This window comes from Sander vitreus, chromosome 8, assembly GCF_031162955.1.
Source record: "Sander vitreus isolate 19-12246 chromosome 8, sanVit1, whole genome shotgun sequence".
NCBI lineage: Eukaryota > Metazoa > Chordata > Actinopteri > Perciformes > Percidae > Sander > Sander vitreus.
The window spans coordinates 6334627-6454283 of record NC_135862.1 but is presented as its reverse complement, the minus strand read 5'-3'; the positions used below and the strand labels follow the sequence as shown (position 1 = coordinate 6454283).

Sequence of the window (119657 nt, the reverse complement as noted above, 5' to 3'; positions counted from 1 at the left end):
TCAGAATCAGAATAGTACTGTACTACAGAATAGTACAGTTAAAGTACTTCCTCCACCGCTGCTAGTTAGCTCTTAGCTCTTTGATTTAATTAGTCCATTTAGAAAATAGCTCAATAAAGTGTTACATTAAATGACAAACCTTTTCATTAATGGGTCATTAAATGTTGAATAAATTGAATGGAACTGATAAAATTGTTACTTAGGGAGAAAAAAAATCATATAAAGACCTGAGTGATTTGAGCTTGCTGCAATAAAGAGAAACTAACACACAACCTTAGCAAACAACAAACACAACAAATGTGACTGGAAAGTGTGACTAGATGACTGTAACAACTAGACATTGTAACATTTAATTATTTACTATCCAAAATACAACTTTGTCCAAATATGAATTTTTAACCAGATGTTAAAAAAAACTGGAAAAAAAGGGGACAGTCATTAATTATTTTTTTTACCATAAAATTTTGCATTTTGTTCATATTTATATATTTAGAGAGATCCCCATCCACACAGCGTAGTGGCGCTAATGAGCCATCTCATTGTTTGCCAACCTACAAACAAAAACAGAAGAAGACGCGCGTTATCCATGCCACATTCATGCTAACCTACATCCATGATGCTAACAAGCCGTGGGAATTTATGCTCTACTCAGCGATAAACGTAAACGTTACAGGGAGGGCTTCAGGTGGATATTAGAAAATAATAAAATAAAAAAAATGCGGCGTCTGGGCTCTGTTCAGCAGAAAATACCGTGTGTTTTTCTGACGGAGGTGAAGGAAGAACAGTCCAGAAAACGAGACTGTCAGGTGAGTGCAGTTACAGACACAGCAGCAATTGATTTGTATATACAGTACGAAACTGCTGCTGATGCTAGCAAGAACCAGGGTGGACCATAGACTGTACAAATAGTCCATAGGGTGGACGTTCTTATGATACATCCACGACGTTAACACAGAGCATGCAAGCTAAAGAAACAACACGTCCTTTTTATCCTATGGACCTTTTTCACAGCAGACATTTTGACTTGTCATAATAGGAAAAGCACAGCTGAAATTGATAACCTTAACGATGGCTCAATTCCATCAAGTGTCCCAGTAAGCTATTTATTTTTTCTATTAATGGTTTTGAATACACCTGTGCTTTTCCTACTATGACATGTCAATATAATATATAATAAATGTTGACATGTCATAATAGGAAAAGCACAAGTCTATTCAAAACCATTAATGATGGCTGCATTCCACATAGGAGATGCCCTGGTATTGTGCGTGCTGACTCACTGAAATAGCTTAGGGAGTGTTCGTTATTTATTTCAGGGGCCACTGGAGGAGTTTTGGGATCTGTAGTCAAAATTGACCTGACCCTCCCTTCACCTGCAATAAATTTTGGATAACCCTCCAAAATGATTGGGATAAAAGGGATGACCCTCCCCAACAATTTATTGATACCTTCTGTACTAATTTGCGCTTGGCAAAGATGTACAGATGCCCATTTTTTTTATACAGCCATGGCATATGTGACTAAACCTCTGCATTCTCATCTTACGCATCACACTCCTCTGTTATGGTGTGGTGGCCATTTCAGTAGATTTACTCACTAACATTGTTGTGGAAACACAATAAGCATGGAAACTATATGCACACTTCCTGCATTTCTTCAAATACCAAGTTACTCATAACTCATGTCCTCCCAGCTTGGTGCTGTCCGTGGCGCGAGTTTCGACTTTTCAGAATAAAAGCTTGCGATCGGTCCGCTATGTTTTCGTACGGTGTTTTGGATGTGTTTGAACTAAACAGTATGGCAATCATGCTAATGAATTAAAAAATATAATCAGCAGATGTCTTAGTTACAACACAAAGCAGTTTGTATATGTGCGAGCAGGATTTATTCAGTTTGGGAAATCCCACGGTCTCTAAAGCTACAGTTCAAAATTGTCTGGCTGACTAAATAGGGAGGGACCCATCTGCTAGCGATAGAGATGGCCCGATACCAGTTTTTGCTTCCCGATACTGATTCTGATACCCTGAACTTGCGTATCGGCCGATACCGAGTACCGATCCGATACCAGTGTGTCATATATTTTATTATGTTTGAACAACTGTATTCTACTATCCCTGTATGGATGTGATGTGATTTCTATCTTTGTTGTCAGTCTGGCTCAGGTTAAACTCTTTGTGAAACATGAACAAACACAAACAATGAATGCCACGGAACTTTCTTTTATTATCCAGTTTGACAGTTGGTTATAACGGAAAAAGAACATAAATAAACTACTTTGACGTAGATTTTCTTTAGGGCTTTATTACGTGGTATCGGATCGTGCCTTAACTCCAGTACTTCCAGATACAGATACCAGCATTTTAGGCAGTATCGGAGTCGATACCGATACTGGTATCGGAACATCTCTAGCTAGCGATAGCGGCCGAGACTGAGAGAGCTACATGGATAAATATGCACCAAACAAGCCACTTTGAAATTTTGCTGTTCTTATGAATAAAAAAGTTGGGTGACCCTCCCCCCTAGACTAAAACCAATTGGATGACCCTCCCATCAACAAAGAATAAAAAGACATGACCCTCCCCTATTTTCCTCCGGTGGTCCATTCCATAAATACCGAACAGTCCCTTACTGGGACACTTGATGGAATTGAGCCATCGTTAAGGTTATCAATTTCAGCTGTGCTTTTCCTACTATGACAAGACAAAATGACTGCTGTGAAAAAGGTCAATTGGACGCGGCGCTAATGTTTTAATGCACTTGCTAATGGTTTAACGTTGACACATTTTCCCCTCTCGTCAGTAATGAAGGATACACGATGCCATCCTCCTTTGCTATTGCTTCATGTGTCAGGCAGTGGTAGATATAATGGAGATAAATAACAATTCCACAGTGTAGAAATACTCCATGTTAAATTAGAAGTCCAGCAGTCAAATGTGTACTCAAGGAAAAGTACAGAAGTATTGGCATTAAAATATACTGAAAGTACCAAAAGTAGAAGCGCTCATTATGAAGACTGGCCCGTTTCAGAATAATGTTTGTCATAGGATTATAATTATTGATACATCACCGTAATGTTGCAGCACATCCTCGCATTAGAAAAGCTAGAAGCAGCTAACAGTTGTAATTTTGCTTGATCATTGACTTAAAAACAATTTGTATAAAAATCTTGATTTTCTTGATTGACTTATCGATTACAAGAATAATTGAACATACAATCTTTCAGTAGCGGTGTAAATCACAAGTTTTATCACGATAGGATCTTTGGACAACGATACAATATTTTCTGCCACCCCAAAGTCTGCCACGATACAATTTCGATTCAATTCAGGGGCCTGCGATCACAATATCATGAGCCCATTTACCACAATCGGTAACATTTATATCAACTCACAAAAAGCAGTTAAAATATGGTTTGTATTACTGAGCTCTTCCAGACATTTAAATGAAAAACAAACTATTCTTTTTAATAAAATTAATAAATATAAAGTGGGAATTTCAATATAAAGGCGCATCTTAAAGAGAATATGTATTGATATTTTCACTTTGCATCGATGATATTGCATTGTTGACAATTGAGTCAACCCCCCCTCTGTGTCTCTCTTCAGCAATTTCAGGTTGTTGCTACCGAAAATGTGAACCCAGTTGCTCTGGAGGCCAACATTGATTGTGCATTCGCCACAGAAAAACTAGATGGAACTTGCTGTTATGTTACAGTTTATAAAGGCGAGTATGAAAGTGACTTCTACAAGTCCTCTTTGTTTGTTAATTTTGTTAGTTTTCTTGCAGTGGAGATGATTCAATGTGAATGATGGTTTATCTTTTTTCCTGTAGGACAGCCTCACCTCTGGGCTCGACTCGACAGGAAACCCAACAAACAGGCAGAGAAGAGGTTCAAAAAGTATCAGCACTCTCACCGGAGCTGTAAAGGTATTTTAGCATCAGTTACCAGTGCTGTACATGTAATAAATGATGCTTAGGGCATTACTGATTTGTCATATACAGTGGGGAGAACAAGTATTTGATACACTGTCGATTTTGCAGGTTTTCCTACTTACAAAGCATGTAGAGGTCTGTACTTTTTTATCATAGGTACTCTTCAACTGTGAGAGACGGAATCTAAAGCAAAAATCCAGAAAATCACATTGTATTATTTTAAATAATTTGCATTTTATTGCATGACATAAGTATTTGATCACCTACCAACCAGTGAGAATGACGGCTCTCACAGACCTGTTAGTTTTTCTTTAAGAAGCCCTCCTGTTCTCCACTCATTACCTGTATTAACTGCACCTGTTTGAACTCGTTACCTGTATAAAAGACACCTGTCCACACACTCAATCAAACAGACTCCAACCTCTCCACAATGGCCAAGACCAGATAGCTGTGTAAGGACATCAGGGATAAAATTGTAGACCTGCACAAGGCTGGGATGGGCTACAGGACAATAGGCAAGCAGCTTGGTGAGAAGGCAACAACTGTTGGCGCAATTATTAGAAAATGAAGAAGTTCAAGATGACGGTCAATCTCCGTTGGTCTGGGATTCCATGCAAGATCTCACTTCGTGGGGCATCAGTGATCACGAGGAAGGTGAGGGATAAGCCCAGAACTACACGGCAGGACCTGGTCAATGACCTGAAGAGAGCTGGGACCACAGTCTCAAAGAAAACCATTAGTAACGCACTATGCCGTCATGGATTAAAATCCTGCAGCGCACGCAAGGTCCCCCTGCTCAAGCCAGCGCATGTCCAGGCCCGTCTGAAGTTTGCCATTGACCATCTGGATGATCCAGAGGAGGAATGGGAGAAGGTCATGTGGTCTGATGAGACAAAAATAGAGCTTTTTGGTCTAAACTCCACTCGCCGTGTTTGGAGGAAGAAGAAGGATGAGTACAACCCCAAGAACACCATCCCAACTGTGAAGCATGGAGGTGGAAATATCATTCTTTGGGGATGATTTCCTGCAAAGGGGACAGGACGACTGCACCGTATTGAGGGGAGGATGGATGGGGCCATGTATCGCGAGATCTTGGCCAACAACCTCCTTCCCTCAGTAAGAGCATTGAAGATGGGTCGTGGCTGGGTCTTCCAGCATGACAACGACCCGAAACACACAGCTAGGGCAACTAAGGAATGGCTCCGTAAGAAGCATCTTAAGGTCCTGAAGTGACCTAGCCAGTCTCCAGACCTGAACCCAATATAAAATCTTTGGAGGGAGCTGAAAGTCCGTATTGCCCAGCGACATCCCGGAACCTGAAGGATCTGGAGAAGGTCTGTATGGAGGAGTGGGCCAAAATCCCTGCTGCAGTGTGTGCAAACCTGGTCAAGAACTACAGGAAACGTATGATCTCTGTAATTGCAAACAAATGTTTCTGTACCAAATATTAAGTTCTGCTTTTCTGATGTATTAAATACTTATGTCATGCAATAAAATGCAAATTAATTACTTAAAAATCATACAATGTGATTTTCTGGATTTTTGTTTTAGATTCCGTCACTCACAGTTGAAGAGTACATATGATAAAAATTACAGACTTCTACATGCTTTGTAAGTGCGAAAACCTGCAAAATCAGCAGTGCATCAAACACTTGTTCTCCCCACTGTGTGTGTGTGTGTGTGTGTGTGTGTGTATATATATATATATATATTTTACTTTCAAAGCTTCTATTGAGGTTTTCAAATGAAACTTTAAATGTCCGTCATCATATTTTATGACTTCATCCTAAAAAAAACAATCTTTGACATTGGTCCAGTATTAAGCGAGATCGTTGCAGTCGGCAGCGGCGAAACAAGCTACAATGTAAATTTAAGGGGCAATTGTCCAGCTTGTATTTACCTTCACTAAAGTGCTTGTTTTGCCACTGACGGGCTCAGATTAATATTCTAAGTGTCTGATGTTATGGAAAGGATCCCTTCAGAGATAGACCTTTAAAACCTCTTTGAGACATTTCTGTTTAACCAGAAACAGCTCTGAAGTCGCTAACGCTAAACCCACCAGACTCCATTTAAAAAAGCAATACTTTTAGCGTGTCTAGAGCCAACATATTTTCACATGTATGTAAATCAGTAAACTGTGTGTTTTCAACCAAAACTAGAGTTGTGATGGTTGGAAAAGTAAAAACTGCAGCGATCTCGCTTAATACTGGACCAGTCTCTTAGACACAAAAACATAAGAAAATGGGGTCCAGGTTAAAAAAAAAAAAAGGTAGTTACCCTTTAACGCCAACAAAGATGGATTGAAGCAGAATATCTCGTTAGATAAAAACATGTTGTGAATTTTGGAAATGATTATATCTATATTTGTTTTCAATATATTTTGGCTCTTGGACTTTACAATGCTCTGTAGCTATTGGAAAAGTTTATTTATAATAATAATACTAATAATATTAGTGTAGCCTAATTTTTAATCTGCATGTCATCGTTATGAATAAAGCTTTGAAAGTATTTGGTACAGCTCTAATGTGGGTAAAAAAAATGAAATGCATGTTTTAATCTCTAATAGGTGTGTGCACCACATTTTTTGTTCAATACTTTTGTACACTACATGTTACAGGAAGGTTTTTTTTGTTGTTTTTCAGGTTTCACGTGGAACGTAGAGTGCGATTTTAAGACGGTGCCGGAGACGTGGATCCCAGCCCACAGAGTCAAACATCACAGTGGGCGTCCAGTGCCTGATGAACATGGACACATTCCAGGTCCTCATCAAGTAAAATAAAGATCATCTTAAAAACTTGACTGCAAATGTGCCATTGCAGGCCGCATTATTTTAACCTGATGGAAGATTGAATCAAAGTGATTATGATTATTATTATTATTATTATTATTATTATTATTATTATTATGTAGCGGTGTGGGACAAAAACCAAAATCTCAAACGGTAAGGCACGTTTCATTTTGATAAAACACAATGACCTCACCCTGCATCCCAGAACAGTATCAGCTGGTACAGAAAATGGATGGATGAATGAACGGACCATAATTGCATCTGCTTAACTAGAATTTGGATTTTGATTACATTTATTGTAAAGGTTATGACGGATTCTGGGTTAGCAGTGTGATCAGAGTATCATCACAGTTCCACTTCAGGGTGTTCATAACCATGTGTAGCTTATGCAGAAATACAGGGTGTACAAAAGGAAGTACCTACAGTAAAATTACCTCAATTCCCAGGATAGGCTTATATTGAATTTGTTATTAAAATGATCAAATGTACTCTCACAGGTTTCTGTTTACGTAGATGAGATTAAGAGATACAAGCTCCTTGATTCCATGAAGGACAAGCAGTATTATTTCTGACTTGGAACATTGTTGACATGCTTTTTCTTCCGTCATTGTGGACGATGCTGCCTGCAGAAGTACTGATATGGTCCTTGTTCATTTGTTCAGGGTGGGTTCCAGTGGAGAAGGACAACAAACAGTACTGCTGGCACTCCTCTGTGGTGGATGATGGAGTCGGGGCGGCTCTTGTTCTCCGGCCCAGCTCCGACGATGAAGACATGCTAGAAGTAGCAGCGGTCCCGTTGGCCGACCTCCTGGAACAAACACTGGAGCTCATTGGAACCAACGTCAACGGAAACCCTTATGGTAATGCGATACTGTATTTCCCTTTTAATGTTCTTTTAAGGTAGTGTGCGGTGAGGGGATGTCATTTTTGAGCAAATAGTTGTTTAAATGCCAGTGTGTGGTTGTCCATTTCAAAAACACAATTTTTATGAAATGTTTGTGGTGCCTTGGTCAGACAAAGCCATAGTATAGTATGTCGAAAAAAAGTCATAGTGTAGTATGTCGAGGATTATTAGCAACGTAAAACCATCAAACTTAGCCCCGCCCACAACATTCGAGGTCGGGAAGTTTGGTCTGGACTTGATCCGTTGAGGAGCAATTATGCTCGAACAAGTTCTGTTCGGACCAATCAAATTGTCGGACAGATCAACAGTAACGGAATCAACCACGTCACCAAAGAGCGCTTGGGTTGAATTTGTGGCTGCCGCTGGAGAATTGAGATGTGTAGATTCCACCATCGCGTCTGTTACAGAAGATATCGACAGCGCATTCATTTTAAAATCCTCAACCGGCCTGTCTCAAACTAGCTGATGGCGTGGCTGCGACTCAGCTGTTGAAGTGGCAGAGGCTGGTTTTAGAACGTAAGAGGCGTCACCCGTTTCAACGGCCAATAGAGAAGTCAACTGGTAAAGTCAGATATAAACTGTATGAATAAAATGATCATTAATCCATTTTATTTCTGCGTTACAAACAGCTTTAGGAAATGACAGAGTTTTAGACGGAGCGGAGCCTCAACAACCGCTGGAAAGCACGGTAGTGTTATATGGTGGAGAGAGCTAGAGAGAGACTGAAGAGAGGGAGCGCCCAGCGGCGTTAGAATGAAGCACGTAGCGTTATATGGTAGAGAGAGAGAGAGAGCCCAGCGGTGTTAGATTAAAGCACGTAGCGTTATATGGTAGAGAGAGAGAGAGACTGAAGAGAGGGAGCGCCCAGCGGCGTTAGAACAAAGCCGTGAATCAGAGAAATAAAACGTGTTTTCGCCGATTCATCTCTAGAAATGCAACTGTAGCAAGCATGTCACTATCACTAACGCTATCCACATTCATATTTAGACGAAACAAATGATATATCCAGCTTCAAAAAAGTCAGAAGTTGAAACGAATGCACTGGGCAAAGAGTGGTTGCTATGGAGACGATACACGGTGTTGAGTTCTGTTGACGGTTGAGTTGAGTTCTGTTGCTCTGATTGGTTGTAGATCTATCCAATGAGTGCAGAGGAATTTTCTTTCCTGGTTCGGTTGGAACACGCCCCATAATCACAGCCCAGTGGAGCGGTTTGAGACTCACATTCTGACTAGAATCTGAGTATGACCACGTCAGGCTAGTAAAATACAGTTTTACTGTCGCTGTTACGTGAACAGGGCATAGCAGAGAGACGGGGCGAGAAGACGCCGCCAGCCCTGAAAGTGAATAAAGCGATAAAACTGTGGTTGCACAGAGGGCGCCTGGGTAGCTCACGTGGTGAAGCAGGCGCCCATATATAGAGGTTTACTCCTCGACGCAGTGGCCGCCGGTTCGACTCTGACCTGCGGCCCTTTGCTGCATGTCATTCCCCCTCTCTCTCCCCTTTCGTGTCTTTAGCTGTCCTCTATAAATAAAGGCTTAAAAATGCCCCAAAAAATAATCTTTAACACGTGACGTTCTATGGGAAACGGTAACAGAAGCACTGAATTATTTATTTTCTAGAAACAGAGTTGTATTGTTCTAACAGGATTGGGGAGTAAGAAGCAGCCTGTCCACTGCCTGGTGTCACACGGGAGCATTGGAATCAGAAACCCTCCACCAGTGGACTTCCAGCAGCTGTGCTCCTGGTTCCAGGAGAGTCCAGAGGGCCGAGTTGAGGGCATCGTCTGGCATTGCAACGACGGCACACTCATTAAGGTTAGAAAACTTACCATACCCATGTCTTTCATATATATATATATATATAATTATATATAATTTTTTTTTTTTTTTTAGAATTCCAACACCTTGATAACCACTGGCTGTTGTGTCTGTAGGTTCATCGTCATCACCTGGGACTGAGGTGGCCCGATGGGGAAACCTGCCTTGGTGACAAGTCGGTGGTCATTCATGTTGACGGATACAACAGCAGCCAGGACTTGTTCACATCCTTCTCCAGACTTAATGGACACTGTTTGAGTCGGCTGCCAGACATCCAGTTTGACTTGTAGTCAGAGACAATGAAACTTTCCTTTTTCTTAAGCTTCTGCTGTGACCCTGAGGATTTATAACGTTAAATAGCTGCCAGATATTTTTGCCAATATAATTCCAGATGGGTAGGCACAGAGGAGTGTATTAAAGCCTGAAGATGTTTGACATTTGCTTTGCAGAAATGTGTACAGCTTTAGTGTAAAAATGACTGACCAACTGCACATTTTTAGCAACTTAAGTTGTTCAAAATGTTCCATTAATATACTGTAAATATTGTATGTATTGTACTTTTTCATTGCTAAATGACGAATAAATGACAAGTATGAAATATTTGTATTTAACTGATTTTTATTCAACTATCTGATTATAAAAGCAGCTTTATTGACAAGAACATAGAAAAACAATGTCAGAATTGTACAAATACAGAGAAACAAATAAGCCACATTAACAGAAAAAAGCTGCCTTAAGGAGCTACATCACTTAAACTATTTACAGGCTGTCCTGAAAAAGAGACATTTTTCATTATCGAGTACAGTGCTACAATATCGATACTTTAATATCTAAAGTTGAATTTTTCTGAGACCTTTAGGGCTGGACATAGTTTGAAAATGTTACAAAAATATATGAAAATACTAATGCCAAAACAATACCTGAGTTTAAATACCAATGCCTAAATGATATATATTTCAGTAACTTATTTTGTCCAAATACTAGCAGCCCAAATAAATATACAAATTATGATTTAAATCAGGAACTATCTAAGAGTGAAGAATAAGTAAACAAGATCACAAATCTGATCAGTAGGGATGCACAATATATTGATGGCCTATAAGTAAGAAAATACAAATGTTATTGTTCCAATAATGGAATTTCAGCTTATAATTACATACAAGTAAAGTTATTCTGCTTTTTAGTAGCCGATATATGCTTGTCAAAAAGGAGATATGGTCTGGTATTAATGAGTCTATATATATATATAAACTAACGTTATTACAGAAAAGTTTCTGATTTTCTTTTTTATATTTTATTTTACATTTTATTCTAGGATGGGTGAAGGCTTTCTAAATATTTTATATTAGAAACAATATATTTATTGTCCTCTTCACATTTTAATATTATTGGTATCAGCCACACAAAAAAAGGATACTTGTTGATAATTGCCGTGAAATTCCCTGTTGGTGCATCCCTACTAGTCACACATTCAGATGCCAACGTTTGGTGCCAGAGCGTTTTCGAAAATGATACAGACTCATTTGCTTCAAGAGCCAACATTGTATTAAGGGTTGATACCCAGTCACAGATCTAAATTGAAAACAACCTGGAAAGTTTGAAAGATTGCTAACCAGAAAAGTACATTCAGGTGTAGTTTTAGGCACAGTAACCCTGAGTTAACTGATGGACACGTTGGGCAATTCAGGTTTTACACCAAACTGATGGCACACCTTCTTCAGCTGTTCCTCCAGCAGAATGTTCTTCTTCACCTCTAAATTGTAGTTATATTTTAAGTCTTCAATCTCTTCAAAAAATGTCGGGTCAAAGTTCTCCAGTTCTTTCTTCAGCTTTATGATCTCAGTTTGAAGTGTTGTTTTCTCCGTTTGGGCTGCCTGCAGAAGTTGTTTGAGCTTCCTGTAGTCTAAGAATAGAGGGGACGTCTGTTTTTCTTCATAGCAATTAACATCACATTCATTAGGCTGTTTGTCTGGCTAACTTAAAAGGATGCCGTCATAATGTGTGATGTCATTTAACTGAGACTCAATTAAGTGAACACAGCAGATTATAAATAAGCCAGCATGTACAGATGACATGTAGCTCATCTACATAAATCATTGCTCTTCAGTGTCAGGTTACACTCAGAAATATGTGGCATGTTTGTCTGTTAACATCAACTCTCAACTGACTACTTTGCAGGGCTTTTTTTTTTTTTTTTACTTGATAACAAAAGATAGATATTTTCAAACTAAAGTATGATAAAACTTGATGTTCAAATCTCACACAGCTTCATTTGCATATAAATGAAGTGTGGAAGTCTCACCTGGTTTAGAAGATGTTGCACCGTATTGCTCACTGTACTCGTTCAGCCGTTGTTTCAGTTCTGTGTTCTCCTTCTCCAGCTCCGTGTTGACCATTCTGTTCACAGGATTGGAAATGATTAATTTTATAACATACTATACTGACTTTTTTTCAACATAAAATACTTTAAGTTTTTCAATGTTTTTTTGACATTCTACACTGTGACTTTTTTTCCGACATTCTATGAATTTTTTTTTTTCGTACTATACTATGACTCCTGGGCACTGCCAAGGTGCTCTTGAGCAAGGCACCAACACCCCCCCCAACGGCTCAGGGCGCCTGTCCAGCAGTCGCAGCCCACTCACTCTGACATCTCTCCATTAGTGCATGTAAAAGGACCTGAGGATGTGTGTAGTGTGTAGGCAAGGCAGGCAAGGCAGGCAAGGCAGCTTTATTTGTATAGCACATTTCAGCAGCAGAAATGTATTTTGGTCCTAAACCGTTTAGTGATTTATAAACCAGCAAAAGTATTTTGAAATCAATTCTTTGAGGCACTGGAAGCCAGTGTAGAGACTTCAGAACTGGAGTGATGTGATCCACTCTCTTGGTCTTAGTGAGGACTCGAGCAGCAGCGTTCTGAATCAGCTGCAGCTGTCTGATTGATTTTTTAGGGAGACCTGTAAAGACACCATTACAGTAGTCAAGTCTACTGAAGATAAAAGCATGGACAAGTTTTTCCAAATCCTGCTGAGACATAAGTCCTTTAACCCTTGATATATTTTTAAGGTGGTAATAGGCTGACTTTGTAATTGTCTTAATGTGGCTGTTAAAATTCAGGTCTGAGTCCATGACGACACCAAGATTTCTGGCTTTGTCTGTTGTTTTTAACATTATCGTTTGAAGCTGAGTGCTGACTTTTAATCGTTCCTCCTTTGCTCCAAAAACAACCACCTCAGTTTTTTCATCATTTAATTTAAGAAAGTTCTGGCACATCAGTCGTTAATTTGTTCAATGCACTTAGTCAGTTGTTGTACTGGACTATAGTCCCCTGGCGATAAGGTTATATAAATTTGTGTGTCATCTGCATAACTATGGTAACTTATTTTATTGTTTTCCATAATTTGAGCCAATGGAAGCGTGTAGATGTTAAACAGGAGAGGCCCCAGAACGGAGCCTTGGGGAACTCCGCACGTCATATTTGTATGCTCAGATGTATAATTCCCTATAGACCCAAAGTAGTCCCTATTCTTTAAATAAGACTCAAACCACTTTAGTACTGAGCCAGAAATGCCAACCCAGTTTTCCAATCGGTCTAGTAATATGTTATGGTCGACCGTATCAAATGCAGCATTGAGATCAAGTAATAGCAGGACTGAAATTTTGCCACTATCTGTGTTTAAGTGGATGTCATTAAAGACTTTAACAAGAGCTGTCTCAGTGCTGTGGTGTGGGCGAAAACCCGACTGGAAGGCATCAAAACTGTTGTTTAGTGACAAGAAAAGGTTGAGTTGTTGAGAAACCGGTTTTTCAAAAATTTTACTTAAAAATGGAAGGTTTGATATCGGCCTATAGTTGCTCATTAGTGACGTGTCTAGATTGTTCTTTTTTAAGAGTGGCTTAATGACTGCAGTTTTCAGGGCCTGTGGGAAGACACCTGAGAGAAGAGACGTGTTTACAATCTGTAGAAGATCTGTAGCCAAACAATTTGAAACATTTTTGAAAAGGCCCGTTGGTAGAATATCAAGGCAGCAGGAGGAGGTTTTCAGATGTTGTATAATGCCCTACAGGTTTTTACGGTTAATCATATGAAATTGGGTCATATTGTAATTTGTTTTGCCTGGACACTGTGACAACACATACCCTGTACTCGATATGGAAGCACTGATTGTTTGTCTAATTTTCTGAATTTTGTCTTTGAAGAAGGTGGCAAAATCATTGCAGGCCTTGGTGGATAAACAGTTGCTGTAACTGATGCTACTGGTACTGGAGGGTTTGTTAACCTATCGACAGTAGCAAACAAAGCACGTGCGTTATTATTGTTTTTGACAATAATGTCCAAGAAGAAGGACCGCCTCAGTTCCAAATTATAAATACAAAGTCTCTCTTTATAGGTGTTGTAGTGGACCTGGAGATTAGTTTTTCGCCATCTGCGTTCTGCTTTTCGACACTCTTTTCTGTTCTTACCAGTATGGCATTTCTCTATGGAGATCTTTTCTTATCAGAGACAGTTTTTACCTTAATGGGAGCAATGGCATCAATAACATTTGTAATTTTACAATTTAAATTGTCTACAAGCTCAGTGACTGAGACCCCTGAGAGGGTGGGTGTGGACGAGAAAAGCTGAATGAATGTTTCACTGGTGTTGTCAGTGATATACCATTTTCTTATTAACTTTGTTTGGACACTTTTTTGCACAGAGATAGTGCCATTAAAGAAAACACAGGAATGATCAGAGAGAGCAGCATCAGTCACCACAACCTTGGAAATGTTCAAACCCTTCGAGATAATCAAGTCCAGAGTGTGCCCCTTGTTGTGTGTGGGCTCCGTCACATGCTGAGTCAGTCCATAGTTCTCAAAAATACAACACAGTTCTTTGGTCCCTCTATCCTGGGGGTTGTCAACATGAATGTTGAAATCACCAGCAATAACTACACAATCAAAGTTAATACAGATTATAGACAGCAGTTCACTAAAGTCGTCAAAGAAGGATGCACAGTATTTAGGTGGCCTGTAGATAATTAGAAATATAGGTCGAGAGGGGGACCTTAGCTGAAGAGCCACATATTCAAAATAAGCAAAGTTTCCAGAAGATATTTGAGTACATTGGAACGAGTCATTAAACAAAATGGCGACTCCACCTCCTTTCTTATTCACTCTATTCTCACTCATAAAATTGAAGTTAGGGGGAGCTGACTCTATAAGAACAGCATCACTGTTATTATAGTCTAACCAGATTTCAGTTAAAAACATGAGGTCACGATTGTGCTTAATAATAAAATGGTTAATGTTAGTGTGTTAAAATAATTATCTGTCTCGTTTTTTTGGGATAGGCTGTGGCTGACGAGGAATGGATGCTAAATTTGCTAAGTTGGCAGTTTAGTGCTTCTTCTTACTTAGTGGATTCACCATTCTTTTTTTATTACCTATCAAAACATTGATTGACGAAGAATTGAATACACAGGGCCCAGGCTTGGCCTGGAAATAGTCATGAGTGCCACTAGGCATGCAGCCTGGGCCCAGCACATATCAGTTAAAGCTTGTTTCATTTTGTACACAAGCATACTTATCAGTCTGGTGAGAAGGAGTTAGCTGCCGTCCTTGAGGGGGCAGAGGTGCTCCATCCGGTCAGTGAACCCCAACGTGTGGCAGGGGGAAACAGGGGAAAAGGCGTATGGGGAGAGCGATGGATCCTCAAAGGCGTCGGGATTGGTAAGGGGGTTTGAGGAGTGTTGGATGGGTGAAAAGGGGGGTTGAGATTTCTCGTCTCTGTTCTGTGGTCTTCCATGGTCAAATCTGTTCTCCACCTGCACACTCAGTTGTTGGGGAGGCATTTTGTTGCTAATTCTCCCTTTTGCAGCTGTCCACGGCTGTGTCCTACTGAGTACAGGGGTTGGTGCTCTGCCTGGATGGTAATGCAGGCCAGCCGGTCGTATCACAAATCTCAGGGCGCTGTGCCCTGCCTGTTAGTCGTCCTCCCATTTCCCAGGAAAATTATTTACTCTTAGGCTTGGCACCTAAAGAGTTCCAGGGAGGACTACCACTTGTTGATTTATTACCCATTCCACAGCCCTGCTGTTTGTTTGTAGTCTTGCTGGTGCTAGTTAGCAGTGTGTTGACATGTTTTTGTCCATTGAATTTGTCCAATTTTGGTTTCCAGAACTGCAATCTTCTGAAGGAGTTTGTAGTAGTCCTCCATGGAGAAGGGAGGCATCTTGCTGCTAATAAGCTTTAGCTACAGTCACTTTAGGACAGGCTTGAGCTATTGGTAGGCCACGCTCACGCAGAAAAATGTTGAAATATGGCAATAGCCTACTATGTCTACAAAAAATGTATAGTCCAGTGATTTATAAGTATCCAAGAGCCGCTGCTCATAGTTTCTCTCAGAGGAAAAGCAAGACAGTGTACTAGTGTACTACAGTGTAATAACAATGTAGTGTGTAGTAAATTGATCAATAAAGAGTATACATTAAATCAATTATTAAATTTACTTGACATAAATAAAACACCTTTTCACCATAAATTGGTGCATAAAAAAATATCAGAATGCTTGGTGCTCAAATTTTCCTGGGGGAGGACCCCCAGACCCTCCACTTCATATGTGTCCCCCCCAAAGGCCCATTCTGAGCCCTGCCATTACTCATTAACCACACATTTAACAAACCTCATTGCCTGGAACTCTCTGGTGAGTCCTCCTCCCGTCTTTGCAGCAGTGGGGAAGCTTTTTAACATGTCAACCTAAGAAATAACAAACCCATTAATTATACAGCACTTTTCAAAACATTGATAACTTCTTTGTCACAAACACAAGCTGTACAGCAAGAAGGAGAACTCCATCCTTTTCTACATATAAAAGTCAGTTTACTTATAACTACTCAGCCTGTGAAAACCGTTGTATAATGTCTTCTGTGACTTCTTTGGTGGAGCTTTCCAAAGTCTGAGAAAATTACCCTTCGTAATGTCAACAGGGTTGCCTCAGCTTGGACTTGGATTTAAACAGAATGCCTGTGTTATAAACTGGGGGCTTGGGGTTTGAAAAATGTGGGTAACCAGGCAGGGAGAGTCTAACTACAGACTATTGAGTTGCATTATGGGAAGGGGAGGATCCAGGAAGCTTTGGAGCTTGTAAAAGTCAGGATATCTGCTGAATCGAATTTGACCATTAGTTGGTATTATTCTTTAATGAATCCATCTCTCGATGTCCTTCAACTTTAGGAAAGTGCAGCATTTAATGGCTGTAACACTTAAATAACATCTGTAACTGCAAAATCTACCTAAGACTAGGCACTTTCTATAAAACACAATCCAGTCTGGACCAAATCAGTTTGAGCAACAGACTGAGACCTGACTTTTTTTGTAAAAACAGATTCATGGCAAACTGTAACAAGAATATTCTTGTTACATATCTACTAAAGAAAAGTATTATATTAATACTTGATTCCACATTTGACAAAAGCCTATGGCCAAATCATGAATCCGAAAATGCGATCCAGTTTGTCAAGAGCTGAGATGGCAAACCAACAGTGGTTAGCCTGTACTTGAACGTCCTCATGAAATGAAAGAGTGAGTTAGCGTGTACCTGATCTTCAAGTTGCCGGATGTTTATCTGAGCTCTCTCCTCGCGCTCGTTCACCTCCTTCAGCTGGTGTTTGAGTTCAGACAGACTAGAGGTCTTCTGGGAGAGCTCCTTCTCCAGCTCTTTCATCTTGTTCTCAAACATTCTGCGGATGGAAGAGAAACAACTGGCTCACACTGTGTAAACTGCACTTGTAGCCTGGAGCCTGGAGTGGAGGACACAGGGCCGAGGTTTTGAATCCCTGAGCTTATCTGGCAAAAGCCTGAGTAGGTAGGAGGTAACGGAGACTGGGTTCTTCTTTAAAGGTCCCATGGCATGAAAATTTCTTTTTATGAGGTTTTTTAACATTAACATGCATTCCCCCAGCCTGCCTATGGTCCCCCAGTGGCTAGAAATGGCGATAGGTGTAAACCGAGCCCTGGGTATCCTGCTCTGCCTTTGAGAAAATGAAAGCTCAGATGGGCCGATCTGGAATCTTGCTCCTTATGAGGTCATAAGGAGCAAGGTTACCTCCTCTTTCTCTGCTTTGCCCGCCCAGATAATTTGGCCCACCCATGAGAGAGAGAGACATCATGGCTTTCAAACAAGCAAAGTAGCAGTTGGTCAAGGCCACACCCCCACCCTCCACCTTGCCCCCCCTCTCTCCTCCTCAATAGCATTTAAAGCTACAGACACAGAAATGGCACATCCTAAGGAAAGCTCATTGTGGGACTGGCTCTAGTGGCTGTAATTCTGCACCAAGGCTGAATTTCGGGAAAGAGACTTCAGATACAGTATTAGGGGACCACTAAGGTCTATATAAAAGAGACTTCAGATACAGTATTAGGGGACCACTAAGGTCTATATAAAAGAGACTTCAGATACAGTATTAGGGGACCACTAAGGTCTATATAAAAGAGACTTCAGATACAGTATTAGGGGACCACTAAGGTCTATATAAAAGAGACTTCAGATACAGTATTAGGGGACCACTGAGGTCTATATAAAAGTATCCAAAGAGCACCATTTCATAGGACCTTTAATGCCTGTCCCGAACGTGTACAGTTCATCAAACCTTCGAAAGCTATTACATTTGTTCTGAGCATCACCTACAAGAGACTAATGGACTGAATAATAAAAAATAGGGCTGCACAATATATGCACTTTTATTATTATTATTTTTTTTTTTAATCGTCATTGTGATATCAACTGGCACAATATACACATTGCGAAAGGCTGCGACGTATCGCAAAAGACAGATCTGTTTAGTTGAAAGAAAATATCCGTAAAAAACTGCACTTTATAATGTAGTATATTATACAACCAACATCAAAATTTTGCGCTAAGATCATTGGTCAACCTGTTGCACACTCCTTTCAAACAATCCACAAGAAGAGCATGCTCAGACTTGCTAACGGCATCTCTTCTGACTCCATGCATGTTTTAAACTATGAATACCAACTTTTGCCTTCTAACAGGCGATTTAGAGTCCCGTTGTTTACATACAACAGGCTTAAGAACTCCTATGCATCAGTCTATCCTGTTGCTAAGCCAAAATCAGTTTGCCGCCAATTAAGATCTGGATCCTAGGATATCATGAAACGTGTTTCTTTGCCATGGCTTTTGATACGTCTTCATCTTTGTACTACATGTGTATTTGTTGTCTAGCTCTGTGTGTATTTTTCTTTTTGTTTCTTCTTTTGAGTGGAGTCCTATCATATCGTAAGTGTCAATCTTTTTTTTAGTGGTGCCTTTATATCCAATTCAATATGTTCAATAAAAGAATGTTGGAAATTATTTCCCTTAATTTGTTTTAAATTCAACAAGCGAGTTGTTGTATTTCAGGAGAATACTGATAGCAGCAGAAATGCAGAACTGAGTACACTTTAATGTCTATTTATTAATGGCAAGTCACATCGTTATTGCGATGTTCAACGTTATCGCATATAGCATAATTTCCTCATATCATGCAATAAAAAAAACTGTTTGCTGACCTTGTTACCACAGACGCCTTCCAGGTTTTACTGTCAGCTCCCTCTGGGATGGTTTTGGATAGAGCTGCTCTCAGTCTTAGCTTGGTTTCTTCAAGCTCTGCCTCAAGCTTCTCGTTGGTCGCCTCCAGAGTCGCCTTGGTCACTCTCAGCCTCTCTGCAGCTTCCATCTCCTGTATCAATGTGAAACACGCATACCCAGGTGGGATAACAGAGATGAAAACATGTATTCAGAAGGTTTTTATCACAAATGAGAAATCCTTGTTCTGAAAAAAACAAAACATTTGTCATAAAAACAATCATTGGCATAGTAAAACTCTACCTCCAGGACAATAAATAATTCTACCTTCCATTAACACCATAAACAGGCTGTGAAAGACACTGCACGCTTAACATAATTGTACTATGTCTTGCACGAATAAGTTTAAAAAGTATTAGTGTTTTTTAAACTTATTTGTCACAGTCACATCAAAGATACATTTGTTTTCAGGACACAGGATCTGAATCTATTTTCTGAATCTAGTGACCAAACACTAAGACACCAACTTTGAAATTGAACATATTAAACATTACAATGTTTTTCTTCAGAAACTGCTTTGGAATATTTACATTTTATTGTAGAACTAATTAACTAAACATATATGCAGTCACCCTTTTGATCTCCTTGCGTAGACGTTCATTTTCCATGACTATTTTCTCCAGTCCTTTGGTTTTAGATTCAAGTTTGGAGCTCAGATCAGCTTCACTTTGACTCTTTAGTTTGTCAAAGTCAGCCTGGAAAACAAAAATGATATTTAACATCCGCTGTAGTAACAGAACAGATACATTCATAAACTTGTCCAACAGAATGTATATGACATGTAAGACATGTTGTGGTCAACAACCTTTAGTTTTTCGGCTTCTTGCTCCAAGGCTGCGACCTTGTCTTGATTTGCAGGTGCGCTGGATTTCTTTAGCGTCTCATTTTCCCTCTGCACCCTCTCCACCACCTTCTTCATCAACCCAATGGTCTTCTCAAGTTCAGGTACGGTTTTACCACTTTGACCGGACTGATGAGGAAAACATTAGAAATCACTTTTATGCTCTACAGTTGCTGCTATCCAATTTCTTTGCTATTTGTTTCTTATTCAATTAAATGATTGTTAAAGTCTTTGTGAATTTGTTTTCACTTCACAAACAGTATAGATATGTATACTTGACATACCCCACGTATATGGGTCAGCTTTTTGTCCACCTCTGCCTTTTCCTTTTTCAGCGCACTGCACATCTCCTTAAGATCTGCAACTTGAGTCTGTGAAAAAACAAACAAGAGAAAAACAAAACATAAAACACTCTGCCAAAAACACTTGCGCTTACCTAAGTCAATATTGTTCTACTATATCTTTACAATTAATATATGGGGTTCTACACACTTTTGTTGAACTGTTAGAAAGTTTGGAAAGTTATGATACTGAAATAACACAGTTTTGACACAATGAATGAAGTCACTTTTAATTAAATCAAAATTTTATTATTTTTATTTGGAAATGCTTTGTGTCTTAAAAAAGAATTTAAACTACGACAAATGGTCAAGTTGTAAATCAAGAGGAAAAAAAAACGGCTCTCACTGATGAGGATTGATACCACTTTTAGACACAAGAGTGGTATCATTCTTTTAATCTAACACCTGGAAAAGTAAATAAGCAGATTTCCCAAAATATCAAACTGTTCCTATAACGTACTTTACACTGAGCACCAATATCAAACAATGGCATAGCATAGAGCAACTTCTTCTCAATGAAAGTTATGCATACTGTACCTTAAGTCTTGGTAAGTCTTTGTTGGTTTGCTCCACCTGAAAGCGCAGCTCCAGGTTCTCAGAGGCCAGCTTGAGGTTTTCTTTTTGGAGGTCCTGATCTCTCTGTGAGGGAGTGCCAGTGCCTCGACCTGAAGTCTATAGGAAGTAAAAGACACAAAATCACCCAGGCGAAATTAATGAAAAGTTATAATGGGTATAAACACTGCTGTGGAGGAAAAGATCAAATGCTCTAAGGGAGTAGAAGAACAGCTCTATTATTTCTTAGGGTCACGGAACTGTCTCTATCTACACACAACCACGGAAACCTTTAGTCCGTAACAGACGATGCAGAGAAATCACCAACGCACTAACAAGCCACGCCCACTTACCTTACTTTTAATAAAGTTTTGCTCTGCCACATCTACCACAAAGCTATCACAACACTAACACTTCAGCTGGGTGTCTACAAAAGCCTGAAGTACCTTCAGATATCTAAGAGATCGGCTCTCTCGTTTTCGTATACGATCATCCCTTTTTTTCCTGATAAAAAGTGAGTGGTTGCTCAGTACGGAGCTGGAGTCCACATCTGGTTCTGCTGAGCAGGACGGTTCTGGATTATGTACCTCCGTTATTTCCCTTGCAGTCACAACCTCTTTGTCCCTCAGATCAGCCTGTTCCTCAGCCTCCTCTGTCGTTTCATCCCTGATCCCCACATCATCATCTCGATCATCTCGTTCACCAACACCCTCGTTATTCAAGGCTTCAGCGCCCGTTGCTGCCACGGCTGGCTCAGAGGTTGACAGCACTGATCCTGGTCTTTCCGACGGATCGTCGGGCTCCGGCTCACTTCCTTTTATGGTCTGTGTTTCTTCAACCACTTCAACTTCAGAACCACCTTGGGTGTCTTGTGGATGATCTAAAGTATCTGCTTCTGTGTCATCTTCTTTAACTCGACTGGCGTCATCTTCTTCTCCGGTCACATCCGTGTTGTCTGCTGCTGTGTTTTCTGCGACATCAGGACTCAAGCGCTCTTGTTCCGTTGCTCCCACAATGCTGGTTTGGGTTTCTCTAGCTACCTGGCTTCGCTTTGGCTCTCTTCGTTGATCAGCAGGGTCTTCAACCGCTTCATGGCTAACAGAGCGGCTGTAGGACTCAGAAAGATGAGGTGCTGCATTGCCTTCACATGCCTCATCCGCAACATCACAAGTGACAGAACAAATCCTTCTCAAAGCCCAGGGGGAGGGGCTTTTTGCCTTCGCAATAAATCAGATTAAATCCAATGAAGAAGGAGATACATAAAGAAAGAGAGTAAAGAATGATGAATAGAGAGATTAAAGAAAAACACATTTTTTTTAACACATTATACAGAGAGGCGACATGAGGTCTTGTTCGGTATGTAGGAATATGTATTGTGGACTGCCTACTGGACAACCTGCAACAAATGGGAGGTACTGTAATCTCTATGTGTATATAGGGCTGAAAATAATTATAATGTTCATTATCAATTGACATAGATTCATTTTTAAATTGATCAATTCATCTTTTACTCTATAAAATGGTAAAAAAAAAAGAAAAGAAAAATGGCCATCACAAGTTGTAAGATTTAAAGGTGATGTCTTCAATGAATACCTAAAACGTTCATTTTAAATCTCATTTAACAAATTCATCAAAAAAGGTAAATTTTCTTAACCATTCTAGCATTATATGTATTAGCATGCATTTATGTTTTCATGTGAATTATCAGGATATTTCTGAGAAGATCCTAGACTGGGCAAACCCAGCCTGATCTGCCGGTGATTTGATTTCGCCCTGCAGCTCAGGCTGGAAACCTGTACGTTTATCTATCCTGCTTCCGTTACAATTTTGCGGGGACCAATCACAAACTGGCTTGTCCACCTGGCGCGCTATTGGCGGGTTTGACACGATGACGATAGAGAAGCGACCAAGCAGCTTCTTGTTTACATTCAACATAGCGGCCACCGAAGCGCAGCAACCCGTTGATGCCGCTGTCGCTGCTACGTCACCAGGATCATTGGTCTGATTGGTTGAAGGAATATCCAATTGTGTACAGAGTCATTTGAACTATGCCCGTTGATCATGCCTCTTGTGCAGTAGGAAATACCGAGCAGACTCCCCAGACTAATGTTCAGTCTTAAAAGATTGAGCTCGGTCTGGTGATAGCCAGACTAAGAAGATCCTGCACATTCATTACAATCATCATGTTCTGCATGTTGATGAGCACTTACAGAGGGTCTTGATGAAGGCTCCTTGGATATCTGGCTCTCTACGGAGTGGAGTCTCTCTTCCAGGTAGCGGTTCCTTAGCGTCAGATTCTCCATGGCGTCATCACGAGGTAAAGCCTGGTGCTGTCTGCGAGTTCACAAATAGTTTAACCATATTGGCATGCGTGTTGGCGTCAGCAAAAACATTAGTGCATCTTATTGTATGAAATGTGTTACATAAATACAATGTTACTGTTATTATTATTATGTCAATTCAGCACATTGTAAAAGGGACTTCCTGTTCATCAATGTGTTTTTACAAGTGCAAATAAAGGTTAAATATGAACTGGAAAATATGTTCTAAGTACCCAATTTACAAGTATACTAAACAATAGTGAACTTGTTAAAAAAATAAAATAAAAAATAGTAAGTAACTCTTCAAAATGTCCTAATTTTAGTGTCTTGTTTTGACTTAGTTATACTTTATGGTGAGGATTTGTATCTCCAGGTCTGAGTTCTTCTTCTTCAGTTCTTCCATCTCCTTCTCCAATTCAGCGGAACGCACTCCCACCACCTGATCAGCAGTCACACCTCGACCCTTCAGCTTTTTCTGCAGTGCACTCTTCTCTTGCTCCAGTCTACATGCACAATAAAACCATAGAAATATTGGGCTAATAAACATAGTTGCACTCTAGTTTTTGACATTTAAACAGATTTGAAAGTGGTAGTAGCTTTCCAAAGTCAGATTGAATTGTGTCAACAGATTTATTATTTCCTGATACAAACAGTAAACAGTAAAGAAACAAAACAGTAAAGTACACGGATTTTATGTTTACTAACTTCCAAAATGGTGCACTGTCATCATTAGTACAAAGTGTATAAGCACTATAGCACTGAGTGAGCAACCAGGCACTTTTTTAGTATTAAGTTTGGGTGGGATACTAGAAAATTGACAGAAAACGTGTATAGCCAAACCCTTCACCTTCCCTCCTTAACAACTATACTGTCTTATTATTATGATTTGATAAACAATTGATTGATTGTCATTTTTCAAGCAGAAAAGACACATTTTCTTTTTCAAGCTTCTCAAATGTGTGAATTGCACTTTTTCTTTGTTTTTATATAATAGTAAAATAATATCTTATTTGGTTGGTCATTGATTGTGAGTTGGTTACAAACAAGGAGTTGGAAGTCGAATAATATAATACTTTAAAATGACCTTTTTGAATTAAAAATGTATAGACAAAACAATTAAGAAAATTAATAGGCCTGATTATGATTTTTATCATTATTTCAAGTTTGCAAACTTCAGTCCCTCGTGCTGTCATTTGGAACCAAATGTTCCAAATTGCCTATTGCAGCTAAAGGAGCAGTCGAAACACGGCGGTGCAACATGCAAGTGGACCTACTCCATGTAGATATAAAAGGCTCATTCTAAGCCAACAAAAACACAATGAATCTTAGTTTCATGTGATTATACACTAATGAAAACATAATTGTGAATATCATCTTCCATATCTGCCAATAGATCCCCCTAAATCCTACACACTGATCCTTTAAGTTGAAGTCATTCTGTCATGTATACAAAGAGCAAGATCAAAGAATACTGCGTAAACGATTCAGTACCATGCACACACTGACCTGGCATAGAGGTCTTTCAGAGTGCCGAGCTGTTTCGACAGTGATTCATTCTCTCTTTCCTTCTCCTTTAGTGAATTCTTCACCTTTTCCACCTTGGCCTGCCACTTCTTACCCTCCTCCCAACGCACAATTTCGCCTTTGTTCTGTAAAACAAACGTGTTGTACATCAAATGAAAGTACAAACGAATGACAGTTCTTATAACAGAATTGATGCTCTAACCTTTCCATGATCATCCTTCATTTCAGCTTTTTTCTCCAAGTCACACTCAAGCTCCCTGATCTTCTTGTGCAGATTCTCGATGGTTGGCCCCTTTCCATCTGGTTCTGGTTGATTCTTGTTAGCAACAGAGACAAAGAGTTCCATAGCACCTTGTGTTTCTTAATTAGTGTACAGTGGAGACTGACAGTGGTCCTAACCACCAGGTATTTCATATTACTGTTTAAGTCCATGAGTAAACCAAGGCATTACCACTGCAAAGGTTAAGGTCACAACCCATGGCTTCATGTAAGCGACATGAGAGACAGACACAGAATATGAAGAATAGCTGAATAATTAAATTCAGATATCCACTGGAGGTGTTTTTAAATCATAGAAAAATGTGAGTCTCCATTATTGATGCGTTCCTCAGTTTACATTTTACAGTTTTATTATATGTCTTGCCATTTGTCCACACGATGTTATGATAATATTGTGTCATATGGCTGTCTTTGAGCGTATCAATTCAAAGCGTATGTAATAACAACAATAAGCTCCAGATCAAGGTCAAACCGAGCTGCACGCTTCCTTAGAAATCAGTAGCTTGGTGTGTTATTACACACTCTTTAGAGAAACTAACCTGAAGGGCGCTGCTGAGCCTCTTGATTTGCTGCTTGTGATCCTGGATTTCCTGCTCTCTCTCCTCCTTTTCAGCCTGCAGGCGTCTCTGGGTTTTCAGACTCCTCTGGAGGTCCTGGTTTAGGCCGTCCACTTCCTCTTTCAGGGTGTTCTCCCGGCCTCTGGCTGCTTTGGCAAACTCCTTTGCAGCTTGAAGTTCTTCATTGAGTTCTTGCACCCGCACCTTTGTCAGAAGAGGGATTTTCTTGTGATATTCTATAGTTTTCTTATTGACAACAAATCCCATAAAAAGCCCAAAACCATGAATGAATTGATGCTACTAACAGATATTGTCTGCATATGTGCCATATAGCTCTATTGTTGTCCAAAAATCAATGTCAATCAATGAAAAACCAATTCTTTTATACTACAAACACAGCCAATGTAGTTTATTTTGAGTCAGTCTCACATGCACCAATCCTGCTGCCTTAAATACGCACTAGTGTGCCAGATGTGTATATTGCTGTTGCTTTATGGAATGTTACTATTTTATGGAAATGTAATCTGAATTAATTTACTCCTGAAGCTTTCTTTGTGTCAGTCAATTAGCTCAACAGCTATTTATAAATGTCAGTAATGAAATACAACATGCATGAAAAAGGGTGTTATTATAATAAAGGGGTCCCACCTTTAGGTCTTTGGTGTGTCTGTCAACCAGCATCTGTACATTGAGACTCTCCTCTTTTTGTGCAGCGCTGGCTATGACTTGCTGCTCTGCAGCAGACGTCATTTCTGCCCGCAGCTCCAACAGAGCTTTACTGAGAGCCTGAGAAAACAGAGATCAAAGAGATGTCAGGCATGATAAATATGGTGAGTGTAGTGTTCAGATTTCATTTTACAGTTAATGCACCATTATCCATTTCTATGTAGGCAACTTCCTCTCTCCCACTCATCTTGATAAACTATTTTTTTTCCTTTATGTGGTGAAAAAATACAGAATGTGGCTGTAGTTTTGACAAATAATAGAATAATGCATGTGTCATTAAAAACGCTTTGGGCACTCTAATTCTTTGTGAAACTAGTATCCTGATAAACTGCTTTTACTTGTTATGCAGCTAAAAGGCTAAAAAGCTGAATTTATTCAAACGTTATTCAAGTTTCAGTCGCAGCATAAATTGAGTGAACAGTGGGAAAACATCAGGGTCAGGTTACCACTTCATCACACAGAATCTGGGTATTTCAGCAAGGCAACAGGGCTAACCACAGACCCCCCCCCAAAAAAAAAAGTACAAGAAAACTTTTATAATAAAAGAACAACCTTAAGCTGTTTCTCTTTCTGGGTGAGCTGTGCTTTCAGTCGTTCCACCAGATTTTTCATGGTATTGCTGGGGGAGCGGACGTTGGCCTCCTTCTGGGCTGCCAGCTCAGTTCGGAAGTAGTTTATCTCCTTCTCCATCTGGGCCATCTGGCCCGTCTGATCCTCAGTCTTGCCAGTCAGAGCTTTCACCTGGGCAGCATGATACCCCTCCAGCCTGCAACAAATCCTCTGTTAGATTGTTTTTATAAAATAGAGGTTTCTTAACTTGTGTTATTACATCATTTTAAATATTTGTACTGTGACTTTTAGTTTATATCTGACATGTGAGTGGGAAAGTATTTTTGACTTGCTCCAGATCATTACTACTGACTCTATACAGTTGGGGGCACTGTTTTCTATTGACCATGTGTTTCTTGTGTTCAGTAGCTAATATGGTATGCAGGGGGTGTTAGTCGTGATTAGAGTAAATCAAAATCACAAACACTTAAAAGGGAACATACCTAAACGTTAGCCTGCAGCGAACATAGAAAAACAAATACATGTCTACTTCCTCACTCATACAGAACTAGAATTACCACCTTGCAGTCGCAAGCCTTGGCCAACTGGTCAAGTTGCAGTTTGCATCCATGTCTGTCCAGACTTACATAATATACTCTATGTAGGGAAGAATTTGAAGAAGTTTAATAAAGGGTATTAAGATTATTTTTTTGGCGAAACGTGGATGCTTCACACACATCTTCAATATGGCAGCACAAAAGATCTATACAATCACCACAGTTTCAAGATTAGTTTCACCAATTGTGGCGTTGAACTGCGTCCTGGCGCTCAACTGTGACATCCACCCATTGTCCCTGTACCTCATGAGCTGCATATTCCTATAGGGCTTTCACACATTAGGTGTAATCTTGAATGAGTTGCCAGTTAGCCAAGTGCTTACAGTTAAATTAATGCTGTACAACATTAGGCATTTCACACCCACAACTTAAATGTGTGATTATTCCTCTGCTAATCCTGGGTTCATTTTACCAAAATATCCCAAAAAAATACTGAGTTGAGATCAGTTGATTTCAGTGTTTCAAGGATGTTAACATTAATGTGATAAACATAGATGTAGTTTAGCCTATGTATAAAAAATGTAATTGTTAAAAGCCGTTATGTTGTCTGCTGATAATATTTGCATCAATAATTCATGTACTCACTTACCTAAATAACTAAGATAAGAAACAAACAAAGGATGCTGCATTAGGAAAAAAAACCCTCTGGTTTAATAAAGGGATAATCACTTTGACATCTCGTCAGCGTGTTTCTTAGCCAGTGTTTCCATGGCGGCCCTCTGTCGCTCCAACTCAGCAGTGGCCAGCTTCAGCTTCTCTGTGACGGAGGCGAGCGAGATGTCCTGTTCAGCCACTGTCTGCTCCAACTCAGCCAGATGCTCCAAATGCTTGGTGGTTGGCACACTGATAGTGGGCTTCTTCATCAATTCCTGGACAAAGGAAAGAGGGAGCATTTAACAAAACACTTAACGCAGCATTAAACAAAGCAGAACTCCAAATTTCAAATAGCACTCAAAGATCAACATCTAAATTACTCCCAGAAAATGCAAATGTGCAAATCTATCTTTTTTTCTCTGTCTCTGTCTCAGCAAGGCCTAACTTTACGTTTAATTATATCAAATAAAGTACATATACACATAAACCCTTGAGTACTTCCTTATTTTATGAATGAAGCAGTACACGAGTTAAAGCAGCAGCGTGTGCCTGCATACCTCAATCCAAAGGTTCCTGTACTTTCAGAAAGTACTTCCCTACGATCAGGGACTTTTTGGGGGGTACAAAAGCTCCCCGGGAAATGTCCCCAGAACTTAATTTAGACCCTGATCCCTGCAGTCGAAATGCAATGAGTTCCTCATAAGATTCCTAGTTCCGGGTGAAAGTTCCTGCGGTTCAAAAGCAGCTTATCTCAAGCACTTTACTCTTCTTCACTTGTGAAGAAATGATAATTTTCCACAACATAGTTTGGATGTAGTTAAAGCTATTTCAAAGTACTGTAGTTTTAGTTTGGCACGCTACAGTTCTTTAAAGTAGTTAAGATGTAGTTGAATTGTTTTTCATTGTGAAGTAGCTAGTAGTTAGTCCATCAGTACTTCTTTGCTTTCACTTGGAGGGTTTCTGGGGGCTTTACATCTAACAGCATTCCTTTTCTTGGCTGCATGTCTCAGCTGTGCTTCTTTCTCCTCTTCCTGTGCAGTCCTCTTGCTCTCTTGTATGTTTTTTTTTGCAATGCCACCTGTCTCCTTCTCTCTAACAGCCTCTCCTCTCTCTGTGCTTTGTCCCTTCTTCCAGCAGACCTCCTGCTTTGGCACAATCTTTGTTGCCAATGTTGTAGTGAGCCTTAGCTAACAAAAACCAAAGCTATTTGAGCAGAAGAACAAAAACAGTTCACGAAGCAAGGCATGTACACATGCATACCATTGCTGTCTGTCTGAAGTGGTCCAGGGAGGTGTCAGTGTGCAAGTCCAACTTCTGATGCAACATTCTCAGCTCCTCCTGGTGTCTCTTTATCATCTCCTCCTGATCCTGGGATCAACAAGGTACTGGTTAATTGAAACAAAAATGCTTTGGATATAGAAAGATTACCTTCTAAAAATGTTATTAATTTTACTCTAACTCCAAGCCAGGTATCTAAATTGAAGAGGCAATATGTAAAATGTTTACTACTTATTAATAGATAATTGCCAGAATATTTCTGTGGAGACTTCTAAAAAATATTTAATCTAAGTGCTGAGATTTCTGGTTTTCCACCCATTGGAGACTCAAGACATTCATAAACCCTAACTCCAACATACACTGCAACTAATCCCTGATAAAATATTACTTACAAAAGTAGCTAATGCCTCTTAAAAAACACATGGAAATGAATATAAGAGATTTGTTGCATCCTTTTATCACTGTACCTGTCTGGCTTGAGCCAACTGCTTGTGGTATTTCTTTAGCACGTCCTCTTTTTTGTCAAGTCGACCCTGGAGGTCTTTGATTGTCTGGTGGGCCAGCTTGAGGGTAGGCTGATTGTCTGACTGGCCCTCTTCATGATTGGCAACGTCAGCTAGCAGGCGTTCTCTGTTGGCAGCAGCTGGGAGCCGAAGACGCAGCTCATTGATAACTCTATCCCTGGACACAACGTTCTGTTCTGCCTTCCACAGAGCTGCTTCTTTCTCTTTCAACTTCTGCATAGGAAAGGAATTAGAATTCAAACAATATGCTATGCATTTGATTTATGAGAAATACTGAGTGTATGAACAGGGAATGAATACTATACCTCGTCCAAACTTTTGCAGGTGGCCTGCGTGTCCAACACGCGGCGGACATGCTCTCTGATTTTAGCCAAAGCGAACTCTAACTGATGAGCAAGAGGCAGACTCGGGTCTGGTAGGGATCCTGTACCATCCTCATACTGAAAACAACCACAAATATAGTAATACCCTATATCGGGAACACCAGCCTGTTTCTGAATAATCATGTTTTACTTGCTGTTAATACGGACAATTTCTTCTGCAAACAACAGTTTACCTTTTCCGCATTGCTTAGAATTTCATCCTGGTGCTTCTCGTACTGGTCCAGCTGGCGCTCCAGTTCCACCTCCCGCTGATCATATGCAAGCTGCCGTTCTTCTTGAAGCTTGACGTGGCAAAAATAAGAGTTTTCTGCATTACCTTGAACACTAGAATACTACTGACACACTTCTGTACTTACAAGCTTCTGTACTTACAAGCTCCTTAACAAGTTGTGATGCGTTTGTATAACATTGATGCGTTTGTCAAGTGGTTGTTTATTAATTTAAACAAACAAATTTGTGTCAGAAAATTTTTGTGCATAGAGTTTTTCTCTCACCATGTTTTGCTGCACAATATCCTCTTCCAGCGAGCGGATAGTTCGCTCCTGCTCTTCCATAAGGTTCTTCAGGTACCTGATCTCCTCCTTCTGGACCAACAGCTCCCTGCCTTTCCTCAGCTCCTGTAGACGAGCCTCTTCCATCTTCTTGTGCCACTCAGTTACCTGTTTTAAGTGTTACAGTAGAGTAGTCTTCAGCAATTGCAGATTGGCTGTGGGCAATATGTGCCATAAACAAATAGGCTCGGAAGACTAACAGTGTGTGTTATTCTACTATAAAAAAAAAAAAGAAGAGATTTTAACATTTCTGTCAATCAACCAGAATTACCTTTTGGGCCCCTTTCACATCCTTCAGTGTTGAGATGAGCTCCGCCAGGCATCTAAGTCTCAGTTCTAGTTCTTCTGCCCTGCCCTCTGCCCTCCTCCTCTCCTCCATGGCCTTCCTCTTCTCCTCCTGGGCTTTTGCTCTGTCCTCCTGGACGCTCACCATTGCCACAGAGAACTTTTCCTGCTGGGGAAGAGGCAGTGCTCCGGCAAATTGCCTACGTAGCGACTGGATGGTCTGCCGTAGTTGCTTGGAGCGATTTCTGCCCTCCTGGCGGGCGAGGAACAGGGTGCGCTCACTGGCATCCAGTCGCTGTTCAGCACGCAGCTTGTAGGCCTCCAGCTGTTGGATGTGAGAGGTGGCAGCCTCCAGCTTGGCCAAAGAAGCTGACTCACTGAGCTGCAGAGCCACAATGTGCTGGTGGAGCTTCGCAATGAGGGCCTTCTCATCGGACTGCGACTGAGGGAAAGAGATGACACTGAAGACACACGCTTAAATCCATTTCACCTGACTCAATAACGTATGCAAACTGTTTGCTACACAACCAGGGTTGTTTTTGTTTTCATTCATACGTTTCAACATACTTTACCATTCCAATATTGAGAGGCAGAGCAATAATACAAATGTTTTAACTATGGTTTAACTTTTGTCATGATAAAAACACATTCATGTGTAAAATACACAGCAACAATACAATACAACAATAACTAATTGTCACCTGTGAATTGATAACTGTGATAGAAAGTGCAGTTAATTATCAGATATGGTGAGTTCTTACATTGCATCAAGTAGATAAGATGCTGAGTTGAAATCCCATTTATTGTATTTGTAAATCAGAGGTTTGTCAGGCAGTCAGCCTTATAAAAGCTTCTGACTTCAAGAGCAACAGTAAAATTGAATGTACTGAACAGGAAAAGTTAATGATTTACCCTTCCTAAGTTCAAAAAAGTTTAAGAAAATTTTAAAACAACACCCAATTACCTGGTAGTCTAGTATTTGTCTCCTCAAAGCTTCTACTTCCTTCTCTTTGGACTGTTGTCTGGCCTGTATAGCAGATGCCTGCATCACGGCCACATCAGACACCTCTTGAAGCCTGTACAAAATAAATAAGCAAACACATTACATCCGTAAACTTTATATTTTAATAGTATAATAAGCCTACATGCCTTTATTACCAACATTATAAGTAATGACCAATCTCAGGCCTGTACATTGTCAAACATACTTAGAAACCTCGATGCGCAGCTCAGCCTCGGCCTTCTCCAACTCTGCAATCCTGGCCCTGTCAGCATCGCTCACAGCTTTGCTGATGCTGTCTGCCAGCTCATCTCTCAGTTCCCGCTCCACCTTCTGGGCCTCTACATTCATCTTGGTCAACTGAAGAAAAACAGAGGTACCATTGCTTGATATGATTAAATAAGTCTATTTAAAAAAAGGAAAATGTCCTAAACTAGTGAGAATCTGGCACAGACTGAGTTGTGTTGCGGCTTTTAGGGGTCATAAACCAAAATGTTGACAAATATATATATATTTTCTAAGCAGGCTCTATATTTGCCAGGTGAACCAAATGGCCTAGCACAATTTATTTAAAATCTATCATGTAGACACCCTCAGCAACAGCAAGTCTCAAGTGTGTGACAGAAAACAACCCGTCTGCTGTTTTCCTTGGCCTCATACCTCTGCAAACTTGGACTCCAGTTCTAAATTACGTTCTTCCACCTGCTTGAGGGTGTTCCTCAGGTGTTCATACATTTTGTGCGCATGCTCAGCTCTCTGCCTCTCATTCAGCTCCTTCATCTCTAGAGTGGTGATGCGCCTGGCAGCAGATACCATCTCTTTGTTGGCCAAAGCTTTGTCTGCCTTATCCATGCTATTTGCACCTCCTGATATTAAGGGAAAAAACACAAATTGGGATGAGAATTTGATATATGGGGGGAATCCACAAACTCACAAGTTAAATTAAGATTAATCGTTTTGCAGCAAGTTATAAAACTGGGATCAAATTAAAATGGTTTCATACTCATTTACTTAAATAAATAAATAAATATATATATATATATAATTTAAATGTGACTGTTTTAGTATGTAGCAGTGATTGTACCTTATTTGGTGTATTTTTGCCAGCAGAACTGGTTTAGATCAGGTTCTAACTATACCTATTTTTAGCAGATCCTTTTTTGCAAAAGAAGCGATCAAAATGAAGATAACACACCTAAGGTGTCTGTGATAATCATCCACTGTATTACAACACTGCATGTATCCAGGAGAAAACAGTAAATTAAAGTTCTATCAGGAAGAAAGCCAACAATACCATGGACATGTTATGTTGATAAAAATGATGGCAAGAACTTCAGCTTTAAAAGAATGAAATTTTCTTTACATGGCATCTACTGGCTGTCAGTTTATGGTGTTTTAGACACATTTCTTTTCTGAATGATGAAATAACTGAACTGAACATAATCAAACTCATCCTTAGTTTACCAACTGCATTGATGTTGTCCCATGCTTGCTCTAAAGTATTAAGTTTCTCCTTTGTGATCTCCAGTTCTTTATTCATGGCTGAGATTTGCTCCCGCAAAGACTCATTCTCGCTCTGAGAGACAGGAAAAGATATAACAAATATGACATGGTCAGTCAACGGTTAGCAGTCAAAAATAATAAAGGTGTGGGTAAACATGTAAAAAAGATACTAGGGCAGTAGGGCATTTGTTTTAATACCTCCAAATGTTCGAGGTTGGTGGTTCTCTGCATCAGGTGGCTGTCCCTCTGTAGCATGTCTCTGTATTTGACTGTTAGCTCTGTGTACTGTTTGTTAGCCCTCTCCAGGTCTGATGAGGGCACACTATCATCCAAGGCCTTCTGCAGTGCTGCCATCTTATATGCAGCCATTTCCTAAGACAAAACAAAAGACAGTTCTGTTAAAGGGCCCTAGAATGGTGGAAATACTATCTTACTCCAAAAGGGAATTACAGTATTTGGCAATATGGGTGTTATTCCATGTTCGCTACAAAAGCTATAGGGATTTTCAGGGGACTACTTTATGCATTCGCTTTTGGTTGGAGTCAAAGTCATTAAAATGATTTCTGCTGAACTTTTTGTAAAGCTGTTGGAGGCCTTTTACTTTTCTACTCTGAAAAAATAAAACTATATATATATTTGAATTAGTTTTGTTGCGGAGTCTGTCGGTGGAATTGAACTTTTTGTTTCTCTACCTTGTATCTCTGCAGATAGCCAATCCTCTGGGTGACAGACGCTTGCATGTGGCTGCTCTCATCCTTAAGCTTGCTGTTCTCCTTGCGGAGGTGCTGTTCTTGCTCCAGCAGGGTGATATAGCGCCGCGTCAGTTTCTTCTCATTAACCTTCAGCACAGTCAACGTGCGCAATGCTTCGCTCAACTGTCTCCTGATTAACTCCGGGTCCTTCTGAAGGGTGTCAAGCAGCTCCTGATGGATGAAATGGATAAGTAAGACACTTTATGACACTTTGGGGAAAACTCAGTAGAAGGTAGGTCAAGTACAGTGAGGCAAAGAGGATAATCCATAACAATTTCACCTTGGTATTCTTTTCCTCATATTCGGCGACTTATCCATTTTCATTTTCTGTACCCATTTTTTTATTTAAGAAAAACACTGACATGTTATCCCAACATGTGCAGACACCAAAGATTAAAACCCATCGCCTTCTTGCTGTGAGGCAATCTGTGCCTCCCAAGACTCGCGCTCATATTTTAAACTACAACATGGAGTGAGTGGTATGTTCCCCATGTGTGTTTCACATTTATTGAGCCAGAATAGCTGTGTGTGTGTGTGTGTGTGTGTGTGTGTGTGTGTGTGTGTGTGTGTGTGTATGTGTGTGTGTGTGTGTGTGTGTGAGAAAATAAGAGGCACATTTTGAAGCGCTTTAGGTAAAAGCGCTACAAAGTGCAGTCCATCTTGCAACATTTAAGTACCATTAACCATATAAACATTTATTTGACACTTACGTTGAATTCTTTGATTTTAACAGCATCCATCTGCTGTTGATCCTCCAGCTTGTTCTTCATCTCTGTTAATGTCTTTTTTTCCTTTTGCCAGTCGGCCTTCTCACTGAGCACAAAAACAAAACAATAAAAAATTGTTTCAAATTTTGCACTGAAGGTTACCAACCTACGAGAATATTTCTTGTTAACCAACCTTAGGTATTCTTTATAGAGGAGTCCCTGTTGATGGCTAATAACTGAAAACTTGTCTTTGTATTCCTCCAGAGTTCCTGCGAGTGTCTTGCTTTTTTCCTCCTTGTTTTTTAGCTCCTAATTAATACAAGAATTAGACGTGTCTAATTTATAATTGGGACATATTGTTGATTTACAGCTTTTCCATTCAGGTCTTAAGAAGGCAGTGGAACTGACCTGAAGAAGTCGAACAGCGTACTCATTCAGAGAACTAATAACCTCAGTGCTGCTGGGCACCAGGCCCTCGGGGAGGGTCAGAGGTCGGAGGACAACTCCCCTGCTGCCTGACCTCCTTAACAGCTCCAATTCATCTTCCAGTTGGCTCATCTGACAAGCAAAACAAAAGCAGTGCCTTGCGGTCAAACCTTTGTATTGATAATACTAGGGCTGCACAATATATCTTTTTTTTTTTTTTAATCGTCATCGCAATATCAACTGACGTAATACACACATCGCGAAAGGCTGCGTCATATCGTGGAAGACACTCAAGGTTTTTTTGTGTTAGTTGAAAGAAAATAGCAGAAGAAAACATACATTAAAAAGTAACTTTTTTTAGGGTTGCTTTTTATATTTAATTCAATGTATTTTAGCAGGATACTGAAAGCAGCAGAAATGCAGAACTGAGTATTGTATCTGTTTATTCATGGCACATTGCATATTTTCCTTATTTGGTGCAGCCCTAACTTTTAAATATTTGTCATTTGTCCATTAAAATAGTTCCCAAGTTTACTTCTAATATCAGAGGCTTACTCTTTGTTTTAACAATAGGACAGCATCAATCCAAACTGCTAAGCATGAGTTTCTTTCTTACAAAAACAAAAGGCATTTTAGGAAAATTATGATCAGGTGATTCACTTCATAACCAGTGCCATTCAAATAAAGAATAAAGGTGAAACATAGCCCACCAAAGACCGACAAACTAATAAAGAGAAAGTAAATAAAACGTATAACAATACAATGAACCAGACAATCAGATAAAAAAAGTAAGACACCTGAGATAGGATACATAAAAGAACAAAGTGATGTTAGAGAATAAAATTGGAGAACTTATGGATGAGTTATGACAACTGCCTTAGGGAAATACTTTGAAACCAGGGTTTCCCCTTTTAAGAACAGGGATCCAACCAACATTTGTTTCTATTAAACATTATTTATCAGACCACTTTAATTGAAACCGAATGGAAGCTGAAATGTGAAGACACAAGTTTGTTTACCTCCTTTCTCTTGTTATATGAAACAGAAGCAACACATGTTGAAAACAGAGACGACTGATTGTTCGAAGAAATGTTCCAGTAATGCTAATTACTCCCAGAGACGGAGAGCATGCCAGGCATTGCCACTGTCTCTATAAATCTTCATTGTATACATTTGTACATTTGTCTGTGTAACTACTTCCACGTAAGACATTTATTCTGTTGATTTGGAAAAGAGAGTTGTGAAACACAGCTGTAAACATCTGGAGTTAACATTGAATAACCAATGTTTCATAAGTGCTCGGCGTTACATGACTTGACAAATCATGTTTGATGATGTGTAGCCAGAAAAACCTGACAAGGTGTACTATACTGCTTTGTTATCTTGCCAAATGAAAGGATATGGCCAAAATAAGGAATTGGATAGAAAGGTTCATGCGTCATGATGAAAAAAAAAAAAACTATCCTGTTGTCTATCATTCAACGGTATCATCTCTTTATCTTGACATAAAACAATATGGATGTACCTTTTCTTTGGCTCTGGCATGCTGACTGAAACTGCTCGTTGCTTCCTCCCGGGCCAATTTCAATTCCTGCCTTAGTTCTTCATTTCTCCCCACCAGCTGATGTATTTGGGACTTTAGGTGCAGGACTGACTCAGACTGCCCGCTCATGTTGCCGATATCTACAGCCTGTGATAAATGAGCATAGTTAGAATGCCATTAAAACAAACCCAATAAAACATTGGATGATGAATAATAGACCCAATCTGTGAAATAAAAAAAAGATAATTTTAAGTGTTGCCTGTCAGTCAGTGAACAGGTTTCATTTAACATTTCACATTTGTTAAAATGTCTTGTACATAAAAATACATGTACTCCCCCCCAAAAGAAATTACACTGCTGACAGTAAAGATCACATTAACACTACTACTTACTATGGTTTTTCTGTTTGCATGTGGCTTGTACCTGGCCCTTCCTGTTACTTCTTCTTGTGATGGACATGTCTGATGCTAAGCCAAGCAGTGTGACGTCAAAGCCAAGCAAGTATCCTCTTCAGCTGTCTCGAATTTGACTTGACTCAAATTAGATCATTTTATGTTGAAAAGTTTGACTCCTCTCAACTGTTTTTTCGGTCATGCCGCATTTGTTGCTTATTAAGTTGCTATGTGACCAGCCCTTGGTTTTATCAACTGACATAAACCATTGAAATGCAGAGAAGGGAAGTATGCCCATTGTTTTCAGCATAGCAAATCCAATTGTACAAGCACTGTACACAGTGAATATTGAGAGCGTGAGAATATATACATGACATTTAACATGAACTTAATGCACTTATCTCCTTCAGTATTAAATGCAATTAGGTTAAATGTTATGTTCCCTTAGTGGCATTTTATTAAACTACAGACCTGATATATGTGCCCAGGACATTTCACAAGGGACGATGATTTTATCAGTGCCAAGAGAACAGAAAACAGAAAAAGATGACACAAAAACTGACACAGATAAAGTACCAGGTATAGCTTATGAGAGATTTGTCAAAACTCATAAGATATTTGACGATAAATACAGGTCTGAACTGCCAAAACCTGAAGATGGATGGAGAGTTTGTTTTTATCCGTCAAGCAGTGTGAGAATAAAATGTAATCTATTAGTCTAATGTTATTTTGTAACCTGCTTGTTATATGTGCCACTGTTGTCTCGCCAGGACACTATTGAACAAGAGATCCTTAATGTCAACAAGGCACTTTTCCTAGTTAAATGAAGTCATATGGACCAAACCTTGAACAACTAAAGGAAGCAATAAAAAAAAAAAAAAAATCTTGAAGATTAAGCTGATCAAAACCTGTTTACTAATCATGGAAAAAAAAACACTGTGGCTATAAATGTCACTTTAGTCTATCTTTAAACATGAATCAGTGATTAATGTCAAATTTGGTGCATGGGAGACACTTACATTAGCCAACCTTTCAAGACGGGGAATGTTGATGGCAGGGTCAGATAGAGTGGCCTCTTGGTTAATCCTCATGACTTGGAGGACATCTTTCAGCGCACCCTCCAGGTCCCTTTTCACTTTTGACAGTTCATCCACTATGAGTACAGGAGGGATCGATATCAGTGAAGCTGTGACCTCTGATGTACTGTATTTCCCCTCATTCCCTTAAGTCTCATGTTATGAAAACCACAATAATAATCCCTGCTGTACATCTTACTTTAAGTGTTGTCAGAATGGAACTTACTCAACTGTAAAAATGTCCATGTGAACTTTAAATGCAAATCAGATGAATACTTACATTTGATGTGAAACTGGGTCTTATGAAGTTCCAGCTCCCTCTCCTTATTGCTCAGTTCTTTTTCTAGGTACTCATTCTGCAAAGTTTGTAATCAAAAAGTTAACAATGAAAACCTTTCAGCTACAGATGCAATATGTATTGCGTTAACTGTACTGCACCCAAACAGCTCTCTGATACTTGAATAATAACTAATCATTCATTGATTTAGTTTGTTGCTTTACATACATTTTCCTTTCTACTAGATTTACTGTTTTTTTAAATAACCCCTGAATACTCTGCTTACATGACATCATCCGATTCACTTAAAAAATGCATCATACACCTGTACTCTTAGCACTGGTTAAATCAAAAGGTGATGAGTTAATAAAATATTCATCTATTAATTCCACTTCTTTCTCTTCCATCTTCATTTTTCCCCAATTCTTTCATCATTATGCATTTTAATGGGGTTTGCTTTCTTCTGTTCAGTGCATGAATCGTGTAACCACGTCTGTCTAGAAAAGGGAAATTCTCAATCTAAACCATTAAATCTGTGGCTTAATCAGGAAACTGCTCTTCTTTGAAACACTGGGCCTTGAATAAAGTTGACATGCAAAAAATGACGTTATTAGCCACAAGCTTACTTTGCGTCGGATCTCTTCATCTGCGTAAGTGCTGCTTTGTTTAAGTTGCAGCTGTACAGTTCTGCTGGGCTTGACATCCTCCTCCTCCAGCAGCAAGCTTGACCGTGGGATCCCTATAGACACAGCTGATTGTTACTTTAGAAACAGCAAAATGTGAATATTGAACATTTTTCTGTCCATATAACACTTTTAAAAAGGGTAGCAAAATGCTAAAAGGACTACTATAGATAGTTTTGCAGATAGTAAGGGGCCGAGCAGCAAAGCTGCATGGACCCCATTGTTATTAGCAGTATTGTTATTCTTCTTGCGAAGAAATCCATGTTCCCATGCATGGAAAATCACCACAATTTGCACACAAGTCCAGTCCTGTGCCAAACTTAATCAGTGAAATTTGTGTGCTAATTGTCCTGATGGTGGCGCTACAGCAGCCATCCAAAATCTTAAACTTTACAAATTCATAACAAATCAACTGTTCATGCTACAATGTTGCAACATATGTCAAACTGTAGCCCCAATAGAGCAGAAACTTTGCCCTGCTTTTACTCAGTAGCAGTCATTCACTCTACTTTCTGCAAAAACAAACACTTCTTAAACCTATCAACGCCCACACTTTTGTTTCAATTGAGACCAAATTTGGGGAACGTCATCTCCAGATTGTCCTCCACAGACTTACCATTCAGATTTTTGATACATACAAAATTGAGCCCACAGACAATAAAACATTTTCCCGGATACAGTAAACAATCTTTGATGTTCATGGAAAAAACTCACAACATCCAAAGATCACTGTAGATTTAGTGTGCAAGATCATTGTAGTTTTAGCTCAAAAAGTGAATTTTTAAAACATGTTTGAATTTTGTCCTCATCTACACTATTGCATACATCAGTTTGTCATTTTTTAATTTTTGTGAAAATAAATTACAATTTGCATGCAATCCCGTCCCTTGTCTACTAGATGTTGTGAGGTCACGTTGGTCATTACCCAGATTATAGGAGGTTCTGAGTTTGAGCCCCTGGTGTTGCAAAATGATCATGCATATATCTAATCAGGTATTGTGCTGTGGACAACTGCCCTGCATATTTTAAATGTGTCTGCATTAACACACCTGATTCAGATTAACAATCAGTCCAGTTCCAGTTGTGAGTTCAAGCCCAGAGAGTTACAAGGTGATCATCTTATACTTAATCAGCCATTGTGCTTTGGTACACATTCCCTGCATATTTTAGAGGTTTCTGAGCATCAACACACCTGTCTAAAATGACCATCTCATTAGTTTGCGTCCTAGGTTAACATGTCAATGTGTACTCTGGCATTATGCTTTTGGAGACATAGGTTTCTTAGAGGAGCTGTAGTTCTACAAGGTTGATATCGGTTTTCAGTGCGAGAGGTTAGCAGTTCAAATCCCCTACGCACCAATCACCAACCTTCATTTAAACATAAGGCCTGTTTCTTGGGCATACTCAACAGATGAGCAGGAATGTCTCCGTTTGGCATTTCTGCTGACGTAATCTTCGTTTCTTTGCCATTTTTCTCCTCTTCTCCATCCACTGCCTTTTTCTTTTCCTGCTCAAAATGTTCGGCCCAACCATTGCTGTGGAGCAGCTAGAATTTTGCCCAGGTTTTTTAGATATCTGCCCTCTAGCCCTTGTTGAAATAAATGTCTGCCTCCTCCCCTATACTATCCGAGGAAAACCTCACTCACTGTCAACAGCTTTTATAGGAACACTTTTTCTGGAGAAAAAAGTATTTCTGTGACATTTTTTTAATTAATCATAATTGCATTACATTACCAGGCCAATCAGTGCAGATATTTAAATGATTGTACACAACGCAAACTAACTTCATCCCTCCAAGTTTAGACAAAGACGGACAACTTTTATCACAAGAGATATAATAGACAGACAGATGGAAACACCCTAAAGTAACCCTTTAAAAACATGGCAAAAATGTTAATACAATAATTGGTGTTGTTTAATGCCATGATTTTTGCATCACCTTTTTCCTTCACAATGCATCTGATTTGTTTCTTTAGCTCCAGTCTCTCTTCTTCAAGCTGTTCAATCTAGAAAGAAATGGTAGCAGTGAGGTGGGAGGTGCTCAGAAAACATAGTTGTTATAAAAGCAGTGTATAGTTATAACCTTTTTAATTCCACTTTACCTCTTTTGTGAGGACTTGGTTTTCTGCTTTGTACTGGCGTTGTCTTAGATCTTTGGCTCGCCTGAACTCCGTCAGATCCACTTCCTGCTTTGGTTCCAGACCTTGTGAGTAAAGAAAATACCAAAAGAAACCAAATTACAATGAATTGCATTTCTCCAGGTCAGTCAGTTCGAAATAGACTGACAGATGGGAATACTTTTTTTTTTTTAAAGAACTGACCTAGTTTTTCTCGGAAATCCTCGTTTTCGTCCATGAGGTCATTGATTCTCAGCTCAAGCTGGTTCATCTCTTTGGTCATGGCCTCTGCCTCAAGATCTCTCACTCTAATCTGATTTTTACACTCTTTGATCTCTGCAATGGCTGCTTCCAGGCCATAAGTCCCCTGTAATACAGATACAGAGCAGTGAATAGTCGTCTATCAAAAAGCATGTCCTCTTCCTGCTTTCTTTCTCAACTCGTATGCTTTTTGGGGAAATGAGGGTGTGATTAGACATGGTGGAAGACAAACGCATAGCTTGTAGATCCAAAAAGCATGTTGATCACACCATAGTCACATTTAGTCTATTAAAAGCTTGCTTCTTGGAATCTAATCCTCAAATTCATTCGATTTGGATTTTAAATTTTTTTTAACTAAGCCATAAGTTTAAAAAAAACTAAAAAAAAACAAAGAGGAAAGACAGACTGTTTGTAGACTTACAGACTCATACTGGCTCAAGCGGTTTGAAGCCTCAATGAGTGCTTTGTCTTTTTCTTCAGCATGAGCTTCCACAAGCTTCAGCGCCCGCACTGCTTCCACTGCTCTCGTCTCTGCAGCTTCCAGCTCGGACTTCAGTTCATTCATCTTTCTCTGCTGTATGGCCGATGGTAGGCCTTGGACAAGAAAATCTAAATAATTTCTTAAACTGCAGACAAAAGTAACCATCTGGTGATTGCACAATATCAGAATGTATTTTCCAGTCCCTCTAGTTCACCTCATAACAAGCATAGGTAACTTTACAGACTTACATACTGGTACTTAACTCAAGTTCACCTGTATTTAACAGCCACAGAATTTGTTAAAAGACAGCCCAATAACATAATAGCTACAGTATAGTTCATACTTAATTTAGCAGAAGGCTGAGATTGAACTGACATACGAGATAATTAATGAATTTGGCATGTTGGGGTGATACTACTACTACTAACTTAGATCTAATGGTAAACTTGCACCTTTAAAGGCCCAGACACACAGACCAGTCGGCCGACCCTCAGCAAAAAAGGCAGTTGGACTGATCAGTCTACCCGAATTAGTCAAAAAGTGCCTTGGAACACACCAAAGCGACGAGACGTAATACGTCTCTATATCAGCAGGCGGCACTAATCTGTATTGTCGCCCAAAAATGAAAACCGGCGGCTGATTGGACGAACGCGTCACGTGGGTCTGGTTTCTCCGGAAATTCAAAGACAGACTGTCATGGCGGCTTGTTCAGAATACGATCTCATATTGTACTAAAATAGTTCACCGAAACGTGTTTCTGAAAACATTTTAAGCAAGAAATAGGCCGTGCAGTTGCTGAATCTGTCTTCATTTGAGATCAACAAAGGTCAGTTTAAAAAAATTTCGTCAGATTTTGAGAGACTCTAGTCACGCTCATTCCGCTCCCCGTTTCCGGGTTAGCACTCTACCAATCAGATGGGTTATTTGAGTCTGACTGCCGGCAGTGCCCGCCCCGTCGATTATACATGTCAAATCAGCCAAAATGAAAGCCGACGGACGACGGCACGGAACACACCGAACAGACTTGAGTCACTGACCTCGCCAGACTGTCCAACGGCTGATTATCGGCTTGGTGTGTAGTAGGCTTAACAAAACTCGGCTCACCTTAAAATAGCCACTTAAAGAAAAAGGGACCACAATGAGGGTTTTTTCTCATCTTTCTGTTCCTGTGGATTCTTTTAAAATACAGATTTCTAAGGGCAGACACACACTACCTTACTTAACCTGGCCAATGGCGCCTGTATTTTCTGTAGCTTTGGAATCAGTGATTTCCATAGTTCAATATTTGTTCAATTCATCCACTGTTTAGTCTTAAAATGTAAAAAAATAAAATAAGGAAAAGTGGAAAATGTCTGTCATGCTTTCCAACAGCCCGAGGGGACGTTTTAAAATTGCTTGTTTAGTCTGACTAACTGTCCAATCCCCAAATACATCCATGTTACAGTGATATCAAACAGAGAAAAGGAGGAAAATATAAAATTTGAGAAGCGGAAAGCCCCAGAATGTTTGGCATTTGCTTCCCAAGGCTAATTCAACAGTTTGCCTATATTTTTTTCTCTTCTTGGAGTGTGACATTTTGAAAGGCCCTTACGAATCGTATGAGTCGTGTTAATTTTTGTTAGTTAACATGATTTTTATCAGCTGTGAGAGCAAATTAACTTTCACCTCAACTCAACAGCATTTAGCTGGTGTCTGGGGCTTAAGTTGACCATAAGATCATCACAATTGTCTTAAGCAGTGATCCACCCACCTCTGTCTTTCTTTGTGGACGTCTTTAGCTCCTCGATAAGCAGGGTGTGCTTCTCCATTTCCCCTGTGTACTGCTCCACCTGCTCACTCAGTATCTTGATTTGATTATCTCTCTCTTGGACAGCCTATAGAACATTCACAAACAATTTAAATGTATGAGAATGTATGTGTAAGCACAGCTTTAGCACACTAAATTATCTGCACTTATCTGCACAATCAAGTTGATTTATGAAGTTAAAAAAGGGGAGGCTGAGGTTGAGAGGCACAGGGCAGTTGAAACTTACACTGCAGAGCTCATATATGACCTGGCCCAAAGCAGCGATAGAGATGGAAGGGAGGACAGGTTGATAAAGCATGTCAAGGCCAAGAGAGAAAGCAGAAAGCAGGAAAAATGACAGATAGATGGAAGAACATAAAATGGCCATCTACACCAATTCTTCTGTTAGAAAGGACATAAATAAAGGCATGCACACAATAATGACCCTCCACATTGTAATTATTATTTTCATCTTGCATATTACCGCTTTCGGGCAAAAACCTTGTATCTCCATATTTCATCAGTTACATTTTATTCCACAAATCAATGCTTTGGTCACTCTTTATGTCTATCTGTGGGTTTAACAAATATGTAAACAGTGATGAGGTGGTTTTGTTTGACTTTGTTGAGAAAAATCATCAATAAAATGTTTTCAAATGGAACATACAATGTAAGATATTTAAGTATCCAGGGTCTGTAAGAATTAAATCTGGAGCACTCGGCTTATATTTAAAGCTTTTTTGACATATTTGCCAAGACACCACACAGATACTGCTTAGATCCTTATGTCCTGCACCTGTAACTGTAATATATTAAAACATAACCAGTTACTGTAGTTATGTTGTGAACTAAGTCAAATAATGCTTTTATTTCTGTCAGTACACTCCCTTTCGATAACACATGGCTGAAATAAATATCAATTTCCTTTTCAAAGTTATAGTACATTTCTTTCCATTACACATTGTTTTTGTGGTGTAAGGTGCGCCAAAATCGGACTACATGAAAGAGGATAAATTCCTAGCCTGACAGACCTGCTGCAAGGCAATGATGTTGCTTTTGTCCAAGTCCAGCTGGGCTGAACGCAGCTTTTCCCTCAGATCGCGGATCATCTGCTGGTACACCAAAATTTCATCGTCCTTCCCAGATAGCACTCTCTATGTGTGAGGAAAAGATCATGTCAGCACAATGGAAGGCTTGTGATGGTCCTGTAGAATAGTTCAACAAACAGCCAAGTGCAGTGTGGATGGTTTAGAAGCATAATGATGTGCACATTTACATGATTTTCAGTCAAGGAAGGCAGGAACTAATGAGCACCAGGAACTAAATCAAGAAAGCAAGTCCTTTGTATGCAATTTCTTTTTGTGCTCCTATCACCTTTTAAGAACGGTGAAGTTTAGGCAAATTAGTCCAATAACGTATTCAAAAACCGGCAGCTTTGTTTGAAACAACATCGAGACACCGTCCTCGTCTTAGTGGTTTACTGTGTGACTTTGATGTTTGAATGTATATTGCAAAGGAGAGGTGGAAAAGTAGACTGAAAATGTCCCTTCTCTTTCTCTTGTTCGCACACTCCCTGAATTTGACCTTTTTAAGAATCGTTTAAGAAGTACATAGTTTGGTTTTTAATGTCAATAAAATTGAAATAAATTTCTACTTGGTACTATTGGCAACCAGTGCTTGCTTACATTGTGAATGAAGTTGTACAGAAGTTCTGAGAGCCTTGAGGGATGTCTTTGATTAATCAGTGACAGTACAGCAAACTTCACTCAAGATAAGCCGTTTTCCGACCAAGTAGTTACAGGAACTTAGTTATAGGAAAAGTCCACTTCTAAGCAGATCTACTAACTACTCTCCCCTGAAACCGTTTTTTTTCCATTTGCATTCGCACTGGCCAAGTGGCCATAGGGACTATAGGAGGGGTAAGGGAGTGATGCAAGCACGGCAACGGTCTAACTAAATACTAAATCTAATGTATATAGCATATTTGTCATAATTTAAATTAAGTCTCCCGAAGAAAAACGGGTATCTCTCTCTCCCCTGCCTCTGCCTGCTGCGTTGTGACCGTGTGTGTGTGTGTGTGTGTGTGTTTGTGTGACGGCCGGCCTGCGAGTTTTGTCAAGCTTGTGGAGTTTAACTCCAAAAAGACAGTTAACCACAGGTTCCCGTTATTCTTATGATGGACATGTGTTGTGATATTTACGGCGAAATAAAAGCCTCTTATTTACGAGACCGGTCTGAGAGACCTCCAGCTTACAGCGGGGTCTCTGAGCATGACTGGCCGAGCGATGAGCTAGCGGCCCCGGCAGGCGCCTGCTGGCTATCGCCTCACTTCATGGAGCTTCTCAACTCCGAAAACTTTGAAGCAAATTGTCAATTCGGCATCAATCTTCGAAATACTGCCCATATTCAAAATCTAAACAGTTCATTTCTCGCCTAAAACGTTGTCAGAAGTGAATTTAGTGATGAATAAGATGGCGAAAAATTGTTAATATTGTCCCGTCTGTACCGGAAACCCGACCCTCGTTGAACTAGGTTAATATGCTGAAAAGGGAAAAGAGAAAAGACCCTGCCCTGAAGTAGGAGCTGAAAGAGTTACAGGAACTGCAGCCAGAGGGACTTAAAAATCGGTCCAGTCGGAACACGAGAAAAAAAGAGTTTTCGGAATTTTATGTTCTAGGAACTGCAAAAATCCCTCCAGTAGGAAAGCGGCTATAGTTTCTGGGCCTTCAGAAAGTACTCCCCACGAACAGGGACTTTTTGTGCAGCAGGAACTAAATTAAGACTCCAGTTCATAGCGGTCGAAAGGTTTAAAATTATTCTCTCCTCCTTTATTACACATATCTTTTAATTGCATCTGGCGTTAAAAAAAATTAAATTGATTAACACTTACCTTCCACTCCTCCACTTTGGCATGGAGTGCTGCCATAATCGGGTCATCGTCTTCCGTCATGCTGCGAATCTTATCTGTCAACTCACTGATCTGCACATTAAAAGAACAACCCATAAAAGCTTCAACAGTGCAGTCTTTTGTGATAATAATCCACGTCATGTGTGCGATACCCTTGCAGTGAAATCGTAAATGGTGTCAGGTAACTCATCTCAGCACTAAAACATATTTTACAAACCACACACACATTAAGGGTGGCAAAAGAAAACAGGAAAAACTGAGAAGGTTATTTACTTGCAGCTTTGCATGGTCCCTTTCTTTCCTGAGCTGGTCCATACTGGAGTCAGTCTGCTGTACAACAATCTTCATCTTGTTGTACTCATCTGTCATCTTCTCCATCTCCCTCACAGACTCCTCCAGACTTTTCTGCATCTGGTCGTTCTGTGTCTTCAGGTGTACGTTTTCATCCTCTGCTCGCTAATGGACACCAAATAATACAATGAACATGATTTGTGAATGCATATTTTCAAGTGCTACAAATCAGGGGTGTGCTTTTCTTTCGCCAAGGGCCTTGGTGGTTCTATATTTCACAAAGACTAAAAGCATGGTACTATCGCCAGGCTTTCTGAATTAAGGTCTTTTACCGTATTCACCATGTAGTAGACAAATAGACTTCCAAGTACCTGAAGGTCTTCCAAGCACTGGTAGAGCTGTCGGTTGGCCAAGTTGAGCTTCCTCTGGGCCTCTGCGTTCTCGTCTCTGGATGAAAATGGCTCTTTCTGGTCCAGCTCTCCGCGATAGAATTCCACATCCTGCTCAAGCTGCTCATTCTGTCAGGGTGAGGAAAGGACAGACTTAGTCTCAGAAAAATAACTGGATCCAATGCTGTGTGGTCCTACACTATTTTAGAAACACTACATTTGTTATTAAACAACTAGTTTGTCAAAAATGAATAGGCAATGCAAATATTTTGATAATTTAATACTTCTTTTAATAATTTTTCATGCAAAGCTTATCTGGTTCCATCTTCTGAAATGTTTGTCTTACTGTAACTATATTACGAATAGCATTATGATATTAATGCAAATTATAGTTAATTGAATATTTTTGGTGGCATGGAGGGAGGGGGGGCCCAATCATCTGCATGTAGCATCTACTGCCCGCACTGCAGTCACACAGTTTTACTTTAAACAGTAGCTTGGGCCGGGCTTTGGCATGCTTCGATGGCGTGAGTGGTACCGGAGCGAGAGAGCGAGAGATAAGACAACGCTCCAACTTATTTTTTTTATTTATTTATTTTTAAACTCTACGCTCCATCCAAAATCCTCCTGCTCCACTCACACGCTCTGGTCCCTACTGGACACCTTACACTCTCTTATCCTTCTGTAAAAAGCTGTGGCAAAATACAGTGGCGCTCATAAGTTTATGAACCCATGCTAAAGTTGACTAAAAAGAGGAATAAAAAAAATCATCTTTTGGAAATTGATCTTAATTAAAAAAAACAGGAAAATTCTAACCTTTGAGGACACCAATTTTCTTTGTGAATGAATAATGTATCGTAAATAAATAAATGTTCTTCCTTAAAATGCAGGGGGCATAAGTAAGTACATCCCTATGTTAAATTCCCATAGAGGCAGGCAGACTTTTTTTTTTAAAGGCCAGTTATTTCATGGATCCAGGATACTATGATCCTGATAAAGTTCCCTTGGCCTCTCCCTTGGTTTATTTCAGTTAGCCTAATAGCTGGTTTAATTTGCATTGAGAAATGATTTTATGGAAAGTACCCCATGCCAATCTCTAGGTATGGTGAAGGGTATGTGATGATGTGGGGGGGCTATTTTAATTCCAAAGGCCAAGGGAACTTTATCAAGATGCATAGTATCCTGGATCCATGAAATAACTGGCCTTTAAAAATAAACATCTGCCTTCCTCTATGGGAATTTAACATAGGGGTGAACTCACTTATGCCCCCTGTATTTTAAAGGAAGAACATTTATGTATTTACGATACATTATTCATTCACAAAAGAAAATTGGTGTCCTTAAAGGTTGGATTTTTCGTCATTTTTTTAATTAAAGCGTTAAGATCAATTTCCAAAAGATGATTTTTTTTTTATTCCTCTTTTTAGTCAACTTTAGCATGGGTTCATAAACTTTTGAGCGCCACTGTAACATAAGAACAATTCTGCAGCAGTAAAACATGTGCAATAAGTGACTTGTAGAGATTCTTTTTTTTTTTTAAACCTGTACTCCATATACTTGCTCACTTGTACCATTAAACAACTACAAACACTATCAAACTGATACCTATTTTGAAAAACTAAAACCTAATTTTACTTCACTACCTATATTTCTTACCTTCTTCTTAAGCTGTTTTATCTTTGTCATTGGATAAGAAAGAGATGAAAAGAGATGATGGATTTTGAGAAAGCGTTCATGTGAGCAAATGATGGCAGAGCACATGAGACTACACACGTTTTAAATTAAGTAAGAATAGATGGTGGACTGACTGAGGATGAAGTAATTAGTGCAAAATCTTCACGATCCGTATCATGTAATGCCAGATGTCACATACCTCTCTTTTCAGCTTCTTGACCTCAGTCTCAGCCTCCTCTGCTCGCACAACCAACTAAGAGAACACAACAGAGAGTAAAAAATGCAGAAACACAGTGCATATTTAACTACACTAGATGCACAACAAACTTGTGTTACATTTGCACTTGGCAATATTCTTGCTCCAGTATAATAACCTGTGTTAATCAATGGAATGGGCCTAGAAACACTGATGAATAAGATTAGTGCAACTAAAGATTATTACTCAAAGAATTTAAATATGTCACTTGTAATGAACCACTAAATTTAAAATGTTAGTTAAAATATAAAGATATGCAGTAAACCCACTGGCACTATCTCTTTCCATGAATAACATCAAGGGACAAAAACATTTATCTTCAACAGCATGTACTTAATAATCAATGTCTAACTAATTAGACATTGTATCAAGCTTTTTTAGTTAAACCAATGTCTAACTAATGAGCTAATATGTGTAGGTCAGCCAAGGACTGAATACTGAATCCATAGCCCTATGCCATGTGTGGGAATTATGGGCAACATGCTCATACCTCCTCGTTGGTTCTCTTTTCCTTGCCCATTTCTTTCTTTAATTGGGTCAACTCCTTCTCCCTCTGCTCCAGCTGGGTCTCGAGCTGCCGAATCTCATCTCTCAGAAAGCGGGTGTCTGGCCCTGTGCCGGAGTGCTGAGCCGTATGGACCGGAAACGAGACAAACAAACACCCAAACAACCCCCACCGAGAAACCTCTTAGTCTCGCATCATCTCCATTTGTTCTTAACACTAATATACACTTTCACTTACAAGTCCTAAAATGAGGATTACATTTTTCTTTGCATAACAACCTTAGGAAGTGCAAATTCTGATTACATACAAACCTTAAACAATGAAGGAAAAAAATGGCTTAATTAATGGCTATCAGCAAGCAAGGAATTAGCTGTAATCTTCTTAGGTGCGGTCATTCAGTGGCTACCACAACCAATCCCTTTGTAGCTAGGGTTACACTCTATGACTGGCTAAAAGATTTGGCCGGAAGTAAAAAAACAACCACACAAAGAAGGATCTCCTTTTATGTGTTTTTTTTTCACATGTAATAATATTTACATTGTACCACTTCTGCCTCCTGATAATTGATCATTCACAATTCATTGATTCATCTTCTGCATCAGAAAATCTTCAACAGTACTGACATTCAACCCAGTGATTAAAAAGAATCCCTGAGTAGCTCAATAAGTAACATACAATATGTGACATACATTGTGAAAATATGCAGACATGCAGTGTGACAAATACACAGACAGATGCTGAAAAGTTTTACCTTGTGCTCTTGTTCCAGCCTCAACACCCTAGCTTGGAGTTCCTTTTCTACAGTGCAGAAGACATGATCAACAATGCAAATGGTGCTCTTTGTTAGCAAAACTTAAAGATGTGAAACATTTTGACTACCAAACCTTGCACTAACCGGTTTTAGCATGCTTCACACCAATGTCCTCGAGAAAGTTGTAAGCAATAGTAACTTCTCGATCCTTAATCTAACAGGAAGAGGTAGAGAACACAATTACGTCTAAAATATATTATTTTAATTGAAATATTTCAAGCAGCATATGCCCACAAAATTGCATCAATGTCAATAATGTAAACTAAAGTTAGTAATTGTAAACTAAATATTTTTGCTTATTGACAATACATAATACATGCTAGTGAGCTTGTTGATAGAAATGTGTGGGAGAGAACAGAATCATTGCAACAATAATACTGAGCACCTTCAATAGGGTCTGAAACACTCTGAAGACTTGAATAATGTTCGCTGGAGATTTATCCTTCACTTCCCATTCCTCTGTCTGCATGGAAAGCATGGTTTAAAGTGAGAAACAGTAAATGCATAGTCATTTGAACTCATAATAACAATATTCTGATGGAGCACAAGAACCTGAAACCATACAGTGATAGAGATGGAACCAAAAACAAAATTTTAAAAAAAGATATACACTCATTGGAGCGAACGAGGACTTTATGCAGGTATGTGAGACTACTATGTGAAATATCCAGGTCAACTGTGACCACAGAAGGCGAGGGCAGTCATAGCAAAACAATATGATAAGTACATGTTGCTGACAAAGCCACTGAGCAAGAGCTTTAATACCCTGAACAATAATCTCAGGTGAGCAGGAGCACAGTAGTCTTGCATTGCAAGTAGCAATAGCTACACATACACAGCACCACTGTACTCAGCTTGTAATTTGAAACCAGAGAAGTGTTGGTGGATGGGCAACTGAGCAGAAATGTGAAATGTAAATAGTACTGGTGTGAAGGGTTGACAATTACCAAAACGAACATGTCGAAGATCTCGTCCACTTGGTCTTTTTCACATTCAAGGAGGCTCGCTGGGTCAATTCTCGTCACTTTATCCCACTTAAGAGCAGCAGGCATCTTGGCCATAGCGTATTTGTAAATATTTAACCAAGAATTGAGCAGACACCTAGGTTAAGTGATAACTAGCTAGCTACACAATGTTAGTGTTAGCTTGCTCATTGTATTTAGGAAGCTATGGCTAAACATTTCCGTGCACCCCAGAATTAGCCTTACTGGTCGCACAAACGCTAGCTTACGCTGAAATGTGTGTAGTTAGCTAACGTTACATTTGTAGTTACGTTTAGGTAACGTTATGTTAACGTTACACCACAACCTAAGCTAACGTTACAAGAAATTTGGAGATCAAGCAACTCCACCTGTGGTCATGAACTAAGCTAACTTGAAGTTAGCTAGACGCTGTGATTTTTAAGTTAAAAGTTTAAACCAAATGTCTGTCATTTTACATCGCTTAGTAAGATTAGTTAAATATGCCAGACAGAGAATACGGGGTAACGTTTACGTTACAGGAGAGTTAAAATTACAGTAAACAGCCATCCTGAGGTTTCCATGATGTGACGCTTCGGCTGCTAGGTTACCACTGACAACACTAGCTAGCTATCTAGCTAATTAAGCTAACGTAAACGTTAGTCCACAAGATAATAAAACTAGTAAAAAGTGAAGAGAGGACCCTTGTAGAGAACTTAACCAAAATATAGAGACATGACGACTATAGCATTACCACAAAGTACTTAAAAGTCACATTTTAACAATTTGGTATTGGTCACCGAGTCTAGCTAGCTAGCTAGCTTTGCTAGCGTTTAACTCATAGACAGTAAAATAAGGTTTAACTTGCGCGGTCACCCCTACACCGGAAGTGATATTAATAATCCAGCGGAATGCCGCTTGCAGATGAATTGTTTAACGTTACTCCGTATGTGTGACACTGTTAACCATTCCAAGGTATTAGTATCACCTCTACAGTCACCGTCTGCCCTGTTACAGACACGGTAGGTAGGACATTTAAGAAACACTTCAAAAATGCATCTGCAACCACCTTATTCGTCTTGAAGACTGGTGTCCATCTAGTTAGCATTAGCTAACGTTAGCTAAATGTGCCTCATCTTTAGCTAACGTTAACGTTATGTTGCAGCAGCCAGTATTAAATTGCCAGTGCATGCTAACGTTATGTGGTTCTTTTTGTAGTTTTATATTAGCGATCGAACGATAGCAATGTTTATTCTTTTAATCAACGCCTGCCGTTGAATAGATAGCTAACGTTAGCTATTTAAAGAGGGTAATATTAGCTAGCAATTGTTTTAGATTGCTGTTAAGGTCCACCCTCCTTGCAAGTTACCATAACGGCGAGGAAAGTAACGTTATCGTCAAAATCAGAATCAGCTTTAATGGTCAAGTAACGTTAAGTGGGAACATATACTTGGACTTTGATTCCGCCTTTTTGTTGCAATCATGATAGTAACATTACATACAGAGACATAGACATACGGCTAAAAACAAGGACAACAAAGCTGAACAAGGTAAACATGAATATTTGACTGCTATGTAACGTTACAGATATAAGTTTGTATATAAAAACGTGTACATGTATATAGACATATACACATGCGTACATACACACATGTAAACAAGCAGCTCTATGAGTTCTATTGTGACAAGGATGCAACTTAAGAAAAGTAAAACAACTGTGAAACATGGTTGTTACATACTGTAATGTACTTTGTAACGTTACTGTATGAAGTTGTTTAATAAACTTGCCCTACAAAGTCCTTTGGAGAGCTGCATTGTTTGTATGATTGAATGGTTGCTTTGGAAATGTTAATTCCAACCAGGAATCTGCATTACAAGGTACCTGCTTTACAGGTGTGCTGTCAGCTAATTGGAATATATGTCAAACCTCTTTGTTTGTACAGTGATCAATGACGGCTTTGGTCGACCATGGCTGCCATGTCATGGAAGGAGATTTTACTTTTGACTGGACTGGTGGTGGGATGTTACTGGAACAGTCTGTCATGTGGCTTTGCATTTGATGATGTCTCAGCAATCCTTGATAACAAGGACCTACGGCCCTCAACCTCTCTCTACAACCTATTCCGTAATGACTTCTGGGGAACACCCATGACTGAGGTAAGTCATGTTCCATGACACACCTCTGTGGTTTATCAGTATGGGCTTACTTTTAGTTTACACTGATAAAATCTGAAGTGGCATGCCTCAAGCATTTACATTAAGTTGAAGTGGTGATTTATTATCAGTTGTATTTAGGTCAATGAAGTCCAGTTTAATTTTTAGTAATTTATTTGCAACCTCATCAGATTATTAAAGTAAATTTAAATAATAATAGCTTTACTAAACATCTGTCAGCCTTTAATGTCTCTCAATTGGTCAACTGAAGGTATATTTTGTATGTCCCACTACAGGAGCGGAGCCATAAATCTTACCGACCATTTACCGTACTCACCTTCCGACTGAACTACCTCTTCAGTGAGCTGAGTGCAGCTTCCTACCATCTGCTCAATGTTGTTTTTCACGCTGTAGTATGTGTGCTTTTCCTGCGAGTGTGCCGATTGTTCCTGGACAAGACTTCCAGCTTGGTGGCAGCGTTGCTGTTTGCTGTGCACCCCATCCACACCGAAGCTGTAAGTGTACATTTACTAGGTCAAGGCTATGTATGTGACGTACAGTATGTTATGGTTGAAAATAACTTTACATACAATTACAAACTGATATGACAGTGCGTATTGCTGATAAACTCATCCAGTGGACTTTTGTTTGACGATGTTACTTTGTTTATTTAAAGGCCCACTGAAATTGTATCAGTACTTCCTTAATGTGTAGTATTTAGGGATGCTGATTTAGATTTATTTATTTTTTTGACAAATGGACGACCCTCGCTAACCGAATATTAACCGTTAGGCAACAGAGCCCTGCTTGTCCAAGACGCTCAGACACATTTTCCGAGAGAACACATCTGCAGACTTGTACCCGTTGCGCAGCCACGATGTTCCATGTGGACACATGTAGCCACTTTCCTGGAACCGCTTCTGTGCCCGTGCGACTGACGCAGGTCTGCAGCTAACCGTGAAGCGTACGTCCAAGCCTGTCTCCATCGCATACACCTGCGAGGTTGTCAGCTGTCTGTCTGCCTGGCGTACTCTGTGTTAGGGCTGGGCAATATGGAGAAAATCAAATATCATAATATTTTTGACCAAATACCTCGATATCGATACCGCAACGATATTTATTGGTGCTTTCAATAAAAAAAATTACACAATGAGATTTTGATAAATAATCATCAGTAATGTGGATATAATGACTAAGTGGGTAAAGGCAAATAATAAAACGGCTAGAACAGTCTGGTAAGAAAATGACATCACTTTTTTCATCTAAACCCCTTCTGTTAATAGAGCAATTATTATAAGTCATGGACATTGTTTTGGGCTGCATTGAAATCTTTTCAACTATATATATATATATATATATATATCTATAATTATTTTTTTATTTTTTTTACTTAAAGTGACTATATGTAACTTTTTCATTTTTCTGAAGCTCTGTCATTTTTCATACAATGATCTTAAATAACCTGTAACAGCAAACGAGACTAACAGTAAAAATAATGCCATTTTTATATAGTTTTTAGTAAGGCCTCTTCCCGGGTCTGATTTTTCCCACAAAGTCACAGAATGATTTGCGGCAGGTAGACGTACGGCGCTACAGTAACACATTCTGAAGGGCCACATATTTCTTTGCAACACCGGAAAGCCTGTGTTAGCGTATCCAGCCTTTTGAGCCAGGTAAAAGGAAGCAGGAGATTTCTTTATATAGGCCTAATTGTATTTTAATGTTATTTTACAAGTTATCTGCTGTAGTTATGGCTAATACCGGGGCAGGACCATCACAGGAAAGAAGGAAATTAAACCAAGAACTAAAAGTGAAAGACAAAACTGAACTGACTGAAAGTCACATACAGCCACTTTTAAGGTTATTTTTTAGGTTTTTTAACTATTATCATGAATGTTATCTGGACCACAAAGTTTATTGGACATCAGAATCATGATCAGAAACCAAAAACCTTTTTCTTATTGCTTATCATTTGAACTTGATCTCATTCTCTTCTGTAGAGCCTGTCTTAGAAAACGTCTTCCCCAATTAGGACTTGTAATTCATCCTATTCAACATAGCTGAACTGATGATCAGACAGGCCCCGACCAGAGTAGAAAAACAAAGAAAACATTCTGCTTCTTGGGACGGAGTGCTACTGTTACACAGCATGCACCACTGCGCCAATCTTCCTCATGGTGTTTTCTAATCTATGCAGTCTCTCAGACTTCTTGAATGGAAACAATTTGCCTCACAAATGAGCCTTTAGAGTTAGTCCAGTAAATGCCCTTCATGTTATCGCCGTCTGGAATCTCTCTCTGAACGGATCATTTGTTTTTTAGTTATGCTCCAAGCACTGAAGGTCCCTTCATGATAAGTGCGTACAAAGAGTCCTGTGTGTCCCCATGTCTTTCTTAGTATCTGTCTTTTTGAATGGAGACTTCAGTTTTTTGTATCTCCAAGTATCTTGAAATACAGATTATTTAGTGTAGTCCACAACAGTATATTAAGGCTCCAAAATGGAATTAATGGGAAAGCACTCAATGAATAGCTGTGCCCCAACGCTATACAGACACACACAGAAAATGGGATTTGTAGTCTGAGTAAATCAGCCAAATTAACAAACCCAACTGTGGTCAGCCTTTCTACCATTCTTTTGAATTAGTTTTGATTGACTGACAAGACACTGGCTGTTTGTAAGCAGAAGTACTGCATGTGCCTTAGATTTCCTTGTTACTTGTGAGTCTATCTTCCCCGGACGTATTAGTAAATATGTGAGCAAATCAGAGTATCACCTTATTTGGTGATAGCATAAAGTAGCTGTTTATTTAGATAATGCCACTCTTTGCTATGTTTATTAAGAGCAATCAGTGTAATCAAACTAATACAGTGAATGTAGCGCAGGGGCATACATGTTTTCTTAGTAACCTTGTAGCAAAATGGTTCCTGCATAAGTAATTTGGCTTCCTTATCAAGTGAGCTAATGCAGTAGTGTGGCTGCCTGATAAAGTAAGTGTAGGTAGGTATTGTGATCCTGTTCTTGCAGTGTTATTATTTTTTTTATTTACAGGCCGAACCATTCAAAGGACACTGTTTTTTATATATATATATATATATATATATATATATATATATATATATATATATACACACACACACACACACACACACACACACAAGTAGTTGCTGGTTTCAGCTAAATGGGCAGCTAGTGGATTATTTCAGAGAACAATGCATGAGCCTTGTTTAAATGTGGATGTTTACACCTATCTATAAAGTTGTAATCCTCTTGTAATGCTTAGTGTGCTCTTACGGGTTACACACAAGACACAACAGACTCTTCTTTTGTAAAGGGCTTTGTAGAACCTTTTGTGGAACCTTATGTGTGGTTTTAAAATATGTCTATCTCTAAGAACACATCCCTTTGGTTATGGTGGAAGTGAGAATGTTATTTCTTCCACACGAGGGCAGTCATCATTTACACAAATGACAGACGTTAATGTCAGGGAGGCTGCTTTACAAAGGTCATCCGCTAAAAGGATTTGCCTGACTAGACCTGTTTTCGCAGCTGGATGGAAGGGGTTACCGCCAGTTGTAGACACCTGTGTAATGTTCTCAAAGAGATTAGAACATAGCGTTAATCTGTGTGGTTTTTTTCACTTGAGGTGTATATGATTTATCTCTGGTGGTTATTGAACCCTGGGGTGAAATTATCATGTGGGAACTAATGACACTTTTGACACGTAAGAGCCTGTTGCAAAATAAGGTTTAGGTTAGTTTATCTCACTTTACAAGCAAACACATGATCGGTAAAAACCTGCAGTTGTCAAAGTTGACCATTGATCGGTTTTACTGACAGAGGGGCAAATGAAACAAACTTACACAAGGGGACCCTGTACCTCCTTTTATAATTCATTAGTACATACTCACAGTTCAACACAAGGGTCGGATACAATCCTGTTGGTCCGCCGAATAGTAAACTGTGTGTGTGTGTGTGTGTGTGGCAGATTTAAAATGAACTAATCGGTATAGATGGGCCCCAGTACTGATGGATGTCATTTTTTATCATCAGGTCACAGGTGTGGTTGGCAGAGCTGAACTTCTCTCTTCAATCTTTCTCCTGGCTGCTTTCCTGGCCTACACAAAATCAACAGGTGCAGACCACTCCATTGGTAAGTCTGATGTACCTCACCAGTCTCTCACTTAATGATGTCTCATGTACAAGATGTGCTGGGTTCATGTCATGAAAGCGTTTTATTTATTTTTTTGTTTTTTTTTCATGTGCGCTTCTATTAAGACATTAGGACCTTAAAGACAAATAAATAAATAAAACGGAACATGAATCTCACATATGTATTGATATCACACACAGAGCAATACAAGCTAAGCCAATCTCCTGTCTACAACACTTCTCATATGTCGTGGGAGTCAAACTGTGAAGAAATAAACATTGTGACTTATACATTTGACAAAATATCCACATTTCTTTCCATGCGTTTGCCCTCATGACATTCACTTATGCTAATAATAAAAATAATAATGTCATATTTATTGATATAACACACACAGCAATGCTACACAAGCATCTGTGTTGTCTAAAACAGTTCTCCTATATATTTGGAGTCATCCAGTGTAAAAATAAACTTAATGAACATTAGAACTCATATAAAGGACAAACTATTTACACTTCTTCAAAAAAGGCCCAAATGTATCCCAAAACTCAAAACAGTAATGCCATACTCCTCTGTAGAACGGTTTAGAATGGTAATAGACGATCTTTGGTCACGTTACTATTCTGACTTCGAGTTAGTTATCTCTTCTCACAACAACCTATCTTTGTTCTCCCTCGGATGACTGCATTTCATTGACTTACAAGACATAAACAACCTCCCAAAGCATCATGGGAAACATAGATGGATGGTTAGCATCAGCGCTAACGGCAATCGGCGGAGATAAACGGCCGAAAAATCATAAATTATGGACATAAAGTGTATCAATCTTGGATGTAAGAGTTTGGATTTATTGCTCAACAACCCCAAAAAAAGGCAGAAGTTCCAGGCTGGATAGAAAACCTCCTGTAAAGGCTAGAAAAACACCAAAGACACCACCGTGACTGCCAGAGCGTTAGCTTTTAGCTGGAAAAGACGGTATGTTTATGATGTGAATCAGAGGTGCCATTTTTTGCCGTTGGTACGACCCCTTCGTCTACAGAGGGTTAATGAACAGTAATAGTCCACAGTCGTGTGTGTGTGTGTGTGTGTGTGTGTGTGTGTGTGTGTGTGTGTGAAATAGTCCACAGTCAAGTGTTTGTGTGTTGGGGGGGGGCAGGGGCATGAGAACAAGGAGGTTTGTGTCAACAGAAAGGGTTGGGATAGGATCAAAGACCTGACTTGGAGGAATACTGTCAGTGTTCAGAAGCTCAAGGCCACGGTTTACACTGCAGCAAGGATAATTAAAATGGAATATCCTATGTAATTAAATAACATTGTTTCTTGTGGTCTACTGTAATTACTTTACATTGTTAGTGTTTATTGCTTAATTTTCTAATGCAGTGGCACCTGCATTTGTTTTTTGTCTGTGGTTAGTAGTTTGTTGATGGTTCTTCATGCACGGGAATCTGTCACACAGTTAAAGGGTGGGGTTTGTTGTCATTAAATGCACCTGTATATTTTTTTTCTATAATTGCACCCTGAGGAAAATCTCTATGTCGCAACCTTTTAATTACTTTTATACTTACAACACTCAATAACCATCTATAATAAAGGCCTTTTAAACTTGTAATTTGATTCACATTGAATTGCTCTAGTTATGTTTCATTCTTCTGTTTACATTTGTAACAAACCAACAGAAACCATAACAGTTAGTTGTGGCAGTAACTTAAGTTTTAACTACAGCCCAATCAATACTGGATTTCTTAATGTCATATGTGAGAGTTAAGAATCAGATAACGAGTGGGCATCCTAGTGTCTAAAGGATTGGGTGGGCGATCATGAACCGTGGCAGGGGACCTTTGTTGCATATTGAATTCAATTTAAACTAGGGATGCACCAAATCCAGATTTTTGTGGTTCGTCCGAATACCGAAACCAAATACCGAATCCTACTCCCATCCTCAGTCCATTAACACAGTAAACACATTAATGAAGTAAACAACGTCCACAGCCTCTAAAATAGTTAAATGTAACAACTTAAAGGAGAACTCCGGCCAATTTTTACATTAATCTTGATCGCTATAAATATGCTAGTACAGTCGATAGAAAAAAAAATCGGTGCCAGTAACACAGAGCTGCTGCAGCTACATGTTAGCTACAACTAAACTAAAACGGCAGTTGTGGGGGCATGATCTAAAGAGAGCCTTTGTGCCTCTTAACAGACACAAAATACAATTCAAATGTCTGTGCAACATGAACAGGACCCTTACGTGACAACAAGATGCGTTTTCAACTCAGACATCCTGCCGGTAGCTAGCTCGCCCTGCTAGCTGCCGTCTGGCCGTCAGTGTATTCAGCCAGGCTTCGGTGATAATCAACACGCAGCAGTTCTGTGTGTAGTTGTAGCTCATCCATTTTGTGTGTGATCGATCTGGTGTTAGTGAGCAGGAGGCTTGGCATTGGCGATCTGTGTGATAGTTCCCTTAGCCGGGCAAGCAGGCCCGCCTGGCATCCTTGCTTCTACCCGCCTTCGTTGCCTGCCGCGGCCGACAACAATCCACCGAGCACCCGCTGTTCTGGCTATGTCCTCCAGAGGACAGTTATTCTTACTCCAAGCTTCTTTCCTTGTGAACACCTCCGATCTTCACTCTTCACACACTACGCTCCGATCTGCACACTGTTTACCTTTTCCTGCTACAACTGAATTCCCAGGGGACTTCAGCGTGAGACTACAACTAGCCTTCTCTGCTATCACTGTGCAAGCCACAGACATAACTTGGTCCGTTTCCATGTAGTTGCATAGTCACTGATATGGTCATAACCACTACAGTGCTCAATTACCTATTTTTGAGGGGGAAATAAACTACAATTTTTTGCCGCGAAGGCATGACCTGTCCTCTGGAGGACATCCACCAGACCATCGGGCACTCGGGGGATTGTTGTCGGCCGCGGCAGGCGGGGAAGGCGGGGAGGAAGCTGAAGCAAGGAGCTAACTCGGCTAAGGAAATTACCAAACGGATCGCCACTGCCGAGACTCCTACTCACCAACGCCAGATCGATGTCACACACAATAGATGAGCTACAAATACACACGGAACTGCTGCGTGATCATTATTGCAGAAGCCTGGCTGAACACTCTCGGACGGCAGCTAGCAGGGCGAGCTAGCGGCAGGATGTCTGAGTTGAAAACGCATCTTGTTGTCACGCAAGAGTCCTGTTCATGTTGCACAGACATTTTAATTGCATTTTGTGTCCGTTAAGAGGCACAAAGGCACTCTTTAGTATATGCCCCCAAAATTGCCTTTTTAGCTAAATGGGAGCTATGGGCATAAGCTGCAGCAACTCCAGTTTGCTAGGACCGATTCTGTTCGTTTTTTTTGCTATCGACTCTACTCACATATTTCTAGCGATCAAGATTAACGTAAACATTGCCCGGAGTTCTCCTTTTAATGTTGAATTCACACGCTCTTTTCACATCGTAGGAAAGCACATTGCTATCGCCAGATGAGTGACAATTTTGTTTGGCAAATTTTCGCTAACCAGTGTATGATGAAGGCATGTTGGGTGGGTGAAATTAGAAAGTAGGGCTGCAGCTATCGATTGTTTTAGTAATCGAGTATTCTATTATTCCATCGATTAATCGAGTAATCTGTAAAAACTACTTTTGTTTTATTGAAGAGCAATAATATACAATAGTTTGGTTTAATTTTTGGAAAAAGCTAAATTTTTATTGCCTACATTGCTTACAATATCTCTCAAAAAACTAAACATTAAGTGCATTTAAGTGCAATATTACATTGTTTTTAAAGAAAACATTTTCTGAAATGCAATAACAACCTCAAACTAAGGCATACATTAAACATACATAAACATGACCTTAAGTTGTGCAACTTAACTTTCAGAACTACAAGTTTCAACCTGAGACTGATCTGTATAAAGGCCTATATGTAAATATTAATTATACTCAACCTATTTTCATTTATATATTTGATTACAATGCTACACATCTCTGTTACACTTATGCTAGTAGATCGTTGAGCAGCTGTTTCTCCGTGCAGAGAGAGAGTGAGAGAAAATGGTGCGCAACAATCAGCTGTTTTTCCGAAGGGATAGTCAACAAGTCGGCTCTTTAGGTCAAATTGTGGTCACTGCTACGTATTTTCTTGTCTTTGATTTTGGTAGTTGTTGTGTTTGGTGTAGTTTCATCGTCCATACGACTCTGTGATTTACTTTTGTCGGGTCTGCTTCGTGGAATGGATGAGAAATGTTTTCTGTTGAGATGCTGAAGCATTGACGCCGTGCTATCATTGTGGTAAGCTAGTATGATTTTGCAGTAGACACACTGTACAGAGTTTTCATTTTAATTACGTTTGAACTGATTCCAAACTTTGGACACTTTCTGTCGTTTTCTCCAGCCGGTCTCTTCTCTTAGCCCCTTACGCTCTTTCTTCATTTTGTAATCAGTCTTCATGGCATGTGTCGCAAGCAGCGTCAGCCTGGTATTATCCTGGTAGTAATCGAATTAATCAAGTTCGAAGAATCCTTTGAGCCCTAGTGTCCCAGTTCAGAGGCTAAATCCTTGAAAGACCTGAAGGATGAAACTGCTCTTCCTTCCCTATGAGAACAAAACTGATTAATTCAAGCAGTTCTCATTCAGGTAGTTCACATTAAGTCACAGAGTTGAATATTTTAAAGTTGATGACCAATATGTTGCCATTGGTCGATAGAGAATAAATAACACTGGGAATCGGGGGAAAGTTCTACAATAGTGCATACTAGACAAATGTGATGACTGGCAAATGGTGTGCTGACCTCATGCAAAATATGTCCATATAACTTCCATTTTCCTGTAACGATTAACATCACCCACCCTGCTGACAAGAGCAAACACCTGGCATCCATTATTTTTGCCCTGACGTTTTTCAGTGGTTTTGCAAAGTGCAAGTGGTATTTCCCCTGTGATTGATGAAGTGCACATGCTTGAATGTGATATTTCCTGACTCATCGCGTTGAAGAGGATTGTCTGAACTAGGGTTAGACTGACGATCAGCCGTGGCAGATTATCTGTATCAGCGTTTTTATTTGCCTGATAACCGATTAATTTAAAAAAAAAATGCTACTTTGGCTCCGCTACAGCTCTGTGTCTGTCCCTCTGCTTCAGTTTCACTCACCCTTGAGTCTGACTTAATGTCCCACCCACAACTCTATCTGACTATCTTTTACTGTGTATTAAGTTTCTAAGTTATTAAATAATTGCTCAAAGCATTTACACGAAGTTTTGTGTTGGAGTTTGTAACATTCCAAAATCTTAATTTTGGCTTAAAGATTTTAATTTTCACTCTATATGCATATCGGGTTCCAAATATTAGTTATCGGTTTTATTAACTACTAATAATCTGTATCGGCCTTGAAATACCAGTATCAGTCAGTCACTCCATTAAACAAAGGATAAATGGCTTGTGTCCTCAAGGAAAGCGGTGGGAGGGCTGCATTGCAATAGGGTTTGGTGTATATAATTTGGATCAAGAAAATCTGTACCAAGAATTTGCCCACTTTGTATAAAATTGACAAACCACTGTAAAAGGTTGTACATAGGTTGTCTGTTATTTGTGTATATTCCTTTTTTTGTTTTTCAGTTTGGGCTCCCATTGCTCTGACAGTTGTGTTAGTGGCTGCAGCAACACTGTGTAAGGAGCAGGGAATCACTGTCGTCGGCATCTGCTGTGTCCATGAAGTGTTTGTTGCACAAGGGGTAAGGCTCCGAAACTTGGTCACTCTTTGTTCCTATTGGTCACATACCTGCTACATCAAAGCATGGCTGGCTTTATACTAGAGAGCGTTTTAAGCATAAATTGAAAGGGAGTGTTAAAAAGCAGTTGCCACCTGGATTTAGTTATGGTTAGATTAGGTATAGGTAGTATGTCAGACAGATACATATTTCTAGCACTAAACAAGCCTTAATGGCATGACATTAAGTTTTGAAGGGGACCTATTACATAGTAATAGTATACTTGTATATTGTGTTTCTACTAGAACATTAGTTTACATACTTTAATGTTCAAAAAACACTTTTTTTCTCATATTGCCCATGGCTGCTGCACATGTATTTACCCTCTGTAATGGTCCTGACACACCAACCCGATAATCGGCCGTCCCCCTGAAATAACGAGCGGGATGAGTGACGAACACCTCTCAAAATCTGACAAATCCTTTAAACTGACTTTGTCGATCTGAAATGAAGACAGATTCAGCAACTGTATGGCCTATTTCTCGCTTAAAATGTTTTCAGAAACACGCTTCAATGAACTATTTTCGTAAAATACAAGATTGTATTTCGAACAAGCCACCATTACTATCGGCTGGAGAAGCCACACCCACGTGGCGCATTGTCATTTCCGGTTTTAATTTTTTCTATTCCGTCTCGCGCACACGCAGAACATACGCTCAAGTCGGCGTCGCTTCGGTGCTTTCCAAGTAGGGTTGGGCGTCGTTTGGATTTTAACGATTCTGATTCCAATTGCGATTCTTCCTTTCGATTCCGGTTCTTAACGATTCTAGATTCCGATTCTTTGAGGGGTGGAGTTGAAACGGGTCACATGCTTATTTCACAAATAAGAGGAAAGTTTTATTTTGATTCAATAGTGGTTTGCAGTTCTACAGGGCTTTTTCAACATAAAATAAAGCCACACTAGAGCGCCGCTTACTGTTCTCCAAGGCTGCAACACAACAAGCACCTGGCCGCTACGGAAACTAAAACTTGCGCATGTTAAATTTTGAACCCATGATCAGATTTGAAACCAAATCCTCCAAACGATTCTAAACGATTCCAATAAAGAAAAATTACGATTCCACTGGAATCGTAATTTTTGAAACGATTCCAAGTAGGAATTGGTTCTCGATGCCCAACCCTAGTTCCGAGGCACTTTTTGGACCTCGGGGAGCCGACTGATCAGTCCGACTGCCCTTTTCTGCCGACGGTCAGCCATCGGGTTAGTGTGTCACGGGCTTTAAAGACACTCTGCTGGACCACCTGTCTCTTTAAGCCCCCCTCCCGAAAAAGCCCAGTCTGCTCTGATTGGTCAGCTTTCCGTATCAGCATTCCTGTTGTTGCTGTCTCTGTACAGTCGGGGGCTTCAACGGAGTATACAGCAGGACTTTGTACCGTGAAAAACACCAATAAAGGCTTTTAAACCAACTGTTACACATCCGCACATGTTCCAGCAGTAATGTGACCGGAAATTAGGGACAATTTACCGACATTGGCAGCCAAGATTACGGCTTCTCTGGCGTTAGCATGTAGCTACAGTACTTGTGGCAATAAAGACTGCAGTAATGTTAGCCAAAAAATGCTTCAGTAGCTTACCTGGAGCAGATGACCAATCATAGCATCCCAGCTCTGAGTTACGTGACACGGAGCCGAGAGTAGAAAACAACGCTGAAAGCGGAGCGTTCAGAACAGTTGGGAAATCTGAGGTTTTTGCTCACAGGGATTTATCTGAAATACGCTTACCTCATTAATTGAAGCTTTGGCCATGTTTAACGTGAAAATCATTGTAACGTTATAGATATGACAGAAAATATGGAAGAACATTATAGTAGAACAATAGTTTCCCTTTTAAATGTTTTACATCAAAAGCCTAAATCACAATGGAATAGTAATTTACAGTATAAAAAACGTGAAATTTAAGTCTGAAAGTGTGTAGGAAGCCCTTACGCTATAATGTTGAGTTGACCCTTCCTTCCTGTGTTTCTCCTTTTGCTATTCTCTCAGTTTACCTTGCCCATGCTGTTGGACACCCTGCGGCGAGTATTGCAGGGTAAAGGCGGTTTCCCCTACGCTGTCCTGCAAACTCTGCTGAAGCTCATTGTCCTCGTCATCAGCACCCTGCTGCTCGTCATCATCAGGGTCCAAGTCATCCAGTCTCAGCTTCCTGTCTTCACCAGGTGGGCAGCATTATCTTATCAGCTGTAACAAAAGGCTGATTAAACTGCACTTCATTCCTGCAACCCTAAAGCTATTTCTCCCCTATTGTCGACTACATTATTTTTTTTATTGGTGTATCAGGAATTCATTGTACAAATCAAAAACACTAAAAGTTTACTTTGCACAGTAATTGTTATTGATACGAACAGTTGCTTTTAGTGTTTTGTAGTTAAATCTTGGCCAGTATTTAAAAAGTCTAGCTGCTGTGCACCAGTGCTGCTGTATCTTATCTGCACAAAAGGAAAGGACATTTGTAGACAGTAAGGGGCAGTGGAATACAGTCAAAGTGATTGGAATGCAAATGGATTGCAGGATTATATAAACACATGATACAAGTCTGGTTCTTTATTCATTTCAGATTACGTAATAGTTTACATAATGTCTTCTTATTTGATTAAAGTAGAAAATCTTCCCATGGCTTCTGACTTCCTGCTGCTGATGGGTGATATCTACAGGCCTACAACATTTTTGTAGTGCATAAAGTTCTGCATTTAAAATAAATTATACATACTGTACATGCATTTGCATTGTACCTAAAGTGTAGCTCGAAATCCTTGATTTCAAAGGTTAGAAGCAATCAGTTGTGAAGAGTTCAATGAGACTTTTACCTAGTTAAATAATAAGGGTGTGAATCTTCACTGGTCCCACAATTCGATTACGATTATTCTGTCAAGGATTCAAATCGATTCGATATCCCGATGCGTCACCGCCTCAATATTATTATATATATTGCTACACATGGTTTTCATCAACAAATTTCAAGCAGTCAGATATACTGTATATGAACTCCCCTTTTTATTATATCTGCTCTTAAATGAATGTAGTGGAGTCTGAACACAACAAAAGGCAAAAACGACCGGAAAATCATCAAGCCACATCAGTAGGCAATAATCGATTATAGTCGGTCACTGCATCTATGCAGAATCGTCTAGGCCCGCATCACGATGCATCGATGCAATGATTATTTCAACACCCCTATTAAATAAAGGACCTGAAAACAACTAAAAATATTCCCTGTAATCCTCGTACATGACAGTGAATTTAAATAGAGAAAAGCTAGTGTGTTTTTTAATATTTGTTCCTCAAATGCTTTCTAATAAGTTATGAGTATCGTAACCTATATAATGTGGCTCCCTAACACATGCTGATGACAAATGTATTTGGCATGTGATATTTATGCTGTAATGGGATATTTATGGTGTTGGAGGTGAGATTGTTATCAGTTCTTTAAAATATCAATTATGTGTCACAAACGCTGTATGTTATGGACACAGTGTGCTTACAGAGAAACAAAAGTACAAACATAACAGAATGACATGCAGGGGAATAACACAAAGTGGCAGTGATTTATCTGGGTCTCTTGTTCAGGGCTGCTATGGCTGCAGGCACCTGGTTTTTGCTAATAATAATAACTAATACTTTGTATTAATGCCCAGTGGGGAAATTACAATTTACACTCCGTTATTACAAACTACACACAGGCCTTCAATACACACACATGCTCAGGTCCTTATACATGCACAAATGGAGAGATGTCAGAGTGAGTTAGCTGCGACTGCTGGACAGGTGCCCTGAGCGGTTGGCGGGGTTCAGTGCCTTGCTCAAGGGCACCTTGGCAGTGTGATGAACTGGCATCTCTCATCAGTCCACACTCCGTACCTCGGTCCGTACCCAACTTGAACCAGCGACCCTCCGGTTCCGAACCCAACTCCCCACGGACTCAGCTACTGCCACCCCAAATCACAGCCCTAAATGAATTGAATCTTCATAATATAGCATTCTAGTAATTATTCATGGGAATTATTATTTGTCAAAGCATACTTGGGTAGGTAATACGTTAAAAGATCAAGACTAAATATGAAAAGTATTAATCCATGAACTGTCCGGTCTAAAATTCTGCTTTAAAAATGATTGTAAAGATTACTACTCCAAAAGTCTAAAATCCTTTTGCATGAGGGTGTGTTGTTTGTGACCAACTGTGGTGGTGCGGGGCACTTTGTCCTTATAAGGACATACTCCTCAACATTTCATATTCTTCAATATTAGTTTTATGTAGATAGGGAGGACCTGCATTTTACAAGCTGCTGTTTTTATTCAAAATATTAGTAAAAACCTTTTTTTATTCACTGACAGTTTGTTTTCAAAAATTGTTAAAATAGTGTGCATGTCAAACCATGGACCAAATCAAACAAAAGTAATGAATTATTGCTAAGATTAAATTGCTGCTTTATTTATACTGAATTACCTAACTATAATTGCAAAAGTGTCAAAAGCTGAGCCAATTTTACTTTAAAGTAAGTAACTTTGTCACTAAAGTAAATTGTAAAAAATGTTTATAGTTCTATTTGATTAAGTTACACTTTTTCTAATTATCTGTACAGGATTCCACAACAAACTAATGGTACGCAATCTAATGGCATTTGATAACAAAGATAAAATTCCAGACAATTAGTCTAGATATGCTAATCCTTTAGCCGTAATCCTAAAGATGTCTCCAGATTGTCTGAAAGAATGTCTGGGATCAAGCCATAACAATACTGCTTATTTTGATTCTCACCATTCCAGTTATGATTAGTTGCTAAAGAAGGGATCCTCAGGAACAAGTTCGGACTACTGCTGTACCGGAGCGATTTAGATCAAATACAGGCTGGAGTAAACGCCAAAGGGAGATTATGAGTTGGGGAGATGGAAATGTCACTGGCAGTTGTTTAGAAATGTTCAGTGTGACTGCAGGATAAACACTGTCTTCATTCACATTTTTGAGCGCTGTCTTTTTAAAATCTTAAACCAAACGTTTTCATTATCAGAGCCTTCACCAGATGGGTTACATATTTCTATATACATTTACTTATTTTTATTATGCTTTTATTAGTTGGTTGTCTGTCCATCTGACACTGGTGTAGAGTAAAATAAAACAGCTACTGGCCAGAAAGACAGAAAGTTTGAGTGGATATCCATCATGGAGTCAGTAGCACGTCAGCCCATCTGGGTGATGCAGTTGTTAACATGTTGCCTGTGTTTCCGTTCATTACAACAGTGAAGCAACGCCAACATGCCGTCCTCGTTTGACAGGAACCACAGGCAGGTCTTCCAGCTCTGCCGTTTCATTTGCGCTGGCCATAGTGTGACTGACTAACACGACAATCCACCTGTTGTGCTAACCTTGGTACGTGCAAGGGGGTAAGCGAGCTTCCACAAAGCGTACCTCCTATGGAGCCATTTTGATGCTATCAAGCCATCACCTGCCGTTAGCATTCCATTGACTGCCATTCATCTTGGCATCACTTTGACAGCGAATAACTTTACATCTGAAGCGTCTAAAGACTCTATTTGTCCATTGTTTATTTCTAAAGAAACACAACAAGGTATAAAAGGCTCCATTACCTTGTATCTCACGTTATGGCTCCGTAGTAGACGTTTTTGTAAAAATAGGCTAATGATTGTGTCCTAACCACGCGACTTTCTGTCGCATAGTAGACAAATTACGGTACAGTCAGGAGAAGCTCGCAGGCAGTTTCGACTTACATTAGCTGTTTAAGTTTAATTACTAATGTTAACTAGCATTTTAGTTAGCAAGAATTAGCCTGTGTCCATGTTATCTCCTTACATATACCTATCTCCTTACATATACCTAATCAGGGTCAGCCGAATGCTGCCGATTTATTTTGGGCAATATGTGCTTGTTTTTAAACCTTTATTTGAAAGATAAAATGTAACACTAATATACACAGAATTTCTCAACAAAAACTACACTTGTATACTTCAATTAAAAATGTATAATGTAAAAACATACTGTATATTGTATAAAAAATGTATGAAAAATATATTAAATAAACGAAACAGGTAAGAAGAAAATAAACTTTGTCAAATAAACTTTTCAGTGAAAAAAGAAAGTTTAGTGCACTTAGCAGCATTTATTAAACTTCTGAGAATACAAATCTGCAAGCTTCACAGAAAGTGACCTGTTATTATTAATCTCAACACTATTTCCGCCTAACTCCTGTTGAATCACATCAGACTAGGGATATCTAAAGTCAGTTCTTGTTAACCTTGTTTGTTAGATCATTGTTCATTTGGTGAAGTGTTTTATCTGTGTTTTGGGGATCCTACTGTTACATGTCCTGTTGCACTCATTATGATCTTATCTGAGCCGATTTCTGTCATTCAAACAACTCTTAGGCTAGTTGTAATTTAAAACTCGTCCAGCCAATTTAATAAAATTAAGGGTTTTATTCGTGCTCAAGTCCATAGATGCAGTTAATGGATACAGGCACGGAGAACTAAAGGCTCTGTTAGCAACTATTAGCTCCGTTAGCGGTTAGCTCCGTTAGCGGTTAGCTCCAGTTAGCTCCGTTATAGGAGTGGATGAGACTGCCACGGACAGGGGTAACAAACAGACTTTGATAAATGACATTCGGGGAGACTCCACATCGGTGTGGCCGCGGTGTTTTTTACGGTTTCATTAGTACAGTTAATCCCAAGGCAAGAACACCAGCAACATGCTACTACTAACAGTAGCGTCTGAGCCTGAAGTGACTGTGCGAGACACACGGCGCAAGAATTCACGAGAGGAGGGGCTGGAGGCAGTTGGTCTGGGTGCGCTGTAAAAAATGTCGCCTATTCATGTTTTTAACACTAGGCTGCCCGCAGATGCGCCTGCCTATTAATCGGCTTGATATACTGGGATATTGGCCGATTATGTAAAATAATGCCAAAAGTCGGCCTCTAATATATACATGTATACATACATATATATTTATGTATGTATGTATGTACGTACACACTTCAATACTCAATGGAAAATAATCTCAAGATGAAATGGCACAACATGGTGTCAACATAAAATACAACGCTTTCAAGCCGGGGAGCGGAGTTCACTTCGTGGTGAAAACACAATACTTTCACCCAGGAAACGCTCGTTCGTTCCTCAGGAGTGTTTTAACCACAACCTTTTTCCTAAGCTTAACTAGTAATTTTGGTGCATAAACTGTCATTGCCGCATGACACTCACTTGTTTTAATTAAAAATTAATTACTGGGCGCGCCAATCGCTGCGGCCTTCTGGAAGGTGTAGGGCAATGTGTTTTTGTCCCACCCACTACAATAGGGAAATGTGATTGGCTGATTCACCTGTCAACTACTAAACTAACACACACACTCCGGACTTATGTCCCTTCATGAAGTCCTAACCAATGAGTGAGACAACAACAACTAAATCGGATCGGATAACTATTTTTTAAGGTTTTAGGACACAACAAATTTCTGACGCAAATTTGAGAAGTCCCTATGGGTTCCCTCTCGTGAAGACTACAGTTCAGGTTGTGCAAAATATAATGAAAATTTACATACAATGTAATGTGCTATATTTGATATATTGTAGACCTTAGTTTTTACTTCAAAATGTTTACATAGATCATGAAACACTGAGTCATATTTAATCAAATGATGTGCCTTTACATTCCACTGCTATCTGATATTCTTACTATTTAATTGTTAAGTTATGAAAGTAATTCTTTTTGACCAAAGTATTTGAGCTCTCTTGGCTGACATTTTTCCATACCACATTCCAGTTGTATGAACTATGCCACAGAAATTAAGATAAAGACACAATGGGGGAAAGATTTATGTATAGACATTTCAGATCAAGAGTGGAGAGAATCCTTAAAAGAAATTTTAAAATAACGCAAACTAAACACTGGAAGGAATATGCCTGGAAAATAAGTCAAAGATATTTCATTACCAAAGATGGCAAAAGTACTCACTTCCCGTACTCAAGTAGAAGTATAGATACTTGTGTTAAAAATACTCTGGTAAAAGTAGAAGTACTGATTTAACTTCTTTACTCAAGTAAAAGTAACAAAGTACAGGCTTGGACATTTATGTAAAGTATAAAAGTAAAAGTAGCCTTGCAAATGACAACCATTTTTTTTATGCAAAGCTACCTGGACCACACAAATGTTCCTAGAGTGCAAGCTGAGAAACTTCAGTGGACATGGAAAAAAGGCTCTTTATATGCCATTGCCTACATTTTAAATGGATATCTGCCAATAGGCCTAAAACATCACATATATGATTATTGTGACAGAGACTGGGACTCCAGGTGAATAAGATTCTGACTGAGTAGCAAGATATGAATTCAACTAGGATTCTGTGAGAATTCAAACATGAGTCCTCTAACTTACGTCTGAGAGGTTTGAGACATTAATGTTAACAAATAGCCCAAAATAAACTCTATTTGAGACCAGACCAAGTAACTTCAGTGGTCTCGAAAACATGAACGGCCTTGAGTAACGTTAGCATTACTACAGCACTGTTACACTAAATCCAGTTAATGAATTTGTTTTTAATATAAAGCTATACATGCAAATATTGTATCAGCTAGTATTAGATTATTTTCAAATAAACTGAATCCTCGCTAACCTTAACGTTACTTGGGTTACTTAACTAAATGCTAGCGAACCAAGGCGTCGTCATTGCTAGCAGGAGAACAAATGTAACTGACCATTAACGTAAACTTAATAAAGTTACTGAAACAAACAACAAATAGATTTTGATAACAACAAAAAGATGCATTTACTTCTGTGTTTTTCAAATTTGATGGTGAATTCTTGAAGCCAGCAGTTTGTGGTGTTTCGGTTGGCACAATTTGCAGCACATTATAACAACGTATATTCCCATCCAATAATAAATAAAATAATACATTTAGATTGAATTTGGTATTGATGACATGAAAAATAACAACGGGAACTCCACTGAAATTATTTTAAATTTAAATAACGAGCCAATTTTGTAGACCGTACCGATATTCGTGTTAAAAATGTAAGGCGTAAAAGTAAAAAGTCGGCACAAAAGTAAAAATTTCTGAAAAATCTACTTGAGTACAGTAACAAAGTATTGCTTCCCATCTCTGTTCATTACTCCAGATAGATGTAAAACAAACCCAGCAAAAGAGGGAACAAGCTGCTGGAGAGGATGCAGTGAGAGAAAAAGTATTTTTTTACTTGCTCAGTAATTCAGGTGTTCTGGCAAAAGGTAATGAGCGATATTAAACATATACTTGACTTTACAGTTCCACTCACACTTGGAAATCTTTTGGGAATTTATACAAACCTCAAGATCAATGCTAGGGACAGATACATATTTAAAATGCTCATCTTAACGGCATTGAAGCAATTGACTAGGCTTTGGAAACAAGCCAAATTCCCAGATCTTCAAGCATGGTACAAGACAATAGAAGAAACATTGGAAATGGAAAAACTTTCTCTAACAGTCAGAAATCAAATAGAAAAATGGAGTAAATTGTATCCAGAGCATATAAGTAGAAGAATAATTAAACTTTCTAATAGGTGCATACTGCACACACACACACACACACACACACACACACACACACACACACACACACACACACACACACACACACACACACACACACTCTGGAGCTGCCCCCTCTTTTTTCTTTTTTTCTCTTCCCTGTTGTGTGATGTGTTCTCCCTTGGTGTTTCTATTGAATGTTAATATGGGGGGGGGGGGAATGTAGAATAATAAAGAATGTAATGCTTTTTGCATTTGACACTAAGAAAAGTACTAGAATAAAGTAATAAAAAAAAAAAACTATGCCACGGTCTTGGTAAAATACCATTCTGAATGGTTAGGAGAGTAGATAATGCATGCACATTAAAGGCTTATGAAAAGGTGTGAATCCCAAAATCTCCTTCCAAATGAGATTCAAGGGAAACATAATTAAAACATAATGTGCTTTGTGGGGAGGTGTTAATATGTTCTGACTTGTCCTTTCCTGACATTAGAGACAGACACAGACACACACACACACAACTTATCAGATCCAGTCTGTCTTCCTTTTAATTTAGCTCAGTTTACATGACAGCAGACAGAGTTCCACTCTCAAATACTTGATGCTGAAGTGTTTCCTTGCAGATATAATGTGAAACTATAATAATAATAATAATACATTTTATTTATATAACGCTTTACATGGTACTCAAAGAAACTTTGCAGTAAAACCAGCACATTTAGCACATTAAAAACCGATAAGCAATAAAACCAACACATAAAACAAGCATATGTGAATCAAAGTTTCGGCAGCAGAGAAGGTGGGTGATGGGCAGAGACAGGCAATGTTTTTGAGGTGAAAGAAGGCAGTTCTGGTTATTTGGTTGATGTGGTTTTCAAAAGTGAGGTTGCTGTCGAAGATGACTCCCAGGTCACGGATGTGTGGGGATGGAGACAGGGGAGTTGTTGACAGTGAGACCGAAGTTATGGGTGTTCTTTGTGAGGGTTTTTGGGCCGATGATCAACTCGGATTTATTGTAGTTGAGTTGGAGGAAGTTTGTTTGCATCCAGGTTTGAATATCAGTGAGGCAGTTGGTCAGGGTGGAGGATGTAGCTGTGGTGATGGATTTGGTAGAAATGTAGATCTGGACATCATCGGCGTAGCAGTGGAAGTGAAGACCATGTTTGCGTATGATATTTCCGATTGGCAGGATGTAAACGATGAAAAGGAGAGGACCAAAAAAGAAATTATGGAAAAATGGTGTTCCTAAATGGGTTGGCATGTAGAAAAGAAAAGCGGCTGTTTCATTTTCTTCTGCAGTCTTAGCTTTTTCCTCACAAACATCATTCTAGTATACCATATTACTAGGAGTGGTTCAAAACCGTTACACCCTACATACTACACACTTTTGTTTAATCAACTCCTGCTGTACCAATCTAATGTTTTATTGGTCAGATTAACTTTTATTCTGTCTTCTTTTGTAGATTTGATAACCCGGCAGCAGTCAGCCCCACTCCCACTCGACAACTGACTTTCAACTACCTACTTTCTGTGAATGCATGGCTTTTGCTGAATCCCTCTGAGCTCTGCTGCGACTGGACTATGGGCACCATTCCTCTGGTGGAGTCACTCCTAGACCTCCGTAACCTGGCCACCCTGGTGTTCTACACTTTTCTGGGCCTGCTAGTTTACCACAGTCTGCGCTACAGACACAGCTCTGCCAAGACTGTCATCATGGTGAGAGGAAGCTTGGCCAGATTATTGAAATGCATTTTGATGCTCCATAAACACAAAGCTGTGACCTCATTACATCAGTATTACTTTACTGTATTTTGATTTACTAGGTGGGCTAAGGTGGATGAGTGGTGGAAAGAGAAACAGGATAGAGGAGGAAAATAAAAAAGAAAGGGACCACGAAAGAAGAAATTGAAGAGCTAGAAAAGTTAAAAACCAAAAGCCAGGCTATTGATTTTATAACAGTCACCAATATGGAGCTAAACCAGGCTCTTCGTCAGTCCAGAGTGAACCCTATGGTTTCAGCAGTTGATGTAAAACGAGAGAAAATGCTGGAGCAATATCCTTGCTGCCACCGTGCGATTAAAACACACCAGTCTAGAGTCAAACACCCCTGTACCAACAAAGAGTAGTGCTAATAAAATTGATCACTACTTTAACAATTGCGCAATTGACAGTAATATCCAGATAAATGTTAATAATCACCTCAATCTTTAATCATGCTTTCCACTGCATCTGTGCGTTGCTGCGTGTATAATAAATAAATCCAAAAACATATATATTTTTTTTAATTTAGCAAACCGAGGAAATAAAATTATAAAAATAGGCAATATCGGTCAGCACAAAGGAAAAGGGTTAAAATATAAGCTCTTACTTAAGTGAGTAGTCATTAATAAATTTGCATCTGTTGTGCAACAGGCACATGGCTCTCTTACTTGAAGGTCAGGAAACTTCCTCTCAGTATTGCTCTTAGCTTAAGTTTAGAAAAGGGGGCCACAAATCAACACAAAATAAACTGAATAATGACCTTTGCAGTGTTTATTCTGGTTTGCTAACAGTTGAAATATGTTGCATAACAATATCATACCATTAGCTACACTGCAAAGCTGCTGTCTCACATGGAGCACGACACGCATGAACTTGTTTTAGACAACAGTTGCTGCGGAGGCCTGCTCTGAAGTGCCTTTTCTACCTATGGTGGCTGCTGGCTGTGCAATAATAATTATTTTTATTAGCAATTATTCTGCTGGTTATTTTCTTGATTAATCATTCCATTTTAAAATTTTTTAATTTAGATCAAAGCTGAAAAAAAATTATACACAGTAACAGCGATTGACTCAGTCCATGTCCCTAATTTGCCTCAACTGAAGAGGGATTTTCTATGTCTGTGTGGAATGCGTCCTTTCATTCTGTTTTACCCAATGAAGGTCTAAGGACTGAAAAGTTTTTACAGTTAAAGCTTTGGTGCGTAACGTTTTGATATTAATGAACGTCCGTTACATTCAAGCCATTGACAAATGAGTTGCTACAAAGCTTATTAAGACTATCAGCTCCACACAACTCTCTCTGTGTTTCTCAGTATGGCTATGTTCAGAAGATTGTGTCGTCCGGTGACTTTCACGCACAGAAACTTGAGTGAAGATAATTGCCTCTTCTGAAGAGTCCATCATGTTTTTTTAATCCTCCGTGTCCTCCTTGGCTACTGGCAATTGCGTGGGGGAGGGGTGGGGGCTTGTGCGTCATCACGGAAGGCTTTGTGTCATGTGGACGGGCTGAGTTTTATTGTCATTACTTAGAATTCCTCATTTGGGCGAGATAAACTACGCACTGTAGCTAAGTTAAGTTTATTGCATGTAAATAGGACACTGTGCAGGGTTTTCGATCCCCTCACCTTAACATTACCTTCAGCTTGGTTATGCTGCAGTATTTTGTCAGACATTGTTATAGTACACGACGGGATGGTTTAAGAGCACAGGACAAATTTGTAAAGATCAAGTATTTACTACCAACATCAAATGGTCCATCTGTTAAAGAGCAATAAGCAGCCACACAGGCACCAACTCTCTCTTTTGTATGGGTGGGAGAAAACAACCAACACGCTGGTCCACATACTGTATACTTTAAAAATACAAATAATAAGATACCCAAGTATATATTATAAGTAATACAAATACAGGTAATTCTTTTGCCTACTTGCCACTTTCCAGTATCCCATATATTAGTTTTGCTTTGCCACACCCTCCTCCAAAGCGCGCTGGAGGAAAATGTGCCCTGGTTTATTGGCATTTCTTTAAACCAATCACAATCGTCTTGGGCAGTGCTAAGCACCAGAGAAAAGCCGCAGTGCCGCTGCAAAATAGGCTCGGAAGGAACTTGTTTTGGTGGAACGTGTACGTTTAAAAGTTGTTTTAGTCGTGCAACAGAAAACTCAGATTGCACAGATAGTCTAGCTAGCTGTCTGGATTTACCCTGCAGAGATCTGAGGAGCAGTTAACCATAGTCCTCAGAAATCCCCCGGAGTTTAAAATGCCAACACAAAGGAAGCCCAAGGTAACGGACATCTGGCCTAAATGAGTGAAATCCAGCGGATTTTCCGGCGGCAACGGAGCAATCCCGAAAGTGGAACATCAAGGATATAGACTATCCATATATCAACTGTGTAACTCCCACAACAAGACCCTATTTAACAACCAGATCACTTCATTAAACATTATTTCTTTTGATTGCACTGATGCTATATTTAAAAACTGACTAACCCCTCAGACTCCCGTCTGTGCGGGAGTATGAACAACCTACAGTATCAGATCTCTTAGCATCAGCTCATTTCACATATGCTGAGATGGATAGATTTTAGCCTGCCGGCTTTGCTTTATATCTGATTTTACCACTGAAACATCAGTTGGTTTCCATGTAGGTGCTTATTGTAAAGTCAACTTTTTAGAAGCTGAGTCTAGGACTGCAACTAGTTTATTATTTTGATTATTGATTCACAAACAGAATAGTTTAATTTCATCGATTAATCATTTTGAAAAAAAAGCCAAATGTAATTTCTCGGAGCCCAAGGTGACATCTTGAAATTGCTTGTTTTGGCCGACCCACACAAATAATTTATTTAGTCAAGTATTACGTAAAAACAACAGCATTAAATCCTCACATTTAAGAAGCTGGAACCATTTTTGTTAGAAAAATTACTGAAATTGTTCATTAGATTTTCAAAGTAGTTGCCGATTAATTATCTGTCGATCAACAAATCGTCTAATTGACTGTTGTTTCAGCCTGACTGAATACATTTTTAATATTTTCTTCATGTTTGTTACATGTTTAAGCAAGATCTCTGAACGTGACTATGTAGTTACAAGTGCCCTAAAAATAATATGGACTGAAATAATTATTTTTCTTTCTCCTTCAGGCCCTGTCTTTTATCGTCCTGCCCTTCATTCCTGCGTCCAACCTCTTCTTCCCTGTGGGGTTTGTTGTGGCAGAGAGGGTACTTTATGTGCCTAGCATGGGCTTCTGTGTTCTTGTTGCACATGGATTCAAGATTGTCTCACATAAAGGGTGAGTGCTTGTCCAAAATGATGTTACGGCCTTGAATATAATCTATTATGCAAATCAACAAAACATATCGCTCACGCCTGTGTGCCTCAGGAAAACATCAATAACAACGTGTAATTTCAAATGTTGTGAGCTAGTTTTCACTAGAACTAATTGTTACTCCAATGTTGATTGGCTGCAATCCTGCCCTTTATTTTTCTAAAAGAGGTGCAGACCTTGTTACATATGTACCAAGTCATAGCTATTGATTTAAAGACAAAATGATCAGGTTTGCTGAAATGTTAAATGTCAGCAATTTGGTTTGTTGCATTACCAAAGCAATATCATTTGAAACTCTTTACATTGTCCTTTTGTAGACACTTGAAGAAGATTTCCTGGTTGATAATTGGGGTGCTTTTAACTACACACGCAGTGAAAACTTTCAACAGGAATTGGGACTGGGAGTCAGAATATACTCTATTCACCTCTGCCCTGAAGGTAAGCTGGAAAGAGCATGAAGACAGCGTTGCCAGTGTATCTTGGCTGTTTCCCAATGTTAAAACAAATCTTTAATCAACTTGTGATAAAAGGCCTGAATAAACAGTGACCGATGACTAGTGATAATGGCTAAGTCTTTGTCTGCCGCTTCAGGTCAACAAGAACAATGCCAAGTTGTGGAATAATGTTGGCCACGCTCTAGAGAACCAAAACAATTATGCAAAGGCACTGCAGTATTTTCTCCAGGCCACTCGCGTCCAACCAGGTAAGAAACATAAATTACAATATTTTGAAATTTGTCAGTTAAATGATGGTATCGCACAATTGTTGGGATATTGTGAGATCTTCTATAATGTTTCGTTTTCAGTGGGATACACAGTGTACTGATACAGTGTCCTGATAATGTTATCAAAAACCTGTGACACAAACATGTTTTTACTCTCCGTTGATAAACTGTACCAGTTCTTTGCAAAAAACAAGCCGACCAGGGGCTAGACCAAATAACAGAAATGCCTACAACACAGTAGCCCTGCTGTAAAATAGTAATTTTGTGAACCTTTTACATTATTACATTACATGTCATTTAGCTGACGCTTTTATCCAAAGCAACTTACAATTAAGTGCTTTCAACCCTGAAGGATCAAACTCCAGATGACAAGTTGTAAGTGCAAGTACATTAGCTTTAAATAAGCAAAGCTACAAAGAGCCATATGAAAGTGCAGGATCAAAGTTTTTTATGTTTATCTGAGGTGTAGTCGGAAGAGATGTGTTTTTAGCCTTCTGCGGAAGATGCATAGGCTTTCAGCCATCCTGATGTCAATGCGGAGCTCATTCCACCATTTAGGAGCCAGGACAGCAAACAATCGGGATTTTGTTGAGTGATTAGTTGTCCCTCGTTGTGAGGGGGCAGCAAGCAGGTTGTTTCAGGAAGTGTGGTGGAGAATAAGGAGCGTATGTCATCTATCTTTTTTACAAAGTAGTTGACAAAATGGGTTGGTAGGAGGGAGGAGGTGGACTGGGGGAATCTAGGAGGTTAGAGAAGATGGAAAAAAGCTTTTTGGGGTTGGAGAAAGGATTAAATTTTGGTTTGATAAAAGGCACTTTTTGCTGCAGAAATAGAGGCAGCGAAGGAGGAAAGAAGAGACTGATAGGTAAGTAGATCATCTGGGTGTTTAGATTTCCACTATTTCCTTTCCGCTGCCCATATAGTTGATCTTTCAGCACGCACTGAGTCAGATAACCACGGAGCTGGGGAGGACTTGCGAGCCTGCCGTGAAGTAAGAGGGCAGAGAGAGTCAAGAGAGGAGGATAGAGTAGAGAGGAGAGTGTCTGTGGCAGCGTTGGGAGGCATGAGTAAGAAAGGGTCAGATGGAGGGAGGGTTGATAAAGTACATAACGCCAGAGAAGACGGCAAGACGTTCAAAAGAGAGTGGAGTGAACTGTTGCAATGGGTAGAGAGAAAATCTCCACTTGGGGTTAATGAGTAGGCCTGTCCCCCCACCTCTACCAGAGGGTCTGGGTGTGTGGGTGAAAGAGTAGGTAGAAGAGAGAGCAGCAGGGGTGGATGTGTTGGTTGGTGTAATCCAGGTCTCAGTGAGAGCAAGGAAGTCAGGCTGGCAAAGCCAGAGATGAACTCAGTCTTGCGAGTGGCAGACTGGCAGTTCCACAGGCGACAAGGTGTTGAGTGTGTGTGGAACGGGTGTGATAGGTAAGACAGGTCGGGTTGCAGAAATGTTGCGAACTAATGCGTGGTTTGTAGTATCTCCGAGAGGATTCATAGACAGGAATGGAGAAGCAGCACATTTCCAAATAAAGACACCGAGCAGTGTAAGATATTGGATATCGAGACGATATCAAGCCCACTTAACTTCCCACTTAGTCTCCCACGAAGACTCCTGAAAAAATTCGAAAACGGCTCCCTTTTGGCTTTGTTTGGACGGCGAAACCACATACGTGTGTATCAATGATGTTATCACCACACCCCTCGACCTCTAACGTTATGTAGCTAACGTTAAACATCGCTAAAGTAACTCACGCTCCAGCAGGGACGTAACCTTAACGTTAGCTGCTATTGTTAGCTGTTTATAAAGTGGAAGTAGACAACTTATCAACTAGCTAGCTAATCTGTCTGCTTATCAACTCCTTGAACGGATTATAGTAACTTTTAGCACGGTTTATTGTAGAAAAGCTACCGCAAGAAAAACGTGTAGATTATCAAAAAGACATTGGATCATTGATGTTTGTTTGACTGTCGATGTTAGCTAGCAGCGTTAGCGCGCTAACGTTAGCTCTGCTAGCTAGCGCGCTGCAATCATGTCCGATGGCAGACAGAATTGCAAAATAAAAAGCAATCCAACAGCACATTATACAATGTAAACAAAGACACGTTTTCTTGCGGCGGCCTTTATAAAATGAGCATAGTGAAAGTTATTATAGTCTATCATGTTATGATCGGGAGTGACTGAAGACTAGACCTGTTTGAGTCGTATTTCACTCGGATCTTTAACCCGAGTCTTTAAATTGAGCCACGAATCGCGAGTCTCTAGTATCATTAACCCGGTTCAGTTGAGTCCTACTACAATTCAATCTAAAATGATAACCGCACCACACACAAACCTCTTGCAACATTAGCTTCTACTATTCCTTGCCATTTTAGCTGCAAAAAGCTTTATAACTTACAATTTCGTAGGCAACTACGTAACTCCACAAGTCAACTCAAGCGCCTGAGTGAGCAGAGAGACAGTCCCGACACGCAGACTCAGAGCCGGGAAGCTCGCAGTCGCAGACCATGGGATTCACTCGAGAACTCACGAATCATCGAGGGCTTGTGAGTTGTCGGTGATTCATGAGTTATCAGGTGATTCATGAGTTATCAGGTGATTCATGAGTTCTTGCACGAATCAGCCGGCTATGTGAGTGGATCTGATTCAGATGAGCGAGTGAAGTCTCTCCTTGAACTCAGAGTAATCCACAACAAAAGCCATTATTTCACTTCTGAAATAACATACAATGTTCTGCACTTAGCCTAGCTAGGCCTACTGTAGGTTTGGTGTATAAATGTAGTATATGAAAATGCAATTAGGGCGAGCAGACTCACCTCTCCGACAACTCATGTTTTTTTTTGTCTTCAAAAAACTTTATTATTCAAGTACAGATACACATACACATTGAACACATTAAATTCATACATACATACATGAAAAAGGGGCGCATGGAATTTACATTAAAGAATAACGAAGGTTGTAAGTCATTGTGAATGTTCAGAGTCCGGATGGCTTTATTTGTCAGTCCTATTAAAGTTTCAAAATATAATTTCATGTTATTTTTAAATGAATATTCGGTTTTCTTTCAGACCATTTACATTTATGGATATAACGTTTTCCAAATAACATTAAAAGATTCTAAATGAAAACATGGCATTTTATCCAAATCAAAAGCTCACCTTGGATGTAGCATACCATACTGACTCAAGTGACTCGCACAACCCAGATCAGTTTAGTGAGTGACTCAGAATAACCCGAATCCTTAAAAAGAATTGAGTTTGCCAGGCCTACTGAAGACTATGCTCTTCTTCTCTATTTTTGGTGAATTTCTGTAGCAGAAACAGCGCCACCTATAGGCCTGGAATATGAAGTAGCGTGTTGAGTCTTTTACAAATGGATCCGTTTGGACGCACATTTTTTTTACACGGTTCCAGGGAAGACGGGGGGAAAAAAAAGGATCGTTTTGGTACATGTGGACATGGCCTCAGTCAGTCAGTCAGTCAGTCAGTCAGTCAGTCACTTTAAGAATAACCACTAAATTTTGCCAAAGAACACAGCCAATCCAGCAAAAACACATAGCAGAAGTAGAAAATGTAGAAGAAGCAGCAGAACCTAAATAAAGTAATTACTTAATCTTAATATCTAGCTGTTCAGTAGTGAGTTTCCTCAGAAGTCAAATGCACTCTTTTCTTGAGAAGCTTATAGCAGTAATAGATGTTTGGTAATTACTGCCTGCATTTTTGCTGCTTCAGTCACTGTAAAATTGTGCAATGCAACAAGGGAAATTACAATTACTTATCAACACTGTTGGTGGCACCTGACCAACAAACTGCCAAAGTTATGCATTAGAGTAGCACAATTGTCTGTAGGGAAAAGGACAGACAAACACACGCATGCATTTTTATTAACTTTTGCTACTCGGAATGTTACTTTGTCACTTTTTCACTCTGTATGTTATGTTTTCCTATGGTCCACAATTGAACAAAAAGAAAATGGACCGGAAAAGTGTGTGCATCAAAAATAGGAGGAAATAAGACGTAAATGAGTTCAGCCTCTTCCAGCATTTCTGTTTTGCTTCATAACAGAGTTTTCAGGAAGCCTGTCGTCTGCTGAACAGCTCAACAGTTTTGCCGGGTTCACCACCCAAGTGTGTTTCCCCAAGATTAACGGTGTAAACACATTAACCCGATAAGGATTTCCTGCTATGCTAATCATCAGTTCTGTCCTGTCTGAACCCTTTTAACACTTCACTTTTTTAATTGTTTCCCAGAAGGATTTTCTTTGCTTCTTCTGAAAGTTGCCTGAAAGTACAGTTGTGTTCAAAATAATAGCTGTCCAACATCACTAACCTCCATAAATCAAATTTTTTGGTAGAAGTGATATTTCTACATGGCAAATAATTTACTAGTAAGTGTTGTAGAGTCATAGAAAACCAACAGACCCAACAGTCATGACATGCATGCTGCTCATTCTGTGTAATTGAATCTGTAATTGAAAGGGGCATGTTCAAAATAATAGCAGCGTTGTGTTCGATTAGTGAGGTGATTGATTCTGTGAAGAAACAGGTGCCAATTATGGCCCATATTTAAGGAAGGAAGGATGCTGGTTATAGTGCATTTCACACTGAAATAATCAGCAAAATGGGTCATTCCAGACATTGCTCTGAGGAACAGCGGACTTTGATTAAAAAGTTGATTGGAGAGGGGAAAACATATGCTGCTCAGCCAAAATGATTTCAAATGCCTTGAAATGGCATCCAAAGCCTGAATGGCGTGGGAAAAAACGGTCAACTACCATTGGAATGGATCGAAGAATAGCCAAAATGGCAAAGGCTCAACCAATGATCAGCTCCAGGAAAACCAAAGAAGACTTAAAGTTACCTGTGAGTACTGTTATGATCAGAAGAAGGCTATGTGACGCAAAGCTATCAGCTAGAAGCCCCCGCAAAGTCCCATTGCTGAAAAAAAGACATGTACTGAATAGGTTGAAATTTGCCAAAGGACACAGTGACTGGCCAAAGGAGAAATGGGGCAACATTCTGTGGACTGAGCAAAATTGTTCTTTTTGGGTCTAGGGGCCGCAGACAGTTTGTCCGACGACCCCCATGCACTGAATTTAAGCCACAGTACACTGTGAAGACAGTAAAGCATGGTGGTGCAAAAATCATGTTATGGGGGTGTTTCTCATATGTTGTGTTGGGTTGGGTGTTGGGAATAACACAAACTTGATCCATTTTGGTCATGTTTTGATTTGGAATTGAATGTGCGGTGTTCCTAATGCATTGATATTATGGAATTAAAAGCTATTCTAAGGATTTTGAGCATTATTCACTTTTTTAAACACATTGCTATTATTCTGAACACAACTGTACATCAATACGTTTTTTTTTTTCTCATGTGTTGTATGTTCTTAGTTTAGCATTTGTGGAGTGTTACAACAAAGCAACGTGGGAGATACATGTAAAATACTTAAGAAATAAACAGGGTTAGGTGAGAAATAAATTGACTTAATAGGAATACAGAGAGAATGCATATTTCAGCCTGTAGTTGATTTTTTATACTCCATGCAATGTTTCTACAGATGACATTGGTGCTCACATGAATGTTGGAAGAACCTACAAGAACTTGAACAAATCCAAAGAGGCAGAAGAGGCCTACTTGCTTGCCAAATCCCTCATGCCACAGGTATCTCATCATGTCACATACCCTGTGCACAAATGTTTGAAACATGTTGCATGGAGCTAAGCGAAAGTCCAAACAAAAAGATTTCTTCATTCAGCACTCACCCACACACCTCTTGGATCCTTGCTTGTACAATTTGCAGCATTTCTGATGTAACTACATAATATTATTGTGTGTCTTTCTATAGAAACCTGTCATTGTTCAACTGAAGCGTGATTTTCTTTTTTGTTCTCGTTTTCAAGTTGAAGCAGATCAACTGGAAATATGCCATGGCAAACTGCAATTGAATGCCAAGAGCTGACTCTGCCCATTTATTTTTTTATCCAAGAGCCAGCTCCCTCCTGGTTCACCCAACTGACTAAATGTTAACAGTTCTCTTATGCTGCGTTCATGCCCCGTGATAACGTTGTTTTTCCAACTGCCAGCGTTCACATGGTCGGGATGCATGGTGTTCTTCTTCTGTTATATTGGTATTTGGCATAAGAACTTGTTGCATGAGTGCCACCAACGGTTGGCCGTAGCCTAGAGCATCAGGTGTGTGAAAACATGGAGGCCACAATAACAAAAGATTTGCTACTGTTTTCTTATACCGGCATAGAAACAGCACGTGAACAGGTGTTTGTGTTATCTGCAGGACAACGAATGGGAAAAGACACGGATAAGGTGTCGTTTTTTTATAAATGGGCCTATTTATGAATAATTTGAAACATGTTATGTCTGTATGTTTCTTGGCAGAGACATTTGTCCACAATAAACAGTTTATTGTCATTGAAATATGTTCAGTAAACCAAAGTCGCCTACATCAAACGTCAGTTGTCAACAACGCGTCACCAACTGGGAAACTCGGTTAACAAAATCGAGCCCGAGTTTCCCACCTCTCATTCCCACAGGAAGTGACGTGAATGATGACGTTTTCACTCGGGAAAAAAAACGCAGCATTTAGCCGTGTTGACAGCTGACAGCAAAAACCTAACTTTACTTTTAAAGCTATAGTGCGTAGTTTCTGTCACCCCAATGGGGAATTCTAAGTAATGACAACAAAATTGTCAGTGCAGCCACATGACACAAACCTTCAGTGATCGCACTCCACCCCCGCCCCTCCTCCACGCAGTTGCTAGTAGCCAAGGAGGACACGGAGGATTAAAAAAAACATGATGGATTTTTCAGCTCATTAGTTACTAAATATTGCACATTCGATTAATCGCGGCCTTCGCGATTAGCATTCTTTCAAATCAATTTGAAAACGATTAATCGTTCAGCCCTAGACAGACTGTCATCAAACATGTTGTGGATGACTTTCCAATCAAGCCTTCTCTGTTGACCACTCATCAGGTTATTCCTGGGAAGAAGTATGCGACACGTGTGGCCCCTAACCATCTCAACGTTTATATAAACTTGGCGAATCTGATCAGAGCCAACGAATCAAGACTGGAGGAGGCTGACCAGCTCTACCGACAAGCAATCAGCATGAGACCAGACTTCAAACAAGCCTACATCAGCAGGCAAGACTTAACTTTGTATCCATCAGATGTCAGTATTTGAGCATGATTTATCAACCTTAAAACACATAACAGGACATACAACCATTTTAAATGTTGTTCATTTTGTTCTAACTGTGTAGTAGCACAACATTTTATATATATTTTTTTAAATCATTGTTAACTAACCTTTCAACAGTTTGTCTTAAATGGGCTTTTTTGTTTTTGTCCATATGTATATTCTGACCTTTGGAGTCACACATTAGGCAGATCTACAGTGCTGTCAGTAATCTTTTGGACAGTGAGACATTTTTGTTGTGTTGGCTTTCTTCTTCTATCTCCATTTTCACTCAAGTGAACATGCACTGCCATTCAGACTCGAATATCGCTTATTGCATATTCTTGTTTGCTTGATTTGACCTCACCCACTGTATGGACAACTCATTGATAGCTAGTAACAGTGTGTAGTGTTTGTACGTAAATCAGGTAAGGTGTAAGGTGCTGTTTTGTTTCAGTTCTACATAAGTGAGAAAGTTAATCTTTGGGATTGAATTCCAAGTAACTATTGTAGTTTAACTGTTCCATTACTAGTCACTACTTTATAACATTTTTGATTAAACAAAAAAACAAATGTGCATAACATCCTTTTAGGCTTCTTATTTATTGTTTCATTAGCAAGCGGTCCCTCTGGAATAAAATCCAAATTCTAACCGTAACCGAAAGTACACTGACATGCAGCTCCATCTGCAACCGAGTAATGACATGATTTATTTTTATCCACATCAATCCCCGTTATCCATTGGAGGGAAAAAGTTCCAAAATATAATATTCAATACCCTCTTTAGATCTCAGATTCTAGATCCCTTTCTACTTTGTAATTAAGGTCTGTAATAAGTGCTACAGTGTCTCTAGATCCTTGTTTCTAGTTATCACCTGCACCCAAGCATGACAAAAATGCTGCCTACACTGCTTGTCTGGGCTTTCTGGTATTTAGGGGAAGTGGACTTTGATTGCCAAAGAAAAAATAGGAATTATATTGAATATTTTATACTGTAAATCACCAATCCTGTAAAATATATAATTGCCATGCTTTGACTCCTGATCGATTTTTATGTGCTTTTAATTTGTGAAATTGTATTTGTCTCAGAGGGGAGCTGCTTCTGAAGATGAACAAGCTCACAGAAGCCCGGGACGCCTACCTCCGAGCCTTGGAGCTTGACCCCACCAACGCTGACCTGTGGTACAACCTGGCCATCGTCAACATTGAGATGAAGGACCCATCAGAAGCCCTGAAGAACTTCAACCACGCCCTGGAGCTAAACCCACGTCACAAGTTGGCGCTCTTCAACTCAGCACTTCTCATGCAAGAGTCTGGTGAGTGAGCAGGGTCCCCGCAGGTCCTTAAAAAGCCTTAAATAAAATTTTCGATTTTTAAGGTCTGAAAATGTCTTAAAATCGTCAATTTACAATAAGGAGGTCTTAAATTTCATGTGGGACCGAGTCCGACTCGTCATCCTTTTTTTGTTTTCTTTTTTTTTTTTTTCAACCGCAATTTCACCAGCGCACCGTCTGGGGGCAGCACTTCGATCTATGTGGGTGCAACCTGCATCATTCCATAGATGACTGACGAGTAGGTGATTGATGAATGCGTTGCGTTAATGATTCGCCACTACGGCATTTTGGTTGAAGTGAAATCGCAAGCATGGGCAAATGTTTGTTTAATGACAATTGGTTGGAGGACGAAAAGTATCGGGGGTGGCTGAAGAAAACAGCCTGTAATCATGAAGGAAGGTGTGCTTTATGTAAAAAGACGATACAGCTGGGGACAATGGGCCACATAGCGCTAAGGCCGGACAATATATCGATATTATATTGATATTGTGATATGAGACTAGATATCGTCTTGGATTTTGGAAATCGTAATATCGTAAATGGCTTAAGTGTTGTCTTTTCCTGGTTTGAAAGGCTGCATTACAGTAAAGTGATGTCATTTTCTGTGTTACCAGACTGTTCTAGCTCTTCTATTATTTTTACCTTTACCCACTTAGTCATTATATCCACATTACTGAAGATTATTTATCTTAAATCTCATTTGTGAAGATATTTTTGTTTAAGTGCCCATATTATGAAAAAAATCACTTTTTCTGGGATTTGGGGTGTTATTTTGTGTCTCTGGTGCTTCCACACGCATACAAACTTAAAAAAAAAAAAACATCCATGCTGTTTTGAGTGAGATAGGGTTTCTGAATGTGTCCTGCATTCAGTCTCCGGGTGAGCTGTTCAAAATCTGCACTGCTTTCTACGTCATTGGCTGAAACGAGGAGGCTAACCGCTAGCATGCTAGTAGTGGTTAGCCCCCTCGTTCTCAATGGCAAAACACTGCTACCACACACACGAGTTCACTATAATCTACAAAAGAACTACTTACATGGCCCTGTTCTGCAGGTATTCCACACAAAGTTTAATCTTTAAGTGCGCCCTCGTTTAGAAGAAGTCTCCCGGCTAATCCTGCCTTGTACTGACTGCAGTTAGAGAAACAGCTAGCTGATGTGATCCTTACCTAGGTACTGGGCATGTGCGACTCCCATAAAAGATGGTAGAGAAGTGAGAGGTCTCACTCTGTAGCTAAAACAGAGACCTGAACACACAGGGTGAAAAGAGGAGCTGCAGCAATGTGCAGTACAACAAAAATATGGTGTTTTTTGAAAATGAAACCATGTAAACCTATTCTGGTACAACCTCTAAATACAATTATGAACCTGAAAATTACCATAATATGGGCGCTTTAAAGCACCAATTGTCAACCCTATAATATCGCCACAATATCAACATTGAGGTATTAGGACAAGAATATCGCGATATCTGATTTTCTCCATATAGCCCAGCCCTACATAGCGCTTGATTCACACATGAAAGCAGAGAAGCATAAGAAGTATGTGTTGTCGCAGGCAAGTAGTTTGCCCATAAGTATCTTCTGATCTACACAGTCAACCATGTCAGGGTCAGTGATGGGAGTAACGCATTACAAAAGTTATTACAGTAATGTATTCCTTTTTAGTAATATAATGTATTACTAATACAATTTTGGTAATATTATACCCGTTACAATCTCAGTAACGTGACTTACAACACATTTAACCCAACATTTAGGGGCGTTTTTTTTTCTAAGAATTCACCAACACCGCAAAACTTTTCGGCACAGAAAAAAAAGTGTTATTTCCTGTTGCTGGATTTGATGGTTGAGATGACTGCAGAGACAGATACATTTGCGAGATGGACATTATTTTCAGGAGTTATTATGCTGTGTTGAAGCGAGCTGTCCCGTCATTGTTTCCGTGGTCAGATCCAGAACCAGAGACGGTAGGCTAGTGACATCTGTGTCCTGTCAGTGCCGAAAGCAATGTGCCCAAGCAACAGAGAGATAACAAACATGTCAAGAATTAATGTTTAGTCTTGCTACACGTAATATCATTACATTTGATCAGCGGTGGAAAGTAACTATACCGTAGGCTACTTCGATTCAATTAAGGTGCTTTTGAGTATTTTCATTTTCTCCTACTTATTAGGCTACTTCTACTCCACCACAAGAGTCAAGTAGGCTATTGTACATTTTACTTCACTATTTATTTTATAGCTTTAGTTACTTGGCTGCTTCAGATTAATAATACAAAATAATATTAATAAATTATGGTGTATTAAAGTGGATAAAGATGAGACTTTATTGAACCCGCGGTGAAATTCACAAGCTACCTGCCAAGTCATACTTCCACTGTTATTTTGGTGAAAGTAACTCAAACAAAAGTAGTTTAAAGCATTAGAATTCAAAGACAGTAATATTGTAATATAACTATTACTCTCAAATGACAGTAACTAGTAATCATCAATAATGTATTACATTTTGGAAGTAACTTGCCCAACACTGGTCAGGGTTGTAAGGCGAATCAGCACTTGGTTTGTGTCCTGTCTTGAGCGTGGTTCTGGTGAGCTGTGCCGCACTACGCTTCGCCACACCATTCTGTGTTGTGTCGCGCTGAACTTTTTTCAGGTTTTTTTGTCGTGGTAAAGTCTTACATTTTCCTTTTTTAGAGGACTTAAAAAAAGGTCTTAAAAAATGTGCAGATACCCTGGTGAGGTCTGTCGAGAACCGATTCCTACTTGGAATCGTTTAAAAAAAAAAAAAAAAAAAAAACAATTCCAGTGGAATCGTTTGGAGGATTTGTTTTCAAATCTGATCATGGGTTCCAAATTTAACATGCACAAATTTTGGTTTCCATAGCAGCCAGGCGCTTGTTGTGTTACAGCCATGGAGCACAGTAAGCGGCGCTCTAGTATGACTTTTTTTTTTCACGTTTTGAAAAAGCCCAGTAAAACTGCAACCCACCATTGAATCAAAATAAAACTTTCCTCTTATTTGTGAAATAAGCATGTGATCCGTTTCAACTCCACCCCTCAAAGAATCGGAATTGATAAGAACCAGAATCGAAAGGAAGAATCGCAATTGGAATCAGAATCGTTAAAATCCAAACGATGCCCAACCCTAGTCAGGTTTGCAATGAAAAAAGTGAATAGTTCAAATCTAAACCAGTCTCTGGCTGGAGTTAACGTAACTTGCTAATTAAAAGCACTAGGCACTTATTTAAAGCCTTTTTCACGCCAACTGGTATGAACAAAGATAATAACTACCTGATGACATGATGACTGATTGATTGGTTTTTTTTGTTTCGGTTTTGTTAACTGTTGTGTCCAATTATGATTGTACTGTATATTCAATTATTGTTAAGGACCCCCTCGAAAACAAGATGGTGCATCTCAAGGGGTTACTCCTAATAAAGACATTTTCAACATGTTAGCTTTAGGGTGTAACCAGGTTCTTAACAATTGGCCCTTGTATGCAGTGAACCCTTAGCTTTTCCAACCCTTTTTTTTTTCTTGCTGCAGTGATCATGCACTCATTACGACCAGCACATTCCTGATGCATGTTGATCCATTGCAGAATATATATTTGAAGAGCACTTTGGGTGAAACATTGTATGTACAGTTGTTCAAACAGAACTGACAGAGATGAGTCATTTAGGGAAAAATAATTCTTGCCGACAGAGCTTGTTTTGCTTTTCCAGTGTGCTCACCTCAGCATGAGTCTTGAACTGTCAACCTTTAAAAGAGCAAAGGTGAAAAGGTTTCATTGCTACTTCATGAGTCAAGGGGTTTACAAAAGTTTGGTGTCCCCTGCTGGAGCTGCTGCCCCTGAGTCCCGACCCCGGATAAGTGGCCAAAGATGGATGGATGGATGGATGGTTAACTCTTAAAACATTCATGTCTAAATTGCTAAATAGTATTACGCAACATGCTCCATGTGTGCCAAACTCATACAGCCAGCTTCCTCCATTCTGCAGATTTTATTTTTTTAATTGGATGTATCACATTCTTGAAATGATTCTCTTCAGTCACAGTCTTATGAACACATAATTGTCATGTGTATGAGGTTGTATGGACATAAACCACACCATTGTCTGTGTAATAAGAGATTGTACATTGAGACATGTACATGTGATAAGATTGTTTTTACATTTTTTACTGCATTCTCCAGTAACTCTATCATTTGTGTGGTCGATGGTTTATACTCGGCTATCTCAACAGAGTTCAACAAAGAGTCACGTGACACACTGCAGTAACCCTAAAGTAGGGGTGGTCACGGTTTTCGGTTCTGTACGGTTCTTGTTATTTTTTCTTTTAATCTTTAACACTCCAGAAATTAGCATATTGAACGCATGTTGCACAATACATGCACACAGTGGCAGTTCTATCCATTGTTTTATTTCCGCTGTCATCATAGGTAACATGACATCCAAAATTTTCCCACACGCCAGACTTATACAACGCTAGCATCCTCCAACTCCAGGCAGCCTTCCTTATCTCTTCCACTTGACATTTCTGCATGTGACGTGACCTGCAGCGCTCCACACTCCCGAGGAGCGGTCGGCTCAGCGCCTCTCAAAATCTGACGAAAATCTTTTAAACTGACCTTTGTCGATCAAAAAAACAGACAGATTCAGCAACTGTGTGGCCTATTCCTCGCTTAAAATGTCAGAAACACGTTTCGGTGAACTATTTTCGTAAAATACGAGATCGTATTCAGAACGAGACGCCATTAGAGTCTGTTTTGAAATTCGTGGAGCAGCAAGAACCACGTGACGCGTTCGTCCAATCAGCTGCCATGTGTTGCGTTCGTCACGCTCATCGCCCTCGTCGTTTCCAGTAAGTGTTTTAACATGGGTGTCGAAAGTGGGCACTACCGCAGTAAGTGGTTAGTGCTCATTAACAGTGTACTGACGAACCGTGCGACGCACACACACTCCAAACCAAGCGGTTCGGATGTTTTTTCATGAACCGTACCACCCCTACCCTAAAGGTAGTGACACACTTGCGTCAGAGGACTCCATGACCAATCTGATTGGTGGAGTGCTAACCCGGAAATGACGAGCGGAACAACCTTTGTTGATCTGAAATGAAGACAGATTCAGCAACTGCACGGCCTATTTCTCGCTTAAAATGTTTTCAGAAACACGTTTCGGTGAACTAGCTTCGTAAAATATGAGATCGTATTCTGAACGAGCCGCCATTATGCCCGGTTGAAAAATCCGGAGACCCACGTGACACGTTCGTCCAATCAGCTGCCAGTTTTAATTTTTTGGGCGACAATACAGATTAGCGCCATCTGCTGTTATGGAGACATATTAGACGCAAAGTCGGCGTCGCTTCGGTGTGTTCTGAGGCACTTTTTGGACCTCGGGGAGCCGAATGATCAGTCCGACTGACTTTTCTGCCGGCGGTTGGCCGTCGGGTTATTGTGTCAAGGGCTTAACAGTCAGTACAAGCTCTCTTAATTATTTGAAGACATGTTTGGAGAGCTGGGTTGTGTTTGTCACCTAATTCATCTATTTTTAGATTTTCTGCAGCAGGTGGCCAGGTGTTAAAGTGGGCAGATCTCCAATAATGCCACGTTATTTTCTTCTCATTCCTCACCTTTTTACATCTGCTACTGTATGTGTTTACTTTCCTGAATTGCACTTGAATTTGACATTTTAGGCCTTTATTTGTGACAGCTTTGAAAGGGGAGGAAGAGAGGGAATGACATGCAGGAAAGTGCCGCAGGTCGGAATCGAACCCACAGCCACTGCGTAATGGACTGAGCATCTATCTATGGATGGGCGATCTACCACTAGGTCACCCAGGCATCCAACAAGCTCCACTTTTTTAATTCCCCCATTCTCTATGATCTGTTTTTTTAACGTGAGAGCATGGTTTGGCCCAAACTCTGACCTTGATTGTAACGTTGATTCAAAACATTAACCCTAACCCAGGCTTTAAAGATCTGTAAGGCAAGACTATGTAGTTGAATGTTAGTAGTGGATTATAAAAATAAATAAATGACACCTTATATTATGTCTGCTTTCTGTTGCAGGTGAGCCAAAGTTCTGGCCTGAGGCCAACCGTCGTTTCCTGATCTACGTAGAGGAGGAGCCTGATGATGCCAACGGCTACTTCAACCTCGGCATGCTGGCCATGGATGCCAACGAAAATGCTGCAGCTGAGCGTTGGATGCGTAAAGCCATCAGTTTGCAAGCAGGCTTCCGCAGTGCCCTGTTTAACCTGGCATTGCTTTACTCTCAGTCCAAACGTGAGATGGATGCACTGCCTGCGTTGGACGAGCTGCTGCGTCACCACCCAGAGCACATCAAGGGCCTAATCCTGAAGGGTGACATCCTCATGAATCACAAGAAGGACACGAGTGGCGCTAAAGCCTGCTTTGAACGCATTTTGCGCATGGACCCCACCAATGTGCAAGGCAAGCACAACTTATGCGTGGTCTACTTTGAGGAGCGCGACCTGCTGCGTGCCGAGCGATGCCTGGAGGAAACGCTGACCCTGGCGCCAAACGAGGAGTATGTGCGGCGTCACTTAAGTATTGTACGAAGTAAAATGGCTGCCATGAGCGCAGCAGGGCAACCACTTACTTCAGCAGGGGGAGGCACCATATTGGCTAAGGAGGAAAAGCAGAAGAGAGTTAAGGGGGGGGCAGAGGATGTTGCTGAGGTTGAGGAGGAAGGGAGGGGTGCTGATGCTGTTTTAAAGGGGGCTGGGAATGAGAAGAATGTGCGGAAATCCTCTACAGAAAGAGGTGGTGTGGGCATAGAGCAATCAGAGTCTTTGGACAGCAGCCAGTCTGACAAGCGGACTAAGGGTAAGTCCACTAAAGAGATTAAAGATATAGAGAAAAAAAGGGCAGCTGCCTTGAAGAGACTAGAGGAGATTGAGCGCATATTAAGTGGTGATTGACATTGTCGTAATTTATAGCAGGACTTCTTTTATAGAGCTCTTTAATGCTCAAGGATAAGACTGCATTCCCCCCCTTAGAAATGTGTACTCTTAATCAGTTGTCATTTTATTCCTTTTGATTTATTCATTTGTTTGCAGGCTGCTCAGCATGACCCTGTTGAATTAAACTAATCATGTAAAGAAGGGAAATGTTGATCCGCACGTGAAACTGATGTAACGATAAGCACAAAGCCAATTTGGGATAATCTATTTAAAGCTCATGGCAGATGCCAATGTGTGTGCTTCATCTTCATCACATATCAAAGATCTGCAGTAGTTCTAAATACTAGTTTTGTTTTTCTATGTGTAGTCATTGTTTATCACTGGATTTTTTTTTTCCCCCACTAAGAAGTGACTCACTCTTGTGTGTTATTGTTTTTTAAAACAATGATTGTATCGTGGACAATTAAAGGAAGTGACGTGTTCTCCAGATTTCCACTCGACAGGATGATATCTGCAGAGTTGGCACCTCAAAATAACCCTAATCGCACAGAGAGCAAAAATAACCCTCCACACTAGATCACTACCAGGCTTATGTTCTGTTGCGTGCTATGATCTTTATTGATCTCACTAGGCACTTCCTGCCACTACTACATCAGCCTCTGTGCTCACAGCTGCCTTCACCGCAATTTCATTGTGATCTCATCTGTAGACTATTATCTCACTCTCTTTGTCACATTACCCCCTCGCATATCCAAGCCTGTCTCCCTCCCATCCTTGAGACACAACAGCCACAGATGAATGTTGACCCCGCTTTTCTTAGTAAACTACCCCATACACATACATACACGCTTTGACCAAGGCAACACCCATTTTATGTGACGGTCAACGATGACGCACGCTCATCCCCAACGCCAGGCTTCATCATGTGTTCTTCATTTTCTAGTTCCTTACCCTTCACAGGGGGAATTTTCACAGCACATTTGCAGAAAACGATCTCCACATTCATCCTGCTCCACAGCGATGATGCTGTTTGGGCTTACTGGCACTAACATTGGGATGTTCCACATTTTCAAGTTTTTGTAGTAGCCTTTGTATTCACTTTCATTTACACTCGTGATCATTCTGAGTCAAAAATACTCTCTCTCTCAAACAAATCTCTCTGTAGTTACTACCATCATTTAAGAATGATGGGGGAGAGTACACAAATTAAAACTTGAAAAGAATTTAGAAATGCTCAAAACTTCCCACTCTTGTTTCCTCAAGACCATTATAAAACCCAGCGTAATTAAACAATCCTCTGCTCTGATTGACACCACTTGAAGGAATAGGAGGCCAATAACTGATTTTAAAAAAAAAAAACACTTTTGTTACTGCACAACTGATTAACGGCCCTGAAAGTCATGAACTTCACATGAGCAGACTTGTGATTGTAGCTGTGAGGCAGCTCAATTCATCACGTTCATTACAAAGCAAATGTACTATTCTTCCTTGCGAGCTGATGTTAATGTCTTCACAGCTCCCATTGTATTCCTGTTTTTTTTTTTTTCTTCACAGTGCAATAATTTGTTTCAGTACAATGATACTCTGCTCAGTCCAATTCTTGATAGTGGAATTACAAGATAGCGGTTACGTAGGTACGTGCGTTAGCAGCACTGTGGTGGTATTAAGGAGCCTTGCTATGCATTGACCTTGTTCAGCCCTATGTACATATATGTATCCAGTGTTATTTATTATGTTTATATGCACTGCGAATGCTGTAGATCTTTTTTGTTTACCACTTACAGTATGCTTTAAATTCATGGTGCATTATTTTGACTATACATTTTCAATTTGTGTTGCACTTGTAAAACATGTCAAAGATGTTTTTCACTTTTTAAACAACAGAATCACGTCAGTGTTAAACATGTATGAAATATTCAATCAACTGTCTGCCCCAGAAAGTAGGTACAGCTGTGAACGACAAAACCACAACGTTTTCTGTTTTGCCTCATTTTGCTGAGCAGCTGATTTTTGTACGATTTTGAGATTTCCTTTTTTTTTATTTCATAGCCCTTGGTGGTGGGGGTCTAGGTTATTAAATAAAGTGAGAATACAACTCAGTGTTTTTGTTCTACTGTCCGTTTGCAACCGATACCTGCAGCGTTCCGGTTTGTGTGCTGCAGAAGTCAAGAATGTCAAGCCCGGTGCCCATCCAATTTAATAATCCCAAATTGGAATCCAATGTACCAAAAGTATGCCATTGTTAGTCTCTTTGACCAATTACATTTCCGATGTAATGCAATTTACAAATATCTAACGCAGCTATCTATCCATTGACGTGATGCGACTTCCTGCACTGATGCAGTGAGTGTCTGCGAGGAAATGTACAGAAAACTAAAGGGTTTTGTTTGTAACAATGTGTTTTACTATGCTCTATTTACAACATTAGAGAAAGCTAAGACACATTTATTAAAGTGATTTATATGTACTCTTTGCCACGCTGTGAGCGCCACAAATGAAAGGTCATTGTATTGGGATGAATGCCGAAATCTCAGAAGTGGGTATCTCAAAAACCTTGACAGATAAAACCACTTGCATAGTTGGGTCTCTGTAAATTATAGTATGGTCTAGACCTACTCTATCTGTAAAGTGTCTCGAGATAACTTGGTTATGATTTGACACTACAAAAAAGTTTATTGAATTAAATACCAAGATTGCTTTTTGGCCAATGGGTCTCTTTTGCTCTCCACATGGACTGTTAACCTGCAAGCACTCAAACCCCGCTCAATCGTGAAGACTGATAACATGGTACTACTTTGACTACAAACATAAACCAGGAAGGTTCTAATACCAAAATCTTGTAATGTTGCCTAGAGATTCTGCATTAATATGCAGATATCTGTTTAGAGATTATTGACAGGGTAATCAATGTATAAAAACAGTACGGTAATTACTTTTTTTTATTATCTTTTGGGCATTTTAGGCCTTTATTTGTATAGGACAGCTGAAGACATGACCGGGGAGAAAGAGGGAATGACATGCAGAAAAGGGTCAGAGTCGAACCCGCAGCTTTGAGGAGTACACCTCTAGATATGGGTGCATGCTCTACAAGGTGAGCTACCCAGAAGCCTTACGGTTATTACTTTTGAACAGTGTGTGAATGAAGCATCATTAAGAAGCTGTGCGCTGTCCCTGTCAAAGAAATAAAGTGTTGATCCAATGAGCCGAGCCAAAGCCAGATCCGTCAGCTTGACTTAATTAGTGTAACAGTCAAGCTACCAGTCACAATTGCATCATGATGTGCTGTTATATAGGCATACTTTGCTTCAGGGCTTTTGCTGTCACACACGTGCTGTGTTTTGTCATCTGAGGCTTTCTTGCCAGGAAATGGAGTATGTGAAATGTTGCATTCAATGTAAAACATATGACTTTCTGGGTTCATATCTGCTTCAAGGGTGTCAGACATTTTTGATTTTCACTGCCGTTTTCCTGTGAAAAAAACCTATTTTCATAATTCTAATCATAATTATTCTGTTGAGTAATCGATTTTATTCGTATATATAAATTGTCAGAAAATAACTTAAAGTGCCTACAACTTGCTAGTGTTGCCCGACCAACCGTTGAAAAATGTTTGCCTGATAAAGATTATTAAAATTAGAATCCTAGCATTACTGCTTTCAATTTTTGAGAGCTTAAAATTCTAATAATTTATCAGCCGATATTCTTTGTTTTATTTTGTTTTGTTTTTGTCACTTAGCACTTAAAGTTACAACCAACTGAACGTTAGGACTAGTGCACCATTAGACATAAGCCCTGTAGGTGTAACCGTTTATGCCTATCATGGAGTAGGCGTAAATTGGAAAATCAGACTAGCATAAATGGTAATAATATAATAAGGGACAAAATAACAATCACACAACCAGAAAAGAAAAACAAGGATGGCAGAGCGTCAGAATATATAAACAAAAGGCATGAAGACTACAGTCGTCCTTGACTAGACAAAACCACTGGACGTCTATTCTGACAGTGAGCTGATTTAGAAGTTTCGCTTAGGGAGGCAAAACCTAGTCTGATACTGCTCCATTGGGCTGTGATTATGGGGCAGAAAATGCCTCTGCACTCAGTTGGATAGACCTACAACCATATCCCGTAGGAAGGACGGCAAAAACATCTTTCCGATCGACAAATGCCTTGATCGCGGTTCACTGTTCCTCTTTTAAAATGAATGCGCTGTCGATATCTTTTATAACGGTCGCAATGGCGGAATCTACATGTCTCAATTCTCCAGCGGCAACCATTTTTGGCTTTTTATATGTTTTAATTTCTTCCTCACGTCTCATATCTCGAGAACCTTTCATCCGATCTACTTCACACTTGGCTTCCTGGGTATCCAATGAACTTGGGGTTTGGAATTTGGAGCAGTTTGAACAGCCTTGGATATTGGATATTAATAAACTAGATAAAACACAAATGGCTGCACAGTAAAGGTTGAGAAAAAAAAAACTAGGGCTGTCAATTAAAAATTTCTATTTCTAAAAGTTCTATAGTTAATCGCATGTTTTATCACATGATTAAAATTCTATTATTTTGCATTTCAGAACTGTTTTTACCGGTAAGTACATATTAACAATGGAAAGCAGTTCTTACCAGTATATCTTGATTGGGAATCAAATGAATGCAAAGAAAGTGACTTTATGAACTTGACTATTATTTATTTACTGTAAACAAATGTGTGAATCTGTCATTATTGCACAATTCATCCAAGTACCTAACTAAAACACCACAGCAATTGACTGAGATGTAACACTAACACGTTGCTTACACAGTACAAACAAAATGGTCCAAAAACCAGATGCCACAGCAGGACATTTAACCTTTACATTTTTAACAAGGATTGAGAACAATTGACTGAGATGTAACACTAACAACCACCGTTAAGGCAAACGAGTGCAAAGTCCAGCCAGAGTCAATATAGTGTTTAGTAACTCCTAAATAATGTTGATTACTCACTGACGTCGAGTGATCACCGGTTAATGAGACAGCGTTTGCACTTGGCACGGCAGCAGTTCCAGTTTAGCTGCTTTCTCTGTGTCATACAGGCTGTGTATGGTGAAACTACTCTCCCCCTCAATGGCAGTGTATAAGACGGGTCAGAACATGCCAACCGTAGTACGTCTTTAAGACCAGAGTCCTCTACGATGCTGACAGGTCTGCAGTTAGTTGCCACCCGTTTTGCAAGAGCTGTAGTAATTTTTTTTGATTTGGTTTCATCCACAGGTCGGCAAGTAGCACTCTCCAAAATACTGCTTTGCCTGAGCCCGCTAGCATCAAACTGCGTCACGTTAATATGCTTAGCTCGTAGGTGGTAGCTCAAGCTTGACGTGCTTCGGTGATATTTTAATTCGGCTTTACACAATGTGCATATGGCTTTCGACTTGTCTACTGAGCCGTCCGGGAGTTTTTTTTTTAAAAGAAAAACACCATTCAGAAGTGTGTTGCTGCTGTCTTTCTCCATGCCGGCAGCCTGCCTGCATTCTGCAGCAGAAGATGTGTTATGAAGAAGTACGGCAGCGCCAAAGGGTCAAAATAGTAGCCATTAGGCACGACGCAAAGCCATGCTGGCATGCGATTAATGCGATTAAAAAAAAAAAGTAATCGCATGGCGTTGGCCCTTAATCGCATCGCGATTAACGCGTTAACGCTGACAGCCCTAAAAAAAACACTGACATAATGCTGGCTTCACTTCTTCCGTGTATACCCTTCACAATGAAAGCCCGTCTTAAAGCCCTATGTTGCAGGTTAACCACCACTGTCGATTAATGGGTACATAAAGCACTCAAGATATGTATATCATTTTAGAAATGTCTCCAAATAGTGTTAAAGGCCAGTTTTTGTCATTTTTGGTATTAGCGGAGAGGTTTTAACGCAATTCTGTGATGACGTAACTTTGGGGAGACGTGCAGGAGACTAGCCTCAGGGCCGTTTCACATTGTACGCACAAACGACAGCGCTGCGCTTATGAAACCCATTATTGTCAATGGCTTGCGAGCGCAAGTATAGGCTACGACTACAAGTTCGAGGTCGTACAGAGACCTTGGACGCAAAACTATGCTGTGGAAGCATATTTCACCATAATAGGCATGCCAGCTGTGTAGATTATTGTAGCCTCTTAATTTAAATCATTCAGGTTTGTTTTAGCTATGTGAAATCAACATATATGTCTCCACTGAAATACAATCCTAGGTTACATTTTTTCTCAGTTACTTTGGTGCATTTGTCAAATCATAATTGCATTTGCACAACAGTGAGTGCATTTCTTAAAACAATTGGTTTAAACCTGAAAAATCGTGTATCTTGCTGGAAATCTTTTGTTTGTGTCCAAAGCACGTACCAGTGAATGTGTCTAAAGCAAGTATTTATGAATCAAACTGACAAGTCCTTACGCCATTGTTTATACCAAGATAGTGAAACTGCTTTGTGTTGTTGACACAACTGAGAAGAACTGTAGCCTACTGTTGTGAGCTGCGAAAACCAAATACCAAGTTGATTATACAGCTCCATACAGGTATTTGTAGGATATATTTGTATTTTTTATAAAACAAATTATAATGTATACTCTTTATTGATCCCCAATGGGGAAATTACAATTTACACTCGGTTGTTATTACACAATAATAATATTGTATTTGTATGTTTATATGATGTAAAATATGTTTGGACTGATTGACACAAGTCATGTTCATTTTCATTGAAGTTCACATATAGGTATATAGGTAGGTATATGGCCTTTACACAGAATAACTACCCATTTCTAAATGTGTAAGCTCCAGTTTTGGAGGAATCAATTGCACATATGCATTAACAAAGTGTTTTCCAGAGAATGAATGATGCATGTATGAATGTAGGCTCATATCTTAGCTTTATTATACCCAACTGCAATGACTGCAGACCTCTTATAAGTATATAAACATGCAATGACACATAGTGTTGAAATGCAACATTTTATTTAGAAATGAAAATAATCCACACGTCTTCATCTATTTAGAGGAGGAGTGTAAGAAAAGGTGGAAGAACCTAAGGGACAGGTACATAAAGGAGAGGAGACAAAAAAGTGGTGCAGGGGCAGACTTGGAAGTACTTTTCAATACTGTCTTGTCTGGAGCCACACGTCAGGGAGAGACAAATAGCCAGACGCTCCGTTGTAGAAATGGGCTTTCGGAATGTTGTTCGCAGCCGGGAAATCGTAGGCCCGACTCTCGTCAGCAGACTGTCAAACTGCTCCCTGTTGAGCCGAAAGTACCCCTGGAACCGGTCACAGGGAAAGCGGGGCTCCTTCACCAGCCGGAATTCCCCCAACTCCTCTCTGGACCTGAGGATCTTGTGCACCCACACCCTTTTTCCTGCTGCCTTCCTCCGTCTTCTCCTCACAACCAGGGCAAGTGCCGAGGCTTTCTTTTGTTTCAAAGACAGAAACATCGTCTCCACTAAATCATTACTGTGTATCCACAATGTCACATGTACTGCACGTCTGATGTAAACACCGGACGCAGACGTGACGTGCATTCAAATATTGCCGCATGTATGACGTAAATTTGCGCTGAGCCCGGCGGCAAGCACAACAAATATAGTTGGGAATAGGACAACCTAGCGGTGAGCGCAGCGCATGCCGCGTACAATGTGTTGTGTTGTTAGTTCAGATAAGTACCTGTAAATTTATCTAGATCTAGAAATAGAAGGCATCATGCTAGCTATCGGCTAACTTGCCAGTCCCACCTAACATTTCCGGTTAGATATCCCACGTTTTGATGGTAGCCTACTAGCTCCAGTAACAACATATTTGACTAGTGTTTATTTCTAAGCGTTTACCTCAACTCCGGTGAAAATGTTGTTGCAAACGCGTGTCTGTGTCGCTGTGTTTGGCAGGTGCTTGTGTGGTGGGTGGTGCAGTCCCATGGAAACTGCGGTGGAGAGCTTGTGCTGTAGAGAAGTGAGTGCGTTTTGGTCGCTGGTCGAGGAGCTCACCCCGCAACCAGCAGCTGTTAATACATTAATTTATAATCGTCAAGCCACTTAGCCTATTATAAATTAATACCTCTGCTGAAGTGTTAAATACGTTAACAATAATAATGACAAGACGAGACACTTCAGAAATACAATACAACAGACCTGGCAACCCTGGTGGTGCTTGCAACATCTGCATCATCTGTAGTAATTGCTTTGGCTGGTTGCCTTTTACCTCAACATTTTAGGAATGTAAGCCTGCAGTATCTTCTGATGTTGAGACATGCTGCTCATCACTCAACAACCAGAGCGTTTTTTTCAGACAAAAATGCTGAAGGCTACAAAGGCCTGCGCACTGAAATCGGCTGATGCGCAAGTTTTGAAGTACGCCTATTGTTTAAATGGCCGAAAACTGTATAAATGAGGCATGTACAAATTGACGCACGCACCCAGTCAAATGATCCAGCAAAGCTGTTTTTGGATAGAGTAACTAAGGAAGGATGTAATCAACATCCAAATGTATACTACTTTATAATCATGTCCCTTACTGCACAATACTGTTGTGTGTTCTCGCTGCATGTCCACCTCTCTGTCGCTCCACTCTGCTTCACTGACTGACTGAGATCAGTTTTTATTTGCAGTATAGGCTATAGTGCTGAGGTACGCACCCAACAGATGCCCTCCTGCCCTGCTACTCAATTGTATGGAAAATGAATGGGGGCTCTCTACAAAGTATAGCCTCTAAACTTGTGACTGCCTACATATTAATAGTGACCCAAAATACTGCTTGTTCATAAAATTACTCAAATATATTGGTGTAGAAACTTAACAGGGACGTAACTTGAGAACCATTCGAGAGTGTAGGCAGCCCAGGGACAGCATCCATGATATTCAACTATGATTTCAACCCAGTGACATAACCGACCACTGGCCCTCGCAACCAAAAAAACCAGACCAGCCCACCAGGAATTCTCCCGGTGCTCCCGATTAGCCAATCCGGGTCTGCTCTGACACAACTTTACTGGCTTTTAACAAATCAATTCTGAAAAAAAGTTATGAAGTCTCAGTAAAGAAAAAAGAAACACAGCACTAGAACTTGATTTTCAAAAAAGTGTACGACGATGATGCTGCATTTGCTGTCATGTCCTCAAAAGCCCAGAACAGACATCATTTCAACTTGCTACTAATAGAAAGTCTCTTTTTCTATGCCTGGCCTGTTTACAATCACTTTGAAACCACATGGTTCAAAAATATTACTGCCGTTTTTATTATTCTGGCCTGAGTTCAGCTCATTTCTTCCCGAATGTAAAGCAGTTGTAACATTGTTTCAATAAATAATAGTTATTCAAATAAATGAGTATATGTACTATTTGTATTAGTATAAGTATAAGCTTTTTCATATACATAAAAGTTCTGTTACCACCTGTGATTGAGAAAACACAGGAGTCATCGAAAAAGAATTCTATCAACAATCTGTCAACAAGAAGAAAATATCACAGTGTGTGCTTGTCAGGGGAACCCTGCCAAAGCAATGAGCACTGATGAAATCACACAATGTACCGCATGAGAACATTTGCAGTATGACAAATTCAACGGTTAATGAATTTGATAAGATAAACATTGTTAGTGGTGTCAATATGTTCATTGTAAGAATGTCTCCTTGAAATGAACAACCGGTCATGTCCATGTTGAACTGCAATAATAATGATGAATGATGAAAAAAAAAAAATAAGATAAACATCCTATTAAGATGATATAGTTATAGTATGTGATTGATTAAGAAAATCACATTTTTATGGTTTGTATGCTTTTAATGAAACTACTGTCTCAAAGCTACTTATTTAAGTTCTGTAATTTCTAGATTGGGTCTCAAAAGTTTTCATTAGCCCTACAGTGACCTTTATAAACCTCAAACCTAAATATTTTTTAAGACACTTTTGTTTGACTGTGAGTCATTTATCGTATTTTGCAATAGGCCTCGCCTGAATCAATTACTGTTTTATTTGACTGTTTTCTTATGTTGTTTTCGTATTCCTTGACAATCTGTCTACCGCCCAAATAAAACAACAGCCACAAAAGTCATTCAAGAGTAAAGGAATCTGGAAACAATCAAATAAGTGCATGCATGTGCTCAATCAAAATAATGAAATTTTTTTGGGTGCGTGTGGGACCTGTCATGAAGATTTTACTCAGTCAGTCCAATAACCAAACTTTGTCAGTAGCTTTCTCAGTTTATACAGATATTATTAAGTTTAATTTAATTCTGCATAATTTAAATTCCTGATAAAGCAAAAAGAAAAGTGTTTAGAGTCTGTCACACACCACAGAAAAATGTGTTATAAAACCACCCAGCCAAATTTGAATGATAAAAAAAGTATCTAAAATAAGTAATAAATATTTCAAAATCGTGAAAAAAAGCAGCATTGTCTGCTCTAAGATGTTGGAGGCGTGTCTGCTGAAAGCACTGAGCCGAAGAAAGAGCCCCTGTGGAGTGGCGCCGGCAGCCGTAATCCTGTACGCACCGTGCACATATTTTTTTCAAATTCATTTTGTACAGTTGGAAGTTCTGGTTTAGCAAAACCAGTCCATCATTTCAGCCAATCACAGGAATGCGTGGTAGATGCATGGTCAGTGTGTGTTGGTAAAGCAGAAGCTGGCTCGATGGTGACAGAATCTCTGTTGTTGTTGTGGTTACCGGGGCTGTTGAGTGTGAGCACCGTTTTCTGCAAGGCAAGGCAAGGCAAGGCAAGGCAGCTTTATTTGTATAGCACATTTCAGCAACAGGGCAATTCAAAGTGCTTTACTTAAAACTCTGACACATCTGTACATTTTCTCTGCACTGTTTCGAGTACTTTAACAAACCAGTTAGTGTGAGAACTTTCCTCTCGTCTCCGACTTTTAGTAGAACATTACATTGAGCATATTGATTACAGAATTGTAAATAAATGGATTGCTGAATCCAAAGTACAGCACACCGGACATTGGTTTATTTTGCCCAGAAAACACTTCTGAAACAGGTTCACCCGTTCGCCCCTCAGTGGCTTATTTATAAATAATTATGTTGTTATTATTATTATTATTATTATTATTATTATATTAGATTATTAAACTGTATTAATATATATATTTGTTTTGTTGAAAGTCACTACAGATATGACTACATTTTTCTGTTTGTGTGTGTGTGTAGCTGGCTGTGTTGTATCTGCCCCTTCTACATGGCTGTTCTGCAAATATGAGCTGATGTATCAAAGCTGCAATGAGGATTGTGTAAACCCGGCCTGTTGGCTGGTAATAGAAATGTGTGTGGTAGGCTACTCAGAGTTTTATGGTGGTGTTGTATCGGTAACAATAGTATACTGAATAAGGTAAGTTAGTGACAGCTATTTTGCTTGTGTTTAAGGCATTTAAAGTGGCTGTATGTAACTTTCAGTTTGTGTTGATTCTAGCAGCTGCTTTGGACTAAAGCGGTAGTGTTTTTACCACACCTGCTGTCGAAAAGCTTTATTGCCCATTGTAGATTACTGAGTTAGCGTTGAATATTTTGCTCGCACAGAAAATCATTCGTTTATAATAAGAGAATACGTTACAGATGCATCGTTGCATTTGTTATAATAACTTTGATTGATATAGTGCATTTCATGAAACCCAAGGACGCTTTACACAAGTACAGGGGGACAAGATAAGGAAAATAGTAGGCCAACACAAACACGGACTGAAAAGAAATAAAAACCGGACGCTAAATGGAAGGAGGACTTAATTTAATCTAGGTTACTGGCGTATAGAGCTGTCAGTCTTCCTCTATAATACCATTCGAATTTCATTTGTTATTTTTTTTAAATATTCAATTAATATTTGAATATTAAATGCTTAAATGCAGCCTGTTATAAATATGTACTAGACTACTCAGGCTAATGCATTGTCAATGCCACTATAAGCATGTGGTTGTTGTTCCACCTTCTGTCCACTAGAGGGACTTCCAACATCAGCCTGGCCTTGAAGGGGATCTACGTCATGGCACATTGCATTTCTGGCACGCCGCTCTCTGTTTACATTATTTTCCACCACGCACACAGCGACAAACACAAATCAACAGAAAACTCTGTAATGAAACATTATCTAACAAGTGTAGTAAAGCGGGCTCTGTTGTAAAGGCTAACGGTGCTTGGTTAGCACAATGACATCATGTTAGAAAGCACAGCCGAAACGATATGTCATAAACTAAGTAACAATAGTGTTAGCCACAATGCTAACGGCATTGATAACTAAGCCAAATGGTGCTGCCACTACTATTTTAGTGATTTATAGGCAACCTGTTTCTTGCAAATTGTCACGTTACTGAGACTACAGCTGTTAGAAGGTAATATATGAAGTCAAAGCTAACTCTGACAGCTGTAGGGCAGCTGACATAGTCTTTAGCTGTCTCCATGAAGCTCCTAGCTAAGCTCCTATAACTAGCGATGCAGTTAGGAAACCAGAACGAGCTAACTATTGATAACATAAGCATTTCGGCTCGGTGGATGTCAATTTTAAAGTCATGTTAAAACTATTTTTAACCCTTCTTCCGATTTCCAGCCACAGCTTGTCACCCCCTTGTTAACATAGTTTTTATATACAGTGGGGAGAACAAGTATTTGATACACTGCCGATTTTGCAGGTTTTCCTACTTACAAAGCATGTAGAGGTCTGTAATTTTTATCATAGGTACACTTCAACTGTGAGAGACGGAATCTACAACAAAGATCCAGAAAATCACATTGTATGATTTTTAAATAATTAATTTGCAATTTATTGCATGACATAAGTATTTGATCACCTACCAACCAGTAAGAATTCTGGATCTCACAGACCTGTTAGTTTTTCTTTAAGAAGCCCTCCTGTTCTCCACTCATTACCTGTATTAACTGCACCTGTTTGAACTCATTAACTGTATAAAAGACACCTGTCCACACACTCAATCAAACAGACTCCAACCTCTCCACAATGGCCAAGACCAGAGAGCTGTTTAAGGACATCAGGGATAAAATTGTAGACCTGCACAAGGCTGGGATGGGCTACAGGACAATAGGCAAGCAGCTTGGTGAGAAGGCAACAACTGTTGGCGCAATTATTAGAAACTAGAAGAAGTTCAAGATGACGGTCAATCTCCCTCGGTCTGGGGCTCCATGCAAGATCTCACCTCGTGGGGCATCAATGATCATGAGGAAGGTGAGGGATCAGCCCAGAACTATACGACAGGACCTGGTCAATGACCTGAAGAGAGCTGGGACCACAGTCTCAAAGAAAACCATTAGTAACACACTACGCCGTCATGGATTAAAATCCTGCAGCGCACGTTAGGTACCCCTGCTCAAGCCAGCGCATGTCCAGGCCCGTCTGAAGTTTGCCAATGACCATCTGGATGATCCAGAGGAGGAATGGGAGAAGGTCATGTGGTCTGATGAGACAAAAATAGAGCTTTTTGGTCTAAACTCCACTCGCTGTGTTTCGAGGAAGAAGAAGGATGAGTACAACCCTAAGAACACCATCCCACCCGTGAAGCATGGAGGTGGAAACATCATTTTTTGGGGATGCTTTTCTGCAAGGGGACAGGACGACTGCACAGTATTGAGGGGAGGATGGATGGGGCCATGTATCGCGAGATCTTGGTCAACAACCTCCTTCCCTCAGTAAGAGCATTGAAGATGGGTCGTGGCTGGGTCTTCCAGCATGACAACGACCCGAAACACACAGCTAGGGCAACTAAGGAATGGCTCCGTAAGAAGCATCTTAAGGTCCTGGAGTGGCCTAGCCAGTCTCCAGACCTGAACCCAATATAAAATCTTTGGAGGGAGCTGAAAGTCCGTATTTCCCAGGATCCAAGGATCTGGAGGATGTCTGTATGGAGGAGTGGGCCAAAATCCCTGCTTCAGTGTGTGCAAACCTGGTCAAGAACTACAGGAAACGTATGATCTCTGTAATTGCAGACAAAGGTTTCCGTACCAAATATTAAGTTCTGCTTTTCTGATGTATCAAATACTTATGTCATGCAAAAAATGCAAATGAATTACTTAAAAATCATACAATGTGATTTTCTGGATTTTTGTTTTAGATTCCGTCACTCACAGTGTACCTATGATACAAATTACAGAATGCTTTGTAAGTGGGAAAACCTGCAAAATCGGCAGTGTATCAAATACTTGTTCTCCACACTGTAATAGAGGAAGGGTTACGTTAATGACAGACACAATTGAGTACTACACATTTTACAGTATTTATTTTTTATTTATTTTTTCATGTTTTCAACAAGTATTTTCTAACATGTAAAATTAATCAAAAACAACACACCTTCGATGTTCTGTGTGTGTGTCGCGTTAGGTCACGGCAGTTTCCTACGGCGTTGCTATGACGACCAGCCACGCTCGCCTCACTAAATCTGCAATGGAAAATGGAAGACGGGCAGAGCTGGTACTATCAGTGGGTAAGCACCATAAGAAAAGCAGTTGGTAGGGTGTCTGCATGAGGTCTGCTGTCCAGTTTCCCAGCAACCATCAAACAGTAGTTTTGCTTGTTTGATGAAAGGCCACTGTTGTCACTTGTTTATTTGCTTGGCCTGATACCTTTGACCCCGGTACATTTGTAGCTCATTGATGAGGCCCACGGCAAACAAGGCAGATAAGCTTATTTTGGGACGGCAGCCAACCAAAAGGACTTTTAAGTCTTTGAGCTAACATGACTTCTCACCTTGTCCTCTTTAAAGCGGAGTTTGCCATCTGGGTGCATGGCTCCGTCTGGCCCCAGGTGGTAGACTTCACACTCAGATGCAAAAACAAAGATATCTGAACATGCTGTGTGATGCAAGAGACTGCACACCAACAACAGAATTCTTGTTTGCACATCCAATATGATGGCTCAAAGAATAAAGTTGTGCTTACCAGAGATGAAACTGAAAAACAAGTAAAACAAAATTTAAAAAAATTGTAATGGACATGTTTCACTGTTGTATAAAACAGGCATGCAACCAGGTCATGGGTAAAAAAGGTGAGAAGGATATGGTGGACCCCTGACCATATAGGGGGCTCCGGGGGTGGGGTCCCCCGGAAGGAAATTTTGTACATTTTAAAGTTTAACGCATCAAAATTAAGAGGCTAGATCTATGTAGAATATCTGCTCTTGTAAACAATGTTGTGTTCTTGTAAGCAATTTAACCATAAACACATTTTTGTATAGCATACATTTGAGTCATCAAAAGGACAAGTTTTGCACGCTAAATTTGGACATTTAATTTAAACAATACTCAGTGTTGGGAAGTAACGGAATACATGTACCGGCGTTACGTATTCAGAATACAAATTATGAGTAACTGTATTCCGTTACAGTTACAATTTAAATAGTTGGTATTTAGAATACAGTTACATTGTTGAAATCAATGGATTACATGACGATACTTCTCTGTTTCACGAGTTTATTCACTCTCTGAATAAATTAAGGCAACTCCATGCATTTCCCAGAAGCCCCAATATGAAAACAAAAAAATGAGCTATTTATTTGCGTGATCAGTCACAGGAGTCGGAACCAGTGTTGTGACCCATCGAGATCGGTGTCCCCCTACCTCAACCTGAACCAAACCCTTGTCCCTAACCTAGGGTGACCAGACGTCCCGGTTTGACCGGGACAGTCCCGATTTTGAATTGTGTGTCCCAAGTCCCGTCAAAAGCCTCTCGGGTGTAAACTGTCCCAGTTTACACCACTATGACATTGTCCCGGTTGTCAGCGATTACATAGCCAACATGGTCTTATTATAGCCAGATCATTAACTAAACCCATGTAAAAAGACGTAATAAAGCGTCCAGCGTATGATTTTTAACAATGTGTGTGTGTGTATGTGTGTGTGTCAGTCAATCGTAGCGGTCTGCGTCTGCATAATCTGTGCAGCCAGCATTACAATGTAGACTATATTTGTAAACATTGTTGCAATGCCTCTTCTTATCTGTCTCATTTTAACCAGTCCCTCCAGGTCCGCTGGAAAGTCAGCGGACGAGCGCTGGGTGGAAATGGGGACATTCTAAAACGTGAAAAAGCTTAACGTGGTTTAATGTACCTAAACAACGATCAATGATTACCAAATTTCTCTCTCATATTGCTCTAGTTAGAAAAATTAGAGCCTTGTGCATTAGTTAGAGAAATTTGGTGATCATTGATCGTTGTTTAGGTACTTTAAACCACGTTAAGCTTTTTCCTTACAATAGCCTCAATGAAGCAGAAACGCTTAATGTCAGATAACGTCCATAATAATTGGACTTTGGGTTAGATATTTTGACAGTTTTCAGTGGTTATGAGGAGCAATATGAGAGAGAAATTTGGTGATCACAGACTGTTTTTTTAGGTACATTAAACCACGTTAAGCTTTTTCACGTTAGGACTTAAATAAAGCCCATGACAACCGTGGAGAGTCAACCCACAGCCGCTCCACTGCCCTGCTGAAAATGTGAAGCAGATCTGTCACACGGGCCAATTTTGCTGACACCTGTGCGCAATTTCAGAGTAGGCTTTCAGCCAACACATTGATTATTGAGCAAATTCACTCCTCTAACAAATATACGGAATGAATGTTTCCAATAGGGAAGCTATCTGCTCTATCAAATGAGATTACATTTGTGTGTGTGTGTGTGTGTGTGTGTGTGTGTGTTTTGTTGGTTAGAATAACACTGGTAACACTTTACGGTAAGGGTACATGAATTATCATGAATTCATGCATGAATTAATTGATGTATGTATTATTATGCATTATGTAATTAATTATTTATGTTACTGCATTCCTTAATATTCCATGAATCATCAGGAATTGACATGTTCATAGTCTGTCATTTGTGACCTCATACATGAACAACACAACTAAAGCATTAGGTATGTGGGCACATCATTATGACTTATGATTTATTAAGCATGATCATGATTATTTATTTTTCTGCAAAAAAATGTGGTCATCACTGCAAATTCTGATTTGAACACAACTTGTGCATAATGATGCACCCACCTTACCTAATGCTTTAGTTGATGTGTTGTTCATGCATGAGGTCATGAATGAGATATATATATATATATATATATATATATATATATATATATATATATATATATATATATATATATATATATATATATCACAACATTGATTGACGAAGAATTGAATACACAGGGCCCAGGCTTGTCCTAAACTGTTGTTTAGTGACAAGAAAAGGTTGAGTTGTTGAGAAACCGGTTTTTCAATAATTTTACTTAAAAATGGAAGGTTTGATATCGGCCTATAGTTGCTCATTAGTGACGTGTCTAGATTGTTTTTTTTTAAGAGTGGCTTAATGACTGCAGTTTTCAGGGCCTGTGGGAAGACACCTGAGAGAAGAGACGTGTTTACAATCTGTAGAAGATCTGTAGCCAAACAATTTGAAACATTTTTGAAAAGGCCCGTTGGTAGAATATCAAGGCAGCAGGAGGAGGTTTTCAGATGTTGTATAACGTCCTCCAGGTTTTTACGGTTAATCATATGAAATTGGGTCATATTGTAATTTGTTTTGCCTGGACACTGTGACAACACATACCCTGTACTCGATATGGAAGCACTGATTGTTTGTCTAATTTTCTGAATTTTGTCTTTGAAGAAGGTGGCAAAATCATTGCAGGCCTTGGTGGATAAAAGTTCAGATGCTACTGGTACTGGAGGGTTTGTTAACCTATCGACAGTAGCAAACAAAGCACGTGCGTTATTATTGTTTTTGACAATAATGTCCAAGAAGAAGGACCGCCTCAGTTCCAAATTATAAATACAAAGTCTCTCTTTATAGGTGTTGTAGTGGACCTGGAGATTAGTTTTTCGCCATCTGCGTTCTGCTTTTCGACACTCTTTTCTGTTCTTACCAGTATGGCATTTCTCTATGGAGATCTTTTCTTATCAGAGACAGTTTTTACCTTAATGGCATCAATAACATTTGTAATTTTACAATTTAAATTGTCTACAAGCTCAGTGACTGAGACCCCTGAGAGGGTGGGTGTGGACGAGAAAAGCTGAATGAATGTTTCACTGGTGTTGTCAGTGATATACCATTTTCTTATTAACTTTGTTTGGACACTTTTTTGCACAGAGATAGTGCCATTAAAGAAAACACAGGAATGATCAGAGAGAGCAGCATCAGTCACCACAACCTTGGAAATGTTCAAACCCTTCGAGATTCTGGAGTGTGCCCCTTGTGTGTGGGCTCCGTCACATGCTGAGTCAGTCCATAGTTCTCAAAAATACAACACAGTTCTTTGGTCCCTCTATCCTGGGGGTTGTCAACATGAATGTTGAAATCACCAGCAATAACTACACAATCAAAGTTAATACAGATTATAGACAGCAGTTCACTAAAGTCGTCAAAGAAGGATGCACAGTATTTAGGTGGCCTGTAGATAATTAGAAATATAGGTCGAGAGGGGGACCTTAGCTGAAGAGCCACATATTCAAAATAAGCAAAGTTTCCATAAGATATTTGAGTACATTGGAACGAGTCATTAAACAAAATGGCGACTCCACCTCCTTTCTTATTCACTCTATTCTCACTCATAAAATTGAAGTTAGGGGGAGCTGACTCTATAAGAACAGCATCACTGTTATTATAGTCTAACCAGATTTCAGTTAAAAACATGAGGTCACGATTGTGCTTAATAATAAAATGGTTAATGTTAGTGTGTTAAAATAATTATCTGTCTCGTTTTTTTGGGATAGGCTGTGGCTGACGAGGAATGGATGCTAAATTTGCTAAGTTGGCAGTTAAGTGCTTCTTCTTACTTAGTGGATTCACCATTATTTTTCTATTACCTATCACAACATTGATTGACAAAGAATTGAATACACAGGGCCCAGGCTTGGCCTGGAAATAGTCATGAGTGCCACTAGGCATGCAGCCTGGGCCCAGCACATATCAGTTAAAGCTTGTTTCATTTTGTACACAAGCATACTTATCAGTCTGGTGAGAAGGAGTTAGCTGCCGTCCTTGAGGGGGCAGAGGTGCCTGGCGTTTTACTTTCAGCGGTTCAGTAAAAACAGGGTCAGTTTGATGCTGGGGGCGAATGATGGGAGAAGGTAGTGGGGCAAACTTGATTTCAGCATCTACCAGCTGCTCCATCCGGTCAGTGAACCCCAACATGTGGCAGGGGGAAACAGGGGAAAAGGCGTATGGGGAGAGCGATGGATCCTCAAAGGCGTCGGGATTGGTAAGGGGGTTTGAGGAGTGTTGGATGGGTGAAAAGGGGGGTTGAGATTTCTCGTCTCTGTTCTGTGGTCTTCCATGGTCAAATCTTTGCTCAGGTGGGGGCTGTGGTGGATCACTGCCGCACTTTGTTGTGTCTTCCTCTTGTTTTGTTTGTTTATCTTGTCTCGTGTCCTTGGCCGAGGGAGTAGATGTGTGGTGCAGAAAGTAAAGTAGGCTAGAGGTGAACAGCTTTACTCCTGGCTTGTTAAGGAAAAGTCCATCTGCTTTAAAAAGATGTCTGCGGTCCCAGAAAATGTTAAAATTGTTAATGAACCGCAGAGAGTGGACGGTACATGCAGTTGAAAGCCATCTGTTCAGTGCCAACAGTCTGCTGAATCTCTCAGCTCCTCTTCTGACTGGTGGTAGAGAGCCACTGATAAACACCTTCGCGTTTAGGGAGCTAACTGTGTTCAGCAGATTCATAAAGTCACGATTCAGCACTTCAGACTCTTGCTTTACAACATCATGTGACCCTATATGCAGTATAATGTTCTTCACAGTTGGGTGTGCTGCCACGATATCCGGGATTCTTTGGGCCAAGTCAGACACCACGTCTTTGGGAAAACAGAGTATTTTGGTGTTTTTACTGCTTTTTATGTCTTTTACAGCAGAGTCATCCACAATCAGAGTTTGGTGCCCAGTCGTTAGCTTTCCCTGTAGCTTTTTACTTTTTGAATTGCTCTCAGTCCTTACCCTGCTGTGTGACGATGAGACGCAATCCAGGTCATGTCCAGGGTCCTGCAGCAGAGGAGCAAATCTGTTCTCACCTGCACACTCAGTTGTTGGGGAGGCATTTTGTTGCTAATTCTCCCTTTTGCAGCTGTCCACGGCTGTGTCCTACTGAGTACAGGGGTTGGCGCTCTGCCTGGATGGTAATGCAGGCCAGCCGGTCGTATCACAAATCTCAGGGCGCTGTGCCCTGCCTGTTAGTTGTCCTCCCATTTCCCAGGAAAATTATTTACTCTTAGGCTTGGCACCTAAAGAGTTCCAGGGAGGACTACCACTTGTTGATTTATTACCCATTCCACAGCCCTGCTGTTTGTTTGTAGTCTTGCTGGTGCTAGTTAGCAGTGTGTTGACATGTTTTTGTCCATTGTTTTGGGTCAATGGTAAAGTGGTGTCATTTCCACATGATCCGTTCACTTCCACGTTTACTTCTAACCGGTAAATTTTGGTTTCCAGAACTGCAATCTTCTGAAGGAGTTTGTAGTAGTCCTCCATGGAGAAGGGAGGCATCTTGCTGCTAATTAGCTTTAGCTACAGTCACTTTAGGACAGGCTTGAGCAATTGGTAGGCCACGCTCACGCAGAAAAATGTTGAAATATGGCAATAGCCTACTATGTCTACGAAAAATGTATAGTCCAGTGATTTATAAGTATCCAAGAGCCGCTGCTCATAGTTTCTCTCAGAGGAAAAGCAAGATTATCAGCAGAAATATGCAAGCAGAGGCAGGAGCAAGCAGCAAAGCGTCTGCACTGTAAGAAGCAGGAAGATCAAGAAAAATCATGAATATTAACTGAGATACCCTTTTATGTTGTGAGCAGTAGGCCTGTTTAGTGTGCTGTTGGAAAATTGTGTCTAATCTGTCTTTGTCTATGTCTGACCTGGGCTGGCACATGTTCACGTTAAAAAGCGTGTGCGTGCACGAGCACTACCGTCACGCGCAAAGTGTCCCGGTTTAGTTCTGGGAAATCTGGTCACCCTACAGTAACGTTAGTTAGCTACTGCTTTTTGACATAAATTAGCTAGCTAACGTTAGCGTTAGCAACGGATAGCTACTTTGCAAGCCAATAAAACATAGCCTTGGCAAACAGAATTAAGGTTAATAAAACATGATAACTAGCTATGTAACCAGTATAACAAACTTCTTACAAGTGGCTGTATTGTGACATTTTAGTTGTGTTCGGATGAATATGTTGGATGCGTAGACTTTATCCATGCTGGGTTAATGTTAGATTGCTTGGGAAGGATGACGTTAGTCACACACAGAGATATGTAATTCAAACGACGGTACTGTGATTAACACAACTATTAAGGCATGTCTGTAACATACCGGTCGGTCAATAATGTAGATCAGTGCTTTCCAACCTTTCTGGTCTGAGGTTCCCCCACAGCCCTGTCATATAAACTCACATACCCTGCCCTATCAATTCCCAGTGTGTTCACACTATCATATTAAAGTGAATATTCTTACATTTTCATCCAACATTTAGGTTGGTTTGGTCAGAAATTCTACTAACTAGGCCTTTTACTTGAAGTGTGGTTAATGTTTCAAAAGTCATCCATTACTTTTAGCTAATCATTTCAACTGTTAGCTAAGTCAGTAGGCCATTTTAGGCTATTTTTTTCTACCATTGATTACTTCGCTATATGTTTAAACATATGTGTTGAGCTGTTTTAGCTGATATACTGTTTTAAATCAATCATCATTCAATTATTATTTTGATTAGTTAAGCTGCTCCACAATCTTTCCAAGTACTGGCTACAGCAGAGATATCCCTTGCTGGGGAATCACTGCAGGTGTTGTGTCAAAGACTGTTTCCCTGTAGATGTGTTTCCTGCTACTTGCGATCTAATTGGAGAAGAACAGTCAATCAAAATTGACCTTTAATTCTCCGATTGGTTGGTTTTGTGGCACACTTGTAACGCTGTGAAAGTCTGAGCAAGCGTGTCTAGAATTGAGCGCGCAGAGAGAAGAGGTTGAGAGCGAGGGAGACATGACCGGGGCGCAGCAGCGTCTACCTGCCAGCAGAGAAAGACACGCAAATACATTTATTGTGCACGAAATAGGTTTTTGTTTACTCAAACTAAATTATTTTTTGCGAGTGTTAATTTCTGTTCAAAATGCAATGTAGTGTGCTTGCAAAATATAGTTCTCTGTGCTCAAAACATACAATTACTTGCTCAGTAATGTTACACATATATAACGCCATACATATTCAGTATGCATTATTCCTGTATACATGCAAGACCATCAAAGAAAAAGAATATCGACTGAGATGTTACTAACAGATATGCACCCTGACAGAAACTTTGTAACAATCAGTATTTCATGATTTCCTATGTCAATTATGAATTTATTTTTGACAAAGCAAAACAGTCAGCCAAGTTTTTCTCTCATGCTTTCATCTCAAGTGATGACAGGCAATACTTACCTTCTTTGGCAAATTATGATGATGGCCTCATGTATGTCAGCACTTTTCCCTATGTGATTTTTCTTTCTGTCTCAAGTTGCCTAAGTTAAAAGCTGTCACACAGTGTAATGTCAGTGAATACATGTGTTGCATGCCCAAAAGTCTGTCTCACTGAATCACATGAAGTAACTGAAACACTCCATCATTTTAGACGGCAACAAGGCACAGCGAGGCTGTCTACACAAACAAATGAGGATTAACCATGCAGCAATTGATTAGACAATATCACAATCATAATAAATATTGGGCCACTTTCTTTTGACTTATTGATTAGTTTGTCCTCTACAGACAAAAATGTGCATACTGGAGTTCTGCTCTACTATCTGCTATCTAAAGTCTGCAATTGATACATGCTTTTTAAAACATTATTTTGCATTTTTCATTTTAGATTTCCTGTTCTGTTTGATAACTCCTCAAAGATAGTCATCTTTGCTATTTGTACAATAGCCATGGAAAATATCATTGACACATATAAAATGGACCAACAGATCCCGTTGCTCTGGACGGAGACCAGTGAAGGATATTAGAAGCACTTTTCCGGTGATGGCTGGGCGTTACTGCACAGCCTCCAACTGAGCTTGAAGATGTAGATGTGACATGAGCAACCTGTCTGAAAGTTGTAATTCTTAAACAGGAATGAATTGTCTTCTTCCTTGGCCCATGCTACACCCCTCTACCAAGTTTCATGAAACTCGAGCCAGTAGTTTTCACTTTATATCCTACTGCTGACAGACAAACAAAAAGAGCCGAACAGTTAACAGAGTTGCCCATAACAGTCACATTCTCATTAGGGGCTGAGCCCCCCTAAAGGTCTGATCCTAGAATCGCCCCTGCTGCTACTTCATACTTGTACACCACTACACCTCAGAGGGAAATGTTGTAATTTTTAATGCACTACATTTATCTGACAGCTTTTGCTTTATTGCTTCATGCTGGACTTGTTTCTGCAACAGCTCATTAAGTATCGGATACAATTAAAACTTTTATTGACGAAATCTTTTCCTTGGTCCAGTATTAAACGAGATCGCTGCAGTCGGCAATGGAGAAACAAGCTACAATGTACAGTAAGTTAATAGGACAACCTTACATGGCTGCTAGCTAGCTAGCTAGCTAATTCGTCTCATTAAAAAACACTAGTTACTAGCCTACTAGTTATCAGATTAATTACCAACACTGACACTAACTCAACTAAACACACGGTTGTTAAAATCCTTCAACGTTGCTAAAGTTTGTTTGGTTTGACAGTTTTACAAAGGCTTAACTTCAAAAGTACTGTTCATTCACAACCTTCTGGTGGCATTATGTATTTAATTAAAGGATAAACCTACACAGCAATCATACTCAACAGGATGAGGATAGCGTCTCTGTTTTTACTAAACTAGTACAGTGAAAATGTGCCTTTTTGGAACGGGCCGATTGCTTGGCCTGTGGTATGGCTGCTTGTGGAATTCTTCAAAACCAAATTGTACCCCAAAATTACTTACAGAAGGACCCCAAACCACTTAATATGCAACTCCACTGTATAGCCTACTACTGACTTACAGTGCAGGCTACGTCTACATCAGAGAAAGACATTGTACTACTATATTTACCTGACAGAGAACGTTGCAGATTCAGAATGTAATCACAAAATATCACAATGAAAATGTGGAGTAATCAGACATTAGCCTTATGGACTCATGGCAGTGCACTACCCACCCAGAGAGGGAGGGAGGGAGAGAGAGAGAGAGAGAGAGACGTCTCGTGTCGTATGATCATTAACAAATTTAACACTTCAGCACAAGTCTTAATTTCTATACAGGTTTAGTGGCTTGACGGTTAATGGTGAAGTATGGATTTGATTAGCGGGGTTATTTTGGCGACGGTAATGTTATTAGTCTTGTAAGTTAGCAGTAGACTTAATTAACCCAACCCAGGGGGACTCTGATGAAAACTGCTGTGTCTGTCCAGTTCAGCTCTGAGATTTTCTCACATTGCACAGCGCTGTGAAGGAATAATCTCCGAGATTACGTTATGTTCTGCCAGAGATGTTCACAAGTCATTTTTTGGAAGTACAAGTCAAGTCTCAAGTCTTTGAGCTCAAGTCCAAGTCAAGTCTCAAGTCTTTGAGGAGCAAGTTTAAGTCAAGTCTCAAGTGTTCTGCCATGAGTCCAAGTCAAGTCTCAAGTCTCTGGCCATCTGATCTGAATACAACTATAAAGATACAATTTGCCTGTTCCCAGCATTAGCACAACACTTTTGTTACACTACAGTTACCTGTGACGATATATTCTAAATTGAACGTCTCTTTCACATTAGCAAGTGACTGATCTATCTGGGTGCATTTTGAGATGCCTGATGAAGTTCAACGTTGTTGATCCGTCATCATTTATCTTGGTGCCACACACCTTATATGTAGCTGTTCGCTTACTGCCACTGTTTACGAAGTTATTGAAAGCAAAACTAATGACAAAAGGCACAACTCCGGGAGGACTTGGTGTCGCCATCGTAAATGCATTTTGTCATCATGTGAGTGCGTGCACATAGGCATAGCGCATGCGTTACGTTGCACATTATGGCAAAGGGAAGGGGACATGCAGGTCATCA

General features: G+C 39.8%; 3 protein-coding genes across 5 annotated transcripts; 2 read left to right on the top strand and 1 right to left on the bottom strand.

Annotated features, from left to right (window-relative positions):
- The first annotated feature begins 564 nt into the window (after nucleotides 1-564).
- rlig1 (RNA 5'-phosphate and 3'-OH ligase 1) lies at nucleotides 565-10050 on the top strand. Its single transcript, XM_078256519.1, has 7 exons — nucleotides 565-806; nucleotides 3606-3723; nucleotides 3832-3927; nucleotides 6576-6692; nucleotides 7384-7581; nucleotides 9272-9441; nucleotides 9561-10050. Exons 1-7 carry the CDS (start codon nucleotides 717-719, stop codon nucleotides 9732-9734), a joined length of 963 nt encoding a protein of 320 aa, XP_078112645.1. The 5' UTR covers nucleotides 565-716; the 3' UTR covers nucleotides 9735-10050.
- Nucleotides 10045-52658, bottom strand: cep290 (centrosomal protein 290). The gene is made up of 51 exons (XM_078256520.1): nucleotides 51774-52658; nucleotides 51212-51289; nucleotides 50911-50980; nucleotides 50767-50813; nucleotides 50001-50135; nucleotides 49454-49507; nucleotides 47563-47709; nucleotides 47174-47356; nucleotides 46883-46972; nucleotides 45024-45146; nucleotides 43957-44080; nucleotides 42147-42319; nucleotides 41669-41831; nucleotides 41450-41550; nucleotides 41287-41353; nucleotides 39291-39403; nucleotides 38668-38743; nucleotides 38331-38464; nucleotides 36902-37066; nucleotides 35359-35508; nucleotides 35144-35259; nucleotides 34954-35056; nucleotides 34184-34414; nucleotides 33690-33863; nucleotides 33453-33564; nucleotides 32649-32854; nucleotides 32197-32348; nucleotides 31953-32064; nucleotides 30975-31430; nucleotides 30647-30811; nucleotides 30326-30433; nucleotides 30075-30209; nucleotides 29713-29982; nucleotides 29228-29335; nucleotides 28043-28242; nucleotides 26760-26973; nucleotides 26130-26267; nucleotides 25464-25685; nucleotides 24848-24961; nucleotides 24628-24770; nucleotides 23469-23624; nucleotides 23011-23134; nucleotides 20786-20920; nucleotides 20192-20278; nucleotides 19872-20036; nucleotides 19639-19761; nucleotides 18991-19160; nucleotides 17021-17162; nucleotides 16106-16179; nucleotides 11747-11841; nucleotides 10045-11347 (listed from the first exon to the last, which is right to left on the bottom strand). The coding sequence occupies exons 1-51, from the start codon at nucleotides 51885-51887 to the stop codon at nucleotides 11103-11105; spliced, it is 7302 nt and encodes a 2433-aa protein (XP_078112646.1). The 5' UTR covers nucleotides 51888-52658; the 3' UTR covers nucleotides 10045-11102.
- Nucleotides 52659-52662: 4 nt separating this feature from the next.
- tmtc3 (transmembrane O-mannosyltransferase targeting cadherins 3) lies at nucleotides 52663-96733 on the top strand. 3 transcript variants are annotated; one of them, XM_078256516.1, is made up of 14 exons: nucleotides 52663-52811; nucleotides 53729-53942; nucleotides 54236-54454; nucleotides 57991-58090; nucleotides 63705-63820; nucleotides 65840-66012; nucleotides 74830-75082; nucleotides 78270-78418; nucleotides 78772-78892; nucleotides 79046-79157; nucleotides 84736-84839; nucleotides 86169-86338; nucleotides 87462-87688; nucleotides 93777-96733. In XM_078256516.1, exons 2-14 carry the CDS (start codon nucleotides 53754-53756, stop codon nucleotides 94649-94651), a joined length of 2808 nt encoding a protein of 935 aa, XP_078112642.1. In that variant the 5' UTR covers nucleotides 52663-52811; nucleotides 53729-53753; the 3' UTR covers nucleotides 94652-96733. The 3 variants fall into 3 exon arrangements, with proteins under 3 accessions (XP_078112642.1, XP_078112641.1, XP_078112643.1); XM_078256515.1 differs by having other exon boundaries at nucleotides 52664-52807; XM_078256517.1 differs by lacking the exons at nucleotides 52663-52811; nucleotides 53729-53942; nucleotides 54236-54454; nucleotides 57991-58090 and adding an exon at nucleotides 58883-59065.
- The last annotated feature ends 22924 nt before the right edge of the window (nucleotides 96734-119657 follow it).

What these genes read in the sequence shown, in the direction of transcription:
- rlig1 (XM_078256519.1), top strand. Translation starts at nt 717, where the DNA reads ATGCGGCGTCTGGGCTCTGTTCAGCAGAAAATACCGTGTGTTTTTCTG. An exon ending in TTATGTTACAGTTTATAAAG is followed by an intron (nt 3,724 to 3,831) that starts GCGAGTATGAAA and finishes TTTTTCCTGTAG; the next exon opens with GACAGCCTCACCTCTGGGCT. An exon ending in CTCTCACCGGAGCTGTAAAG is followed by an intron (nt 3,928 to 6,575) that starts GTATTTTAGCAT and finishes GTTGTTTTTCAG; the next exon opens with GTTTCACGTGGAACGTAGAG.
- cep290 (XM_078256520.1), bottom strand. Translation starts at nt 51,887, where the DNA reads ATGGCCAAGATGCCTGCTGCTCTTAAGTGGGATAAAGTGACGAGAATT. An exon ending in GGCTGGAACAAGAGCACAAG is followed by an intron (nt 50,136 to 50,766) that starts GTAAAACTTTTC and finishes CATACGGCTCAG; the next exon opens with CACTCCGGCACAGGGCCAGA. An exon ending in CTCTATAAAGAATACCTAAG is followed by an intron (nt 35,057 to 35,143) that starts GTTGGTTAACAA and finishes TTTTGTGCTCAG; the next exon opens with TGAGAAGGCCGACTGGCAAA.
- tmtc3 (XM_078256516.1), top strand. Translation starts at nt 53,754, where the DNA reads ATGGCTGCCATGTCATGGAAGGAGATTTTACTTTTGACTGGACTGGTG. An exon ending in AGGTGCAGACCACTCCATTG is followed by an intron (nt 58,091 to 63,704) that starts GTAAGTCTGATG and finishes TTTGTTTTTCAG; the next exon opens with TTTGGGCTCCCATTGCTCTG. An exon ending in ACTTCTCATGCAAGAGTCTG is followed by an intron (nt 87,689 to 93,776) that starts GTGAGTGAGCAG and finishes TTTCTGTTGCAG; the next exon opens with GTGAGCCAAAGTTCTGGCCT.